The sequence below is a fragment of the Rhipicephalus sanguineus genome, chromosome 1 (assembly GCF_013339695.2).
Source record: "Rhipicephalus sanguineus isolate Rsan-2018 chromosome 1, BIME_Rsan_1.4, whole genome shotgun sequence".
Lineage (NCBI taxonomy): Eukaryota > Metazoa > Arthropoda > Arachnida > Ixodida > Ixodidae > Rhipicephalus > Rhipicephalus sanguineus.
The window spans coordinates 237,159,526-237,303,704 of record NC_051176.1 but is presented as its reverse complement, the minus strand read 5'-3'; the positions used below and the strand labels follow the sequence as shown (position 1 = coordinate 237,303,704).

The window sequence follows — 144,179 nt, the reverse complement described above, 5'->3', positions numbered from 1 at the left end:
TGCCGGTTCGCGCGTGGTGGTGAAAGCCGACATTGTCGTCTGTCTTTGTGTCCGCTACGCTGTCGGAGTCATAGCGGGAATTACGAATCTTTAAGGTCCGTACGCCACGTGGTGCCAAAAACCGCGAACTGAAAGCGATGTCCGGAATTGCTGGGTATGGTAGTAGTAGTAGTAATCAGGTAATTTTATGTCTACAGCAGGACGAAAGCCTGTCCCAATGATGCCGAACATATTTCCTACCTTGCACGACCGACCCGATTCCATATTGTGCCTGCAAATCGCTTAAGTTCCTTAAAAGCAGGTAATTTAGACCCGTATCCACAAACCATCCTTATCATTATATCTCATTTTCCTTATCGTTCTTGTGCCTTTACTGCGCGTTAAAAGTGCGTAAAAGCAGTAAGCAGGGGAAAAGAAAACAGAGTTTGGTTAGTGAACGTTGCCTTCATATTTGCGAATAGAGAGAGAGAGAAATGTTTTAATGAAAAGCTGGAGATGTTTGCCTGGCTGTTCGCCTGACATGCTACTCCAGGTGCTCCAGGGTGATGATTATGATGTATACATTGATAACCACACACACATACATCAGAGTTTCGATGAGCTTGTGGCCCGCAAGAAAGTCAGCAGCGCTTTCGTTGCGCGTAACGCACAGATGCTGTTTTGCCATGGACCCAGAATGTGCCGCAGTTCTAAACACGAGTCCTGTTGAAGGTGCAAGGCCGCCTTCAGAGATCGTCTTTCTGTTGCGTATCGAAGTGGACAAACTAAAGCTGACCGATTTCTCAATGAGACAAAACTCGATCAGCACAAGTATATTTTAAATCATTTTTTATTCACACGTTTCCTACTAAAAAACAGACATACACGTACTGTGAAAGTGTCAATCTTCAAAAGTAGCTTTAATTCACAACTGAAATATGCACATAATGAGCAAACATGGAACCCAGAGCAGGCTGCGTAGTACTTGACTCAATCACAGCGAATGCCGCTGGAGACGACGTTTCGGCAAGTTGACTTGTCTTCGTCGGCGCTGCAGCATTGCCTTGACGAAGACCACTTGTCAAAGCGTTGGCTCCGGGGACATTTCCTGTTAAACGATTTCTCAAAGCATCAGTGAGTCCATTACATGTATTTGAGTGACAGTATCAGAAGCAAAGGCCCACAATGTTTCAAACTGGCTACATGCATTTTCATGGACAGGAAGAAGCCTATAATTGCGTCAAAAATATTTGAACTACATGCCAAAAGCAAAAAACGAACAAACCGTGTCGCGGAACCAACACGCTTTCAAGCCTTTCATTAAGCGTGTTTTGCCGGCAACAGGTAGGCTGCGGTCATGACGAATTAGTCTAGCGGCACTGCGCTCATGACAGTCCAGTCAGGCTTGCAGAGGACTGGGTTTACTCATGTACAGGTGCCCCAAAAGTAAAACGGAGCACGCGAGCTGTGGCCAAACGGGGCGAAACTGCATGCCAGCGCGCTCTATCAGGAGACGAGCTGCAGATAGCGAGAGTGCGTCGGCATATCCGACTGACCCATCCCGATATTCTGATGCTCGCCTTATCGTCGGCTCGAGCGAAGCCGCGCTGCTACCATCACTGCTCGTCGGGGGAGCTTCAATGCTTTATGCATTTGTTTGCCCGTGTCGTGGCGGAATCTTAGGAGGCATGCGCTTTTAGCATCGCCAAGAATGCCACCACTTTTGCCCCTGGCACTCAGTGATGGCAGTAGCGCGGCTTCGCTCGAACCGGTGATAATGCGAGCACTAGAATATCGGGATGAGTAAGCCGGATATGCCGACACACTCTCGCTATCTGGAGCGCATCTTCTGATAGAGCGCGCTGGCATGCAGTTTCGCCCCGTTTGGCCACAGCTCGCGGGCTCCGTTTTACTTTTGGGGCACCTGTACTCATGCAAAGGTAAAACCTGCTCAATTAATGGACCCAAATACTATAACTCACCCGTTGGCACTAGGAAACCTGAAAAACCTTCGCGGAACAGGAAATCCCTGGGTTAACACACCACAGATCCGCGCAAAACATGTGACGCCCCGATGTAGCCTTCTTCGTCTAATGCACGGTTGACCTGTTCGACGTGCCTCATTGCGTCTTCCGTTCGCTGCACGCCACATCAAATCTCTTATCTTCCCTGTATCCATACTTGGTACGCCAACCGAGCGAGATAACCGAGCGCGATCCAACTTGTGATATCGCTCAGCGAGTGGCAAGGGTGAGTGGAGGCAAGCGCTACGAACACCAGTTCCCGCGCTTCGCCTGATTTAAAATTCACAAAATAAGAAAGAAAAAGGACAAATAAACAAAGGAAGAGTTCTTGACAGTTCAATCAAATTTCTTTATTTTTAAAAAACTCGTGAAAGACAATATATGGGAACATCCACGTCAACCTCACTTCGTTCAGCCAGATCTTAGGATGCCCGGCAACCGCTGCGAGCGCCCATGTCCCTTGAAACCGAAACTGGTGTTCAGTTTCCGGGGCCTGCCTGTATATCCAAAGCAGCAGTTACTAAGCGATGGAAAGCCTTTCCACTGTTGTGAGGATGAAAGCCAGCGAAGCCGTGGTGGAAGCACCGACGACGGCTACGTATGCCGTACAATTTTCGATGCAGAACCAGCATAATAAAAAACAATCATCTAGTACGCACCTTGAGCTGCTCCTTGGCAGCGGTGCGTCGTCTGTCACTTCTCTTTAGTAGAAATAGGGAACTTGGAGTTCAAAGTTAAGACAAGCGTAAATATGAGCGAGCGGCAATGTGTTGAACATGATCTACGATGATTCGCCTGCGAAACAACTAAAGTGCACATTACATGGTTAATCGCTTTGAAAGTTGCATCTGCAAAGTTTTACAGCCATATAGAAATGCTACATGCGGTGGCATAGCTTTTGCAATCTCCCAAACGAGAATGGATTGATATAATACACACGGAATGCGTCTTGACCGTTTCTGCTTCCGAATGCAACTCTGCTTGCGAGCGGTTGTCTTGCACACTTTGCCGGTACAAAAGGACTAGTGCATTCGGTAAGTCAACGCGTAGGAGCGCTTTCGGACAGCAACAAAGCGCTCGAAAACTTAGAATGCTTCAGCGCGATGCAATTGTCCTTTCGCCGCGAAAGAAACAAAAAATAAAGGGAGCCATGCGCAAAGCGCGCGCTAAGCTGCCGTCGTCGTGCACCGTCCTGATATGCTCCGTCACGACGATGGCGGATGGCCTGCTATCTCTCAGTGCTCGATATGGCAGATGCCACGTTTTTGAAGGGCTCCCGATAGAAACAGGGACCGTACATACAACAGAATATTTTGCTGTCTCGCATCCTTGAGAGCAGAGGTCTCAATCTCACCTGAGCTGTAGCGGGAAATTTAGTTCAACAAGGGCCGGCACAGTGAAGGTACGAGCGGGGGAGGGGGGGGGGGGGGGGGGGAGAGGTGTGTATGGAAAGATTTGGAGCAAAGCGTCACCTAACGTTGCCGTTTGAAAGAACGCCTGTCCAAATATCTCATACATGGGTCTCATCTGAGGGGCTTTGACGTCGCGTTTCGAGAAACTTATCCGATACTGATCTCCAGACTCACTGAAATTTTGAAACAGAGTTTTCGTTTCACGGTGACGGTTGAACACATAGTGGCCGCATGGGGCACTTCACGAAAATAATGCTCGGGACCACTCCCGTCTCTGTAGCTTATCCGACCAAAGCATTATTATTCGGAATAGCCGAGAAAGTAATGCGAATACCATTTAGCAGCGTCAAGATTTCTGCACCTAACGGGGTTTAGCACTGCCTCCACGATCGGAGGAATTGCAAGCTTTCTGCACTTTACATGGTTTTGCACCGCCACCGTGATCGGCTCACCTTTGACCAAGCGACAATGTCGTGTGGGGACGTCATCCAGCCCCGTAGCCAGGGGGGGGGGGGGGGGGGGGGGGCTGGCCACCCCCGAAATTTTTATGATACATGGTGTTTTACCGAAAATAAATAATGAAAATTTTTCGCAAATAGTCGAGGCTTTCAGCAAGTGCCCCCCCCCCCCTTCCCCAAAAATAATTCCTGGCTACGGGCCTGACGTCATCACATGATGTCGCGTTGTGTGACGGCATGACGGCGCCATAAGATGACGTTATCATGTGATGATTTTTTTTCCATCACTCGTGTTGACGACGCCCACCAGGAGACGTTGCGCCGACGGTCAATTTTCGCGATTTATGAGCTATATAACGATGTGGCATACTTTTCTTCTTCTTCTGGCACGACACACTTGGGACATAAACTAGTAGTGGGTAGTCTGCTGAGGAGAAGGAAGAGGTAGTTGGAACAATGGCGGAGATACACCCCTGAGTGGGTAGGTGCCATCATCCAAGGAGCATCATCATCATCATCATACATTAATAAACCGCGCTGTGTTTTCGGAACCGCGTTTCAAAGTGCTATATTTATTGGTGACCCGGACTACGAACGCGACCTTCCATGGAGCAGCGTGAGAATCTCGACGGCCTCAGCACTGGTACCGCTGCCACTGCACCCGGCCATGTACCCTCTTTGGGTGTTGTTGGAGGTACTACTACCATAACGCTACCACAGCTGTGGCTTGCCGATCCCTCCTTGTGGTTCATTCAAGTCGAGAACAAGTTCCGCATTCATCGCATCATGTCAGAAGTTCGCAAGCATGAGCTCCTCGTTGAAGCGTTGCCGCCACGGGCAATGACTGAAATACGCGACATCGTCGTGGGCCCGCCTGGTGACACTCCATATACGACAGTCAAACAGGCTCTTCTTCACCGACTCGTTCCGCCTAAGCATCGGCGCATTCAGCAACTTCTGTGCAACGAAGAGCTCGGGGACCGACGTCCCACACAGTTTCTACGTCACCTGCAACACCTGCTTGGGGACCAGCCGGACGGCTCGGAAACACCCATACTACGTGAGTTGTTTCTACAGCGTCGTCCACCTACCGTGCGAATGGCTCTTGTCCCAGCTCTGTATAAGACTCTGTCGGAGCTGGCATAAATGGCCGATGACATGATGGGCGTTGCTCCGGCAGTCATAAACGCTACCCACACCTCTCCGATTTCCGAAGCAGATTCCCTTCGAGAAACGGTAAAAGATCTCGCAGCTGAAGTTGCCAACTTGCGTCTGCACTTGCTGAGCATTCGCAACTTAAATGACCAGCCTCGTCCACACTGACCATCTCTAACGTCGCCTGCTCCGCAACGGCCCCTCCACCAGCCCGAGCACCACTTTTCACCGCAGAACACATGCTACTATCACCGGCGTTTTCGTGCCGCGGCTCGCAGATGTGTGCCACCCTGCTCATGGCGCATGGGAAACGCTCCGGCCGATCGTCAATAACAGCGGCGGGCCATCAAGGCCAAGCATCAAGCCGCCTCTTCCACATCACCGACAGAACCACAGGTCTTCGCTTGCTGGTGGACACTGGAGCAGAAGTCAGCATAATTCCAGCGTCCAAAACTGACCGGCGTCTCCGCGAGAAGTCAATTCCTTTACAAGCGATCAATTCTTCGGTCATCGCAACTTACGGACAGAAGACCTCTGACCCTTGATCTCGGTCTCAAGAGGAAACTGCAGGGGTTATTTTGGATAGCAGACGTACGCTACGCAATTTTAGGCGCCGATTTCTTAAGGCATTTTCATCTGCTCGTGAATATGAACCGCTGTCGCCTGGTGGATAGCTATACCGGTTTATCGTTCAATGGTTTTCTGTCACGCGCTACAGCCCTAAACCCCACTTTCGTGAAACCGCCTACGTCACCATATACAGCTCTGCTCAACGAGTTTCCGGAGATTACAACGCAGTCTCCAATGGATAAGACCCCCAAGCACACTGTGACCCACTGCATCGTTACCACAGGCCCACCGGTTCACTGCCGCCCTCGCCGACTTGGCCCTAATAAACTTCGAATTGCTCGCAACGAGTTTGAGCATATGTTACAGCTGCAGATCATTCGTCCCTCATCAAGCTCGTGGTCGTCGGCGCTACACATGGTTCCCAAGAAGAACAATGACTGGCGGCCCTGTGGTGATTATCGGGCTCTCAATATAGTCACCGTTCCAGATCGATACCCGTTACCCAATACTTAGGACTGTACTGCCTTTTTAACCGGCACAACAGTATTCTCGAAGATTGATCTCGTGAAAGCTTATCACCAGATCCCCGTTGAGCCGTCTGACATTCCCAAAACTGCAATAACTACCCCATTTGGGCTCTATGAGTATTTACGAATGCCTTTCGGTTTGAGAAACGCAGCTCAGACATTTCAGCGTTTTATAGACGAAGTCACAAGAGGCTTGCTGTTTTGTTTCGCCTATATCGACGATCTTCTCGTTGCCAGCAAGGACGCTGAAACGCACAAGGCACATCTACGTGAGCTTTTCACTTGACTGCGTGATTACGACCTTGTCATCAATGTAGAAAAGTGTCAGTTTGGAGTCTCGGAGATAGCATTCCTCGGACATCAGATCACTAAAGATGGCATCACTCCTCTACTTGACAAGGTTCAGCTATCCTCGAGTACCCGCCTCCCACGTCCATACGTAGTCTGCGACGTTTTCTCGGACTCGTCAATTTTTATCGCCGCTTCATCCCTACATGCTCTACACTGCTGCAGCCTCTGGAAGCACTACTCCCGACTTCGCAAGCCGAGTCAGCCGCACTTCCCTGGGACACGGTCACGGATCAAGCTTTCGCCGCCGTTAAGACCAAACTCGCCCAGGCCACCCTCCTGCACCACCCTTCACAAACTGCTCCCACAAGCATCATGGTGGACGCTTCTTCAGAAGCAGTTGGAGCCGCTCTTCATCAATGAATCAATGGTGCATGGGCTCCAATTTCCTTCTTTTCCCGCAAGTTACGCGACACGGAGCGCCGATACAGTACTTTCGGACGGGAGCTCACCGCGGCCTACCTTGCGGTGAAGCATTTCAGGTACTTCCTTGAAGGGCGACAATTTGCCATTCTTACCGACCACAAGCCACTTGTTTCGGCTTTACGTTCCTGCAGTGCCACGCACACTCCTAGAGAACTTCGACACCTTCCTTACATTGCCGAATTCACCACAGACATACGTTATGTAAAAGGCAGCTTTAACAGTCCAGCGGACGCTCTCAGTCGTATTACCATCAATGCCACGACAGGCACCACCGTCCTTTCATTTTCTTCGCTCGCGGAGGCACAGGCATTAGACGATGAGCTTCCACGACTCCGATCCTCTGCTTCCCTCCGACTGGAACAGGTCAACTTTCCCGACGACGACGTTACGCTCTGGTGCGATGTTTCACACAACTGCACTCGTATCTATGTTCCTTCACAGCTGCGTCGTGCTGTTTTTGACACCCTCCACTCCATCTGCCATCCAGGCGTAAGAGCTACGCAACACCTGGTCACTGAACGCTATGTCGGGCCGCGCATACGCGCTAACATTCGTGACTGGGTTCGCACTTGCACAACGTGTCAGCGTATCAAGGTACAACGACACACCATTCATTTGGAGATTGTCGGGCCTTTACCTCCATGTCGTGGAAATACGTATTTGCTTACGTGTATTGACAGGTACACTAGGTGGCCTGAAGAAGCTCCAATGCCTTACATCGCGGCACAAACAGTTGCTCGTACCTTTCTTGCTACCTGGATTAGCCGTTTCGGTGTACCATCAACGGTGACTACTGATCGAGGCAGACAGTTTGAGTCAGCGCTTTTCACCTCTGTCACATCTCTACTGGGTTGTGCGCGTATTCGCACAACTGCGTATCATCCAGCATCAAATGGCCTGGTAGAGAGACTCCATCGTCATCTAAAAGCAGCACTCGCCTCGCAGCCTCACGCCAAAGATTGGGTATCACACCTCCCCATCGTGCTTCTCGGCCTGCGTTCAACACTTCGGCCAGAACTTGCCTGCTCTGTAGCCGAGATGGTTTATGGCTGCACACTCCGTTTCCCTGGTGACCTCGTCAGCCCCGTTACTACGCAGAGTGTTTCGGATCCATCTTCTTTCGTCCATCGTCTGCGGATCTTCATGCAAAACTTGCGCCCATCACCAACTTCAGCTCACACTAAGAACGACGTTTTTCTGCCGGCAAACCTACAGACATCTTCACACGTTTTTGTTCGTGTCGATGCGTCTCGCCGTGCTCTTCAGCCCCGCTATGACGGTCCTTTCTCAGTCATCAAGCGTTCTGAACATCATTTTACAATCCTGCGTAATGGGATTTTACAATCCTGCGTAATCCTGCGTAAGTCAGCATTGAAAGGATCAAGCCGGCACCCATTCTGACAAGCTCCGTCTGATCATTTTTTTCTTCAAGTTCCCACGGCCACTTGTCTGCAGGGGGGGCCAACTGTGGCATACTTTTCTTCTACTTCTGGCACGACACACTTGGGACATAAACTAGTAGTGGGTAGTCTGCTGAGGAGAAGGAAGAGGTAGTTGGAACAATGGCGGAGATACATTAATAAACCGCGCTGTGTTTTCGGAACCGCGTTTCAGAGTGCTATAACGATATTAATAACTATTGCGACTTAACGTCCCGAAACCTTAATATGATTATGAGGGACGCCTAGAGGAATGCTCCAGAAATTTTATGAGCTGCAAAAGCTTTTCGCCTTTAAAAAACGGATCGCAAATCAAAGGTCTACGTTCAATGAAGTCGTTGTAGTAGAACTTCATTGTAGGGATCTTTCTTTTAGGAATCAGAGGTTGCGCAATTGTCTCACTCACTTTCTGGCGTGCTCATCTTAAGCTACGATCTTTTACGTAAATAGGAAAGTCACAATGCTTTTTTTTACAAAGAACACGATACCTTATTCGAAATTCTTATATCGATGGACGAGTACAAGAATTCCTTCAAAGAGAAAGAATTTTTCTCGTATTGGTAAGCTACCATTTCACAATACCAAAAGTACCACTCTTGCCTCGAGAAGGCACGTGACGTGAGCAAGAACACGCGTAAAAAGAAAAATACAGGAGGTGACGCCAGCTTAAGTTCCCGAAACAGCTCATCGTGACGTCACTGATTTTGACGGCATCTTCTAGGACTTATTCGGCTACAACGAAACGTATGCTCTTTAATGGGGTCATAGACCTAGGATACCATGTTTCAGGAAACTTTGCTGGGCTAATGTCACTAATGTAGGCTCTGTTATTCTCTGGGCGAGCGGTGCTTGCGGTCGGACACATCATGTCGGTGACGCCCCGCCAGGCGCAAGTCCGGCCTCCACTAAAAAAGGCTGTCAATTGCGTGACGTCACGAGTGCATTCAGGTGCATAGTTATCGGCGCGGAATAATGATACTTTGACCTTGATTTTATCCCAATATAACAAACATATCATCGTGGAGTCAACGACAGTCAAGTACTCAAAGAATAATTTAACAGTCTATGACTCATTGTTTACCCCTCCACGATGGCCCAGTGCTTATGGTGCTCGACTGCTGACCCAAAGATCGTGGGATCAAATTCCGGCCATGGCGGCCGCATTTTCGATGGAGGCGAAAATGCTAGAGACCCGTGTGCTTGGATTCAGGTGCACGTTAAAGAACCTCAGGTGGTTCAAATTTCCGGCTCCCTCCACTACGACATCTCTCAATGATGTCGTGGTTTTGGGACGTTAAACCCTGATAATTATTGATTTATTGTTTCACTTTTGTGCTCCTTTAATGCTCGGGGCTCATTTAATGCTTTAGTGCTCCTTTAATTATTTAATGCTGTTTTATGATGGGTTGCGGGAGTGGCGTGAGGGCAAACCATCTCAGCTGGCATCGTTACTGATCACTCATGTTTCAGCGCTGGGGCCGGAACGTGAGGTCATGCATTCTCATCCAGGCAGCAATCAAATGTGGCAACGTGAAATGACAAGCGACAACGATAAAAGGTGAGATTGTCATAACAAAAACGACTGATCGCCAGAACCCCACTATCGAGAGAGCATCAATTATCGAAAGACGGCGTATAGAAATACACGTGTAATCGGCGCACATTCGAGGGCCTCATTATGCCTAGGGTTTATCGCGTACAATGCCGCGAGCGAAATCTATAACTCAAAGGATGCTTCACCTGGAAAAGAAATCACATTATCGCCGGGAAGGCGAAACAGTTAATGCGATAGCAACGAATTGGAATGTTATACGAAGAAAGGCTAGCAGCTAACTCTTTTGGATCCGATCTGGCGTAAATTTACAAAACGCTTGTTTAAGCGAATACGGCCGTTCCGAGGGGCGAAGCGCTTTTCGTGCACTTTGTCGTTCAGCGCAAAGTAAGGGGGAAAAGCATTGCGCGTCTTGATGTTTGTCGAAATAGCGCGCGTGCCAGCGCTCGCGACCTCACCCTTACGAGCAAAGTTCGCATTTGCGGCTCGAGCGACGCAACAACCGCGAACTTTGCTTTGCGTGTCTGCGAAAGGTTGAATTTGCCAAAACGAATTAAAGGATCATAAATCACCACAAATATATGCAGATTTCTATGCTAAATTCTCTTTATCTAAGCCACACCCATCAAAGACATGCGCGAAATATTAATGAAGCAAATCAGTAAAAAAATTGAAAATTGACGATGTTTTTGTTTCATTGTATGCTTTGTATGGTATTTTTACAGTCGAATTCAATTTTATCCATTTCCAATTACTCTTTAGCATTCTGAGGTAAGTTGAACAATTATAATATGACCTTGAGAAAGATTCAATAATTTCTGGAATTTGATTCGCCTTAAACAACGGTAAGATCAAAAGGCTAGCTATAATAAGTGGCTCCGGATTAATTTGAGCACCTTGAGGTAACTTATCGTGAACATAAATCTAAGTAAACGGGCGTTTATGCATTTTGCCCTTATCGCCTTGGCCGGAAATGGAACCGGGGTCCTTGAGCGCGACACCTCACATGTTAAGCTACTCCGCCGGGTCACCTTGAAGAAGAAACCGCTGTGTAAGTCGATGTACAATGCTATCCAGTAAGGAGGTGTATTACCTTGACGCGAAGAATTAAACGCGATAGCTACATGTAGCTGGACACTCGAGATCTGTGTTGGGTGTTCCAAGAAGCCATATGGGGTTCTTGGAACACCCAACACAGATCTCCAGTGTCCAGCTACACGTAGCTATTACAATTAACCAGCAATAGTGTAACGATTCCAGCCAATTTTTCTCAGATAGTGCTCGGAAGTGTTTCTGCCTCAGTTCAGCAATTAATTGCTCGAGCTACGCACTGTCGCACTAAGCGCAGTATTAGCCTTACGTACCAGACTGAAACTTTACTCCGAGATGAGAAGCGAAAATGTAGCGTCTACGTTGGTTCATCAAGGCCAAAGCCTTAGATGCATTGTCAAACGCGAAAAGTGACAGTCGGCAACGGCGGCGTCGGCGTCCGCACGAAGTGTAAGAAAACAGCATGGGCTGACGTCATCACTGGTGTCATATTACGTCACAGATCGCCAAAGTTCGTGACGTCATCATTATCTCATTATGGCGTCACATAATGAGAAGTTACGTGATTACATGATTCCATGGCATCGTCGCTTGGTCATAGGTGGGCTGATCCCGGAGGCAATGCAAAATCACATGCGGTACACATAGCTTGCAATGCCTCCGGTCCCGGAGGCAGTGCGAAACTATGTTAGGTGCAGAAAGCATTCGGGGGCATGAATACAATCGACTGCGAAGAGAAAGGACAAGAAAAAGATGGCTTTCGCGTTCGAGTACTCTTATCAGTGACTGCATAAGGGACTGTGTCTCTTTCTTTGCTCATGACTGCGCGAAGCAAGAGATCTTAATTTTTCATTGGTTTTTTTTAATTCCAATCATTGAGAAAACAGGAGGATGTCTTCGTCCCCATGTAGAGGAAGACGATGCCACCGAGTTGCATAATCAGGAAAGTGAGGAAAAGAGCGGTGTTTTGATGTCGCATCAGAAGAAAAAAGAAAAGGGGGGGGGGAGTCGTAAGCATAGAGAACTTCGTGCATGCTATTCCCAGATAGCGGGGGCGTCTTAGATACTACAATGTTCCAGCTACAAGGAACAGGCCAAGAAATGACCACGAGAACAAAGCCACAAAGGCTACTCATTAAACGAAACTGTGTGCACCAATAGCTCATGCTGATTTCAGTGAAAAGAAATTTTGACGAAAAGCAACTCTTGGGCGAGTGCGTCCTCTCTCATGGTCTCGCGTGCTAGAGCTCACGTGAACGATCTAAACTTGCTATTTGACAGCAACTAGAACAAAAATGTGTGCCTGCGAGGGCGAAATTGAAGCGTCTATGTTTGTGTGTGTGTGCGTGGGAGGGGAAGGGGGGGAATTGCGTGTATGCATATGAGTCAGTCTGCGTTACCAACTGTACAACTTCCCAATATTGTGTGAAATAAAATTCACCGTTTCACCGCAAGGCCTAAGCAATGAGTGCGATAGCAACACATTGTAATGTTATAGGAAGAAAGGGTAGCCACTAACTCATTTGGATTCGATCTCGCGTAACTCTACAAAACGCTGGCGTAAGGAAGAACGGCCGCTTCAGGGAAAGAAGCAGTTTTCGTGTAGTCTGTCGTCTCAACACGAAGCAGCGAGAGATCAGCACGTAGAAAGGCATACCAGCCATTTGATTATGTATGCCGAGATAGCGTATGCGCCAGAGCTAGCAACCGCGCCCTTATTATCAATGTTCGCAGTTTCTGCTCGAGAGACGCTGCCCCCTTCCCTCCCCCGGCGTCTTTTCGTGCTCCTTCGCCCGACGAGAGACGAACAGCGCGTTTCTTCTCTGTTTGAGGAGCAATCGACGACACACCTCGCACGCGGGTGAATATCCCATCCGCCCTCCGTGCGACGGAGATGGCCGGCTCGTCTCATCTCTGCTTCAGCAGCGTTCGTCGACAGCGATCGCGAGCTTTTACTCGCGGGTTCAAGATGCGATGCGTGGAGTGGGGGTGTTATCGATTTGTAGTTTATAAGGAACATGACGGCCAAGGCAAATAACTGTGGGGAGTGTCCATATAATTGATATCGCAATGACACAGAACAATGTGAGGCATAATTACTACGCTGGCCTTCTGTTACGCCAGGAGACAGGCGCTTGCTTTGCTTGTGTTTACCTTTATTTTTTTCATACTCTGCGCATTTTAAAGAACACTTCTAATAAGAAATATTACTTCACCATTTCTAGAAACGAGCACAGAACATTCTCTTTGTAGTTCGTATAGTTCGTCTTCTTAGATATGAAAAGTCTTCTTTTATGACAACGCGTACCTCTTCATGCAGGTCCATCCAGCATCATTTTTATCTTACACAATTTTCTTCGCTGTTCATACGGACGAGCGCATCGTAGAAATTGTACACCTTTTAAGGCCAAAGCCTTAGATGCCTCACCAAACGCAAAAATTGTCCGCGTCGGCGTCCTCCATCTGCGGCGTCAACACGAGTGATGGAAGAAATTATCATCACGTGATATTATCACCGCATGACGTCAACATGACGTCACTGTAACGTTAGATAACGTGAAGTCATATGGTCCCGCCATCCACATGACATACTTGCTTGACCAAAAGTAGGCCAATCCCGGAGGCAGTGCAAAACAAGGTGAGGTGCCGAAAGCATACAATGCCTCCGACCTCGGAGGCACTACGAAACCACGTCAGTTGCAGAAAGCTTTCGAAGGGCTCGCGGGAGGTGCAATACATCGACTTAGAAGAAAAAAAAGCAGATAGCTTTCGCCTTCGAGTCGAGTGAGGCGGATGCATAAGGGACACTGGTTTTTTTTTTTTGTTTTTTTTTTGTTGGTATTGTTTGTTCGTGTCACTAATTCGTCAGCACATAAATAAATATCCCCCAGTCGCTGCACTTCTTCCATAGGTCGGCACTGTAAGAGAATACTCACTCACACTCACTCACCCCAATTTTTTCAGCCTTCGCACTCACTCATGTTCATATTCACGCCTGCTCACACTCATAGGCACTCACTCACGTTCATACTGACGGCTACTCACACTCATAGGCACTCACTCACGTTCATACTCACGCCCACTCACACTCATAGGCACTCACTCAGGTTCATACTCACGCCCATTCACACTCATAAGCATTCACTCACGTTCATACTCACGCCTACTCACAACCATAGGCTCTCACTCACGTTCATACTCACGCCTACTCACACTCATAGGCTCTCACTCACGTTCATACTCACGCCCACTCACACTCATAGGCACTCACTCACGTTCATACTCACGCCTACTCACACTCATAGGCACTCACTCACCTTCATACGCTTGTGGGATGACGTGAGGCGTTCACTTTCCCACATATTTTATTGCTGCTTGCTCTCCGATGTACAACCAAAGCCGCTGTCGTTCTTGCGGGCGTCTTCTTCTCACGCGCTAGGCTCGAACGTGCGGAGCAGCTGAAGCGCAATTTCGTCGTCTTCTCTCGCGTTGACGGCTCGCCATAGGGCCCCCCCTCTAGCGAGGTAGCCAGTGCGCGAAGGAGCGATCCTTATGAGTAGCTGGTAGTTTCTACTGTTGCGAAGCGCGTTCGTCTGGTGTTGGAGGATGGCTCGTCGTCTGCGAGGACGGCGTCGGTGTCGAGGAAGGCCGGCTTAATGCGGTCAATGGAGACACTGTCCTCGCGTCCATTAATCAGCAGGACAAAATGCTTGGGGCAACGCTTGACGACTCTAAAAGGTCCGTCGTAAGGCGGTTGTAGTGGTGGTCTGATAGCGTCGTGCCGTACGAAGACTTGTGTGCAATCCCGCAGAGCACGACTGACGAAACTTGGGCGTGAGTGTTGACGTGGTGGGATAGGAGACACGTCTTTCATGGCGTTCCTGAGGCGACTGGCATAATCAGCGACGTCCATTGGTGGTACCGGAGACACGTCGAAAAACTGGCCAGGAAGCCTTAAGGTCGTGCCAAAACGAGCTCAGCTGAGGAGCAAGAAGCGTCCGTGCGTATCGTGCTGCGAAGGGCGAGAAGGACGACTGGCAGTCGCTCCGTCCAGGGTATCAACGATCGTGAGTCCATAAGCGAGGTTTTGAGTTGGCGGTGAAACCGCTCAACCATGCCATTCGACATAGGGTGGTAGGCTGTCGTCTTGATGTGGTTGACACCAAGCATGCGGGACAAAGTCCGGAAGAGCGCGGAGTCAAACTGACGACCTCGATCAGTTGTGATGGTCTTGGGAACTCCGCAGCGGCTTATCCACACGGTGATGAGTCCGTGGGCAACTGACTCTGCGGTGATGTTGGTGAGCGGTAGTGCCTCAGGCCACCGCGTGAACCGGTCTACGCACGTTAATATATACCGGCTGTTTTCCGATGGGGGCAAAGGGCCTACGAGGTCCAGGTGCACGTGACTGAACCGTGAGTCCGGAGGTGTGAAGGTACCCAGTGGGCTGACTGTGTGACGCTGGACTTTGGTTTGCTGGCACTTGAGACAAGCACGTGTCCAGCGGCGGACGTCGATGTTCATACGTGGCCATAGATATCGCGCTGTGATGAGGCGTTGAGTCGCACGTATGCCGGGGTGCGACAAGGAATGCAAGGCGTCAAAGACACTGCGGCGAAATGGCGCTGGAACGTACGGGCGAGGACAACCGGTAGACATGTCACAAACGAGGGGAATCACGCAGCCTGGAAGTTGGACATCTTCGAACTTGAGGGAGTTCTCTTGGCGTCGGAGAACCTGAAGTTCGCTGTCCTCCTGTTGTGCAGTAGCCATGGCTGCAAAGTCGACTGGCGGGCGCTCATCCATCGTTGCGTTGATTTCTACGCGGGATAGTGCGTCAGCCACGGGGTTGTCTTTGCCACTGATGTGCCGGATATCGCTCGTGAACTCCGATAGGTAGGCAAGCTGGCGGATCTCACGTGGGGTGTGGGCAGAGTTGGTAGCGGTCGAGGTCAGGAGGCGGAGAGCGCAGAATGTCTCTTACGATGGCGATGACAGCAGGTGGTAAAGCGCCGATGACATAGTCGTACCTCGCTGATTGCGATGTTACCCGGTGTCGTCGGAAGAGTGGCTCGACGCTCAGAAACCAGAGTTCCGAGTCCGCCTGCCAAAACTCCGGTATCTTGAGAGTAGCGACGACAGGGTCGGGTACCGTGGGATTCGGCGTTGCGTCACTGTTGGGTGTGGTGTCCATGGTCAGTCGGAATGTACGTTGCTGAAGTCCTTACTGTAGCCACCGAAGAATCGGGGATGGCCGTGACGCTCAGTGCGTTGGCGAAGGGACGAGCAGGAGTCGCGTTGCCGTTCGATGTCCGGGTCACCACTTGTGGGATGACGTGAGGCGTTCACTTTCCCACATATTTTATTGCTGCTTGCTCTCCGATGTACAACCAAAGCCGCTGTCGTTCTTGCGGGCGTCTTCTTCTCACGCGCTAGGCTCGAACGTGCGGAGCAGCTGAAGCGCAACTTCGTCGTCTTCTCTCGCGTTGACGGCTCGCCATACGCCTACTCACACTCATTGGCATTCACTCACGTTCATACTCACACCTACTCACACTCATAAGCATTCACTCACGTTCATACTCACACCTACTCACACTCATAGGCACTCACTCACCTTCATACTCACGCCTACTCACACTCGTAGGCATTCACTCACGTTCATACTCACACCTACTCACACTCATAAGCATTCACTCACGTTCATACTCACACCTACAAACACTCATAGGCATTCACTCACGTTCATACTCACACCTACTCACACTCATAGACACTCACTCACGTTCATACTCACGCCTACTCACACTCATAGACACTCATTCACGTTCATACTCAAGCCTGCTCACACTCACAGGCGCTCACTCACGTTCATACTCACGCCTACTCACACTCATAGGCACTCACTCACATTCATACTCACACTTACAGGCACTCACTCACGTTCATACTCACGCCTACTCACACTCATAGGCACTCACTCACATTCATACTCACACTTACAGGCACTCACTCACGTTCATACTCACGCCTACTCACACTCATAGGCACTCACTCACGTTCATACTCACTCACGTTCATAGGGTAGCAAACAGGATAATTATCTTCCGATAATCCCCCTGTTTTCCGCATCTCTCTCTCCATTACTGTGCAGATTGTAGTCCGTATTTCCATCTTTCTAGCCATTCTTAAAAATTTTACGCGCCCACTATTCTTGAATTTTGTGGCAGAATATATATGTGAGCTATTATTCCTAAAACCCCCCGCTACCCTTTCTTTCTTGTAATTTGCATTTTCCCGTGTAATATTCAGTGAGTCTAAAGTAATGACAGCCGCGTGCCAACTCCCCTGTATATATATATATATATATATATATATATATATATATATATATATATATATATATATATATATATATATATATAGGGCAGATCTTCATTAAAAAAAAAACAGTTGCTAGAGCGCTTCCGTCTGTGTGTCCGTGTGTCTTCCTTTAGTCCGTGTCCACTAGCGCTGCCCTTCCAAGTATGAATTTCCAACTCGCCCAAGAAACTGCACTCCTACGAAAAATTAGTCTCTCTTGCTGGCTTTCCCACTTGGGGCAGTCAAAACACGTGGTTGTCTACATAGAGTTTCCTACAATATTTACCAGAGGGAAATGTGGAGCTGCGATCGTTCAGCCACCATGGGTATGATTGGCAGTACATGTATTTGCCTAGTCTTCGTGCTTGTGGCTTCGATCGCACTTCGTTTATTGTTGTGTACTGCCTTTTGTTCCGGATGAAAGAATGGCTTGTTGTGAATCTAGTATGCTGATTTCAATTGGTCAGGATAAATCGGTCAAGTGCGTGAAGTGGGACTGCTGAACTTTTGATGAACTTCGTCCTGCGACAACGCAAGCGGCTACAGGCCCCACGGAGCCCCTATAACGAAGCTTAGGCAAATCCTACCCATCATTCCCATGCTGACTGCAGCACCATGCGTTGCAGCTCCCATACATTAGCGCCATATTTCCCTCGTGTTTACGATTATGAAACTCTATGGTTGTCTGTGCGATGACAGCGACATCGTCTTCTAATAACGTTTCCTTCGCGCTTGCATGGTTCTTTCGCTCGAAGCATGGTTGAGAGCACTGCAGCACGGTAGAGCAGTCACGTGGTTTCATTTGGTATTTCGCGGGGTTTCTTTAAAGGGCCCGTAAACAACCTCTGAAAATACAAAGAACGAGTGCGTCATTCCCTCCATGCATTTCCCGTCTTAGCGCCACAATTCGTGACGCCAGCAGTCTGATCGCGTGACGTCATGAGGAAATAAGCTCTCGATCGTTCCATATACGAGGGATATCCGTTGTGAGTTGTCTCCTACCCTGCTTTGTCATGCAGTCGCACGCCCGTTCTGGCTTGCCTCGCATGACTATCATGCGCGATCAACTGACGTCACTTCGTTTCGGACGTTTTCGACTGCGCAAGCGGAGATAACCGAGTGTAGCTGAAAAGCGCGAAATCATGATGGGCTCAGCGCTTAGTGCAGACATTGTCCACGTGTTTTATGAAGAAATAAGTGGCGAGGAGGAGGCAGCGCATGTAAGAAAGCCGGTGCAGGCGAGAAAGAAATCACTCTATCGTCTTTTAACTAGGAGTGGTTTAGGGGCCCTTTAAACACACAAAAAAAACACCACGCAGCATGTATGTTAAAATGGATCAGTCGTTTCGGAATGGCCTAAACAAAGTAACCCGGCGCTAAAGGGAATACTAAAAATTTTGCATAAGCGACCTTTCTTGACTAATTAAGCACAATATAAAAATAGCGCCACCTCGCTGGTAATGAAGAAACGCTTATTATCGCCTGCTGTCTCCGAGTCCGTCCAGCGCTAAATGGTGTGTTTATAACGCTCGCCGTTAGCTACGTGGAGGATCTGCGTTTCGTGGCGTAGTGGATAGCGCCGCTCGCTGCGGATCAAGAGGTCCCTGGTTCGATTCCGCGCTTCGGAAGCATTTTTCTGAGTTACTTTTCTTTGGGGCCTTTATATATATATATATATATATACATACTTATACATATACGGTGCATGACGGCGGCGACGGCGACGGCAAAATCCAGCCGAGACTGTCCATATAATTGCTATCGCAATAATACGCTAACGAACTACACATTACGGTAAAACACACACACATATATATATATATATATATATATATCCCCTCATCTGTACTTTGTAAAAGTGGCAAATAAACGATTTCATTCATTTCAGCGAACACATCAAAAATTTTTAAAGGTAGGTTTTTCGAGGAAAATAGGAATTCTCTTAAGGACCAAGCTGTCAGGTTCGGCGGACGTCAGCAGATGGGAGAAACATGCGAATTACGCAGATAATTAACTAAAATTGTCTAGTGAGCTTTTTAATTAGCATTGATTGGCGGTTATTGCCAATGGCGAGTTTGTAGCCATGGGTACGACGATGCCATATCAGTTTTTGGAGCAAAGAAGACGTCATTCTGTAAAGCCCTGCAGCTCGCGAAAATCAAGTATATTTTTTTCACATGAACCCAAAACTCAGCTCATGAGGCACGCCGAAAGTGTGGAGCAAACGCAGCATCCGCTGGTCACGTGTTGCCATAACTGAGGCGGCCAATTCGAAATACAAATGTTATTTTACCTAGCGAGCTCAAAACTTGCGGCCGCGGATGACAAGCCTCTTTCTTGCGTTCTGCGAATGAACAAAAGAACGTTGGCTGCTGCCTATGCTGAACGTCGAGGCTTCTTAGCTAAGCACGCACATTTGCCGCGCAGTCATTGCAACACGTCACCAGCGGACGTTGCGTATGCTGAAGACTTCCGGCGCTTCTCATGCACCGAGTTTCGTTTTTGAGCGGAAAAAAAAGAAAACGTCAGGTTTTCTCGCACTGCGGGGCTTTAAACAACGCCTTTTTTCCTTTGTTTTAAAAACTGATATGACACCGTCTTCTCCGGGGCTACAAACTCACCAAACTTCGCTAATTAAGAAGTTAATTCGTGAATTTTAATTAGCAAGCTAAGTGATTAACACGTCATTGATACTTCCTGGCGTCCGCCGAAGCTAGCAGAATCCATCTGAAGATGTTTCATTTTTTTCTCGAATGCTTATTTTTTTGAATTTCTGAAAGTGTTCGCTGTAACACTGTATATTGTGTGAGCAGAGTATTCCTAAAGTCAAATTTCACTGTGTCAACGCTGAAACATGCTGCGTTTGATGAAGGCAGTTACGACCTTATCTAATAGATTGAGATATTTCGATAGCAATTCGCAAAGACGTCCTGTAGGTTCTAGTTCTTCAATATGTTTTCCACAGTAGAAGAGGCGTATATAATTGTGTTATAATTATACCTCGCGAAAACAAGTGCCAAGCTCGTGTCGAAAGAAGAAATACTTTAACGACTCGTTATTATTTCAGTCTAATGCTTCCTGCAGGAAGAATGAAGGCATTTATATCAAAGTTACTACAATCCACTGTTTTTAGGAAAACCAAAGGACGTAAAGCTAACGTTCCTTCATAAGGCCAAGTATAGCAAACAGCTCTGCGACCGTTGAATCAAACCAGGTCTCACCTTAAGTGTGGCTGCTTAGAAAGCTGGTGAGAATGAGTTGATCGGAGGTCCCTTGAAATGGTAGCTCTGAGGCATGCTTTAAATACCCAGATTTTCCTCGCGAGATTTTCTCTTCAAAGTCAAATATGACAAGAAGAATTCATTTGTGTGACGGCTCAATTAAAGGGAGCCGTGAAATACTGCTATTGCACGCGATTAAATCGCTATGAGGTGCACGAACTAAACTGCCACGAAGCGGCTGTCAAGAAACGTCATTTTTTACGACGAGTGTCCTCCATATCGATAAAGCAATTGTCCCAACTCATATATGCTTGTTTTTATGGCGCTCCCTCTGTTTGCTATAAGCACGTGTTCACCTGCAATTCATATAAAGAAGAGAAAAAGAAACGTGGCAATTTTTATTGGCTCTTTTAACATTCGCTCTTCCTAGGCTTTTGTATTTTGTCGCAGTAGTGCTGACCCAATAAATCCGTATTTTTGCGACATATGTCTTATCGAAATAACATCTCAAACAGAACAATGTTTATCAGAATAAAATGAATCAAAGTTCCCTTAAAGAACCCCTGACAGCTAAATTTGTTTGTGATTTCTATGTTTTAATCAGCAGCTTTTTTGTCTCATAATCCCGAAATTGAATAGTAAATGCGCTAACGTATCGTATAATTAATGATGGCGTCGTTAATTATCAGCAATATTGGTGTCACTTCAAGACGCCCGCCTAAAGTCATAATGAACTAGCTACTAACCACGGTGAAGCGTCATAACTTTATACAAGCAGCCATGGCATTACGCAGTCATCGGTAATGTCACTTCAAAACATACTGAACACATAGTCTCACTATCTCTTCATCGGGAACAGTTTTAAGACGATACGTTCAGCAAACCACCCAACGACTTTCACTCAGTGTGTATACTGCTATATGATGTTTAGTAGGAACAACTGTGAAACGTTCTTTCTTCTATTTCTTCAAACAAATCCACTCCCCAATATGGTTTTCGTTGCGTTTCTTACGGTTTAAAAATTTAATACATCGGATGCATTTGTGGGTAGGTAGGTAAAACCTTTCCTCTAAATGCGTCAGGGTCGTCATGTCAGCCCCTCAGAAATTGACGAACTTATGCAACATGACTTCACCAGTAAAAAGGGAAAAAAGGAAATGCAATACACAGCACAAGAACAGATACGTCGCCTGCGCCGAAGGTGTTGTGTACAGGATACCGCTGTCGTGTGGCAGAACATACGTCGGGCAGACGGAAAGATGCCTCAACAACCGTTTAAGGGAGCACAGCGGCAACGTGGCAAAAGGAAGACAAGGGCACCTGGGGCAACATTGCCGGGAGTGTGGGTGCATACCGTACTTTGACAATACGGCAGTGTTGTTTAGAGACAAAGACCGGTGCACGCGCGAAATAATAGAAGCCGCAGCAATGAACTGCGGTGATTACGAGTGTGTCAGCGCACCATCCCTTCTCTTATCCCAAAGAGAAATGGGATATCTTGATAGCAGCTGGTAAAAGTGCAATGCAACGAACACGTGTGGTGCTAATCAGATGAGTGGCTGTAGCTGTTTCTTCTTTTATTTTATATATATTTTTTCTTTCACTGTATATATTTGCGAGCGCAGATATTAAACGTTAGTTGGAAGTTAGCGCTTGTGCTCGTCGTGTTCCTTTGTCCCCTGTGTAGATGTTCCGCGCTATAAATTTCGTAATTATGGATTACCAACTAGCCCGAAGCAACGCCTTGCTGAAATATATTGCTTCATATGATCCTACCTTAATTATTAGCTGGCTGATAAAATTTTATTGTACACCAGTGCAGTATTATCTGCAGCATATCTGCTGCGCATAGCGTACTGAAACTTGAAGCCGTCAGATCGGAATGCGCTATGTAATGACTTTTGTGACTTTTTTTTAAGGGAGAGAGCAAATTGAACTTTGTATTTCACGTACAGCTACAACCAGTAATGTGGATGCGACTAAATGAGCTCGAGAAGAAAAAACAAACAAAAAGAAAACAAGCCGGTTCTTCAGAAATACAAGCACGTGGGACATTCTAATTACTTTTACATATCAAGAAAATTTTGTAACTGGATATCAAACAGACGGGGCAAAAAAATAGAAAAAAAATGCTGCTTCGATTTGGGTTCGGGTTCAGCGCACTTCGAGTTCGTTCCGACTCAGTCCCGCTACAAAGGAATAAAACATTATAACTCGGGGTGTGTGAATAGTGAATTTTTGAACCGAATCGAATACGAATCGAATAGCCATGTCACCGAATCGACTGCCAATCGAACACTATTCGAATAGTTTTCGAAAAGTAAGACAGCCACGTTCAAAACAGCCCCAGATTAGCTCTGTAACCGCTTCCGAAAGAGCCCGAGAATCCCACAACATTTTATTTGAAACAAATATCCACAAGCTCTCACAAAGAAACATTACGATTACTTTTAACCGCCAAAAAAAAACACAGTTATTTAAACTGAGGCAAGCTCGCACACAGCAGCAACTAGAGCCTTAGAAATGTTTTGTAACTGGAGGTTGAAATACAGCAGTGACAGCAGTATTCAGGGTGGCACTTGGTCAATAAATTTTAAATAAAACAGATACATAAGTATTCAACAATATTCATGAGTCGACATCATCATAAATGTCATAATGGAGACAGTGGATTCAGTACTCTGTCGCTTCGGCGACACTGGAGTTTTAAGCAAAAATCGTCTTTTCATCCTGCTATCAATATAGCGTCAATAATCCCTTAAAACCCTGGGCTTCATGCATCTTGGTAATTTGATGAATAAAACGAGAAACGTTACCCCTCTCTGTTCCAATGTTTCGCTACTTTGAGGTTTTGTTTTATCGGTGCTTATTATTCGAAAAATATTCGAAAAATATTCGGTATTTCTAATATATGCACTATTCGACTCGAGTACCGAACCGAATATAACGCTATTCGACTCGTTGTTCGAAATTTTCGAATATTCGCACACCTCTAATTATAACGACTCGTGAACAGGTTGGTAACATTGAACCGGTTCGGCACAACTCACTTAACCCTCCTTTTCGTTGACACGTTCTATATAACGCATAGAGTGCACAAGTTTTGTCATGTATACATGGTGCGAAAGATGGACTTCTTGGAAACGCTCTACAGTGAAATGGTCTAAAGTAGAAATCGATTACCACTCCTTTATTATACGCAGCTACATGAGGCATAGAACGCTCTTAGAGTCTATACCATCGCTAGAGTGTGCGACAGCCAGTTCAGTGCAAGCGCCTTGACACACCCAACCATGCGATCCTATTTCTTGTTCCTTGCTTGTCACGTTATCCATATTGAGTATATCACCGTGGTGATATGACAAACATAATAAATAAGAAGGAAATGTAGAAAGTGGAATTAGCACGGAATTAGCATGGAATTAGCATTTTGCAAGGGTAAGATTTCATAATTGTAGTAGATTTATAGTATATACACTATACGTATTTTCTATGGTGCAGACAAATAAAAACACTTTGCCAGCAGTATACATGCACATATTAAAAGACAACATTGTAAGCGGCGCGGTACTTTCATCGCGCGTAAGGACAACTTCAAGCATTCTGTATAGGAATATGTGGATGCTCTTCGGAAACAAAAGCTACCCCAGGCACCTTGATTGGTTCCTTGAAGACCCTAATACCCTTGTTACACTGGCAAATAAATAGGCCTGTCAAGCGGGCAAGTGCACTTACGGGTAGTGAAATTCGACGCATTGAGTGACATTTCGGGCTATATGTGATTCTGAGCGGGAAAACAGAGCGCTCTCGAAGCAAAAAAGGGGAAAAAAAAGACAGGCGAAAGACTAAGGGCGTGAACACAGCACAGTATGTTTTTTTTTCTTTTTTTGCCAACTGACCCGCCTACGATCAATGTTACAGACTTAGAGCGCGTTTTCTCAAGCCGCAGATTAAGAAGGCTTCGAAAACGTTATTGCCTTACGTTGCATTATAAATATCAACAAAGTTAACGTATATTTTTTTTAAACAAAAGCGAAAATATTGTAAGTGGTCAGTGCGTCACGCACCGAAACATAAACACGAACTGAATGAAAAAGGACGACTGCGCCATTAGTTGCGTGCACGATAAATTCGTTTCTTTATTATGGTATTCCGTTTCTCGCTAAACACAGATTACTTTGTTAAAAGATGTTACAAAACGAAAATGAACGGATGTGTCCTTTTTTTATTTGTCCCATTTTTGTACCATTGAAAGCGCTGGCGCCGAATCTGCGCGCTTCGACCGGAGTGAACTCTTGCGCGGGGTCCATTCCCGGTCACTGCGGCCGCATTTCGATGGGGGCGAAACGCAAAGGACGCCCGTGTGCTTGGATTTAGGTGCACGTTAAGGAACCCCAGTTGTTCGGAATTAATCCAGTTCCCCACTACCGCGTCTCTCATAATCATATCGTGGTTTTGGGACGTTAAACCCCAATCTCAATGCGTCGAAGCCAGCAAAGCTGTGGTGAAAGCACCGTCAGCGGCGTCCGTCGTTTGCGCGCGTCTGCGGGCGTTGGCGCTCCTTCATTTGCCGCTTTTCTTCCTCCGAGCTAACGACACGCGTCCGTCCCGTAGCGAGTCCAAAGGGCAACTGCTGACAGTAGCATAATAGCGCTAGCGCGATCTCTGTCACGAGACAAAGGGGTACAACGATTGGCGGGAAGTGCCGCCGCCGAGTATCGCGACACTTGCGCAAGAGGCATCCATGATGGCGAGGGGGCGAGGGGCACATGTGCTCAGGTACTTTACACATAAAACGATATACTATATCCGCCGCCGAACATTTTTGTTCTACGCGTCGTTTTGTCCGCGTACGTGATCCGCCAGAACCTAGCCATATTGGCCGCGGGATCGAGCGGAGTCGCCACCTGGCGGCTTCTGACTGAACCGCGCCTAGTGTGGATTGCTCCATGCGTCGTCTGCTAGCCACGTTGTGTTTGCATGTGCGCGTGCGTCATGCAGGTCCTCAAAAGGCGATTTATTCCGTTGCGTTTGTGCAACTTTAACCGCTCGTACGTATGCCTAACGCGACGTAAAGAAGCATTTGGCCTTGATCGGCTGTATATGTACTGCAATAAGATCAGTGAGTGCACTTGTCAAGAGTGCTGTGTGTGGTCGTCGTGCCCTCCGTTGAGTTGAGTTGAATAAACTTTATTTGCCCAACGGTTGATATTGTGCCCGAGGCTAGGCTGCCAGGGATCCACCATTCGAGGAACATCTTTCGAGGTCCTCGGCGACGGCCCTGGCCCGCTGGACGGCCCACTCCTGGTCTTCGGGGGCCTCACTGAGAAGGGCGGTTCGCCATCGCTCAGCAAGGCGCCTCGCTTCAGAGGGCTTTTCAGGTGTCCTCATCCTTCCTCGTAGTGTACCGTCATTTCTGTCGCATTCCCAAAGTACATGGGCCATATCGGCCCGTCCGTGCTCGCACCACGGGCAGCCAGGCGATGGGTGCAGCGCGGGCCACAGGAGGTGCACGTGGTAGGGGTTGGTGAAAGTACCCGTCTGCAGCCGCCTCAGGTCAACCGCCTGCGACCTGTCTAGACGCACGTGGGGTTCCGGATATATCTTGCGGTCTTTCCTATAGTGCCCAAGCACCTCGTGGTACGTGGCCGGGAACTCTTCGGCATTTTTAGCAGTCAGCGTATATCTGGTCCCTTGCTCCTTGCGCCACGGCTTCGGTTGCCGCAACAACGGAGGTGGTGGTGGTGTCAATAGCGGCGGCGCCGGAGCCGGTGGCCTCCACCGCCGTTCCTCCACCGGAGTCCCTCAACACAATGGCGGCGCCTGCTCCCTGAGTGACCGCGTCGCGGCGGGTAAGTTGCCTCGCGACGAGGTGGGCGCGCTCATTGTAGTTGGTGGGTCTTTGGCCGTTGGTGCCGCTCTGTGGTTCAAGCGCATTGCAAAGTGCACTTGGCGTTGCCCTAAAGATGAGAAGTATTAAATCTCATACGAACATAGCCTTTTAGCGGCTCAGTGGTAAAAAAAAAAGGGCTCTCATGCACTTGCGGGTTGTGGTTGTGTATAACTTCGGGACTGTCATTTATAGGTTACGCGACGAGCTCTAGCTGTGTATGGTCATGGTCCCACTACACAGAAATATTTCTGTCAAGTCACGTCTGACACTTCGGTACTTAAATTGTCCCCTAAAAAGAAAAGAAAATGGAATGTACGGAAATCGCAAAACCTTGAGTTGCCTTGCGCAATTTTAACATGAGGTGAAATTTACACCAAAACACCCGTGTAGTTAGATTAAGGTACGCGTTAAAGAGTCCCGATGGTCAAAATTAATCCATACGGCGTACTTTACATTTATGTCATTTCACGGGAAGCCACATCTTTTTTTTGCTTTACATTATCTTGAACGTTTGTGTTGCGTTGTAATAGATTGACGGAAGGCAGCGGACATTATTCGCGTGAAAAAACGTACTTTGGTCCCGTGTAATAACCGGGCCTTTGTTCCATTACTGTCGTGCAAGTAATTACTCGAAGAAAGTTCCGTGTTGTACAGACCTTTGTGTACTGCCACTAGAATAAAAACAAGCGTGTGTGTGTTAAATGCTTGTGTAGCGCTAAAGCGCTGTCAGCCACGTAGCTTTTCTCAGTAAACCTGTCAAATGTCCTACATTGGAGAATTGAATAAGAAATGTGGATGAATATTTGAGCACGCAGTGCACAAAGTGCTATTTGAACTCATCGTGCAGGAATACGGGCTTTCTTTTGGTTGGGGGGTATCCAGATGAACAAGAAGTAAATACTTAATTCAGTCGCGCTATAGAGCAGTGCGTAGTAGGTGGAACACAAGCTGAACATGTACAAATAAAACAAGAAAACGTCATCCATTGCGAAAACGCCGATTGTTGCCGAAGGAGAGCAAACCCGTTCGTTGGCAGAATGCGCTTCTCTCACAAGTAATAGTAACGTGGGGCGCGCTTCGTGCTTTAATTCGGGAATGAAGAGTGCACATATTACCAGAAAGCTGCAGTCAACGCATTTTGTTTGCCGGAAATCGGGTCAAATCGCTCACAACGAAGCGCTGTTGTGTGCGTTTGTATACGCGCCGACGACCGCCTATCCACACTGGCGCGGCGACGGTGCTGCCACCTGTAGCCCGATCTTGCGGCGAATACAGCCTCGCTACAAAAGTAGAACGAAAAGAACTAAGGCAAATTCATGCGATCGCGCATGAATTTTTCTATCAAGAGACAAGAAGTGGCGACAAACGTGGGCATTGGCTATGAGCTGCGACAAATGGCAGCAGTCGCCGACGCCGCCAAAACTTTTGGAGTTCTTCACTGGTATTACGATTACGTTTGTACTACTACGCATACGTAAATCTGTAGCGATCTCGCGGCTGTGAAAGACATCTACTGTTCGTTTGTTATTTCTTAGTTCGCAGACCACTTGGATTGGGCGCCGAGTGTCTTCTTGTTTATAAGGACGGTGATCCCGACGCTGACAGTGTGCAGTGCCGTGCCTCCGCATATTGTGAAACATAAGCACCTTACCAGGCAAAAAGAAAAAGAAATTATGGTAGCTTCGCACTAGATGGTGCCAAACCTGAAGGAAGAGCGGAGCTGGGTGGCCTTCCTGGTTTCTCTTTATTCGTTTCTTTCTTTCTCTGTTTTTTTTTTTGTACCTGTTGCTTTCTATATATTTCTTTCTATTCCTGTCTTCCTCTTTCTCGCTCTTTCTATCTTTATTTCCCTTTATTCCCTTTTCATCTCTATTTCTTTGTTTCTCTTTATTTTTCTCTTTCTGTCTTTCTCTCTTTGTTTTATCAATTTTTTTCACGTCTGTTTCTTTCTTTCGCTGTCTATGTTTTTCTCTGCCTTTCTATCTTTCTTTCTATCGCTTTTCTTCTCTCTCTCTCTCTTTGGTTTTCTTTATTTCTCGTTCCTTCTCTTTCGGTCTTGCTTTCTGTTTTTTTTTTCTATCTCTTTTTCGTGTCTGTTTCTTTCTCCTTCTCTCTCTTTCTATGTATTTATTCCCTTTATTTCTCTCTATTTTTCTCTTTCTGTCTGTCTCTCTTTTCTCTCTCTCTTTCACTTGTTTCACGTGCTCCTCTTCGCCGAGCAGAGTTTTCGTTTAAAGCTTGCGCCTGCTGCAATCGGTAGTGGGGCTTGCCCGATTCCTGTGGCGCATACCCGCCTGTGCTTTTCTGAGGACACCAATGTTTTTACGACCGGCCTAAAGAGCTACGCTGTTAAAAAAAAGAGAGAGAGAAAGAAATGGTTACCATATCGCTTGCATACATGGATATACGGTGCAACGTTTCGCGACCTTGAAGCTTGACATAACTTCAATGGCAGCAATAATTTACTGCAAGAGGAGTTAGAAATTTCATATTGAGCTTTCTCCGTCCATCCTTCTCCCTTGGCTGTCACGCTATCGTATAATACCATTTCCTCACCGTTACCACATGACAAAGGAAGGTAAAATTTCATCTACAACAGCCGACGCGAATCGAAGTTGTGCCGCTCCGGCGAAATGCATTTGCAGCCGCACACGCTAACCACGGATCTGTCGTGCCACTCTTTGTTAGTAAACATCTATCGAAGATGAGGAAAGCCGCGAAAAAAGTGAGTGTAGCTCGAAATGTGTGCACTCGACACTCGGGCAAGGAAACATGACAGTGCGATAAGGATATACAATCCGTTAATTCTTATTTCTTGAGCTGCAACTGAGAACATGTGTATATGCATGTTATTGCCGAAACAACATAGTACTTCGCCGTCGTTTCTGTGCATACATCACATCGGTATTCATACAGAAGAACGCAGAATCCTTTCATGAGATCAGCTGAGAAATTATTCCTAGAGTAAATATTATCATATAATATGCATTTTTGAAACACAAGGCCTATAAAGCTTTAGCGTTTCACAAGTTTTTGGAAGCTTTGAGATTTGCAGCTTTGAAACTGTGATCACTGTAGCAAAGACAAGGCACTTGCTTAGAACACGCTGCTGGCTGCCAATGCAGTTTGCAAAGCATTGGACGACCAGCAGAAAGAGAGAAGAAAGGGCATCTCGTGCATGGTCACGTTCAGCCTTTTCCTTTTGTATCTAATATACGTGTGTGTGTTAACGTTATAACCTTACCAACGCAACACGGAGAGATTGCCTCGCGCATTCTAGACAAATGTCTTTAGCCTCATGCTTCGTTAACTTAAACTGTGAGATGGCCGACACCACAACCTGTGAACACTACGGCACAGGTCGGCAAACTCACTCATGAGTCGACTCACTCAGGCTCACTCAGACTCAGATCGAGCTGTGAGTCTGAGTTCGAGTGAGTCCGTGTGAGTAATATTCTGGTGAGTTTGAGTTCGATTGAGTCCAGTTGAGAAACATTTTAGTGAGTCTGAGTCTGAGTGAGTCTCCTTGAGTAAAACTTTGGTGAGACTGAATCCGAGTGAGCCTTAAGCGCAAAATATATTTCTTGAGTGAGTCTGAGCGAGCTCGACATTTTTTGCCGACCTATGCACTACGGTGATGAAAACACCATTCGACATGTTCTGTACGACTGCCGGCAGTACAGTACACAGAGACACAGATACAGTACACAAAGTACACAAAGCGTTCAACAATTTGGACGACCGACCTCTGTCGGAGGAAAGAATATTATGCCATGAGGATCAAACGTAGCGGAAGAAGGCTTCTGCAGCCGCCACTGCGCTTTCTCCGTTCCGCCGGCCTATGTGAACGACTCTGACTTGAACGCCCTTCCTGTGTTTGCGTGTGTGCGTTTTTCCTTTCCATCTTTTATTTCATCTCTCTCTCTCTCTCTCTCTCTCTCTCTCTCTCTCTCTCTCTGCCCTCTTTTTCCCTATTTCCCCATTTCCCCACCCCAGTGCAGGGTAACAAACCGGCTACTATATCACCAGGTTTACCTCCCTGTTTTTTTGTGTGTGTTTTCATCTCTCTCTCTCTCTCTTTCTCTCTCTCTCTCTGTGGGGAAAATCGGCTGTGAAATCGTAGGAAAAACTCACCAGTGTCGACAGTTTAGTTCCAGAGCCGTGCGCGCGAACGATACGTATGCCTGCGACGTGTTGTGTATACGACAGTCACTCCGTTACTTGCTTTGGTGCAGGCGCTCCTCATCTATCAGATGCGTTGTTGTTGTGTGAGCGTTAGGTTCCATGGAACTTGTGAAGGACGAAAAGTATTTTCGCGGCTGTTTTCTTCCAGCTGTTTTATTTTAACGAGGTGACGTATCTACCAAGCCGAAGTGGACCCAGCGGAGCATCCTTTCGGGCATGGCAATGTGTGTACAGTATCGAGTTGTGTTGTGAGTGTCCCAGAGTCGTTTCTGTGCCAGAGGTTTCTGTGCCAGATACCACATAAATTTTAATACTCGCTTTTATCACCGATATAAGTATATCGAATGAGAACCTGCGGAAATTATAACCAAGCGCTACACCACTGCATAGCCACGTATACCATATCTTTGTGACCGGAGCAGGGCTGTCGACAGTGAAGCTTCCTCGAGCTTGAAGCGGTTCTAGGCTTCATAAATTTGTCCGAAGTACATCTCACGCTGAAAATTACAAGCCAAAACCTTCCTAGCTATTGCATCCACTGGATCGTATCAGTGGGTTTCGTTGACCTCTCCACTGTAGAGCTGCCGAAGAAGTGCCGTTGTAGGGGCGAGATGCAGAGGAAGAAGCCACCAGAGAGGCAAACGATGCGAAGGTCGCTGCTCCGAATCTTTCGTATTTTCAAACAGATTTCTACGACCGTCAGTCGTGAATCGGTCGTTGTTTATTACGCGTGAATGATATGACAGGCATGGCAAATGCAAGCAGCGAATCATCAAAGTACAAAGTTGTAATTCCCGCCGTTTCGTTTCTCTCCTCTAGGAACCTGTGCTGCTGCCTCTTCTCAGTCTGAAGGGAAAAGAAAAGCACATAGGCACATAAGCGATCTCAATCAAAAAGTACAAAGGCATATCTCGTGAAACAGCGCTTATTGAGGTACGTAAACAAAATCGGTTTACAAATATATCCCTTCGTGAGCTGGTTGTGATCGGCCGACTTTTCCGGCTAATAGTATTCTGGCTAACAACATAGTTTAAAACATATTCTTACGAACCCCTGCAGCGTTTGGAATTTCCTTCTGAATACGAACTCAGACCGCATACTCACAAAGCAATTCCACTATAGTATGGTTAGTGAGAAAAGATCGCAGCCAATCTTGGCGCAGGTGAGTGCACACAGTTAATTATATGCAGTTGCACGAACAATAAGGTTTTAGAATTTGATATTAAAGAGCAGTGACATGCATGACACCAGCGCCGAGCCAGACCTGCAATCGCGAATTACATTCTGTGGACTCGGTATAAAACACAGAGACGCTGTTGGCCACTAAGTAAAAGATAAATAAGGCCTGAATGTGGATTGTATCAGAGTGACACACGTACATTCTTGTTCATCCTCATTGCGGTCCAGGGTTCTAAACAGGTGGCCGAGTCGTTCCAGAACCACTCGATCCTTCGGGGCCTGCGAGTACAATAAGCATCAAGTAGTAAAGCAACGTTGTGGAAGTTGGCTGTAGTCTGTGGAACTCCAATAACTTGTTTCCAGCTAAATTACCCCCGCACGCATTCACAAAGCAGTTCGTATACGCGAGAGCGGCTCGTAGGACAGGCGCCGTCCAATCGTGGCCAGTGAAGGCTGTCGGCCAGTTGCATGAAGTTCTCATGAAAAGGAAACTTATTTGTCGTAATAAGCAAATACACGTACTATCTAAGCGCATTCATGCCGTCCCCAGTAGCAGCGTCCTGATACCGAGGCGCATGCGCCACCCGCACGTGATAGAAGGCTTTCAGAGACGAGTGCAGATTTAGCGGCAAAAACTGCACCTCAAAATGGTCACACCGTCCTGCTCTGCTCAATCAGCTACGCTGGAGCCAGAGCGCGTTTGTCTTCGCTCGCTGGCGGTATAATCGCTGCGCGCCCACACGGTGCTTCCCACTAAGCATCTGTGTGCGCAGCACACCTTGGTGCATATACAGTCAATCCCGCATATACCGAACTCTACAAAAAATAATCGGGATTTAGTTCGATATACTGTATAGTTCGATATAAAGTTTTTTGTAGAATTTGCCGTATTTTTTATACGAACTTCGATGCGCAAGTCGGCTTCACGGCAATGCTTAATAATAATGCAAGGAACGCGAATTCACGGCAATACGCGGGATTTTTTTTCTTTTAGTTTTTATTTTTCCGAGTTTTGAAGTTGGGGGGATGCGGGTTATATGCAGGAGAGCCTCAATATACTCGTACGCAGCTGTGCGTACTCGTCGAGCGCCTGAAGCCTCTAGTCCGCCTTGGCACCACTCGGGCTTCCAAATGCATGTGAAAAAGCCAACCTCTTATGAAAGAAAGCCAATTTCTAGGAGCGCTTCGCGCTGCGCGATGTTCGATGCATGAAGTGTTCCGGCTACTTTTGTTCGATGTAGCTGTATGTAGCCATTTTTATAAATGGGCATTAAAGCATTGCCGCGTTCGGAAATAGTTCGATATAAAGGATAATTCAGTTTACCCGAGTTCGATATAGTCAGGTTTGTTTAATACTTGTGAACAGGCCGCGAAGTAAAGTTCAAGCTAAAGCGATATATTCCTTTGATTGAACGCTGACAGGCGCAAAAGGTGGTTATGGAGCTCGACTGCTGACCCGAAGGTCGCGGGATCGAATCTCGGCCTCGGCGGCCACATTTCCGATGGAGGCGAAAATGCTTGAGGCCCGTGTACTTAGATTTAGGCGCACGTTAAAGAACCCCAGGTGGTTGATATTTCTGAAGTCCTCCCCTACGGCGTCCCTCATAATCATATGGTGGTTTTTTGACGTTAAACCCCACCAATTATTATATTATTATTAGGCTTGAGATAACATCAATTCCCACAGTGCGTGGGATAAGCCGGAATATTTTATTTTGAGTTCTTCCATTTATTCCGAAATCAAGGCCCATAGTCACGGAGCAGTTAAATCGCCAGAGTGATTCGTAAGGAAAAGCACCAGCCAATCGGGTTAACGAGCACAACATTAGCAAAAACAGCCGGCCAATGATTCTAGCTAACTAAAGAACTATAAGTTCTGCTCTTGGGGAAAAATTCGCAAAATGTTTTGTTATTGAGCATTGTTTATCACTGCTTTGCAGCGTTCGCTAGTAATATGTTCGCAATCTCGATGTACCTGCAGCTCTTTTTAAGTACCGATGTAGCACGTACGAACAATTTTTGAACATAGGCCCAGAATTTTATTTGATTGGCATCTGAAATGTGTTTCTGTGCGTTTTTCACGAGTCTCATAAGATCTAACGGCTTATTTGAAGTGTGCTTTTAACCATCTCAAAAGTCGTTACTACCTCAACGTAGAAGTAATAACTAAAGATGAAATGGCTGTGCTGTACTACTCGTTTAACAGCGTCGTTGATTTCTTCGTGTTTCTCAGCAATTTTGCAAGCACGTTTGCGTTGTTGTTAATTGATGAGGTGGCCTGAAAACACGGCTACCGATATACCCACAATCGGGGACTGGCTACGTCCGAGCGTGCGAAGTTATAACTTGAGAACACACTATACCAGTACGCACCATGTGGTCATACGCAGGCTCGCTCACACCAAAGCACAAGCACAGGAGGAGCACACTGTTGCTCTATAGTGTATTTTCAACGGATCCAAACCTGCGTCTGGTTGTTTCTTCAAAGCCAGCCGCTGATGAAGTTAGGATGGTTGCCTCACGGGCTTTTACTTTTGTGTCAGCTCAAAGGGAGGCGCCTAACTTAATTAACCAGCTCACAACGGAAAGACGTGACCGCGAACACATGGTCGGCGCTCGTCGCTCATATTGAAACTTCTGTTTAGACGTGCGGTTTTCGGAGTGGTCAGCCAGCAAACAATGTTATCATCACTCAACCCGCTAAGGTCGCGAAAAAAACTTGGAGGATGCTTGAACTTCGCCTTCAAGAGTAGAACGCGATAGCGTAATTGGACCCTGTTCGCATCACCTTTTCAATCGTTAGCCTGGCTTCGCTTCTTGGTGGACACCTAAACTGTGCCGGAAGGAAAGGAACGTCTGTGCGCCTACAAATCGGCCCTTTCAAACTATCCTGCAATGCCTACTGCAAGTATAGTTGCCAAGGGCCCACTACGACGTAATTCTTCCTTTTGCGAGTCGGCGAGGTACCCACTGCGCGTCCGTAAGGCAACACGCGCACCTACACAGCTTGTTGATGCTGTTGTTGATAACTATAATTAATTATGCCTGTGCGATTTGTAATTGGTGGGCCTTTAAGCCAACTACTCGTTGCGCAATTAACATGTTTTGACGCCCGGGTGTGATCCCGGGCTTCCGCCACGCAGTATTACATGTATTAATGACACTCCTCGCATTACATAACATTCACATAGTGTTTTTAGAGAACAGCTCTTAGGCGCCCGTTCCTGCGTTGAGCGGCGTCGCCATCTGCTGGCGTCGGCAGCGTACCGATAGAGCGAACGAGGACGAAAGAGAGCGAACGCGGAGTCTGTCGATATCACGAGCCACTGGCCTCTAACCACGCTTTCTTCCTCCGTCACGAGCGCTGGCTGCCTCGGTCGGAGCTCGTGTGCATGCAGGGTTGGCACGTGCACTGCGGCTGGCTTCGCTGTCGGCGTTTCGCTTGATTAGCGATGTCTGCAATGCACAGAGGTGGTGTGCGTAGCACTCGAGCGCTGGCAGTTTCTGTGGCAATGTGTAACGAATGTTACATTGCTATAACCATAAATATTTCTTATGGTCAAGGAACTTCGCCGTCACGCTATGGGGCAGCGTATGAAAGTGTCAAAGGACTCTGCTATAAGTATCAAAGGATTCTGCTATAACTGAGGATAGCCAGAACTTCAAACACAGTTGGCGTTGCCCCAACACGAAGCTGCGCTCAGAATGCACATTAGGCAGAACTGAAATCGTCGATGAAATTTTTTTCCAAAGCAATTTCGAGCCCGGGTGTGACTCACGGCAAAAAACAAAAAGAAAAGCATGGGCTTGGCTCTGTTTTAGAACACTTGTTTGCCACGCAGAAGTTCTGGGTTCGATTGCCACTCGAACCGAGCATTTTTTAAATTATTTTTTTATTTGCATCTATCTGGAATTTTTGCTCACAGACAACGCTGATTTTTCGCTCACAATGAACGACGCCGATGCCGACACCGCAATTTCTGCGATACGAGCTCTTTAACGCTATCGCGTTAAAATGACGCGTCTTCTGAAGCGCTCCGAACTACTTATTTAAAGCGGCCGTTTAAATAAAATAGTCGTTTCACCAGCAAACGAAAGAATTTATTAAGGCGAAATCCTTAAATGTCTACGTTTCAATGTGGTGTGAGGTCCAAAGCAAATGGTCAAAAAAACAAAAACAAAAAATGAGGGCGCCAGCTACATGTGTCCATCGTTCACTTCGTATATGCGGCGTTCACGTGAGTAAAAAATATACGAGAAAAGCACGCCAGCGCGCGAGCTGCGCGTTTGCGTTGTCAGCTTCGTCGTTGCGGTGTTACCATAAAATATAAACTATTCGGGGCATGTTTAGAACTCCCCCCCCCCCCCCCCCGAACTTTTGTAAACAACGAGTATACACTGTCAACTTTAATTTTCAGAAGATCACTTTTTTTAAGACTGTGATAAAATTGTAGCGTTACAACCGAACCTACAACGCAGCAACACGTTACGAAAAATACAAGACGAACTCAAACGTTTCCGTTTTTCTGTCCTGTTACTGCAAATAAACTCGACTACCGGACAAACAAATAACGTGAATAAATTAGTGAAGCCTAATAACTGCAATATATAGTCACGCCGGCTAAAATGAGGCATGCGTCAACTATACATATGCAGCTTTTCTGGACACCAGCGGCCTAGTTCGCGTGAACGACACCACGTGGCGTATCGACCTTAAAGAATTCAAAAGTCCCGCCATGACGTATGCAGTGACGCGGCACTAAATAAAAGAGAATCAAAAGAAACAGTACGCACGCCCCGAGACTGTCGCTTCACCTCAGTGCGCAGAAAAGAGAGCGCTGTGTGTCGGCGTTATCTCGACGGCGCCGACTGGCAATGAATCGGCAGTTTTTGTAGACGTGCCACGCCAAATGTCTGGCCGTTATAAACGCGCCCGCGATGCATCAAGGGAATCGTGCTTTTATTTGTTTGTTTAGTTTCTTGCGCTGCCGTACCGGTGGGATATTGAAGCAGCATGCTGCTTTCCGAGTTTCTTTTTTCAGCTAGCGGGAACCATTATGTTTGGATACGAACAGGATAGTGCGGTTGCATAATTACCAAATTTCCTTTCGTGTACCACTTGGGTGATGCTTGTTTGCTCCTTGCGTTATCTCAAATTAGAACTGGATAAATTTGAGAACGCTAGGAATGAGAGTAAAAAAAAAGGAAGTTAAAGATAGTTTTTATTTGTTTTCATTTAGTTCTTATTGAAATGTGGCTGCCACCGCAAGCTTGGCGCCGTCAAAGCGGGTGTGCAAAAATAATACAGTCGTTGAAAGATGATCTTGTACACCGGAAAATGTGAACTTGGTTAGTTTTTTTGTTAGGAATGAACATATAGTAGAACATATACGACTGACGTGTTGTGTAATAATCTCTAGATCAGCCGTCTATCCCGCTAAAAAAGGCACTTATCTATCATAATTGCATTTCTTCTTTCTCTTTCTTTTTTTCCCCTTTTTTTCTCATGGTCGACTGACTCATATGCTCGAGGTGATTGTCTTGAATCCTGTTGGCGCACATACACCAATAGGTTACCCTAATGGGCTGGAAGTTCTCCTTAAGCTCTCCTTTCATGTTCTGTAGGCGCAGTCTCTTTCAACTTTGCACTACAGCAAGCACAAAGTCGATCATGAATCACCTACTGGCCCAATCGTCCACTTTGATCAGCACAAAGAAATTCAGAAGAGCGAATTTTGGCGTTTTTGCGCTGACAACGATTGTTAATGCAACATAATATAGTAACTATTCCTACAATCTCTCAGAATCACTTCTTTATTCTGTATCACTCCTGATGTAGAATACAAAATGCATTTGACTTGCTCAACAACGGGTCACAAGACACATCAGAGAAAAGCGTACCCTTTAATTCCCCCTTCTTTCGTTCACCCATCATATGAAAATTTCTTCAGTTGTGAGTGGAGCTCCTTCTGTTGCCACGAAGATGTGCAGGCGTTCCAAATGAAATCTTAAGCCTTTCTTTCCAGGAGGTTCCCTTAAGAGAACAATGGTGTTTATGCGCACAGGAATTTTGATTAGTAGTTTTTCGCTCGTAGCAATGACTGAAAAATACGTCTTTAGCCAGGTAAAGCCTAGCGAAATCTGCTTTTTCTCATAATATATACTGCTTTTCAAGCAGTAGTCTTCTTCCTCTGAAAGCCCAACGGAAAATGACCCATGTCAAATAGAATGATTACAGCTCCGCTCGAGGGTCTTCAAAACCGGAGCTTTTTTTTGTACTTCATGATGCAATACATCAGCCGCGTATTGAATCCTGGAATCTTCTGGCTTGATAGGAATGTCAAAGCTGCGAAGACATTCTTGGTTGGGATTCTTTTTTGGCTCAAACGTGTAGGCCCACCTTGAAAGTCCCTTCCACTGTATCGGGTAGTTTTGTCTCTATTGTAGATAAGGAAATCATAGTAAAATAGATAGTAAGAAATATATAATTCAATATTAAATTTTACTGCAACATAAAAGTTGCAATAGAAATACGCGCGAGAGCGACTAAGAAAAATCAATAATATTTCAGAAGACACGATAACTGGCATGTAGCCTCGACTTTAATAATAGGGATATCTGCACACAGGTGTGAAGTCTGGTTAATGCGCATCGATAGCACAGTGCTATCATAGATGCATGCGTTTTAGAAAACACCCTCTCGACATGGTATTCCCTCTCAGCTTTGTCTGAGTGGAAATAGCTCAAAGAATTGAATTCCTGTCAATCTGATAACATGTTATTTTTTTTCTTAGATTAGGCCCTAAATCTGCCCTAAATGGTGGTTCTGCGCTGTACAGCGCACACGTGTGCTGTACAGCGCAGAGTAGGGGTGGTAAAATCGATGAACGATTAATCGATTAATCGATTAAAGGTCCACAATTAATCGATTAATCTTCATCGATTTGCGCCTCTCGATTAATCGAATTAATCGATTAAAACTATTCGATTAATCGATTACGGCACCCTCCAATCCCGCCCCCTAACCTCGCCCCTTGGCCGGAGCGCATGACTGCGACGCGCGCTATCCTGAGACGCAGATGCCGTGCACATCGCCTCTCTTTCACTGCTTTCACTACAGCGCATATTTCTGCGCTAGCAGAACGAGCCCCGAGCTGGCGGCGGCCATACCCCGTAGAGAAAGATATGAACTCGCCCTGATCTCCGTCCCGTACGGCGTCCAACTCCAAGCATTCCCCCAAGCTTCAAGCCCAGGCAGGAGGAGGCTCCACCACATCGAGGCAGAAATGAACTTGCCCGCTTCTCTCCGGCTCAAAGTCTACTGCTGCTACTGCCACTACTGCCTTCACCTCCTCTCCCTTAAGCTGGCTGCCGTCGATCGCGCACCACGCGCACTTTTACGCAATTGCGTTGCACCAGTTGCACTGGAGGACGATCCGATGAACCAATTGCCTTCTCAGTTAAAGACATACTATAGTAACCCTGTAGTCGATCGCCGCACCACAGCATGCGAACTGGCCTAGATCATGTGTTTGGCGTTGCAATGGAGTATTTGCCAATTCCTGCAACGTCAGTAGCATTCGAGCGCCTTTTATCGCATGCTGGATGTATGGCGACCCAAAGGAGGTGTAGGTTGTCTCCCAAGCACCTCGGGCAACTGACATTTCTTCGCTCAGTAGAAAAGTGCATGTGGTTCGGAGCAGCGACCCCATGAAACAAAACAAAAGGGGACTGTTGAGAAAGTAAGCAGCACGTGGATTCGCCAACTTTCAAAAGAGAAGTTTATTGTTTTCTGTAAATTTCATACGTGCCAGCGCATCGTCTTGTTGCTTATTTTGTTCGTGTTCGTTTTTGGCCGCGATGTTTCATCGTGTTGCTGCATAAAGGCATCTATCCTTACATTTGATAAACAAGTAGTTTTCGTCGCCTGTAGTGTCAGTCGCAACTTTCTTTGTATTTTATTCAACCCTCAGATTTTACTCGTTTCTTGTGTAAGTGCGGCATTGTAATATGCGCTGCTTATTTACTCACTGGTTCTTAGTGTCCTTCTGTTATACTCTTTAGTAAATAAAATATTGTTTACCAATGAAAGAGAGAGAGAGAAAATATATTACAAGGCAGAGAGGGTGGCCTGAGCTAGCACGCCCCTGCCTTCTACTCTGCACATTGGAAAACGCAACGGGGGAAAACGAGTGATGAAGTACGGTGATGGGGAGAGCATTAGGTAATCCGTATATACATAATAAGACACGTTTGCTAGCGTAAAGAAGACAAGGACGCAAGTAACCATTTTTTATTATGCTATGTACCAACTAGCCCAACTGTCCGTCTTATAGGGTATATACCATTTTCATAATTGTTCAGCTAGCTTTCCTTCGATGCAGTTAGCCCAATTAATGGCAGCTAGTGACTTCTTCAAACAGTGTGTTCAAGAGCGGTTTGCTTGCGCTGGGACTCCGAAAATGTAGGCTCGGCTCTCTTGACACGAACACGCATAATAGACAAACGCCAGCACGTGCAACTACGACCTCGTCTCCACTTGAAGCACGAAAGTTGCTGCCATTAGTTGAGAGAAAATGTAGCGCACGAATGCGCACTCGCGAATTGTGAAAATGGTCTTATAGACCGTTTATGTAATCCGCAACTTCACGCGTCGGTTTACCGAACGTCTAGCATCCAGTGCATTACTATTGAAGAAGTGACCCTGTAGCACTTCGTAATACTGCAGAGTCGCATATTTAGGGAGAAATACAGCTTTCAGCTAGAGGCCCCCATCTTCTGCTGTGACAAGAAAGAAGGACAGTCGCGAAATTTATGTTGTAATGCCTGATACACTAGATAGCGCTCGCAGTTCAGGCTGTACGCACGATTGAAAAGGTGAAAAGGTGCTGTTTATTCTAGCCGGGAGGCAAGAACTCATGTCACTCTATTTCCCGCAGTTGCCTGTACCGATGCTCTGTTTGAGGCCGATATGTTTCTGTGTAATCTCTGCATGAGTGACCTCAAGGAAAAGATCGCGTGAGTCCCCAATTATAGTATTATGTAGGGCTTCCACAATATCTAACCGACAAACCGAGAAAAGATGCTGTGCTTACGAGAGCGAGCGTCTTATTTAATTCCTCTTCATCCTCCTCTCTCTTTTACCTTTCTCGGGATTTCCTCACCCTCCGCCACACTGCATGTTTCAGCTGCGACTTTCCAACCAGTGTGGTCCCCGAACGCGCCTCCGGTTTCGATGAGCTCGAGTAGGCAGGCTTCCAGAAAATACGACCTGCTGCCAAACAGTCCAGGGATGATGGCCACAGATGCTTGAATCCACGACATCAACCAACGACGACGGGCCCCTTGTGCCCAGTGTGCGAAGTAGGAATTTTCGCACACTGGACACAAGGGGCCCGTCGTCGACACTTTCGAAAGTGGGAATTTTCGATCGTCAGCGCGTCTGATAAAAAGATTTGGGTCCATATCAAACACGAACGATGCCTCTCACGCAAAGAGATATCGGTTTTAAAGCACCCATAAAAACTGTCGATTAATCGATTAATCGATTAAAACATTCCACCGAAAGCAATTAATCGATTAAAGGCTAAAACAACTAACGATTAACGATTAATCGATTAAAATTTTAATCGACCATCCCTAGCGCAGAGCCACCATTTAGGGCTGATTTTGTAGTGACGCGGAAATTACCTCCTTGATAGTGAGAAAGTTGAAATATGTATACACAATAACCTTCTCAATATTTACTTATGGACAAATACTTGGGATCGTGGAACATGAGGTAGCATGAGTGAGGTCACGCCTTTTTAGAGTAAATACTTACTCTATCACTATATATATTCGCGATGTGCTTTCCTAAAGGGACTGACAACCAACCGAAATGTGTCACGAGACCCTGGCTATGAATTACAGTGACATAAATGAGCTTTTTTTTCACCATATGATTAGGATTTGTATTGTTGAATTGCGCTTTGAAAGTCACAACGGCATGTCGCGTTGCCTGACGGGCAAGCCTTCATAGTGCACGAATGAGATGTGCAGAATGCTGTACGCAGTCCGCTGCTATTTACTAAAGAAAAAAAATGCGTTTAAAATTAATCCGCATGTTATTAGGCATTCTCGATTTATTCTGTGCTTATAAAAGTGTAAAATGAGTTGACGTTGAGAGGTGGCGTTGCCTTCGCGACTACTATTGTGAACGCATGTCGAGCAACGGCGCATGCGCGCGGCGCTTTCTACATTGAATGAACTTCCAGGTAGCACACATCAAAAACCCGAAAAAATGCATTCCATAACGTTTGGGCTGTGGCATGGGCTTCGCAAGACACTGACCTACGTAGGCGGTGTCACGGCTGAAACGTTAGTAAAGGCATCTTTTCTTTTTTTAGTGAGTGCTACCCGCAAGGCATTCTCTACACACACACACACACACCACAATATATATATATATATATATATATATATATATATATATATATATATATATATATATATATATATATATATATATATATATATATATATATATATAATGTGGTGTGTGTGTTTGTGTGTGTGAGTGTATAGTGCATTACCGACACGTTAGTCATAAACCTGAGGCGAACAAGCAAGGCGAGCTTGATCTGTTCATTAGCTTGATGAACCGTAATTAGGCTTGGCTCGGGAACACAGTGCGGAGGGCAATCTAGTTGAGTTGAGTTGAGTTTATTTACCACGTACAGTTGTACAGTAAGTGGCGGGGACAGGGGAAAAAAGCTGTATAAAAACAGCTTGACAAAGCCCCACATCCCCATGTTCACTGTGACAACAAAACGGCAAAAGCAAAGTAAACCACAAGACAGTTTAAACCAGCAATGGACATGCTTTGCATCGGAACAAAGAAGTTATACAAACTTATACAACCCAGCAACGCACATGCTATACATCGGAAGAAAGAAGTATACAAAACAGCAAATAATACTACACACATAAACTAATAAAGCATATTTAAAATAGAAGTATTAGAGAGCTTACGAACATTTTCACAATTAATTCCTAATTTATTTAGTGTATTCGGCAAGCAATATTGCAGTGTCTCAAAACCATAATTTGTGCGCGGTCTCAGCACATGCCAATGTTCGGAATGTCGGTTTAGGCGCGTCGAAGGATTTAATTGTAAGTTAGCTAGACTACGTATATAGCCGCGACCTTTTATGGTATCAGATCTAAAAGAGATTACTAAGGAATATTCGCAGAGCAGGTTTAATTTGATTATTTTATATTTAACGAATATTTGTGAAGTATGGGCGTTAAAAGGGAGGTTAGCAACAGAACGTAGCGCTTTTTCTGTAAGATAATAAGATTACTAATAGATTGCTTTGTTCCATTACCCCAAATTAAGTTGCAATAACTCAGGTGTGATGTAAAGAGCGCATTAAATATCAGAAGCTTTTGAGGAACTGGCAATAGGCCCTGACATTTTCTCAAGACACCTAAGACTTTGCAGAGCTTATTGTATAAAAATTCTGTATGATAATCCCATTTCATGTGCTCATTGAAAACAACGCCCAAAGACTTCGCGATGGAGCGTCGAATACTTGGCTCGTTGAATCGGTAAGCAGAACTGTAAAGCGAAAAGCGCTTGTTAGTTTTGAAGTCTTATTCCTCGCTGTTTTCATTCACTCTGTTGTACATTGCTGCTAACAGGGGTACCTGTTAAGCGAAAGTCATCAGTAAATTAGGACAACATGCATGTGTCCATGCATGGACTTCCCTCTTAGTTACTCCCTCTTACTACTCTTTGAACGGCGTGAAGTGGCGTTGCGGCAACAAAGGCCCAGTGTGTAATCGGCTAATATTCCCTATGAAATTACCTATGCTTTTCAGGAAAGCAGCGTACACTAAAGAACGTGTTGAAAGGGTGTCGTTTCGCCTCACAAAAACAGTCCTGATATCGTGCATGCATCTCGATTGCATTATCGCCGCGCGCCCGGCACTTCCAGGTCAAATGGCATGCACCTTATGAGCGTGAGACAGCATTCTTCATAGGAAAGTGGCGAGTGCCGAGAATTCAAGAAAGGAAACGCAAGCCAGCAGCAAAGCAGCCGGTTGAAGATCTCTCCGTCGTTGCTATGGCAACGGCGCGCGCGGCCACGCTCGCTTCCGAGTCTGCTTGCCTACCGTTTCGCCGTCTGTTCCGTGCACACCGGTCCCCGCCGCCGGCCTGCGCCAGTCAGCGAGGGGGGGGGGGGGGTAAAGGGAGAGGGCCCTTGCTGAAGGCCTTGACAGTTTGAGAGAAACACCTATTCTCATTATTCTTGTCGGTAAAACACCGCCTCCGTCAAACTTTTGGGAGGGGAGGCGGGCCCTTGGGGCATACCCCCTAGCTACGGGCCTGGCCTCTGGACTCCTAGGTGGCCCCGGTCGGTCTACGGAACTTCTTCCGAAACACCACGGCCCGCACCGTGTGGTCTAGCAAGCCTCGTACTTCATATACGCCGTCAAGTCGCTTGAGACTTATTGTAATCAAACAATGTCGAGGCATGAGATTGTGCATATGGACCTGCTAAAGCCTCACTGTCACTGTGCAGCTGTCCGTAATTAGTCAGGATGGCTTTTTTTCGGAGGGGAAGTAAATGTAATGCAAAAGAGCAGCACTACTTGCAGAAGCAGAGAACGCTGCTCCCGTAGAACAAAGGCGACGATTCAATAATACAAGCTTTGCGTTGGTTCTACTATTACTGGTTACGTTTCTGCGTCGGCTCTAATAGTAGAGTACTTCTTTAAAACGCTTTATTATATGACAAATGGCTTCCCTCATACTTGTTTTGGTTTCGTTTTGTATTGCCTTCTTATGGTTGAGGTTAAATAAAATCGGGGTTCCTTTTCTTCGTTATTAAGTAATGGGTTGCGTGGTAATAGAAAATAAAACATTAGAAGTTTACTTGCTCCATTTCCAAAAGCGAAACCGAAACTGCAGCAAATATCTTGGTTGCAATGCTCCAGCGAAAAAACAAGCAACTAAATCTTCAGCAGCGTTGTACTAGTAATAATAATTGCTGGAGTTCTACGTGCCCGAACCATAATATATTTGTGAGGCGTGCCGTAGAGGAGGGCTGCGGAAATTTCGACCACTTCAGGTTCGTAACGTGCATCTAAAACCAAGTACACGAGCCTCTAGCATTTTCGCCTTGTTCAAAAACGCTGGAGCCGCCGTCAAACATGTGCCCTTTGGGTCAGCAGCCGAGCACCGTAACCGCTGTACCACCGCGGCAAACATAAGCAATTCTGAGAGAGACAAAAAAAGAAAAAAACGCATCGGGATTCGAACCAAGGCCCCAGCGATTGCGTGTAAACAGCCAGCACGGATGATCAACCCATTCAGCCACAGCGCGCGGCGGCTAGCCCGTGATACGATAGCTATTATAAAGATACCACAGTCAAACTCTCCTTGCAACGCTCCTTGCAAGTGTCCCCACCTTCCTAAGAGCAGGAACGGAATGCAAAAGTGAGAACAACTGCTTTCTGTTTGCAAAAATGCGCTGTAGACCATAATTCGATGTTTCACAGCGCAAAGAACGAGGACGACATTGGAAAACACACACAGCGCTGAACTTACAAGGAAGGAAGGAAAATAACTTTATTGTGTCCTGCAGAACGCGACTGGGTCGCGCACCCGGCTCAGTCCCACGTAGGGACCGGCAAGCCGAGCCTGCCGGCCACCTCGCGGGCCCGCTGGACAGCCGTGAGCTGATCATTGGGAGCGGGGCTACGTAGAAGCGTCTCCCACTCCTCCAAGGTGAAGCTTGAGTCCATGGCTTGGCACGTGCTGAGGATGTGCTCTAATGTGGCTGTCTCGCCGCATGTCTTCCCGAACGGGCTGAACTTACAACTGACTATATTTTCAAACTTACAGTAATATATATGCGCTCTTCACCAGGAAAGAGAAAATAATAGAGCAAATGAAGCATACAAAAAATTCCAGAAAAAATCGTAGAAGCCCAAACAATTTTGAAACGTGATAAAAAGTGCACGAGTGCAGCTTCGATTGCTCTTTCGAGCAACGAAAGTGAACTTCTCGTGATCGTAAAATACATGTGATATCGATGATGGGTTGTTGTTTACTGAGACTACAATTTTTTGTACACCAGGCCTGCAATTGTCGCGTGACCAAAATCACGTAACATCGCACATCTACTTATGTGACTACAATCACGTAACAACTAGCCACGTGACTAAAAATCACGTAAAATCAAGTAATGAGTCTCCCCACTAAAATCCCGTAACGTCACGTAACTATTGACGTGACGTGTTGGCGCCAAAAGCTTCGGAACAACCGGGTGGCCCGGGGCAACCTCAGCGTCTGCACTCGACTCTAATAAACATGTACTTTCTCTCTCACGTGACTAAAATCCCATCACGTAACTACTAGTGACGCGACATTTCCCCTTCAAAACCACGCAACAAGTGCGTAGTCTGGGGAACCGACCGAAACCTGAGAAGAATAGATTATCCAAGCCTAGCCATATCCTATAATACTATACTAGCAAAAACTTTGCACCTCTAGCAATAGCTTGGTATTACTAGCAAAATCTTAGAAGAAGCTAGGTCGAACGCTAGCTCCGCTTTCGGTTCCAGCCTTGCGCAACCAGTACATGCTGCGCACATTTTCATTTACAGATGTTTAAAATGGCATCTTATTGCGGTACGTTGAGGTGGGCTGCGAGTGCGTGCGAAAAGCTGCTGAATCACAGGATTTTCGTTTTGTAACTGGGAGCACCAGTCCCTGGACTTCCCGAAAGCTTTGATCCACACACGTCATATCACACGGACCTATCCGTTGCAGCGCACAGTGCTTTGTGATGTTAAAGGAGAAGGCATGCTGGTTTTTTTCTGTTCACGTAGGGTGATAGATATGACAAGAGATGAATAAAAATCCCAGTTTCACCGCAAGGACGATGCAATGAGTGCGATAGCAACAAATGAAGTAAAGCTGGCAGCTAACTCTTCTAGATCCAGCCTCGCGTAACTCTACAAAATGGTGCTGTAAGAGAGCACAGGCACTCCAGGTAGGAAAGGGGATTTCGCACAGTCTCTTCGAGTTGAGAGCGCAGCATATACAAGGGTATATGAGCCGTCCGCTATGTTTGTCGAGATAGCGATTTTAATTTCATTGAAGTTAGGGCGAAATCATTGCACTGCTGTTTGAAAAAGAACAAATAATTTTTCCTATTCTTTGATTGGCTTAATTATCTGCTGGTTTCATTAGTAGTGTCTAACAAAAAAAAAAATAACCCCTCGAAAAATTCCCCTTCGTTCGTTAAGATTACGACAGACACTTGCGTTAGCCCTGAAGTAAAAAGCAACTGCAAAAACGTCTAACTTTGTCATTTAATTACTATGCCTCGCTTGTCTAAGCTTAGTTCGCTTCCTTTACGTTGCTGAATCGTAGGTACCTGAGAAGATCGTAACGACATCATGAGAAGGGAGTAATAAGTTTCCACCACAATACGCGTACAAAAGTTCGAAAGAGCTTCGTTCAACATAACTTGATCGGGCGTTCTGTTCCTTAGGACGTTTATAAAAGAATAAAGTAAGAATTACAAATGTAGATCTGTACGATGTGATACGCGTGGAGTGTTTAAACATACACTAAAAAAGTCATATAATAAAGAGAAAAAAGAAACGGCAGCTCAAGATTACAGTCAAGAATCGAAACCGAAACGAAAGCTCTTTTTTGTTTCCGCGGCGACATCCTGTGCGAAGCTGTGGAACTAATTCACTGGCTGAAAAAAAAATGCTGATCCGTCGCCAGGAATCGAACCGGTGACGGCGCGGTCATGCCGTACTCCGAACTTGAGCGATTAGCTCACTCGGCCACGCTGAACGCCTTGTCGCCTGTGGTAAGAAAGGGTTTATCAATTTACCGCAAACATTTGAACGACCGCGCTTCAAAAAACGCGTTAGGGAACAATGTTACGCCAATTGCGGCAAGTTGAGAATGGCTTCAAACGAAAGCTGAGTGTCAGGACTACATGTGATTTCCTGACCATTAACATAACTTGCTTAGTTTTACGACAGTGACCATTTTTGTCTCGAAAAACAGGCCACATTTTTCGCCGTTTCCATAGACTCCCATTGTACAATCTTTAACTGCTCTGGGAACAAAATTGAAGCTTACTGCAACATGATCGCAGCAGTCCTCTCGTGCGTTTAGGTTCCCAGAAGCGCTCTGTGGTCTGCGTTTTTCAACATTCACCCTCTATACTTAATTATTCGGGAAAAACTCGCCAGTTCCATTGAAAACGCGCTAGCTTCGCGCCGGGGCCGCCAGGGGCGCTGGCTGTGATGTGTCCACAAAAGCTGGATATGAAATAAATGAGCAATAAATTTTACATGAACCCCAGTGGAAAGCGTTAATTTTTCTTATTCAGCGGTACCTCGTGCCGTTTGCGCAATGCGCTGAAGGTTAATTTACGTTGTAAAGTTTTTTTTTTTATTGCGATAGCGATTACATTACTCGAGGCGCATTTCTGCCGTCGCCGTCATGTTCCGTATAAAGTCCAACATCTCCCCGCACGTCTTATGTTCCATGTGCGAGAGAAAGCCTGCGAAAGCTGCAGACGGGAACGGCTCAAGCAGAGATGAAACGAGCCGGCCAGCTCCGTCGGGCGAAGGAGAATGAAGGGCTGCCGGCGGAGGACGGTGCGTCGCTCGGCCAGCAACTACGAACTTTGATCAAAAGAGCGCGGTCGCGCGCACACTCTCTCGACTGAGATTAGTAGACGGCTCACACCTTTAAACGTACTGTGCTCTCACCACTTACTTCGCGTAGAAGCGACACACAGCACGAAAACCGCTTCGCTCCCTGGAGCGACCGTGTTCCCTTACGCCAGTGTTTTGTAGAGTTACGCCAGATGAGATCCTAATGGAGTTAGCTGCTAGTCTTACTTCGTATAACATTCAGTGCTTCGCCCTAGCGGCGAAACGGTGACTTTTTTTTTATTTCTTTGTACGAGCTTCGTAACGTATGCCTTGCCAAATTTCATCTTCCGAATTTTATATATGGGACTGTGTGATAACAATTATTTTCTTTAATTTTTATTTATTTATTTCCCTGCCCTCCCGATCAGCCACTCTGCGAAAGAGATAGAGTAAGAAATGAACACAGGGGGAAGGAAGGAATCCTCGCAGACTACGGCCCCTGGATCCTAGTCAATATAGCATATAGTTAGCAAACTTGAAGTGATTGGTAAGGCTTTGCCCACAAAATAAAGGCGCACTAAAGCGTATTGCGACTGCAGTATCAATAACTTCCATGACCCGTTTGCACGCCTGCATCTTTAATTAGAGCAAATAATTTAATTTCACGCATGCTATATGTGCGGTATTGCTAAATGTACACTCACAAATTTGGAAAGGAATTCTTCCAACAAGCGGTGATCGGCTGTGATTCGGCTTGGACCGGCCACGATGGGCCCGTCCCTTCGCTTGCCGTTGGTCCAGCCTCGGCTGTACTGGAACGTCTGGCAGTGGGCGATCATCACCAGGCAGACAAGCAGCAGTCCGCAAGTCGCAACGGTGCGGCTCATGGCTGCAATCACCAGGGCACACAATGAGACTCGCCGCTAAAAGCACTGTCCGAGTGTTGCAAGCATGTGACTTTGAATGTCCTAATGAAATCTGGGCTTTCTTTTGAAGTCCTTAAACAATAAAAAGAAGTTGCAAAATTGACCATGAAATGTCAGTTACCTGTTTGAACACTATGCTTGATCGAGTGCACTTGCCATAGCTGTTCGGTATCTGCGCTTTCAAAGACACCGGAAGTGTCATTACAACCATAGACGTAGCCAGGAGGGAAGACATCGAGGGGCATGCGGAAACGTGCTGGCGGATTTGTGGCTTGGCGCCTATTCCAAGGAACCGCTCCTTCGTACGAGCTTCTTTGCGTCTGCTGACCGAACATCGCGCAATAAGCAAACGCTTCGCATCAAGAGTTTTCATCAGTACTGCACTGGGACCGAATTCGCAAATATTTTATTCCGCGAAAAGAAGAGTTTGCCATGAGCCGACCGCTTTTTGTAATATTTTGTTCGCGATCAGACATGGCCGGCGGCTGTTCTTTCGAAATGCTTTCTGTACAGAGTTCGAGCTGTTTTGTGAATCCAAACCTAGATTCCATGAGCTTGCACAAAACTGAGAATGAAATAGAATATCGGTGTTTGCGACATGTCCACATTCTCGTTGTAGCTAGTAGGTTCAAAGGCTCCTCAACAAAGTCGTACTGGTCGTGGTAAAAGTATTCATACAGCGAACTCCCAACATCAGTGGGAGATCGCTACGGGCGTTTCACACGTGTCTTGCTGTCTTACAACAAAGGCCGCGGCGCTTTGTGCAATGAAATGTCGCAAATGCCCTTCTCTGGCACCCTTCAGCTATTTTTCCCTCTTTGTGCGCTTCAGCTTCGTGCGGTGAGAAAATCTGCTTATTTTTGCGAGAGAGAAGTTCAGGATGTCGGGAAATCTCCAGAGCTCAATATTTATCTCTTTAAAAAAAATTGACAGTTGGCAATAGTTTTTTCTGCTAATGACAGAACACTGCGCGAATATCAGCTCACAAAAATTGCATCAGTGTATAGCGATGTATATTTACTAACAGTGGTCGCTGCAGTCCTGCTCTCTCAATACAAGCGTCTCCCCGTTTGTCCTATACATTTATTTTCCTGCGTGAAAGTGACAAAGAATACATAAAAGACCTAAGCAGGTGGTCAAACATATTGTACAAGGGCGCAACCAGGGGGTGGTTGGGGGGTTCAACCCCCCCCCCTTCCCCAAGAAAATTTTAATGTGTCTGGCGTATATATACACGCACACATAAAAACGCACGCAGGAACATACATAAAGTATGGTTGAACCCCCCCCCCCCCCCGAAAAAAATTTCTGGCTACGCCCCTGATATTGTGATGCTTTTTTAGACAACCTGCTTTAACGCAATGCCCGTATTTATCTGCCTATACAAGTGCGTAATCATTTCTACGGTCTGGAAAAACAACCTTCACACTAGATCCCTTCCTTATTTGCGTGCTGTGCGCAATCTCATACATGTACTACGACAAAACAGCAATCTTTTGGTGCTTCCTTTGGCCTCCATTGACCTCATTTTGACTAGGTGATGCTAGAAGGGATGCCGTCACAGAGATAAGTTCGTGAGACGGAAGACCCGCATCCGCGAGGCGAACGATTTGCTCTTGGAAACACAGAAGGAATGGCGTGGTGCGGCAGTAATTTTAGAGTGCATTCCGATAGTGCGATTTTACGATGACCCTTTTCAGTATCTTTCGAATGCGTGGAATCGAACAGTTTATAGTAATAGCTTGTTCTCGTGCGGTTTGTATTTCCAGCAAACATGCCTTTCGAACAAGCAAAAGTCTCACGTCGAGGCAGAAACCAGGGTGAACCTTCCTGAGACTCTTCATTCGTAGCGTCCAAGGGTCCTGAATATCGTCGGTATAACCGTGATATATCAGGTATCACGAATAAGAGCACTGTTGTCTCCGGTTTTTCTTTTTTTGTTTTGTTTTTCTTACAGCAGAGCTGTTATGGTCGAGGTTTGCCTTGTGCCGCAGGTAGAAAATTATCATCATCATGAACCGGCACGCGCTCAATGACCGCCCAAGCATCCTGTACAGATGGTTAACAAGAGAAGAGCTCTGAAACGTGCCCACGGCACCAGCTCTGCTGTGACCCAGCCTTGCGCGACTTAGTGCAAGCTGCGTTAATCTTTTTTTTTTTTTTTGTTCTTTCACCGATACGAGACAGTTAAGAAAATCATACCCGTGTATCAGGGGCTTAGCCAGAATTTTTTTTCGGAGTGGGAAAGGGGGGGGGGTGTTCAACCATACTTTGTGTATGTTCGCGCGTGCGTTTGTATGTGTGCGTGTATATATACACATGCAAAATTGAAATTTTTGCGTGTGTATATGTACTCCTCAAACTCTCCCTCTGGCTACGCCAGTGCTCTGTATCCCGAGAACCCTGCCGGCGGCCAACCAGAGTTCCGTCAAGGCTGGAAAGGAATAAATCGCTGAGAACAAGTGCTGTGTACAGTTCTATGCACGCACCTTTTTTTTTTTCAAATTCTGCATGTGCCGTTATTCCAAACCGTGAGCACCTGAGATAAGAAGGGTGGAAACTTGGGAACGTTGGTATGGCATAACAGATGAAATAGCAGCGCGGCGGACAAAGACTACCGAAAAACACACACTCAGCGCTGTGTGTGTGTTCTTCGCTAATCCTTGTCCGTCGCGCTGCTACTACATTTATTAAGTCTGAGACAAAGAGAGAGAGTTCATAAGGTCCTGAACAGACATACCGGATTGATTTTCAAACGCTACCACACTCCATATTTATCAATGCATTCTTCAATGGACTGCAACAGTGATGTATGCGAGCGGAAATAATATAAATCATTCGGGTCTAATGAACATGCCAAAACTAGTTAAATTCCATTGAATTCCAGGAATGCTTTAAGAATTTCTGATACGGAAAAGGCCTTCGGAACTATCTTCAAAACACGACAAAAAGACGAAAGACAAAGACCGATGCCTAGGCGGGGTTCGACTCACCACAAAAACTTGGACACAAATAAAGTTGCTTCTCTCTCTCTTCTACGAATGTAGGCCCAGGGACCATATTCGCAAAACTTTCTTGTTCGCAAGAGCTATTAGTCATTTTCCGTTCGCCTTCGTTAATGATACGTCAAACATCACGATTGCGTGGCACCTGCTGTTAAGAACCGTTGTAGGGTAAGAACATAGTGAATTCGGACCCGGGGCTCACATTTACAAAACACCCATCACGCTAGAATTGTTCTTAAGGGAAAACTACACCAATCCTGGTGTTGGATATATTTGACAAGGCAGATAACTAATGATAAGATCACTTATGAACGAAGAGCATTATCAATGCGGACCTAGGAAACCTGAGGACATTCTGAAACGCATCGGCAAAAGACGAGACGGAAAATTGATAATTGCGTTACACAACTCAACCGACCGTCGGCGCTCCACACACTGCGTCACTACATCAAGCACTGCACTCAATGCACTTGAAATGAAGAGAGGACACGCAACTTAAGAAACAAAAAATCCTTATTTTTAGCACAAGTAGTCCGCCTGTGTTCTCATAAATGTTGTATCAGCTAAGGAACCGGGTCAGTAATACCAAGGTATTTTTAAGCAAAGCTTGCTCGTAAGAGCACCCACTAGCTGATCAAGATGGCGGACATATCAAGAGAAGCCGGCCAATAGCAGAGCGCACTTACGAACGAAAATGTTTGCGAATTCAATCTTCAAGAGTTCAGTATTCCTGAACCCTTTAATGTCTGGTGACGTAGTGTCTGAAGCTGACCGTCTTTGCAATGGAAAATATAATTTATAAATAAATCAGTAAATTTGCCTCACTTGCGCTGGACGCACGTCCTGCAGTGCGTCGCTCACGCTATGGTGAGCGACGTGCGTTGTAGGAAGTGTCATCATCGCCCAGGTCCCACTACATTGCGCCCAAGCTTTGATAAGTTGTGCCCATGTGCCTATTGAACAAATGGCAAGTCTTTTTTTTTTTTTTGTTAGCGCACCAATTTTACCACTAAAAAACCAGGCCCATACTCACGATATTAATTCTTGCAATACAGAAAAAGTAGGTGCAAGCCAATGTGATTATCAAATATATTATAGACAGTAAACCAATAGAAAACAGCACAAACGAAAGAAAGCCTCTGTGCATTCGGCCTTAGCTCACTCACAACTTATGTAAACTTATCGTTTAATAATTTCGGTTTTGGTGCCGTTGCACACATACTATGATTGCAAGTTACACGTACACACAAACGGACACACGCAGAACTAAGTTTGTAGATATAGAACAAAACTTGAATGACTTGCATTAAACGTATAACTGTCCATAGTGAGCACTTACCTCTCAAGGGGCGGTGCGCAAGCAATGGCCAGCAGGCAACCCTACGAAAGGCACAGTGCAACCCGTTTGTCTGCAAGTTCTGGTCTCTCGAACACCGACGTGACTGCCTTTTATACATCTGGGGCTCAGGCCGCTGTTGGGACCTCGGGGGCCCAATGGAGCACGCGAGAAGGAAAAATCCCCCCCCCCCCCCCCACCACCTCGCTTGGCCAAGACGTCTGCTCCGTAGGCGACAATCAGGGCGAAAAGCAATCCACCTAGAATCGCGCTGACGCACACCCTCATCTGCTCGCCCTTTCTCTTGTACTGCCGTCGCTCGGGTTCATTAGAATGCTCGACGGAAAAAGTTTGAGAAGCGTCGCCCCAGAAGCGAGACATGCTATCGCTTCCCGCGCGAAAGGGTCTGAGAGGGAGGCACACTGCGCGCCTCCTGTCTAAAGCTTTGAAATCCCTGCTTGATTAATTATTCAAGACGACAGCGGCCAGCGTAGGCAAACCGTCGCTGCCGTCACCGTGACCGGACAGGCGCGAGTAACGCGCTCTGACGGCTCGCCTACTCGGCAGCCGGAGTAGTGCCATTTTCATCGCCTCTGCCTCACGGTCGCCGCTTCCCCACGACTGCCACCAGCGCGGCACTGTATACGCGCCGCGCTCTCTTTTAAGATTGCCCTTGCGCGCGCTTGAAAAGGCACGTCCGAGTCTTCGAAAGACGAGCAGAAGCCGCAAATATTCACATCGGCTGGCATTGAGCAAGCCGATCTCTTTGTGGCGTACAGATGCCACTGTAACACCCGCAACGCGCAAATATATTCTGCGCACGAGCTCCAAGTTGCTTCCTCGCACTTTTATAATTTTTTTTTTGTGATGTACGAGTATGTAGCAGAAAATACACAGACCGAATTATCAACTTTACCCATCTCTAATATAAAAGACAAGTAAACAATAGCAAAGAGGAACATATAAAAGTGATCACTAATTATCTGTAGATCTCTCTGGCTCAACTTATTAGCCCAAATACATACATTTCGTCGTTTCCACACATCATGGGCTGGCTACTAGCTGCGTACACTATGCTTACAAATGCTATAGTGATCATCACAATGGCACGGATAACCTAGACCTTCTCTTCGTGTTACCTATTAAACTAGCGCGCATCTGCGGCACAAAAAGATACGCGTACAGAACCAGACTACTCCCAGGGCTACTTCATAAGGCCAACAGTGTAACAATCTGGTTCTCTGAAAAGCTCCCTCTTTTCCGTAGTTCTGTACCAAGTCTTGAGAGAAAGGAAAGAGCGTGACCACGCTATCACGACTGTCAGGTGACCATGAGCTGGTCTCACATCGCACTCGTCGCTCGGAAGTGACCAGCTGCGCAACGCGGTCCACTTAACACTGATGAGTGAAAACTCGAGGCGACCGCGTCTAATGGAATTAGAAAAATGCCAGCACGCAGGGAAGACGCATATACGCGCGGTAGCTCCGGTACTCTCGCCTCTGAGACCCTGATTCACCGAAATGGACACGACGCAGGGAAAGTCCCTCATGGTGATGTCGCGATGTCGTTGTTGAAGAGAAATCCAAGCGTGGCTTACTTGCACTCCCAAGCTTCTTTCCATGCTCCATAATGCAGTAACATCACGCGAGAACTCGATTGCTCGTTCATCTTTCTATACAATGAAGCATACACTTCGTTGTGTGGATTGATAATCGAAATACTCTTTCCGCGCCTTTACTATGTTTCCTTATTTAATGGGCGTATTCGCTGAAAGAACGCTCTTAGTGCACCCTCACTGAAAGTGTCGAACCGAATCAGAACCGGAATTTTGGCCAGGACAGAAACCAAACCCGAAACTGAATTGCCGGAAGGTGCCTCGAACCGAACGGAACCTGCCTACCCGGAGAGGCTGATTCAAATGGAGACTCGTATCAGGGACGTAGCCAGAAATTTTTTTCTGGGTGGGGGTGGGGGGGGGGGGGTCAACCATACTTTATGTACGTTTGTGAGTGCGTTTGTGTGTGCGTGTATATATACGCAAGCAAAATCGAAAATTTTCGGGGGGGGGGGGGGGGAATCGAAAATCCCCCCCCCCCCCCCCTGGCTACGCCCCTGACTCGTATCAGTGATCCTAGTGTATTGCTGTTGTTGCGCAGACGACCTGGTTCTTTAACAAACACACGAAGAAGGTCGCCTATGCTAAGTAGTTAGCGGCCGTTGAGTAAGCATGTCTCACATTTATGCAGCCTATTCATGTGTACTCTTTGAGTTATACAAAGCAACTTATTGTTGTCAATTGCCAACATGTTTGTATATTCCTTCAAAATGCAACACGATGGTGTAGCGCTTAACTCAGCGAGCACAACACTCCACACTAGATGCGCCTTTGACGTACTGCACTTCTTTTTAACATTAATCTCAATGTGATCGCGCGCCAGATGTAATTCTGCCGACGTCACGAGTGGTGTACACGAACCAAATTACACAGTTTTGTTCTTGAACACTCTACGAAACCTTTCATTTTATTTCATTTAAATCCATATTCGACGGTTGTTTTTTCTCTAAAACTGCTATTCTACCCGGCTCGAAATTTCGCTCTTCGAACATCCGTATAAATTTCTACAGTTTTACCTGCTCTCAGTACGATTAGTGAAATAAGTAAATGCAGGAAATAGAGCTTTCCGAGACGGACGCGTCGAAAAGTAGCTCCAACATGTCATGTAACGCAGTGCGCGAAAGATTGTTTATGAGCCGGATTCTTGTAATAAACTTCCATCATCCTCTTTCACTGAGCTCACATCAGGAAATTAATGGCGTTGACGTCCCTCGCTGATCTCGTGGCGTAGTTGAGCCCTCGATGATAAAGACGTCATTTCCCTGGGTGTCTTTACGCCATACCACGACAGAAATCCTATTCTTCCTGATTTTTTCTAACTTGCTGCAAATCAAGTTTTTTCTCATACATTACTTGAACGAGCGGCAACGCACGCATTACGGGCAACGACCAGTCGCTGAAACATGAGATCTCCGGAATTCACGTTGAAAATTCACTTTCAGGAAGCTCCCATCACAAAATTAATGACGTTTACATCTCTGGATCTCCGGCTGATCTCACGGCGTAGATCAGCCCTTGATAATAGCAACAGGATTTCCCTGGGTGCCTCTACGCCATAACCCAACAGAAATTCTATTCGTCAACTTTTCTAAATGGCTGCAAATCAGGTTTTCCCGCACAATACTTATAGGTGCGGCGAAGCAAGCTTTACGAGCATGGACCAGCCTCGGAAACATGTTCATCTGTATTCACGTTGAAAATTGGCTTTAGAGGAGATCGCATGGTTGCCTACAAAAAAATTACAAACCATTATCGATTGGAAAGGGCCCTTGTATCATCTCGCGCATCACACACTTAACAAACAGCAAGCGGTGGTCTGGCGCCTCCTTCAAACACGTACCCGAACCCGGCGGCCTATAGCAACTATTACCTGGGTCAGTACACCGACAGGTGTAAATTATGTAAGGAAAGGGCGGACCTATATCACACCCTGTGCGCCTTCACAAAGGTGGTCCGAGAGAGTCGCGCAATAACTAATGATGAGCAGTGGCAGACCGTGCTGCTCAGTACAGATTCAGAGGAACAGCTCTGGGCAATCCGACGGACGGACCGAGGACTCTGCCAGGGCCCAAGGTCTCCTGGCTGACGCCTAGGCGTGGGACCCGCCCCAGCGAGGCCACCGGATTGTTATATTAAACTTCCATACTCCACTCTTCGCATCCAGTTTATCTGTCTCTGTTTCACTTTCTTTGTGGCGACACCTGGTTGTTGCTGTAATAATAATAATAATAATAATAATAATAATAATAATAAAAGTTCGGCAGATCCCACGTACCGTGGGAATCGATGTTAGGAGAAGTATGCGCGGGATGGTGACTGTGGCGTAATTTTTCACATTGAGCGAAACGTTACGGAATTACACTAGAGAAATGTGGAAGTGGTATACGCACATTCATATGTTGAAGAGTCGCATATGTATTATATAACCAGTTGTTTACAGTTGTGTAACGATGCCAACAGCAACATAGGTGTTGCCAACACCAGACGCGGTAAGCTGATATTTAGTGCCTATATTATCCAATACTGGATAGCGCGAATCCTAACAGGACAAAGAAGGAACACAGATGCACAGGACAGGTGTTACTCGCAACTAAGCTTCATTCAGAAAAGTTTCCCTGGACATATGGTACGTAGCCGAGTGGCACGCGCAGGCGCACTGCACGTACGTACGTTACAGTCACAGTTGCGTTACAGTGGTTATGCTTATACTTGTCCGTTTTGACGGAGAACGCACGTACGTTTCACGAAGCTGTATTTGTAGAAGGGGTTCTTCACGGTTCTTGAACTAGGTCATCATCACCGTGATCAGAGAGCACCAGCAGCTGGACCGAAGTTGTTATCGGATCTGTTCGTGATCGCGGCTACGAGGGGTCTAAGTGTAGTGAAGCGCGATGTATGTGCAGATGGTGGAAATTCTGCATGCCTCTTACGATGAAATGATCTATGATGCCTCCTGTCCTGGACGTGGCAGCGAGGTCTTTCGATGACCTGTCCATGTCCAAGCCGTCTTTCACCCACTATAAGGACCAGGCATCTTGGTTCTTGATAAGTCAATGTTGAAGTCACCGGTAATGATTAGAGGCCTGGTTCTCTCAGCAGATTTATTGTAGGGAAGCAATGACACTGTTTTTTTTTTTTTTTGTAATCCACGTGGTCCACGTTGCGGACCACGTGGACGAGTGGATGGCAGTTGAGCGTCTTCCAGGGGTGTTCTGTCTTCAGCTCCCTCATTTTCCTTGCGTCCGCCGCGGTGGTGTAGTGGTTACGGTGCCCGGCGGCTGACCCGAAGGTCGCGGGTTCGATCCCGACCGCGGCGGTCGCATTTCAATGGAGGCAAAATTCTAGATGCCCGTGTACTGTGCGATCTCGGTGCATGTTAAAGAACACCAGATGGTCAAAACTTCCGGAACCCTTCGCTATGGCGTCTCTCATAATCATATCGTGGTTTTGGGACATAACACCCCGGCAATTATTATTATTATCACTTTCCTTGCGTGTCAATATGTGTGTTCGCTGTTAATGTGTTGGTTGAGACTGTGTATCACCTGTGGCACATACATACCCGCATAACATGAACTCTGGTATGCGCGTATGTGCCACACGTGACTGAGTGAAAGGGTTTGATGACGTACGCGACAGGTATTTTGCGTTCTTCATTTCATGACCAGTGAATCGTGTTCGTCATACACTGATCCCCTGCTATGCCAATTTTGGTATATTACAAGTTACGGAGACGACCAGGAGAGCGCCCAGACGTAGGCGACTAGATAGATATATACGTATATAGAAACGGCCAAAGTGCCTGAGGTTCGCTAAGAAATGCTTCGCATTTAATAATCAATCAATCAATCAATCAATCAATCAATCAATCAATCAATCAATCATTTATTTAACGTGCCCAGGAACAACCGTAAGGTCTTTGTGCAGGCGCACGCAAAAAAACAGTAAAAATAAACAATACAATACAGACAGTTTTCAGAAATAAAAATAGCAAAAACACGTAGACAAAGAGAAATGAACACAAAAGGGGAGTAAAATAAGACAACACGAGAAATATTGACGGGGAATAAAAAATTAGATTGCATATATACAACTATGCGGAAAGATTGAGAAGGGAAGACCTTGTACACTGTGCCACACTATGTCAAACCAGTGCAAAGCTCGGATAAAAACAATGATTGTGGACTATGAAAAACGTCAAGATCAAGAAAATTAACATTATAGAGACTTTGTATTCTGTGAACGGTAGAGTATGGGAAGAAGCAGGCGGGTACATGAAAAGGCCTGTTCTCTCTGGTTAACTTACGCGGAATTCGAAAATTAACACAATTGAGAAGTACAGGGCAGGATATGATACTGTGGACTAGCGTGTAAAGAAATAAGAGATCAGAAAGATTTCGTCGGCAGTGAAGTGATGGCAGCGATAATAATTCAGCTGTATTTGAACGAGATCCAGAGTCATTTTTAGCAAAGCGATGGTTATATATGCTGAGGAATTTTTTTCTGGACGCGTTCAATGGTGTTACCGCTGGATTGAGCAATGCCATTCCATATCACGGACGCATACTCAAGTTGTGGAAGGCATATTGCCGTGTACAATTTGTGGAGGGCCATGGGAGACCTGAATTCTCGAGATATTGGAGTCTTTTAGCAAGTTACGGAAATACGGTAAGGCAGTACGTACGGTACCGCTCCTCCTTTCCCGGTCGTTGAGCGGCCAAAGCACAACCAGCTGGAAAGGAGGAACGCTACCGTACGTCCTTACCGTATTTGCGTACCGTATTTCCGTAAGTTGCTAAAACTCTCCATTCTACAAACACATCCGAGAGAACGAAGGCCCCGCATAGCAGCACGCTTAACGGGAGCGGAAAAGTTTAACGCGCTGTCAACAACGACACCAAGATCACTGATCTCATAAACCTTGCATAAGGACACAGAATTGACAGAGTATTGAAATGACACGCTAGATGTTTTGCGAGTGATAGACATGAATTTTGTCCTCGAGGTATTCAGAGAAAGGTTATTACTGTTGCACCATTCGGAAAAAGAGCGCAAGTCTGACTGCAGCAAGCGACAGTCGTTAACTGAATGAATTTCCTTAAAAATATTGATGTCATCGGCATACAAGAGGAAAGAAGAATTACGAATGGCAAAAGAAACATCATTAACGTAAATTAAAAATAGGAGTGGGCCTAATACCGACCCTTGAGGGACCCCACTAGTCACTTTATACAAAGAAGACGTTTGGCCATTTACGGCAACATAACAATATCTATTGAGCAGATAGCTCTGCAGGAGATTCACAACCAACAAGTAAACATCAAAGTGCGCAAGTTTAACCATAATCAGTGTGCGGCTGACTACGTCAAAAGCCTTGCTTAGTACACAGTAAATTACGTCAACCTGTCCTCTCTGAGAAATAGGTGTGGAGATCTGCGTCATGAAACTAGCAAGATTTGTGGTAGTTGAGCGGCCAGCGAGAAAACCATGTTGATTAGGAATCAATGAATTTTTCACACTAAAAGACAATATGTTGTGAAGAGCCAGCTCGAAGATCTTTGATGTGGCACATAGTATTTCATTTAATTTTCATTTTGTTATCCCCCTCAGGGCCAGAGGCATTACAGAGGGGGAGTGGTAAAAGCACATACACGCAAAATATAAGAAAAAAATATGCAAGTACAATAGAAATTTTGTACAGTATTGAGAGCTAGCTAATGAGCTTACGATTATTCATATATTTAACGTCTCCATTCTGGTAGACAAGTATAACGTTAGCATTTTTTCAACTCACTGGCAGAGTCTCGAGGCCACTTCAAGTTTATTATACCCTTCATATGTTTGAATAAATCGGCTGTTATTCAATCTTTTCCTGGCTCTTTTTCACGGGGCATGTATTGCAAAGCCTATCTGACCTCACTTCTAGCTATGCGTGGAATGTAAGATGCCCTGTTAGTCACACTTCCAAATGCGATTACCTGGAAGCTCAGAGTACTTTACAATTGAGAAGTGATTTGATACCTTCTATTAAATAATCGAAATTGCTGATGACATTGCCCTTTTCATCTTTCACTGCATAACTCTTGCTCGTTTGATACCATGCTTTTTTCTCACTGTTCATGCTACCCTTTTTTTTTTCTGCTTTCTTCATTTTTCCAACGTTATATGATTTCGAATATCACTTATGCTTTCTTATGATTGATCAGTTTTGACAGTTCCAAGGATTCTATCCGATCTCTTCAGATAGATACTTTCATCATTTGCCTTTTCTTTATCAGATACTTTATTTTTTGGGAGACCTTACTTACTTGTTCTCTTGGCGCGAGCCGAGCTGGCCACCAACGTTCGCGCTTCTATTATTAACTAAAAAAAAAAAAAAGGTGGACACGAATTTCACTCATGTGAATTATCGTATACTAAAATGATGCGAAGCATTCATCGAACTACAGGAGACCATTGAAGTGCCGCATTTTCCGGACGGCAGCCAATTAAGGCTTACAATATAACAGCATTTTTTTTTTTCAGATACTTAGCGTCCACTGCGTAGTACGCAGGGAAGAACTGCGTCTCAAACTCGAAGTAGGAGTCGTTATCATGTCTGCGACCAGTAAACAGTTAGCCTAACAAAAAAATTTATTTTGGACCTTGTTCCGTTTCGGCCATGATATTTTGTTGCAACCTTCAGATTACGCGTCCGATGTTCTACCAATTGAGCTACAGCGGCGGTCGACCTCCCGTCCACTTTGTCGGGTATTTCTGTGCATGTAAATCTGGGAGCAGTCCCGATGGGTATATATGACGGCGAGTGTGGAACTCTTTTCTGCCAGTTAGCGTCACGCAGCACGTGATAACTTTACGGGCTGGCAGCTGCTACGGAGCCCTCGCATACTATGGAGCCCTCACATACTACCTGAAGGCATCAAATATGCCGGAGCGAGACCCTCGCCATGAATTAACGAAAGAAGGAGAATTTAAGGGCTCATTTTTCTTTGTTAAACACAACTTTAATGAAAACCAACGGACAATGAAGCCACGGAATTCTCGTGTGACATGCACAGAAAGGAAGTTGCAGTACGTAAGATAGAACAGAAGGCTATCGCTCTTCAGTGTTTTCGGATTTGGACATTTCAAGCAGTGAAATGCGATGGCCTTAAGACTCATTTTTTTACGCATTCCTGTGACGGTGACCTGTGCCGTTGTGAAGTAAGTCAATTGAATTCATGTGTCGCTGTGCAAATGGACAGCAGGAGGGGTGGGGGAGTCAAAAGTTTGCAGGCCACTATCCCATGTAATCCTAGAGCAGCACGGCGTTGGAACTTTTGAGCAGTAGTGCCCACAAAATAATTTGGAGCGCCGGAGCGGTGGCCGCTTGTCGGCGGAGCGCGCCGGTGAAAAAGTAGTGCCAGGGCATGCGCATGCGCGATATCCCTAGCAAGCTCGCCTTGCTCCCCAGTGCATCTAGATAGGTGTTGCCTTGCTCCAAAAGAAAAATTGAAGGACACTTTGTAAATTCCAAGGTGTGTTCGGCGAAAGCCTGTGGCCATTCGACTCCGCCGACGGACGCCGCCGCCGCGTTGCACAATAGTTGCGCAGCGCGCGTTGGAGGGAGCTACGCACAGCTTTTGCGTAGGGTGCCTCGATGCGAGCGCCCTCCTAGGGTGAGGACAACCGCGTCGTCTGCTAGCGCAACCGCCATTTTCTTGCATCCGCCGGTCGCGGGGAGCGCCTCGATAGCGGTGGCTCCTGCTTGCAGTAGGCGCTTGCATTCTACTTTAGCTTCGATATTCATTCCTTTGCCAGAGTAGATGATAAGCGAGAGTGAACATTCAGTGACGCGTCCGCTAGTTCGAGAGGATTAGCGAAGGTATAGAGATTAATATTCTTTCTGTTATAATAACAGTTGACAACGGCGGGCAACTGCTCGTCTTCGTAGTTGCACCGTCGCCGCGAGCTTTCTGTCGTTGCGCTCACATATGGACATAGCGGAAAGTAAGAGAAATATGCTAAAGTAGATAGCTGCTGTGTATATAAGTACGAATTTGCCCGGCATCCTTACTACCATTGTCACTATTACGCGCCGCCTACACGATTACATGGTGGCAAACTGTGTCATGCACTAGGTAATCAAAACAAAGACACGCGATGGAGTACAATCATTTAATACCGTTACGCAAAATATATTATGGACAAGATGATTATGAACTGTGTGCTTAATTCCGTCGAGGTTTTTTTTTCTCATGCGTATGTGCATATAGGATACAAAAAGGCCTTGCTGTTAAGGTAGACTAACACCAGCACAAGTTTTGCTTCCGTGACCTCCGGCATGTGTGGATGGTTTCTGACGTAAATGTATGCGTAGCCTCAGTCTTGTGTAGGTGGCTACCAGCATCTTGCCTATTTCTTCCTTATGTTCTGCGCAAGTACTCAGGCATGGCCGGTCTACCTTCGCAAGGTATTCTGTCAGAGAGCGTAGTGGCGACTTCATTGTGTGTACATTGTTTGTACACCACGCAATAACGCCCATGAAGTGCTCCTCATAGTTCTTCAGAGTGCGGATCACTTCCCTGCTCGGATAAATCAAGTTTCGTCCATCACTCACATATTCCTTAAGAACTGTTAAAGAAGCATATTCATTGCTGGCTGCACCAAGGAGGGCATCCTTGCACTGGGAACAGGATACGGACTTCAAAACGCTTTTCAGGATGTAGCCTCCAAGATAGTACAAAATGCAGCATTCCGTTGCCGTCAGCTCCTCAATGAACAAAATCTCGGAGTCGTCTATTTCTTCATACAAATTTTCTGAGTGTTGCTTCTTCGCTTGAGAAAGGAGTTCGACGAGGTAGTCTCGATCATCAAGCTCATAGCTTGTTGTCCGCGGTGTATGTAGAAATGTAGCATTTGGCTTCAGCTTGTATGTAGCATTTGGCTTCAGCTTCTTCCATCCATCTGCCCGCTTTTGTTCAAAACAGCATTCTTCAAAGTGAGCCTGTACGGAAAATTGACGTTGTTAATATACGTGATTTGTTCCTTCGAGCTAGAATAACTGTCACAATAGCATAATAATTTTCCTGCACGACATACCGTATAAAATACCTTTATAAACAACACTGCGAAACACAAGCATAGCGCTTCACATGTTTTGAGCTCTCAGATTCACTCCTCACAAAGCTGTGTAGGCGCAAAGATAGGTAGTGAACAATTTCGTTAAAATAAGCGCGATGCGCCTCAGATAGCTACAGCCTTCGTGGTTCAGAAAGATTGATCGTATTTTCCAAACCTGTGCATTAGTTCATTATATCAAGTGAAAAAAAAAGGAGCTGTAAATGCACCAGAGGTTCCATATGTTGGTTCCCGCTGTAAGAGGCTACGTTGCCACCAATCTGAACACATAAAATAGCAAGTCTGCGTCTTAGAAAGAGTGGTGCAGACACGCTGGCATATGGATTTCACACTGCTATGAATCAGGTACTCACATTGCATATACAGGTATGGTTCGTCGGCTGCCACTTGTCCCGCTTGATTTTAGCGGTCCATAGGAGCCGTCTTTTTGGGTCTCTGGGAAAGGAAAACATTCTGCAGCCATTTTTAGCGCTGTTACTGCATTGTGGAACGCAGCACCCAGGCATTCTGCGCAAAGACGGCGTGAAGAGTGGTGCTTTCCGTGTCGAGCGGGAGAGTCGGCGCGAGCGGAAAGCAAGAAAATGGCGTCGGAGCTCCCCGAGAACCGGTTGTGGCGGCAACTGCTCCGTCAAAGAGTGGCTCCACCCTAAGCGGGGGCGCGCGGGGGCGCGCGGGCATCAAGGCACCTAGAGTCACTGTATATGCTACCTTTAGGTAGCAGAGTTGCGCATAGGTCCGGCTAGCAACCACAGTTATGCGGTGAAGTCGCACTTCGTTTTTGCAGGTGACATGCCTACCGTGTCGCCGATTAACCTGTCTGTCGTGTCGAAGACCGACGATAAACATTGGCTGTCGATGGCTATAGTGTTAATTCAGCTCGCTGCAGCGGCGGCGTCGAGAAATCAACAAATTGGCCCAAGCGGCAGCTTCTCCGCAATGCATGGTTGCTAGCGGCGTTGGAAGACAGATGCGCAACTCTGCTACCTAAAGGTAGCATATACAGTAACTCTAAAGGCACCCTACTTTTGCGCGGTGACGGACGGACGCCGCCACTAGACGCTACCGCGTTGTGCAACGCGCGTTGGAAGGAGCAACGCGCAACAGTTGCTATGTGCCGCTGTGCCATCACGTGATTGCCGAGAGAGTGTAAGGGGGAGAGGCCACAGCTGGCACCACGCCAGGCCACGGATGGACGGACGGACACCGCGAGTATGAGACATTAAAGGCTTTCGCCTTAATAGATTTACGTGTTTTTTAGCGTTTCACAGGGGGCTCTGCGGATGAGGTAAAACGCTCTGTGCGAGAGTGCGCATGCGGTGAAGCTACGTGCGCGTGCATGCGCGTAAATCGGCATCGGCGCCTTTGAAAGCGAAATGATTAACTGGTTCATAAGTTGCGGAATGTGACCGCCCGTCGTGTGTGTGTGCGTGCGTGCGTCTTTGTTTCCACAAATTTTAACAATGCGGCTTTTATGTTGCTCTGAAATGACATTGGGAAGAAATAAACAGCAGTCGTGTTTTCCTCGCACTGTTCTATTCGCAAACCGCAGGACCAGGAAAACAGCGCACCTCAAACTTGGGGAGAACTTATGTGCAAAAACAAAACAGTAATGCTAGCAAACGCGAACGCACCTTGCTCTTTTCGCCCTTGAACATTGGTAACAACTTGGTGAGGGCTAGTCGGTTAATAATTAGAGCAGAGAATAAACAGTGCGACGAGAACAAGGACAACAAAGGAACGAAGCGTTTGTCCTATCGTCTTCGTTCTCTTGTTGTCCTAGTCCTCGTCGTGGTGTTTCATCCTCTGCCCTTTTGCGGTTCACCTCAAAAATCGTTTACCAAGAAGCCCAGCTTAAAATCCGTTTTCGGGGCGACAAGCCCGTTTTCTGGTGGTTTTCATGTCAAACTCGGGTTAGCATGAATTAGTTCATGCTGGTTGTGTCATTTACAAACGCTTCTCTCACTTGCACACACGTTTTGAAGCAGGGTGACTAATAAAACTTTTTGCGTTTATTTTCATATCGACGTTGCAGAACTTCTCGTCATAAATGTTCTGCGCGATCATGGTGTTATTTCTTTTTCGCCATTCTAAGAGCATGGCGCACTAATTTATTTTCAACCTTTCATTTTCTCGACCATCTGGGCATTACCGTCGCCAAAAGGGTGGCTTTCTTGTCCAGTCTCTCGACAAAGGTGCTCTACGCCATCTCCACCGACACCGAGAGACCACGACCTGCAGTTAAATATAACGCTAGAGCAAGCGCAGAGCGAGGTTAGCGCGCAAGCACGCTCACATAAGCACCGCGAGCAAGAGCACGCCCACTGCTGCTCAGCACAGCGCGAGAGGAGAACGCGCGCACGAGCGCCTTGAAGAGCGCACGCGTAGCGCGAGCAGAAAACGAGAGGAGAGAGAAAGCACGCGCGCGCGTGCACCGCCGGCGGAGCGCCGTGCGCGACCGCGTAACGAGATTTCTGAAAAAGGGGGCGCTTTTCAGAAAGGAGCAGCAGCGCCCCTTGCCCAGGTTTTCTCGTCTATAATTCGGCGCTCCGAATTATTTTTAGGGCACCTGTACATTCACATTACATGTGGCTAGTCTTCGAGGGCTGTGCCGGAAAGAGCGGCTTCCCACCGATTGACAGGGCCAGCCGACTTTCTACTTCCTGCATACTCTACAATGGGGCTCAAGTATGCTCCTTCAAGCAGTAAGTGAATGCTGTAACTTTATAAGGCTTGCTTTTGCACTAGGGGGACAGAAAACAGGTCACATTAGTTAGAGGCCGTTGTGGGCAACGATCATCAAATGTTGTTCTGAGGATGTCCCGAGGATGCCCTAACATGCCAAGTGTACTTCCTGAGGATAACCCTCGGATGCCTTCATGCTGCCAGGCATGCGCCTGCTACTGTATACAAGTTTCACGATCCTTCAGTTTGCAGGGAACCTCGTAAGTGTTGTCCAGGTTACTCCGATAGTGTTCCCGGGTGCTATAAACTCGCTGTCTTCACTAAAGTAACTGAACAACCTCGGAGAGAGAGAATTCATAAAGGCAGGGAGGTTAACAGTGCTGGGCAAAAATCTCAAAAATATGTCAGGAGTCTGAAGGTTTATAGCCGCTGTTTACAGCAACGGAGAACACTTTTTCAGCATGGCCGGTCGGTAGTCGAGGCTCCTGAGAACGTGTGAAACAAACATTATAGCGCAGCACGCGGCCTGGAATTTGCAAATAACTCTCAGTCAGCTAGATATTGCTCGCTCTTCTCTCGACAAATGATGTCATAAACCCAAAGTCCACGGCCATTGGCTGATTTGAGCATCGTGAGCTGCATAGTTACCGCGGCAGACGCGGGATGCCGCAACGTGCCCATGCGCTCGCTTGCGATCACTAAAAGCAAGCCGCGCGTTCGAAAAAAAAAGGGGGAGGGGGTCTCAAGGTTATGACGCGCGTTGTAGAACGGACGTAGCTTCTTGCTACAGCAACGGCCAGTATCACCGATGCTCAAATGTCAGGCTTCGTTCCTCCGCTTTGTAATTTGCGTAATTTCCTTCCAAGGAAATTACGCAAACTTGAGGACAGCACCTTTCTTTGCATTTATGTAAATATTTATTGTGCCTATATTTACGATTTTGAAGGCCTAAAATGTTGTTTTGCCTCCTATTTTTGGTGCCTAAAATGCACTTTTTATTGCCTAAAAATCCGGCCTCTAGTAATCAGTCACACATCAAAGTCATCACAGCAGCAGTTAGCAATCAGTAGGATATTGAACTAATCTAGCACACATTAAACCAAAATATAACATTTGTGAGGTACAATTATACAGCTAAATTAGATATACTGACAATGCCAGTACGTGTAGCATTGTCAATATGCTAGTATACAGCTAATACAAGCTGCGTACTAGATGATAGTACACAGCTTGTTTTTGTTTTCGTTTAGGCTTGCTGAATGGTCACATGATTATAGTTCACTGTTTTCAGTTTCCCAGCGCCATTTTGGAGCAGGTTCGGAGCAGTTTCTGACAAATACTATTACACTTTGGAGCAGCACGGAGCAGCATTTCTCTTTTGGAGCAGTTTGGAGCAATTGGAGCAGCACTTCCATCACTGAGTCTGCTTTTCCTTTTCATCTCTTTCTTGACATTCTTGTATATGTCCTGCAGTTTTTTTTTTTACAAATATCTTGCGTAAATAATTTTTTTTCATAATACAATTAGGAAACATGTTCATTGGAACCAATACTGGTGGAAAGAGAATTTTTTTTCCTCTAGCAGTTGGTACTATCATACATATCAGTATGGCACGCGTTTTGCTAATGGCAAAAGTATATTTATTGGACCACCCAAAAGTGCTACTTTTGCCGCAGACAGGAAAGTGTTAACAAACATACACAATGTTTTCAAAACCACACCGTTGCTTGCTGTACCTCGTAGATTCATTTAAGTATACAATGATCAGAAACTTAAATTTTGGGATGGGCGTCACATGCATTTTTAGCGTTAGTGTTAAGGATGACAGAAACAGCAGTATATAAAAAAACAGTATTTATTCTACATTCTAGGAGAATGAAAATGATCCCTCAAAAATACTGTAAGATTGCCAGTAGCACTTGCCAGTGGCTATCTTACAAACAGCAACTTGAAGTTGGTAATAAATTGTCTAGCAGCCAGTATAGCAGCACTGCCAAGATCGGTTTGAAGCTTAACCTATGCACTGTACATTATTCAATTTTGTATATGAATATAAAAAATATAACGAGTTGCAAAACTGGTTCATGGGGCTTTCTTCTCGTTCACCGAGCCATCGTTTAACCCATAGTAGGCCTTGTGCGCCATACCAACAAAAAGGCCTGTTTCAACAACACCTGCAAGTGCAAAAAGAGATCACATTATTACAGTAAGCATCAGCTGCATTCACACACGTCTAACAAAAGCAATGAGTTCCACCAGCTGCTTACTACTGTAAGCAGCATGGATAACGATCACTTCTCATCAAAAGTTAGCATTCAAGTTAGCATAACTATAACTGCTCAGATGAAATCTTTAATTGCTATACTGAGCCATTAAAATATCATAGCAAGCTGAAGAAGCTGTAGGGATTGGCATTACACTTGTAGAGAGCATAGACATTGCTGAGACAAGGCCTAACATAATGGCACAAAGAAAGCAAATATAGTAACAACACTCAAAAGAAACAGCCTTTCAGAAACCGAGTGAACAGCAATTTGATTCTTTCACATATCAAGGCCTTTAAGCCTTTTTGCCTTGTTAGGAATAAGTTAAAGTAATGTAGAAAAAGGCTCAGACAGTCAAAATTTAAGTTTTGAAGTAAGCTATGGCACCCTGCACAAGTAATTCAGTGCTTACGCGAGCGCCTCTGGCAATAGCGGGCGTACCCTCGTTGAGAGAGAGGGAAGCAGTGGCATGTGCTTGGCCTTGCACGAGTGTGACACCCAAGAAAAAAAAATATCTTAAAGGAGCCATTACACGGTCCCCAACAATTTGCCGTTTTCAGTGAGAAATAGAAGTAAATGGTTTATTGTGCCTACACATTCATGAAAAATAGACTGTACATGAATATTTCAGTACAAAATGAGCCTCAGAAGTTGCCGGCTATAAACCCCGCCCACCGGCGGAAACCGCCATTTTGCCATGGCGCGTATGACATGTGCAGCACAGAGCGGAGCCGTGATTTTCTACCAAAGTTTCAGCCACTGAAAATTGTTCAATTTTAATGCCGTGCTTAAGAACGCTGAAACAGTTCAATTGCACACACAGCTGACCACAGAACAAACTGAATCGAATATTTTTATAAACACACTTGCCGGAATGCAGATGCTCGCAAAGCAAGCAACTTGTTATGTCACGGCTCGAGAGTGCGCCAGTGTTGCTCGGCTTTCAGGCTGCTTGAGTGTTTATAAAAATCGACCAAATGCACTAAAATTTCGCCAGCTTGTTTGTGAAAGCACGAAAATTAACGCACATAACACAGATTATGATCAAAAATTGGGTCTTGTAGTAACAACAGTTGCATTGCAGGATGCCACAGTATGCATACATACAACCCACCGGGAACAAGGCTTCACACCTTGCCAGTGAGAGTTTCATCACGGCAAGTTATAAATTGTGTTGGCTTTCTTTTGGAAGAATCTTTCACATTCAACTTTCCGTAGTTTACAAGAACTGAAAATGCTAGCAGAATTATCAGGGCGATATCATTTTGGGAAAATTTAATGGCTTTTGGTGGAATTTAGATGGTTAAATGTGTAGATTTGAAGGTTGTTTTGGTGCAATCAATGTCCAAGTCATAAATTATGTGCATGTTTGAACAACTGTAGTTCATTCAAGATATCACGGTGACTTTTATTAGTCTGCATGAATTTTAATTTACTGACTGAATCACATCAATTCCAGAAAGAGTAAATTTGTTTTTCCCTTCAACTATAGCATATTCCCTTTTTTCTATCCCAATGTTTGTAGGTATAACATGCTTCCCAAATACTTTTTTTGGTTTGTTACACCCCAAGCTTGAGGAAAACTTGTTTGATCCCTTCAAAAATGCAGCAGCCGCGGGTATTTGCATTTGCACCTGATGTCCCCTAAGCAGTCACATTTGGCGCCTACTGTTTATCTATTCACCACATTCCGGCATACACATACAAGAACAAACAACATAAACTTATCGAAACTATGTAGTCATTCAAGACTAAATTGTCAAATCGCGGAACAAGTTCTCAAACACGAGCTGCCTGGCAACTTGGCACTGCTTTTTTTTTTCATTGACCTTGGACTTTCCTTCAATGACGCACTGCACAACAAAAATATTGCTGACACTGATTGTCAAGCGAATGGCACATTGAAATAACAAAAAATGCGCAACCTGCAGTCAAGTTGGCACTCTTGGAGGGACTTTTTATCTGCATCTGCGCAATACAGTGGACAGTGATATTGGCCCTAAGATCCGTGATTCTACCTTTCAAATCATGCACATATCTTGCTTCCTACAATAGTTGGCCGACAAATGTCCAAAAGAATGAAGAACAACCTCAGCGCTCATGCTGCTGCGTTTGTCTTCTAAATTGTCGTTCTTTGCTAGCACTCAACAATTGTTCCTATGCTTTACCAACAAGGCCGAATGTCTCGCCTACTTAAAAAACGTTAAATTTCATGTAGAGGTCAAAAACCTGCTCTTATAACCAGCGATACAGTACCCAATGGAGGTACCCCCATTGCTGCCCTTGTCGTACCAAGAGTTCCCCATAAAAGCTCTCCTGACCCTGACAAAAAAAAGTGGTCACACTGATGCAGGGGGGCAACGCGATTGTGGAGGATTGTAACAGGTGCAGCGAGCCAATAGTCCCTCCAACCATGACAAAAGGAAACTATTACCCCTGTGAATATATTACCACGCTAAAAACTTGTGAACATAATGCAAAAGATATAAACCAAGAAACAGAACACGCCAGACTAACGCAGTTCATCGTAATGCAGCATCTATTATACTGCAATAAAGGCTAGGACAATGCGATCTACATAAGCTTTTAAAGATGGCACAAAGATGAAGAAGAAGTAAGTACGTGTTACTGACCTGCTACTGTGCTACTGCTCCTCTAAAGCAGCGCTTTTACCCTGTTTTGACACTGACAGTATTGAGTAATCTACACTACTTAGTTCCACATTTGCCCATGCCTTGCATCAGTGCCCAATTTCGTCCTTTTGTTGCTTCTGTGCAGCAAGTGACAAGCATGATGCAGCTGACCATTCCCTGAACGCTTTCGTGAATCTCTGTTTCAACGATAGAGAAATTTTCAGCAAGCCAGGTGGATTGTTATCACTGGTCAGAGCCCACAACTTTGCACAGATTCAGTAAACAAGTACACCTGTGAGCAAAAGTATATGGACCCCGAAAGTGTGAGTCTACACAGTCTAGTCGCGAGCCGTCTGCTGTCGAGAGCATTGCTTTGACAGAATAGCTGTCGAGAGCATTACTCTCACGGAATGTTTCAGAGAAATGCTCTCAACATCAGGCAGCTCGCAACTAGATGGCGCAGACGGCAAAGGTATACGGACGGCAATGGTCCGTATACTTTTGCTCACGGGTGTACATACCAGCACTTCATGGCGACATGTGCGTTAAGGAAGTCTTTCGTACTAGAGTACCAAGTTGGGCTAGTTGGTGGAAGTTCATCTTGAAAAAGTGTTTTACTGCACTAGAAACGCAGACAAATGAAGACGGGAAGACAGGACTGTGCATGTCCTGCCTTCCTTTGTGCGCGTTTTTAGTGCAGTAAAAAACTTTTTCAAAATAATTCTCAAGATGTAAATACAATGTTTTCTTTTTCTTAAATCTGCCTTTTGGTTTTAATAATGATTTTTTGCATTGTTTTGTGTCATGAATATTTGGGTGGCCCGGAAACTTTGGAATATAGAAAATTATTTCCTCAGGTTTTACTAAACAAAGTGTCAATGGCTTCTACATACTGCAGTTGTATGAAATTCAACAAGGCCAATCTTATTGCTCCGTCTTCCTTGCATGTACCCTTGTACACCCGGCAGCAAACGTTTACGGGAAATGGGCTTCACTGAAAATCTGAATATCTGCTCTGTTCGTGCATGACGCTTCTAATCCAGGTGGTAATTGTGTAGGTCGCAAGAACTACTATAGGCTAGAACAGTCAACTGGAGGTTATGTTCCCAGACAAAGTGGGAATATAGCTTTCTCTAAAATTTCACGTACCGCAAGCTTTTGCTGGAGCAAGTACATGAATTGTTTGGGAAAGCTACCAAGGCTCAAGCTGCAAAGTCTCCCAACTTTTCATCTAGGGTAAACTAACCTTATTGCTATCTATCATATTTAGCCTAGAGTCGCAGTTACAGAAAATCACACAAGCTTTGAAGACTCGTAAATACTGATCGAGGTAGACAGAGCAATAAAGTTCATCTTATTAGTAGGGGTGTGCGAATATTCGAAATTTCGAATATTTTTCGAATAGTGTTTGCTATTCGATTTGATTCACACTGGAATTTTACTATTCGAACTATTCGAACTTCCCAAAAACAAATACAGTCAACGTCCAATTGAAAGTGACCCCTTCAGATTTTTAATATGCTTCGCCTCATTACACTTTCGTATTGCGGCAAAGCTGCCTTTCAAGCTCCTTTATGGCCGAACTTAGCCAAAAGACAGTCAACGTCCGATTGGAAATTGTCCCTAGATTTTCAATATGCTTCACCTTATTACACTCTCGTATTGCGGCAAAGCTGCCTTTCAAGCTCCGTTACGGTTGAACTTGGCCAAGACACAGTCAACGTCCGATGGTAAGTGGTCCCTAGATTTTCAATATGCTTCACCTCATTACACCCCGGTATTGCGGCAAAGCTGCCTTTCAAGATCCGCTACGGTCGCCAATGTATTAACTCAAGAAAACGCTGGTTCCGACTTAGAGATGAAAGATGTGGCAGAGGTGGGGGCTCAATTAATGCTGTTTTGGACCTGAAATTGGGGCAGGAAGTCCGAAAAATCGGAAGCCGAAGCTTTTTAGCATCCAAAATTTCAGACGTTCTTATATGTCGACGTCTACGAGGTAGATTTGGAACTCCGGACTTGAAGGGAGCACACCCTTGTGCGCCACATCAGTTGGGCTTCCACAGAAGTTGAAAGAGGAGAGGCTGAGGACATAGGCGTGCGCACAGGGGGGGCAGGGGGGGGTGGACGCCCCCCCCCTTAATCATCTAAGAGGGGGGGCGCAAAATCCGACCCGTACATTGACCCTTCTAGTCACCTAGGAGTGGGCGCAAAATCTTCCCCATACATTGACTTAGTAGTGTGGGGGGGCGCTGCAATGAACCTTTGCCCCCCCTAATGGGGAACCCTGCGCACGCCTATGGCTGAGGAAATGGCATCTTTGCCTATCACGTGTGAAGTGTTGTCGGCAACACTTTGGTTGCACCAAATCATGTACATAAATACAATTCGACCTCTACATTGCCTCATTCTTGATAAGACAACTATGAAACGCCAGCGCTTCATCAACCTAGCGAAAAGAAACACTTTCATGTTGCTATCTCATAAGAATAGGCTTAGGAATCCTTTCTAACTTTTTTTCTGCAATTACGCTTCGAAGTATTCGAAAAATATTCGATTCGATTCGCACTCACACTCCAATATTCGAATTCGCTTCGCACCCAAAATTTTGCTATTCGCACAGCTCTACTTATTAGTTTTTAGTCGTACAGAAGCCACTGATACCTGGTTTAGTCCTGCATTCGTGTAAGGTAGCACTCTGTGCACTACACGTGTGCTCATCAAACACTATGTGCTTGAGTCAGTCACTTGTATTGAGCCCACTACAACAGCACTAACCAATGCGTATCACCATTTCTAAAACGACTGTACGCTTCCCTGTGTGCACTGGCTCTCTTCTATGCACCTCATGAGCTGACATGACACCTTGGAAGACATCGCTTGGTGTTTAGCTAATTGAAACCACTTCAATATGCACAATCTGGATTTGACTACCATCAGTCAGTCAAGTTGACGCAGGACAAAGCTGGTGTGCACCAGGTACTCGTATAGCTTGGCTGTGTTGTGTACTATACAGTGTCATACTAGTAGAGGGTGTGTCCAGATAAGATCGAACACGAGGTCCTGGTCACCATTCCCGATTTTGATGAAATTTACTGTAGGTATAGGCATTACACCCATAACAATGGTTTCGCAGTTAGTTTTGCGAAAAAAAATTTTGTTCGCCTGAAAAAAAAATATACAGATTTCGGCCGCAAAAAACGCTTTTTCGCCAATTTCGCCGTTTCTGAATTTTGAGCGCACCTAGGGAAAAAACGGTGCACTTCTTCGTCACAATATTTATTCGCCTTAAAGAACAAGTGAAATAGAATCTTATGAGTCTATTATTTTCCTTGCTTGTCCAAGCACTTTTGAAGAAAAAAATCACAAACTTGGCAAATTGCACAAAATACCTTCATTTCAGGAATTTATTGCTACAAGTAAGTTAAAGTGAGGATAATAAAAATCGGTACATATTAACTTTGATACTTTCGCTCTCTTTTAAAATAATTTGCGCGGTTTTATCGCGCTCCGTTTTACTCGATAAGTGGGCTGAAACGTAAGTGATTTACCAAAAACGCCGAACTTTGAAAATGATTTTCTCAAAAAGGCCATTTTTAATTTTTTTTTAAAATCTCTCCGATTGAAGTCAAGGACGTCATCTACCATTCTGCAGAAAAAAACGTTGCATTATTTTGGTTGCTAACAAGTTATAGTGCGTCAAATGTGACCATGCCAGCCTAGCGGCCGCATCGTTCGTTATGTGCTGAAACTCGGATATGAGTTGTTAAAAATACTTGTACATGACATAATCACAAATCAGCAGCTCCACACCAACAAATGCGCAGCCAGGTGTCATGGTTCAGCAAGCTTTGTCTTGCGATCAGCCGCTTGACAAACCCGCAGCAGCGGCCGCTCGATGCTGCGGGCACTCAGATTACATGAGTGCCGCTTCGACTGCGGATGAGCTCCCCTTGCGCGCCAAACCACCAAACTACGCTCAGAGGACAAACGAGAGAAGTAATGCATCACTGTGAAAGTTAAAGGCTGTTAAGTGCCAACAAATGTCATAATATGCAACGAAAACTCTGCCAGCAATTTCCCAGTGAGCGCCTTAAATACAGCACGCATGTATTTTTTCCCCCTGCTGTTATGCCCGAAGCCGCGAAATATCGTGATAAAATCTGGACTGGCGTTGAATATTCTATCTGCGGACGCGCAACAATACAGTATTGTAAAAGCGGTTCTTTAATGAAGCACACGACTTGGACACACTTCTTGTCACAGCCGGCTGACACAAGTGTTCTGGCACGAGATGAAGAACAACTGCAGTTTAAGTTGTTCGACCATCGGAAGCACGTATCACAGCTTTCTTTAGATGTCAATGGTTTTCTTTTGTGTCATATGTTGCTCACAGAATGAACCTATAATTATATTTAGGCCATCCGAAGAGAGAAAGCAACACATGAGCGCCCTACTGGAGGAGCTCACTGGGAAATTGCGGGCAGAGTTTTCGTTGCATGCTATGGCATTTATTGGCACTTAACAACCTTTAACTTTCACAGTGATGCATTCCTTCTCACGTCCGTCATATGAGCGTAGTTTGGCGCGCAAGGGGCGCTCATCCGTAGTCGAAGCGGCACTCATGTAATCTGAGTGCCCGCAGCATCGAGCGGCCGCTGCTGCGGGTTTGTCAAGCGGCTGATCGCAAGACAAAGCTTGCTGAACCATGACACCTGGCTGCGCATTTGTTGGTGTGGAGCTGCTGATTTGTGATTATGTCATGTACAAGTATTTTTAACAACTTATATCCGAGTTTCAGCACATAACGAACGACGCGGCCGCTAGGCTGGCATGGTCACATTTGACGCACTATAACTTGTTAGCAACCAAAATAATGCAACGTTTTTTTCTGCAGAATGGTAGACGACGTCCTTGACTTCAATCGGAGAGATTTTAAAAAAAATTAAAAATGGCCTTTTTGAGAAAATCATTTTCAAAGTTCGGCGTTTTTGGTAAATCACTTACGTTTCAGCCCACTTATCGAGTAAAACGGAGCGCGATAAAACCGCGCAAATTATTTTAAAAGAGAGCGAAAGTATCAAAGTTAATATGTACCGATTTTTATTATCCTCACTTTAACTTGCTTGTAGCAATAAATACCTGAAATAAAGGTATTTTGTGCAATTTGCCAAGTTTGTGATTTTTTTCTTCAAAAGTGCTTGGACAAGCAAGGAAAATAATAGACTCATAAGATTCTATTTCACTTGTTCTTTAAGGCGAATAAATATTGTGACGAAGAAGTGCGCCGTTTTTTCCCTAGGTGCGCTCAAAATTCAGAAACGGCGAAATTGGCGAAAAAGCGTTTTTTGCGGCCGAAATCTGTATATTTTTTTTTCAGGCGAACAAAATTTTTTTTCACAAAACTAACTGCGAAACCATTGTTATGGGTGTAATGCCTATACCTACAGTAAATTTCATCAAAATCGGGAATGGTGACCAGGACCTCGTGTTCGATCTTATCTGGACACACCCTAGACTATGGTCAAATAGGTACAGCTGCAATGGGCCCACACTCGTTTGAACTGGAAGTGGCGGCCAGTGTGTATTGTACGGCCTCGCATTTTTACACGCCAAAACAAAATACAGAATCGGATGAGACCGCCCAGCAACTATAGCACCACATATTATGGTACACTATATTTCAAACATCTTGAAAATGAGACTATGAAAGCTCAGGTTAATTATATAGCTGCCACTTTCCACTAAACCTGGCATTAACACAAGCCCCTGGTTGTCGCACTGAAGTGTTCTGTTGCAGCGGAGACAAATTTTGAGAGAATTTTGTGGTTTTAGTGCAATGAACAGCAAAAATAGCACCTTAGCACAATTTGCACAGTGTACCATCCCTGTGAACTCGGCATACACAAGCTTAATTATACTTGGAAGAGCCATACAGCAGGTTCTCACAATCAACTACAACCATACACAAGGCACATAACAAAGCATATGCAGCAGTAGATACTTGCCAGGAATCATTTTCAGCGCGGTGTTAACAGCTGACCAGTCCTTTTGTGGGGTAAACTTGCAGTCAAGGATGAAGTTTCCATTGTCAGTTACAACTGGTCCCTTTAAAAGGTAAAAGAAAAAAAATTACAGCAGGAACCATCTTTTCATGTTTGTCACAGTCAATGCATACAGCATTTAAGCACCTTATAGATACATGTGTTTGAAAAGGATGAGGATAAATAGCACGACGCTCCAAAATAGTCAATGACAAAGTGCTCCTTAAAGTACCAGTCAGCAACCATATCGAATGAATGGCAACTCAAGGACACTCCTCCAGCATTGTGAAAATGTGCCAAGCATCTAAATGCACTGGCTTGCACATGGGACATCCTTAGATGTGTTCTATTCCACCTGATAAGGCATGCAACTGTGGCATAGCAGTTAGAACAAGGGTTCTCAAACTCATTTCCACGAAACCCAGGGGCTCTACAAGCAACCTGAATAGCTGTGATCCAGTTCCAGTTTATGCCCCCTTAACACACAACTTGTTGCTTTAGAAAAGGAAATGTACACTGCATTCCCAATTTAATGATGCCATTGCACACTGCATATGCACATCAGGATTCTGTGAGCAGCAGGAGACCCACAGAACAGTGGCATTAAGACTCATTAAAGAGCCAGTAAACAACCCCGAGGCCCAAAATTTGTATTGAAGAAAAATATGCGCGCTTTTGCTATGTGAACATGCTGCCGCAAGAATTTTGCAAGTACGTGCTATAATAAAGAAGTTACAGAGGTTAGAACATCCATTTCAGCTGGTTTCAAATTTTTGCGCGGCCTCCCCACCCTTCTCCGCCACAGGGAGGGGAAGGTGTAGCCCGTCATCGTGACTCAGCCCACTTCGGCAACGTGAGACGACGTCAGCAACTGACGTCATCAGCGAGCTCGATCAGTCCGAATGCTTTTCCGCTTGCTGCGGCTCCTGGTTGTTTATTGTTTACATTGTCGCACATGCTCCGTAACTTGACGAGCAGTTTTCGGCTCTTCGATATTTTTAAATCTTTGTGACAGTACATAATGCAGCAGGAATGCGTGCCTGCTTTCCAAGACGATGAAGGGGCGCGAGAAAAAAGAACGGCGCTTGCCGCGCGTGCGATGGGAAAACCAAGCAAGCACGACCCGTCCAAGCTACCGTAGATTCCTCTCTCCGCTCGATTTGCAGCCGACAACTGTACAACGCTTCCTCCACGTGTTGCTCATGTCCAAGGCCATGTGTGTGCAGGTGCTACACAATGCAACTGCGTGGCCGAAACCGCATCACCGCAAGGCCAAGAAACAAGGTGCAGTTTTGTAGCGGTGGGTGGGAACAGGAACTGACGTTAACTTGTTGAGACCTGGTTTAGACCCATCGACGAGCTGAGTGGTATGTCAAGTTGCCCATGGGCAAGCTTGCGTCACTGCGCGTACGAGGAGGATTGGTCAGGCGAAGGAAAGAGGCGCGGGAAGTATTTTTCGAAATGGAGGGTCTGCGCGGCGCGCAGCACTAATATTCAGAAAATGTGATCGTCGCGGTCTACTGTACGAATTGGCGAGCTTGTTTGGGGGGTGTAAAAAAAAGTCGGAGCCTGTTTACTGGCCCTTTAAGACTTCTTTGTAAATAGTTTCTTCACAATAGTTTTGATAACCTGTAATTTGATTCTTTTTTATTGTATGGAAGATTTATGCTACTTTTTAATGGATCTTTCTCTTTGATTTTTTTCCCCCTGTTCTTGCTGTACACACTCTTATTTTTAACCGAGGGTCTAGTTTGCAGTCACTGACTTTGGGAACCTCGTCTGCATATTTGTTTGTACCAATCATTGTAACATGGATATTAATAAACTTCAACCGAACTGAGTGCACACCGTGAAATTAGTGTTATTCGTGGTCCCACAGTTAGCCGCACGCACTGTCCACTTTTAATTCATGCTCCCAAGTGCGATTTCTAATGTACATGGAAATCAATTAGACAATTACGTAAGCCTAGAGCCACTTGTGTGCCTGATGGAGCATATTTTTGCTGCAAAGGAGGTCAATATCAGCTGTTTAAATGACATTTTATAATGGACTTGTGGGGTGCATTCATGCGTTATCTGTGGCTTATGGCACATCAGCACTTGCATAGTGTAGTTTCTGTATATATATGGCTAAACTTCAATACAAACTTTAATTTATCAAAATTCTCAACATAACAAATTATTAAACTTTCTATAACTTATGACTATAGAAACATGCATTTTTAATCTCAACCTAATGAAGCATGTTTATTTGCGATTTCAATACAACAATGTTAGGTTACTGCCAAAAAAGGAAAGCAGAAATTTTTGCCGGTGCCAGTGATCCAATGGTTGAGTTACACGCAGTTTTCGCAAAGGCCTTTTAAAGTCGTGTGCAGTGCGAAAGAGAGCTGCGGCCAAAAAAGCAGAGCAGTGTCCTTTACAAGCAGTGGCTGTGGGGTAAGAATGCACTTCAATGCTCTCCTTGCCTCTGGAGCCAGGCAAGGCCACCCTGGTGCGTCGTATTGCACACTGTACGCAGCGTGTTTTTTGTTCTGTGCCGTGCATGCTTTGCATCAGTGACCAATTTGGTATATTTGTCGTTGCAGTGTGGCAAGTAACAAGCGTGAGTAGCAGTATCAGCAGTAGTAATAACACAACAGTAGTCTCACTTATCTTTCGAGCAATCTCTATTGGTGAGGTACAAAACGATGTCGCTTGTTTTGGGATATTGCAGAGCTCACTCTTTGTGATACCAAAGTCCACTGAAGCTATTCTGTATTCACCGAGGAAAAGGATGAATCTTGAGTAAGAGCAATGGGAATTCACAGGCGTCTTTTACCGGAAATAGTATCAGTTTTTATCAGCAAATGCACTGCTTTAACAAGTTTTAACTGGCTGACCAATTTTTTTGGAGCTGTTCACAGTTACCCGCCGCAGCATAACTACTAATTATATAAAATTACGTGACTATTCTTTGATGAAACCAGCCTAAAAGAATTTTGTTGAAGCAGTGCATTGACCGAAATTTGAAACACCACACCGGACCTTGCTAATTCTTCGGACAATACATGCATGCATAGGTGCAAAACAGAAAGCACGGCCACAATGAATAAAGGTGCTGTAATGCCAATTGATGCCTGGCTTTCACGCAATTTTAAACCAAAGAGCTTTTGTTTTTGTGGCATTCGTCAGGTTTCAATGTTGTGCATTCATCAGGCTTAAGCTTCGTTCACGAGTGAGAAGTAGTAGCAGAGCAAAAGGCCATCTTTGTGAACAGCAAGCTGTGTGGTGAACATAGCATCCAGTGCCGCACCTCTTCAGGCAACACCCAAAGCTGTGATGGCGAGCCAAAGTAGCAAAATTGGTGCGACAGCTTTGTTCGAACCAATTACCCTTGTGTTCAGCCTGCCTTTCTTTTGACTTTCCATATGCAGTGTGGCTTCTGTGGACATGACTTCGTCAGTGCGGCATCACACCAAAAATGTGGTCGCTGGCTCTCGGGTTGGAGAAAAGTGACTATGTTAATGGAATTTTTTTTACCGCCCGATTGAGACATTGTTTTTAAAACCTTGTGCTAAAAAAATGTTTCAGCCACTATACCATGCATAAAAGGCTGAATTTAAATACAGTAAAGTTTCAATAAAATGAAGTAAATTAGTGATTTTACCGATTTCACTACACTGAGGTTAAACAGTACACGCTGGTTTGCTATCACACTACATCACTTTTGTAATCAAAACACATGATGAGTGCTTGTGCATGTTATGTGTTATCGCTTGTTTGTCAGGAAGAGCAATGGCCTTCGAGACTGAAGATAACACACAAATGCCGCGGCACTTGGTTAAGCGAACTTAGAAGTGTCATCGCACTAGCCCTTTCCATATCCTCTGTATGTTAAAGGTGGACAGAGAGGAGGGGTTCCACAGCACTCTGGAAAACCTGTTCTTGTCCCTCAATGCCACAAAGTTTGAGAACCCCCAGGTTAAAGCATCAGGCTCCTGTGCTACAATCCCAGAGTTTAAAGCCAGTCGTCGGAACATTTTTAGCATTTTTGTTTATGTTTATCCAGTGCATGTTTTACGCTACAGTGACATCGCTCGCACACAGATGTGCATGCATGCATGGTGCCACTCGCAGTTAAGCAGACCACTGAAACCGTTGATGGTATCTGGTGTTGCGATGTGCGGCACTTGAGGCTATATTCAGGGAAAGATGGAGGCTTGAAGAGATGAAAAGTTCTTGAGCACGGGGTGTTGCTGGAGCCAACGTTTCAACAAGCAGTCTTGTCTCCTTGCCTGCTTCCTTGAAGACAAGACCGCTTGTAGAAATGTTGGCTCCAGCAACACCCTGTGTTCAAGGATCTTTTATCTCTTGAGACTATATAATGGATTGGTCGTACCAAAACGGCTGAGAATAGCTAAAAATATGATACACATTTTAAAAAATACAAATCACCAATTTTGACAATAGCCTAGTTAACATAGCAATGTGATGAACATTGCAAATTCAGTGTAGTTATGCAACACAAAGAACTACTTGCACACATTACTTGCCTGACAGTATGTATGATGCATGCTTATATCTTTTTGCAGAAGGAGCTAAGGCTAGAGTGCTAATCACATAGGAGGGTCACTAAGAATGTTTTGAAATAAGATGCAGCCAATGTTCATACAATGTTGCAATTTCGTACATATTGAGATGCTTGAACTGGTATCGTACTGCACAAGCACGAAGGATGGAAGAAGGAAGAGACAGGAAAGATCTGACTTCCAACTGTTTGTTTCTTCAGAACAACAAGCCAATATACAGGCATACACAACACATGCACAGCCTGTGTGTGCAAACCTCCAAGCCTCTGTGAACACTTTTGCGCAAGTGCCCCAAGGAAAAACAGCCACACGTATGCAAAAAAGTCTTTCTTCTTCCATCCTTCGTGCTTACGCAGTATGCTACCCGTTCAATGATATGAACCAACTAGCCTGCAAAAAGGTCTTATTGAGATATCCTAACTTGTGGGCTGTCGGAGTGCAAAGTGCTAACAATGCAATTGGGGTTGAAAGCAGGATACCAGGCAATTTTTAGGTGCAACTTTGCATGCGGTTTCAGCGTGTAAACGTATCTAGACGAAATCACTCCTGTGCTGTGCAATACAAATTGCTCTCGCTTCATGTTAAAAGACAGGGCATGTAAAGACAGACACAAGAGAGAAGTCAAGACACCACAAACACAGACTAACAATGGTATGAATGTACATACCAACTAGCTCAGCTCTGCTATTCTAATGCTCTCACTGCACTACAATATCCCATCAGTACAGACAAACCTCGATTCAAGAAACCTCAATTTAGCAAATTCACAATGTAACAAGCTATATTCGTTTCCTAATCTTAGCTCCATTGAAAATCATGGGTTTTCTTTTATATGATTTAGCGAAGTAACCTTGTGCCACAGTTTTAACTAAACAAAATCTTCACATATTACATACACCCACCTTGCCCCTCTATGACAAATGAAAGTGTGAACATCGGCTGTGAAAGAATCACCTTTTGCTGGAGGAATTTTGCACTGAAATGCTGCCTTTGCATGAAGAAAACACCATGGAGCATATGGAATGGAACTCACTGCTGTGCTATCACTTGTTACATAAAAGTTAATGGCATCCCCCAACCCCAAGAGTGGCAGGCGTCACTACACTATGCCACAGAAGATCTTCCCCATTTTGAGCTGCAGAAGATGGCCGACCAATGATCAAGACTTCGGTATGATGCCTATATAGATAAGCATTGGTAATGGTGGCAAAAATCATCACTGAAAGAACAGAATGGAATGTGCTGTTATACAATCGCCTCTTATCACGTAAAAGTTAACAGCACCAAAAAGTTAATGCCACACTGACAGTTAAGGGTTGTTTCTATAACTGGTGGTACTTACCCGCATACCCAGGCCTGAGGCACGCGGGTAGTTGAGGGGGGGGAGGCGAGTAGTTCTTACTATTATTAGGAGCACAGTGATGTCAACTCATACATCCACTTTGCCAGCTGCTGTTTTCTCTGTCTCTGAGAGGAGGCCGCTGTCACTTCTTTATTCTTTCATTTGAAGGTGCCGGTGTCTAATAATGACAATTTTGATGTGAGGCAAACATCACAAGAATACTTACCAACTTCAGGCTAACAGCTTCATTGTCAAAAAAAGAAAAAAGAAAAGAAAAAGTCATATATGTCATATCAAAACCCCTCTACCACATGTGTATCTTTCAGATAATAGGAGCAGCATATTACAAAAAGAAAAACAAGACAGCCACCAGTTTCAAGCAACAGTAACTTGGTCTTCTTTGAAGCAAGTTGCATAGACATTTAATAGTGGTATATAAGGGCTCATTACAATGAAGTTTAACTGTACTATCTATTTTTCACCTATGTTCCAGCATTTACTTACACATTTCTTAGCTGCCTGCCGCAATTCTGCCTTATGTCCCAGCAGCTTTTCTATCTTCCTCTGCACAGGGACATAAGACATTGGTATCACCTCGACAGGAATGCCTTTCTTCCAGTTTTCACCAAGCGTAGAGGAGTCTTTTCTGCATGAAATAGCAGAGCGCATGTGGTTCATCACGCAACTCTTGCACAGCAAAGCAAAGTTTGTGAAAAATTGCGCAATGACATATGCCAGCAACACTTACCCGGTAAGCGAAATGTGATCACTATAGCATGACGCAACTTGCGAAGTACTAATTAATTACTACAGTGGGATCTCTTTGATAAGGACATAAGTATTCACTAAACGGTACTACAGTTAAATCTCAATATAATAAAGTTGCTTTTTCAGATACTTAGTGTCAGTCACTTACATAGTACCGAGTCTGCTATGACAGTGCTCACAACTACACCTTATTATTTCACAGCCCACACATATGCTTGCCAGCACATGCGAACTCTTACACGCACTTACCACCTGCCGTGCCCTGCAAGCTTAAAGGAGTGGTGACACGAAAATTCGGACACAATTTGACTGTTGCCTCATAATAATGGGTGCATATAGGTGCCATCTGTACAATGTCAGTCACAAATACAGCCTAAAAAGTATTTTAATTGAGTTTTAAAGTTCGTGAAAGCGCCGAATCGGAAATAGAAGCAAAAAGCGATGATGTCATCGAGCAGGGCCTTTGTGTAAACAACGTACGTCACGAGTTCTGGCCGGGTTACTGGAGGCATGTACGAGACTGACAACGCTGGTGGCGACACCTGACAATGCATAGCATAACCAGAGACCTACAAAATAACATTGCAGCGATTTACCCGCTTACTGACTCTGTGTAAAGCATTAGCAGTGAGATAATTAGCAACTCACAGCATTATTATTGCTTTTTTTGCAACAAAAACAGCAACACTACGGAGAAAACAGAAAAACAAAATTATTGTAGTTGGACAAAACGCCACAAGATGTCGCTACCGGCTCCGCGGCTGCTGCTACTGCTACAGCCGTCAACAGCCCCGGTAACCAGGTATCCACAAACGTTAGGAAGTCTACAGACAAACTAAAGCTCTCTACTGCCGGGATCGTATTGCGTAGTGGACAAATTACTGCTTCGGCGTTCTGACGTGCGTACGTGGGATTGCTATGCCTTGAGAATGCTGCGTTGCCTAATCTAAATACGAGTCAGTAAAGCGTACGTCACGTCACTTGCATGTTACACATTAACACTGTTACAGAGTGCTAATGTTGTGATTTCACTGCTTCCTTCGTCACTTCTCAACCGGCTACTTTACAAATGAATAGAGTGAAAATGTTTCAGCACGTCTAATGCTGCGGCTGCTCCAAGCTTTACGGAAAACGTCGCCTCAGTTGGACGACCACAAGAACGAAATCGCAACCACCGGCGAGATTCGCGAAGTGAATCGAGCTTTTTCTGACTGATTTTTACACTCCTCCCAGCTCTTTCGTCCACTGCCGCACTAGATAAGCAACATTGTTTGACGATTGAGGAAACAAGCACTCGCAACGCTCCACACAGCAGACGAAACAGCAGCGCTGACAACATGGCAGAAGCTGGCCAGTGACATCACTGGATCTCGCGGCCATCTGACAGTATGTGTTTACGAGTAGGCCGACTACATCACGGGGCCATCGAGTGCTCTTCAAAATCGAAACTGCCTCCGGTCGTAACATACCAGCATATAATTAAACATTCCTCTCGCGCTGGGGCAAATGAGTTTTGTTGCCGCTATTAACGAGTCAGTAGCCACTAATTAAGAGCAAAAGACAGAGGTTAACAAATTTTCTGTCACCACTCCTTTGATGCCTTAGCAAACATCACATCGTACATTCAAGTGCTTCAAATATGCACACATATTACAGTAATCGAATTCACTTTGACACGAGTTTAAATTATTTGAAATTTTGAAGTATTCGAAACGAACGAATAGACATATATTTGACCGCATGTAATGCCCCTGAAAAGGGTTTCACTGCAGCGTGGGGCTGCTATGCCGTGAAACCAACTATCCAGGGGAAATCCACAGTGCTGCGAAGCCACATTTCAAGGTTAAAGGTACTATTACCTTCACCTCGATTAATTATTCATTTTTTTAACTTTGAAAGCATGTTATGAGGGTTTATATGCGCTAAGTATAGCAAATTTGTAACGTAACTTATTTTACTTTTTATAACTTGCACCATACTACTGCTCAAATCTTGCTACTACTAGAATTTGCTTCAACTTCACTTCGAACCAAAAAAGCGACATTCACATATGCCTAGTTCCTATTCTTAAAAATATTGTGCAAGTTAAGTGGGTCCTGACCGGAATGCTCATTTTTCTTTATAATATGTAATATATATTATTTGAACTATTCGATTCAAAATTATTCCACGAAATCACTATTCGCTTTGAACCTCAAATTTACAATCCACCCGTCTCTATCGTACTGAGATAATTGACATTGCTTCAAAATAAGCAATCTGAATTTGCCAACCATTTGCTGAATTTGCCCAGACTAAGAAGAATTTTATCTCAGAAACCTGTACGAATTTCCTTCTGTAGTTTAATACTACTAATGGATGGGACTGAAAAAAACTATGTCCTGCAGGACGCACTTAGTGTGTAGCGGGCGTCTCCCACATAGGGGCAGACGGCGAATACCTGGCGACCGCTTCATGGGCCTGCTGGACGGCCCATTGCTGGCCGGTGAGAAGTGAGCTTCTGGGGGACCTCTACCACTTGTCTGAGGTAGAATCAGGATAAGCATTTCTACACTCCCACAGCATGTGTGTGAGTGTCGGCGTGTACCCACACGAGGGGCACGTGTCACTGTGGTACGTGTTGGGACAGAAAATGTGGAGTTTGGCGGGGTTTGGGCACGTGTGCGTTTGTAGTAAGCGTAGGGTTAGCGCCTACGGCCTGTTAAGTTTGGGGTGTGGGGGAGTAAAAATGCAGCGTCCAAGGTAGAAATGTTTTGCGATATCCCTATGCATAATGGGTGCATCCCAATTGGTCTCTAACTCGGAGAGATGGGGCTGCCCTGGGAAGCATAACAATTTCTCTTTCATGAATTTTCTGCTGCATGTGGTGCAATAATATTTGGCTTAACATGTTTACACATTTCACGTATTTGGATTTTGGAAAAATTGCCTAAAAAGAATTGTTCATGAGAAAATTCAGTGGTTGGAGGGTTCAAGGAATATGCAATGACAAGAAATATCAAAGTATCTGCTCCTGGCATCAACTTCCGGGAAAAAATGCAGCATTTCCGTGTTGCAAGAGAAGACATGCAGAAAACAAACTATGCATATCAGATGCCAAATGTGTTCTGCTTACTGACTTCCAAGTAGGAGTAGTACTATTTCAGCAGCGTGTCATGCAAACTTGATTAAAAAAAACAATACTAGACACAGTTTCGCCACAAAGGTGAAGCAATGAATGAAATAGCAACAAATTGGAATGCTGTACGAAGTAGCGCTAGCAAAGAACTCCTTTAGCATCTAACCTGGCGTAACTCAACAAAATGCTGGTGTAAGGTAACGTGGCAGCTGAACAAGCGAAGAGACGTTCATGGTGTCTATCCCTTAAACACAAACTGAGTGGTGAGAACACAGCACGTACAAAGGTATGAGCAGTCTGTTGATCCTGTCAAGATAGGATGCGTGCAGCCACATCTGGCTGCTCAAAATACGTAGTTCCTACTGGAGCCCTGCAGCCACCACGGGCACATAACACTTTCGTGACCATGCCTATCTGCATCGTTCTTATGTTAACGATGATTTCAAGTTCAAATTTGGCACTCTCCGAGCGCTTCTGGACAGCTAACGCCATTTAAAGGGCAAAAGAGGCAGTATTTTATCAGTCTCGCTTTTGAGTTTCTTTTTTTCCGCTGCAGGGGGATTGTTAAAGCTCCTTCGCAGTCTGGGAGGTGAGCGCATGTGGCTTCGGTTATGGCGTCGACGTCGCTCGCGGGTGCTTTACTAAAACAGCGAATTTTCATGGATTCGAATGAATCTGAGCATCAATCTCAGGGTGATGGTAGCAACATAAACATGGAAGACGACTTCGATTCGTCACACTTCAGTACAGACGGCAATAGTGCGTCAAACCGCCCCGGGACATCAGCAGGTATCCGCCAGCAAGTTTCGCTTTATTCTTGGGCCGTTTTATTGCTGCTGTGCATTGATGTAAACGTATCCGGTGCATACTAAAGGTCACAGCTCTTATCTGCAAGGTGTCAACTTTGTTCGGACGGGAGCATTTGGTACCGGCAGCAGAAAGAGCAGAGTTATCTCCGCGAAGACGGCGCGGAGTGGACCTTTACCTAGCGCTCTGGAGTGCCGTGCAGAGGCTTCTTCGTGTTGTTTTTCACCGTAGAAGTCGTCAGAGAGACGTGCAACCACACAAATAAGTATGCGTGGATGCGTATTTTTGTAAAGCCAACGCACAGTAAGCCAGCCTTTGTTTCACCATATCGAGAAACTGATTTGTGCGGTGGCATGATAGGCACCAGTGCATATATTTTTGTATGTATGTAAATAACTTTTGTACTTACAGAGCTTATATTTAAGTATTCTTCTATAAAGGTTTCGTGTTCAAAACGTATATTTCGATTTTTTTTATGTTTACACTGTGCAAAGTAGCATTGATGTTCTTATGAATGTTTTCTTTTTGTTGCATTTGTCTTTGTTTTAGATAATTTTTTGCTAATATTCGAAATAAATCTGTTTGTTTTGAAATTAATACTGTTGGAAAGACCAATTCTTCATCTATCATTTAATACCTTACACTTTAGCATCAATCAATTTCTGTGTCAGAAAAAAGAATATTTTCTGGACTACCCAAAAACAATCAATTTTTTTGCACTCATGAAAGTGTTAAAGGGGTCATGAACTACTTTTCCAAGTAATGATCTAATGACCTCAGTATCGGAGTTTACTGCCTCCAGAATCGATTGGCGCAAAAATTTCTCGGATCCCTCAAGAACGAGCGGAGTTACAGGAGTTTGGCACACGCTCTCAGCACTTTCTCTCTTTTCTCGTCTCAACGAGCGCACTGGAAGCTACACGGGGAGGGATGGCACGGGGGAAAGAAGTTACATCAGCGCACGTCGTCATACGCGATCGCTCTCCCGCTGTGATTCGCGTGCGCGAGTGTGGCTACTGTGTAAGGTCAGCAGAATGAGGAGTGCAGCGCCGACAAGTGGCGGCACCCCGTAGCAAGAAGCGCATCTGATCTGAACGCCGCTCTCGATTTATGTCGGCTATCAGCCAATGAGGATGCTGTGTCTTTTGCGACGCAGAGATGCAGATACACGACGTATCTCTAACCAGCCTCTGTTTGAAAAGAGGGCGCCTGAGAAAACAGTAACTTCGCGCTCCGCTTGCAGCCTTTACGCGGCGCGCACGACTGCAATATTTGGCTGAGCAGTTCATAGCCGTGTCAGCTTTCCGCAGGATGTGTTTTTTCAACAAGCCCAAGGGGTGCTTCATGACCCCTTTAAGAGTAGGTACGGGCACTTAAGAGTAGGTGTGCACCAGCGAACGCCGGTTCACCCCGGTCAGAGCCCAGAGTGGACAGAACACAAAATATGTATATTTTTAATTAAGGCGGCTACAAGCATTTATTATACATGCACACTTGGCTGGTTACTTCACAATAGTTCTCGGATGGTTTAACAATAATAGACTAGCGCTAAAAGTACAAGCACGTGCAAAAGAGGATGTTCAATAACTCTAAATGTCCTTTCATATTCACAAGCGCTTGTTCCCAATCAGCAGTCCACGGCCCAATCTTGAATCAATTCTTGTTTACACTTGTTGACTGTAGCACTTGGCCTGGGAATCCTTCCTTTTGCAGTCAGACTGTTTACATGGCTCTTCTCGCTGCCGCTGCCTGAACAAGCACTGGTGGATATGAAAGGAGATTTAGAGCTCTTGAACCTTCACCAATACAGGTGCTTGTGCTTTAAGCACTTGTCGGTCATTGTCCCGAGATTTGCTAAAACCAGGGGCGTAGCCAAGGGGGGGGGGGGGGGGGTTGGGGGGTTCAACCCCCCCCCCCGAAATTTTTCAGTTTTGCTTGCGTATATAGGCACGCACACATACAAACGCACGCACGAACATACATAAAGTATGGTTGAACCCCCCCCCCGAAAAAAATTTCTGGCTACGCCCCTGGCTAAAACCCATCCTATATTTACTACAATATAACTGGCCAAGTGCACATGTGTACGGAAACTGCCTGAAGAATGCATTTCTTGTGTTCCGTCAACTCTGGGCTCTAACTCGGTCTTTGGACCACAACCAGCTTTCATTGGTGCCCCAAAAGACCTACTCTTAATTGTCTGTGCTTTCTTGGGGTGTTTCGGGGGACAGATATGTCAGTTCCTGAAATCCGCCCGGCGACTGCATCCCATTCATGGAACATGACAGTATAAAAGATTAAAAAAAGGACATGATGAAAGAATGTATATGAAATAATGCGAGGTTTTATATACCAAAACCACAATATGATTATGCGGCACACCATAGTAGGAGACTCCGGATTTGTTTCCACCCCTACTTGCATTGTTTTGCATTTCTAGCATCCTCGCCGTAATGGTCCTTTGCAGTAACTACAGTTAAACCTGCCTATAACGAACCTCCATAATACGAATTCCTCGATATATTACGAAGCTTTTCTATTCCCCACCGTTATTCCATAGAAGCACATGTATTTGTGACCTCGATGTAACAAAGTTGCAGCGAGAGACACTCTTGATATAACGAATTTTCGCTGCCAACAACCTATGGATTTTGCCCCGAATTTTGCCATTTTGCACGAGCAGGAGCTGCATGCATCTTCTGTGGTTGCCCCGCCGACGGCGGAGTGCGAAATGCCGGCACCTGCGAGGGGAGAGCGAGCGCTCATTTGCACGCGGATGTGTGCAAGGTGGGCAGGTGGACCTGCACCCTGCGAGCTGGCATTCTTGCTGCTGCGGGCGCATGTGCGGGCGTGCCCTTTGCCCCCTTCCTTTAAAACTCATCCAGCCACTCGTGGGTTTCCGCCGCGTCGGCTTTCTTAAAAAGAAACTGCTTTTGCATTGGCAGCACCACTCTTCAGTTGTTGCAGCAGTCTCTGAACTGCACTTTGTTAACGTGACACCAGGTGACGCCACGAAAAATCCTTGCTCCGTGTCATTACGCTTCGAATTCATGCCTTCGCACCGCATTTGTGGGGCCGCACCGCATATGGAGCGCGCTTTTCCGATTATTCCGAGGTATCCATGTCGTTTGGTCTTTGTTTACAATGGCGTGCGCACATGCGTGGTTTCACTGTGTGCGCATGGAGCAGCCCCTGACAACGTCCAGCTTTGCGATTTTTTTTTTTTTTTTTCGGAGGACTGCGCCATCACTACTGAGATGTCAGATTAGGCGCTGGTGGAAAGTGTCTGAGACGACGATGGATCTTCGGAGGTCGACTTGTCATGCGCTTTGCCGTCTTGAGCCGCGCCATGGGTTTGCTAGACCGTGGCCTCTGCAACTAGCTCCGGCAACGCACCGTCGCGTTGCCGGAGCCAGTCTTGAAAACTATGGCTAGACAATGACAGAGCAGTGTAGTATTGATGTCCTACGAACGTCCAGTATTACCTTCCCTCACGAACAAACAATAGAGCAAAATAACGCAGTTTTCTGCTGCTAAATAAATGTTTTGGCTGAGCTCTGCCTTCAGTTTCTTTTGTTTAATTTGTGCATTTCTTTTCCGAATTTCGTGCTGAAACTGCGTACACAGGGGTGCAACAGCCGAAATATGATTTGAAGCAATTTTTGGAGCAGCAAAATGTTGCTTTTGGAGCACAAAAGTCCAAACTTGGAGCAGGTTACGAAAAAAAACCTGAATTTTTTTAGCCCGAAATCCGAAATTTGGAACAGTATAACAAAGAAAGCTTACTTTTAGAAAACAAAAGAAAGAAACGTACAAACCATGCATCAGCTAACTCGTGCACAGTGCACATGAACACTGCTATTTCAATAAAAGCAGTGTGTTGAATAACCCCACAGTGCGAACAATGACTAAGTCCACATTAGCATTTGCAGGGCCTGTCAAATAATTCGACAGGCACTGCAAATGCTAATGTGGACCTGCGAACCTGGCAACCTCGAAATTCAGAAGATTCATAAAGCAGGAGCAAGTGGGGGTGGCGAAAGAAAACTGACATACATATTTGTCTATTGTTTCTCAAGGCCACAGAAACCCCATACACAGCAGCTCCAAATGATTGCCAATAAGTTTTTACACATCAGCGATCATACTAGTACTCGTAATTACAGGACGCATGCACGTATGAGTAAATAAGGAACAAAATGTGCTGTGCCCCTGACAGCTAGTCCCTTCTAATTATCAGTACTATTTTCCCCAAGACACAGGTGTACCGTGACAAAAGCGACTTAAAAAGCGTTCTGCACGCAATAAAAAAAAGCATAAGGAAATTTTACAACCGCCATCCTTTTTTACTGCGACAGCAATAATATGGACACTCTCGACGGGTTTTTGCTGTCATGACCCGTATAAAGACCAAAGTGATAACATCCCCCCGCGCATAGTATGTTCTACCGCGGGTAAAAGCGCGCGAGTGCGGGCAACGAACGCGGATGAAGCAGAGATCAAACGATCCAGCCCATCTCCATCGCTCGGAGGGTGCATGCAAAACATCACCCCGCTCGGGAGGCCTGCCGTCGAAACAGAGAGGAATTGCCCCACCCATCTAGAGAGAACGTGAAAAGATGCGAGGGGGGGGTTCGCTCGAGCAGCAACTTTGAACTTTGATTCTAAGGGCGCGGTCGCGATCGCTAGCGTGCCCACTATCTCGGCAGCCATGAGTGGGCGGCTCGTATACCCTCGTATGTGCTGCGCGCTCAACGCGAAGACACTGTGCAGAAAGAGCATCTCTCCCTGGAGCGACCGTATTCTCTCACACCAACGTTTTGTAGAGTTGCGCGAGATCGGATACAAAAGAGTTTGCTGCCAGCCTCACTTTGTATAAGATTACAATCTGTTGCTGTCGCATTCATTGCTTCCTCCCTGCGGTGAAACTGACTTTTTAGGGTTAGGGTTTGCGCGTCTGTATTGGATGATGCCCACAGTGCAGATGACCAGTGCGGCCTCCATTTCTCACTAAAATTTGTGCAACTGAGAAAATTTTGAAGTTGGTCGGGCATTCTGGCACAGTGTGGTGCAATTTCAACAAATTTCACAATTTTGGCTCAGCTTGGCGCAAAAAATAAGGAATTGTATTGCCACGCCCACTTTTTGTCTTGTTTTGATGTATTCGGGTTTGACCGGCAGGGACGGTTATCAACGCTCGACACTGTCGGCGAAGTAGTGTTCTAGAAGCGTCGCGATTGTAGTAGATCGGTTTGTTAAGATTGCGCCCCGCACGCGAATGTTCCAGCTTTGTCTAGAGATTACGCCGCCACCAGCGATATCGCTGGAAAGTTCGATAGCGCCTGTATAAAAGCCGCCACCCACCACCTGTCGGCCAGCGCAACACCCCGAGGAAGACCGATGTCTGGCGTACCCTCGACAACCGCCCGCTCTGCTACCACTGCGGACAGGCCGGCCACACGTACCGCCGCTGCCAGTACCGACAGATGGGACTACGCGGATTCGCCATCAACGCGCCGCGCCCGCAGCCAGGCGAACGGCCGCGCGACATTGACGACTACCTCACCGGAACACAGTGGCAAGAACGACGACCTTCCCGCTCGCCGTCGCCCGGCCGCTACATGTCACCGCACCGCCGACCGTACACTGGCCCAAACCGGGGCCGGTCGCCTAGCCCGTATCCGGAAAACTAAGGGCAGCAACCGATGGAGGTGCGGTTGCTGTACGACGAACTACCGAAGATCCTCCGCCGCCGACGACGACGCCGCGACGAAACCTTCAGAACACGACGCGAACCAGACAGACCCCTGACGACGAAATCTCGCGGACTGAAGAAGACCCGACGACGCAAAATGGAAGCAGCGGAACACACCGACGCAGCCGGGACCCCACGCCACGACCTAACTGCAACGCGAGACGACGAACTAGCGACCTCGACGTTCTTATCGACGGCCACAGCATCACAGCTCTCGTCGACACAGGAGCCGACTATTCTGTCTTCAGTGGACTGTTCGCCACCAAGCTGAAGAAAGTAAAGACCGCTTGGAGTGGACCCGAAATCCGGACAGCTGGAGGCCACCTCATAACGCCGATTGGTGTCTGCACGGCGAGAGTCACCATCAATAACCGGACTTATCCTGCGAGCTTTGTAATCCTACAAAATTGCTCTAGGGATGTGATACTTGGAATGGACTTCCTAAGTGACCACGGCGCCGTCATCGACCTGAGGTCTGAGTCGATAACGCTAACCTCAGACAAAGCGCTCCCGCCCCACGCGATGCCAGGGAACCATGCATTGAACGTGATAGAAGAGCAGGTGACCGTTCCACCGCGCTCCAGCGTCATTATTTCCGTCGGCACCGAAAAACCTGCGAACCTTGAAGGCGTCATCGAGGGCGATCAGCAACTACTCTTGAACCGTCAAATTTGCGTCGCAAGAGGTATAGCCAAACTGCGTGACGGTAAAGCAAAGGTAGTGCTGACAAATTTCAGCCACGAATATAGGCACCTCAACATTGGTACGACGGTCGCCTACATCAACGAATGTGTGGCCGCCAGCAATGCTTTCGCCCTCTTCGATGCTGCCGAACCTGCTTCAACGAATCGAGGTCCCGAACCAGATTTCGACGTCAACCGGAGCCTTCCGAAGGTCAAGCAAGACCAGCTGAAAACCCTGCTCCTGCAATACAAGGACTGTTTCTCGTCGTCATCGCGGGTCCGACAAACGCCCCTTGCTAAGCACTGCATTATAACAGAACAAAATTCTCGACCACTCCGACAGAGCCCCTACAGAGTTTCGACGTGAGAACGTGAGGCCATAAAGAAACAAGTCGACGAAATGCTACGCGACGACATCATCCAGCCTTCAAAGAGTCCGTGGGCGTCACCCGTGGTGTTAGTGAAGAAGAAGGACGGGACACTACGCTTCTGCGTTGATTATCGGCGCCTGAACAAAATCACGAAGAAGGACGTGTACCCCCTCCCACGGATAGACGACACCCTGGATCGACTACACAACGAGACGTACTTTTCGTCGATGGACCTCAAGACCGGCTATTGGCAGATCGAAGTAGACGAAAGAGACCGAGAAAAGACCGCTTTTATAACACCCGACGGCCTCTTTGAGTTCAAGGTCATGCCTTTCGGTCTTTGCTCGGCACCTGCGACGTTCCAGCGCGTCATGGACACCGTGCTGGCTGCTTGAAGTGGCAGACTTGCCTTGTTTACTTGGACGACGTCGTTGTGTATTCCTCGAACTTCGACGAACACCTCCAGCGACTTCAATCCGTACTTCAAGCAATAAAGAACTCCGGGCTCACCCTGAAGCCAGAAAAGTGCCGCTTCGCGTACGAGGAGCTCTTGTTTTTGGGTCACATAATCAGCAAGACTGGAGTGCTCCCAGACCCGCAGAAAACAGCTGCCATCGCCGCTTTCCCGCTACCCACCGACAAGAAGGCCGTGCGCCGATTTCTCGGCTTGTGCGCCTATTACAGACGTTTTGTCAAAGACTTTTCACGGATCGCCGAACCACTAACGCAGCTCACGAAGACCGACGTCGAATTCAGGTGGCAAACAGCGAAAGTCGAAGCATTTCATGAACTGAAACGACGCCTGCAGACGCCTCCGATACTTGCGCATTTCGACGAATACGCCGATACAGAGATTCACACCGACGCAAGCAGCATAGGACTCGGCGCCGTCCTTGTGCAGCGGACGGGCGGACTGGAAAGGGTTATCAGTTATGCTAGCCGGTCGCTGTCTAAAGCAGAGGTCAACTATTCCACAACAGAAAAGGAGTGCCTCGCCATCATCTGGGCTACGTCAAAGTTTCGCCCCTACCTCTACGGCAGGCCCTTCAAAGTTGTGAGCGACCATCACGCCTTGTGTTGGCTAGCTAACTTGAAGGACCCTTCAGGTCGCCTCGCACGGTGGAGCTTAAGACTTCAAGAATTTGACATTACTGTCGTGTACAAGTCCGGAAGGAAACACTCCGACGCCGACTGCTTGTCTCGTGCCCCCCGTCGACCCGCCACCGCCCGACGACCAGGATGATGACAGCTTCTTGGGAGCCATAAGTGCCGAAGACATCGCCGAACGACAGCGAGCCGACCCGGAACTGAAGGGTCTAGTGGATTACCTGGAAGGCAGGACCATCGCTGTCCCAAAAGTATTCAGGCGAGGATTGGCATCATTTTTCTTGAAAAACAACGTCCTCGTAAAGAAGAACTTCTCTCCGGCCCGAGCCAGCTACCTTATCGTTGTACCTTCGGGACTGCGACCAGAAATTCTGCATGCCCTGCACGACGACCCGACGGCTGGACACCTCGGACTTTCCCGAACGCTCGCACGAGTACAGGAAAAGTACTACTGGCCGCGCCTTGCAGCCGACGTCACTCGCTACGTAAGGACGTGCCGAGACTGTCAGCGACGGAAGACACCGCCCACAAGACCAGCAGGCTTCCTTCAGCTGATCGAGCCTCCTCGGCGACCATTCCAGCAGATCGGGATGGACCTCCTGGGGCCGTTCCCAACGTCGACTTGCGGAAATAAATGGATCGTCGTGGCTACTGACTACCTCACCCGCTACAACCTTCGACGACGCCACATGGAATACCAACCCGGTGACCGTGTATGGGTATGGACGCCAATACGCCGACGAGGACTTAGTGAGAAGCTTCTTCGACGATACTTCGGACCGTACAGGGTACTTCGACGCCTCGGCGCACTCGACTATGAGGTTGTCCCTGACGGCATTACGAACTCTCAGCGGCGCCGTGCGCGACCTGAAGTCGTCCATGTCGTGCGCCTTAAGCCGTATTTTGCGCGTTAGCGAGCCTGGGGACTCTATTTTTTTCCTTTGTTATTGTGATTTATTTGTGTATGCACTTGTTTTTTTTTCTCTTCTATGTTCTTTCACAAGCATCGGGACGATGCTTTTTCAGAGGGGGGCAATGCCACGCCCACTTTTTGTCTTGTTTTGATGTATTCGGGTTTGACCGGCAGGGATGGTTATCAACGCTCGACGCTGTCGGCGAAGTAGTGTTCTAGAAGCGTCGCGATTGTAGTAGATCGGTTTGTTAAGATTGCGCCCCGCACGCGAATGTTCCAGCTTTGTCTAGAGATTACGCCGCCACCAGCGATATCGCTGGAAAGTTCGATAGCGCCTGTATAAAAGCCGACGCGCTTGACTGCTTGTCAGTTGATCGACGAACGACGCCCTGTTCGCCGCTATCATTGTACAGCATATATTGCTGTAGTTCCAGTTCTCATTTTCCGGCCACAAGTTCGGCCAAATAAACAGTTTCATCCTGCAAACGCCGACTGCTGTCTTCGTCGACGTCACGACCACGTGACAGTATCAAATTGGCATAACTGGCGCAGCTATTGCACCCCTGCATACAACGAAAACCTGTTTGTAACGAATTTTTTCAGGAATTTGTCAATTTCGTTATATACAGGTTTAACTGTAGCTGGTGTCTTCTGAACCTCACAGTTCTTTGCACGAACACAACTATAAACCAAAATGTCTAAATGTTTCCATGTTCTCAGCCTACTGCTTTTATCAAGGAAGCAAAAGTTATTCAAATTACTAAACCAATGTCGCCAAGCAAGCATTCACCTTTTTAATATGCGCCAGTGCCAGCTCCACACTAAATTTCTTCTCAGAAAGACTTAACCAAAGAAAACTCACTATATTCCCTGAAATTTGACAACAATGAACATCGTCGCACAGAAATACAAAAGTTGATGCTCACCTGTAGTCAGCGACAACAACAAACTCCTTAGCACATGATGCAATAATCTTCTCCTGAGTGAGGCATCCACCACCTCCTTTGATCAAAGTAAGCTTAGCATCGATTTCATCAGCACCATCTATTGCCACATTCAACTGGAATGAAGATCGGCAACATAAGAAACACTCATGGAAAGAGCTAATGGAAAAAGCTAAGAGTAATAAAGTAGCATTTTCACCCCATGAAGAGTGCAGAATGGGCATAGCATATGTGCACCTCTGGTAAGGTGCATAGAATGGCACTATCTCAGAATGTGAAAACATGCAGCCAGTACACAACTCATCTTACATAGATACAGATCTGCATACTTAATACTTATTTGTGAAAAATAGCCCCATAAACTATTTATCACATTCCCCACCACCATACACTACTTAACCAAGCAGACATTAAATTTTGGTGATGATTATACACACACTCACACACAACACACACACACACACACACACACACACACACACACACACACACACACACCACACACACAGTGGCGTAAATCAAGAAAAATCACAAGGGGGGACACACATCTTGCCATGGTGGCCATTTTGTTTTTATAAGTATGGCTTGTGTCTTATCTATATAAGAATTAAAAACCATGCTTCGAAATAAAATTTTAAAAACGAGCATGGGGTCCCAGCTCGAGTAACTGCATCATTCTATGCAGTCTTCTTTGAATTGGTCGAGGGGTTGTTGAGATTTTAATAGTCTCACACGGCTGAGGGGTATTGACCACAGCTACGCCCTAAAAAATAAACAGCCATTAAAAAAAAAGTTGAATGCACTATGATGTTCGAAATATAAATCTCAAGGTGGGGACACTTGCAAGGGGTGTTCCTCCCAGCCGGAACACAAGGGGAGTTGGGACCACCCTGACCCCCCCCATGATTTACGCCAATGTATATATATATATATATATCAGAACTTTTTGACTGCAAGTATAAACTTAACAATTAGAGGAATGAACTAACAAAGTTTAATAATAATATCTGGGGTTTAACGTCCCAAAACCACGATATGATTATGAGAGACGCCGTAGTGGAGGGCTCCGGAAATTTCGACCACCTGGGGTTCTTTAACGTGCACCTAAAGCTAAGTACACGGGCCTCAAACATTTTCGCCTCCATCGAAAATGCAGCCGCCGCGGCCGGGATTCGATCCCGCGACCTTCGGGTCAGCAGTCGAGGGCCATAACCACTAGACCACCGTGGCGGGGCACTAACAAAGTTTTAAAGTCACCTTGTAAGTTAACATAGAACTACCTAACTTGACACCTGCTACTGAGGCATCTCAGACTAAGCCTACTGAGCTAGAGGTGCTTCTAACCATCTGCTTACCAGGAAGACTGAATGACTAAGATTCTTCTGACACAATGACATCTACCAGTATCAATGCCCAAGATAATTATGCCTTAATTTTACAACATTTTGTAATTTTAGACTGCAAATGTGTAGTGGCACAAATTTTCAAAGTTGTAACAAACTACCACAAGTCTCGAATGATTTTTAGGGTTTTATGTGCCAAAACCACAACATGATTATGAGGCATGGCATAGCAGGGGACTCCAGATTAATTTTAACCATCTGGGGTTCTTTAACATGGACCTATACCCAAGTACGCAGGTGTTCTTGCATTTCATCCCCATTGTAATGCAGCCGCCATCACCAGGAATTGAAACCACGTCCTCGAGCTCAGCAGCACAGCACCATAGCTGCTAAGCTACCATGGCGGGCAGCAGTTGGAAGAACAAAGCAAGCCAACGTGTCATAACATTATGAAGCATTCACTTATTGGATAGAGAAACCAGTTTGCAGAAACAAGTACATATACTATTAAATTATTTCGGGTGCTCCAACACTTGGGAGAAATTTTATAGTGTTTAGAGACAGTGAACGTTTAGTCAATGGGAAAATAATAGAGTGAGAGATTAGGTTCTCACGACTGCACTTCTTTTCCATAGTCATAACTGAGTGCAAGTTTGCAGGAAAGAGGCAGTATTTTATTTCTCACGATCACATATTTGGAGATGGAGAAAATAAACTAAAGATGACAGATTTCATTCTGTAGCAATACTGTCTGTGTTATCAGAGTGAAGTGCACCCTAGAAGTGTGTCTAGTACTCACCTCGGGACTTTCTTCCAGATCTGTCATCACAAGACCATGTTTCCGAATGAGTTCTTTAGCCTAAAACACAAAATAGTTTTGTGTGCAGCAAAGAACCAATATAAGCTGACGTTAAGAAAGAAGTGTTTGAAAAGGTGTCAGCCTTTTTAAAATGAAACTACATGCGTAACACTTGACATTTCCCTGCAAAAAACAGCTCAAGACACGCTGCCCCACTAATTGCAATTGTATTTTAGATGTAAACCTAAACATAATGGCCGACATAAAGTGGAGCAAAGAAAGCATTTTCTATGCTAGTCAAAAAAGATATGAACATATACTTTTTATTATACTCTGACATTATCGCAACACAACTTCCAGCCTGTTTTGCATATTCTAGACTTGTTACACACAATGATTATAACTACTATGGTAAATGTTCACAACCTTTAGTCTGATGGGAGAGCACTTCAATAAGCAGCGCTCTGAAAGAAAGCCAGCATTGCCATGCATTTTTACCTGGTTTAGGAGTTTTCGAATGATGTGTGCAGCACATAAAAAATGGAATAAGGCTGTTGGCACAAGTTTCATCAACACAGTAAGAGATCAAACCACTGGACAATCTGCTATAGCAAGCACAGCCGAGATGACCACAGCAGTCTTGTCCAAATAAGTTCACGCAATGAAGGTCGCGGGTTGCATGATAATGTCTTGTTCGTACGCGACCAAAACCACAATGAATAAAATCCATCAGCAAGGTGTACAGATCATGCTGTGTTTTATGTAAGGACATTGGACAGCATGGATACCTGGGCCATAAAACAAAAGGTGCTGGATAATTTTAAGCAATTCAATTCTTTAACATGTGCCAAAAATGTGCACCAAATACATGGGTGTTTTGAATGCAGCCACAGCAGCCACAAACTCTATTAATGACTTCATGCACAGCAGCATAATATTAATAACTGAAGCCTCATGACGATTTACTGCCTCTAGACAATAACTCACTTGAAATGATGTAGGCACACATGATATCTTCCACCCATGTTCTTTTACCCTACGTGCTAGTGGAGAAAAAGATAACTCATCAGACAAGGCACAAAAGCATTCATAGACTTAGGAAGACAATTGAACTATGTACCTCAAAAACAACTCAATTCCCGTCAAGGAGGCAATATTTGAGGTTGGTACACTACATAAAGGTCGAGGCTTTCTTTTCTTCTTTTTTCTTTTTTGGCTAAATTTGGTGTAAATACATAGTAATGCAATATTTTTCTACCCAGTACTGAGTCCTACCTTCTATACTGAGACCTTTGCAAGCCTGGAAAATACTCTTTACACAGCACCTAAAAAATAAACAATTTTTTAACCATCTGCATATGATTATGCAGCATGCTCGGCTGAGCAGCTTTCCTGTGATAAACAGTTTAATAAAAAATACAAAACGATATTCATTTGAGTATGTACCTAATAATTCTACTTTCTAATTCAGAATAGTCCCACGATAATGGATAAATGACTCTTCCATGTCTTGTAAACCATTTTCCATACACCCATATTGCTAGTAAATTGCATAACCATAGAATTATTATTTTATCATTCAATTTAAAAACACACATACAGAGAAAACACATATACAGAGAGAAAAATTAAGAAGAAGGCTGGAAAATGCCACTGAAAAGGGCGCAATGCCTGACTACACTTTAGGAAGAAGAGTGTAGAAGCACAGATATTGAAGGGAGGAAAGAAGGAAATAAAGAGCAAAAGAAACAACAAGATAATAATTGCTGAGGTTTTACATGCCCATCCCATAATATGATTATGAGGCACACCGTAGTAGGGAACTCTGGCTTAATTTCAACCACCTGGGGTTACTTAAAATACGCCTAAAATCTAAGTACACGGGTGTACTTGAATTTCGCCCCCATAGTAATACGGCCACCATGACTGGTATTTCTGGGAATTGAGCCCACGTCTTCTAGCTTAGCAGCGCAACATGAAACAATAAGGTGACATATCACAAACACTAAAGTAAAACAACAAAAAAAATCAAGCAGAGCAGTAGGAACATAAAAAAAAAAGACACCACAGGTCCCACTAATTACAAAATTTTGAAAGAGACACAGAAAAAAAAGAAGGCATAGGTCCTGATGCTAACAATGAAAAAAATGTGCTACAAGTCAATATGCACAAACCTTTTTATACAGCAGAATCACAGATAGGTGGGCGAGTTGGTTTGGGTTTATAGTGAAGGGACAAGGGGGCAGTGCTAGAACGAATACAAAGGACGAGATGAAGACAGGACATGCGCTGTACTCACAACAGTTGTGAGTACAGTGCATGTCCTGTCTTCATCTCGTCCTTTGTATTCGTTCTAGCACTGCCTTCTTGTCCCTTCATTATGAGCCTTTTATACAGGTTTCACAATGCAATGAAACTAATAAGGATGTATTACTTGATTGAGAGGTCATCTGTACGTCAGCGCTGAGCATCTATTCATATTCTTGGCAAATCTTAGTGTGAAGACCCCCCCCCCCCCAACCCTATTTTAAGTTTTCTAAAAGGCCAGCTGCAGATCCCTATATACGAGCCTGATTAAGCAGGTTTTATCAAGTCACCAGTGAAGCCATGCCTGCACAAATTTTTTCTGACAATCCAAGGAGGAAAAGAATGAAATAGGCCCATAAATTCTATAATCCCCCTTAAAGCCAGTTTTTAAAGACGATAGTCTTTCTTGGGGAACTTAAACGCAGAAATTTTGGTCTGTCTTTCTGTCTGTCTGTCTTTCTGTTTGTCGGCACGTCCCTCGATTCAGCCACTCGGCCAAAGTTGAACCACTTGCCCAAGGGCCAGCCGTCTTGAACTGGTACGGCTGTTCATACTTGTGAACGTTGTCGATCAAAAAGTAAATATCATGCATATGTGAGGTGCAACATCACTAGGTAAGTATTAGGTGGCGTGTTCCTTTAATAGAAAATGCATACATACGTAATTTTAAGGACCCTAGTTTCTTAAGCTGCGCTGAAAATGCATAATAATGGAAGCTTGGTATGCGTTCATCTTGGTTGAAACAGCGCTCACTAGACGACGACGAAGTAAAAGAAGGCACAGGACAGGCGCTGCCTGTCGTGTGCCTTCTTTTACTTCGTCGTCGTCTAGTGAGCGCTGTTTCAACAAAGCTGAAAATGCGACTGCGCTGAAATTTGCCTTCCTCCGTGCCCTTCGCACGAGCTCATTGTTGTGTTTCGGTTTCGGTTCTGTATTGCACTGTACGAATGCCATAGGTTGGTGTTGAAAAACTAGTTTTGAGAAGGCCAAGAAGGTGAAAAAAAATATTTAAAAAATGAAAAAGCAGCGTTGTGGGCGGCCTTCAGGCTGCCGGTTGTGGGCGCCGCTCTGGCGTTCCTGTTTTACCCAGGCGACGTGTAAATAAAAGAGTGTGTGGAGAGTACTCGTTGAGTGCGGACGTTTCTCTGCTTCAGCGCTTCGCGCCAAACCGCGTTTTCAGCCTGGCTGGCGTCCCCGCCGGTCGCGTTGGTCACCGCCGGTCTTCGCCTGCTGCTGCACCGGGACTACCAGCACGCAACACAGCACTCATGTTTCCCGACGTATTGCCAGATGGCGTCCATATCTCACACAGCGCCTCTTCTATCGGCTTTACACGACATTTGCAGCGAAGCACGCAGATACGCGGCCATTTTTTTTTTTTTTTTTTTTTGAAGTGATCTTATAACACGAAGTTACAGTCATTGCTAGTAAACGGCGAGAGAAATCTTTATTAAATCTCGTATTTCATTAAAACCTGGTAACTTCGTGATCCACATTTCACCTATTAAACTGAGCACCCATCCGTATAGAGTTTTTAGATAAGATGGCCCTACAAATTCTAGCTTGTATACAATATAAAGTGAACCTTTGCAGGATAGAAGATGCTAAATGTGCAATGCTACAAATAAATGGAATTTTCCGTACCTAAATGCTCAACTGCATAAACAACTGTGCTTCCGCTTCCAATGCCGACAAGGTAGTTGTTCTGCAAGACATAGATCACATGGTATTAACACAAACAGCACATTGTCAACAATGTGCATCAGAAAATTCTAGCGATTCAGAACTGTCTTGCCTCATCAATGAGTCCTACAAAAATGCTGTTATGCTCCTCCTTTTCTGAAAAAAAAAAAATGTCATATGCCCAATGTGGAGTGCTTAGTTGCACATTCACTCAAGGACCTACTCACGACAGAGAGCATCTTCGTACATGCTTGCTTCTGTAAAAATTTCTAGGCATGGTACAGCCACCAGGGCAGACTACCGAGTTGTATTCTGTACTTGTTATTATCATTTCCCATTCTTTTAACCATTTTCTCATTGGCTTGCATCAGCCAACACCGTTCCTATTGCCAGCATTAGTCGCAAGGCTGGGAAGATATAAATACAGCTACTGGTTACACAGTGAACTATGCATTGGGATATTTGAGCAGCACCTTGAAGTAACTTCGATTTCTTTTTGTCACACAGCTGGAATTCCAGCATGCGATACTAGGGCCATTCCAAGAGAAACTAAAACATGTATCATTCATTTTTTAATCTTGTGCTTACACTAGCAAAAAGTACGACCCTATCCCTGGAGGGAAAAGTAGTTCAGAAGAAAACTGTGCAACAGCGCAAGGCAGGGGCACTTTTATTGCAGAGTCTTTTTCCCCCATTTTAAGAGACACAAGTGTAATGCTGAAACAATGACAATCAAATTATTTATGTGCCTAGCACAAGTAATGAAAAATGAGGGTTCAGTGTCCTGACAAGCAAATGTGTCACAGAAAAGTGTGAAATGCACTGCATTTTTGAAACGTGCCCCACTTATTAATTATACATCCATAGTAGTTTCAGACCTCACTTCATATTCGTGACGCAGGTAGCTCGAAACGTGAAAAAAGATGACCACATTTACTAGCCTTGTAATTATTTTTTGTTAACTTGCATCAAGTTCAACAGGTGGTGTTGAAATCGTGCTACAGGCAACAGTTATCCTGACTACCATCTACAAATATTAAAACAAAAATTAAACGGTATTCAAGGCCTTTTAGGTCCTTGTCAAAGGTTATTCAAGGCTGCAAAGTGGCATCCCAAGCAGTAATCTTTTACTATGTAGAATATTCCTAAAACAATGAAGATAGCTTTATTGCGCTAGAAATACAAAAATAATATTAGAAATGTCCAGCGGTGTTCAAATGAAGTGAAGTTCCCACGATGCACAAAAGTTGACAACATTAATGCAGCTGCTGAAACTTCAGTTGTGTTGGCCAGGCAATGTTCTTGAGTTCTGCCACTTCCCTTTCTGTGGTCTTCTACAGCTGTCTGACTTTACTAAGAAGGCGATATTTGACACTTGCACTTTTTCCAAGCAGTGATCTGCTGAAGCAGTAAATCAGCAGTGACTGCCTCAAGTTTAGTTTTTTTTTCCTCGTATAGTAAATTTTGTGCTTGAACAGACACTGACTGCCTAGAGTCAAAGAACCAAATTTGATGACTAATGAAAAGTCCCTAATAAGACTTTACTAGTTCCAAGCAACGCTCTGCAGGAGTTGCTTGGAATAACTACGTTTGACAACTTCAGATTTTGGATAATATACTTCCATGCCATATTAAAGCTTGATAGTTCTGCGGATGTGTAGGACCCTAAAGACTGCTGTGCTGCAGGCTCTGCACAATAAAATGAAGCTGTTGTGCTGCCTTGGAAAACGTAGGCATTTGTGCACATCTTAGTTGTATTTCTATACGTGTTTTCTAGAAAGGAGGCTGTGAGCTTCCATAAACATGCAGGACATATGACTATTGTCTTCTGAACCCCTGCAATGTTAAAGTGGGCGAGTAGCTGACGATGGTTGTTTTCATGCTCAAAAGGTATGTCATTTGCAGCATACAGAATCTTATGGAATGTAGATATTTTCCCAGGGCACAATGCAAGCCAGGAAAAAAATGTCAGCAAAGGGCCATGTAGCCGATACGCATCGAAAGTGAGCCTCAGAGACTGCTAAGAAATGTGAAGAAACCAGAAGAACATAATGAGAAAGAAAAAGAATTGAAATAATGTAACATCGTTTACAAGTACATAAAGGCACAATTTTCCGTCATGTGGAATCTTCAACCCCGTAAGCACATTTAATTCAGTAAGTTTATTTCATGAAGCAATTAACCGAACCATAGAACTGCATTGCCTACTAAGGTATCAAAATTTCTTAAAACTGAAAACAGCGGTGCTTTTTTTTCCCCCTCTTGTTCAGAAGACACCTGGTAATTATGTAACTGTTAATTACGTTCTAGCAATGCAATACAATAGGGCTTTCTTAGTGAATGTTCACACCCAATTTTTCATTACCCAATCTTTTCTTTGTGCAGTCTGTGAAAAAGCGGAACCTTAGTCTTTATTTCTTGAACCCTTAGGGCTACTCATAGCAATGTATGGTTTTGGTAATATGTATCTGCGAACGCCATCTCCAAGTTGACGTCTGTCTTATTATTATTGCGTAAATTAATCATTACTGTTGCATTGCATGAAAAGACTGAATTGCACATAACTGCGCACAGTGATTCCAAAGCAGTGCAACTGAGTCGTACGTTCAGCTAATGCAAAACTTTGAGGGTCAACTCATGTCATACTTCTGGCTGCTTGCCAGTCAACAACATAGAAGAGTTTGAAGATAGGGTGGACGCCACCAAGCTTCACAATCATCGCCATTTATTTATTAAAAAATGTGCTATTTAGCTAAAGTTAACTGCCCATTTATCAGTACCAAGGACGCCGTCACAACAAGTGAACTTGGAGTGTGCGCGCGCAACATGAACACACACGAAAACGTGCCCGGTACAGAACTGACTTGGTGCGGCAGCGTAAATAAAACGCAAAGATAGACGGTGCTGTGACTTCTAATCAGCAGCAAGCAGATGTTCACGACTGAGCAACACAAGAAAGTTGAATGCCAAGCATGCATAGGAAATACCTTCGCAACTCCTCGCACAAACTACCGCAAAGCGCGGTTTTCGTAGCCACCCTGGTGCGGCCGCCCGGCGGCCGCTTACCTTGATGTGGTTGTCAACTGCTCTCTGCGCTGCGGCTTCCTTGGCCTTCTCGACAAGATCCATTTCGACAAACGAGCTACGCGTGGGCTGGGTGGGTACGTTATATGCTATCCGCGAGTGAGTCACGTAAAGACAAGCAAGTCTCGCATTTGCCAAGCAAGAACCTAAAGACCCTAACCCTCGAACGAGAAACTTATCTGAGAAGAGAACCACCATTATCTCTAGCGCCCTCTACTGCTTCTAGCGGTCACCAGACTGCTGATAAAATCGCAGCGCGGATTTCAAAGAAACATCTCTGCGTTAGGTTATTTTACGTGTACTTTAAGCACATCACATGAGGGTTGGCTAGTTATACACCAAGCGACAAGTATTTAGGCGTCAGGCACCACGCATTCGCGCTAAATTCGCCAACGTTTTCAAATAGCCAGTTCTGGAATACGTACGGTACCCAAAGCTATGCGTGCACAACCTCTTGGCACTGCGCATGCTTAATACGCTCCTCTTGAGTACGCATCTAAGTCATAAGTACCAAATTCTAAAACTCTCTAATGTTTCTCTGTCACTTGTGTACCGCTGCAGCCATAGGCGTGCGTACGGGGGGAGGGGGGAGGTAGTCACCTAAAGTGGGCTCAAAGTCTGCCCCATATTTTTTACTCAGTTGTACCTGTACCGTCATTGTTTAAAGAGCAGGGTTATGGCCATGCAGGTTTTCGACGATAATGGCGGCCGGAGGCCCCCGTTGTTGCATTCAAATAAATGTTTACTTCCCATCTTTACTCCCGGAAAGCCAGGGACCAAAGGCAGGCCATTGTGAGAAGCCCGTCATCGCTTCATTTTCATTTTTTTCATCCATTGCGGAGCATGTCTTTCGGACTCTACCAACGGGAGGGAGGGGGCGATGAAATTTTGCCTCCCCCCCCCCCCCCCCCCGCCCTTGCCCTGTGCATGCCTACGGTTACATATTGAATGCTTCGATAATACTACCGAACACGCTAGTATTATTGAAGCATTCAAGCATTCAATAAGTACCAACTGGCCCAGCTAAATGCATTAACTAATTATGGTTACAGCTCCTACTGCCGCTTCGCCTGCACATTTTGAATGCCCTGCAGAATTTGACATCTTTTGTTTCGCACCACCGCATTCGATCATCATCACCGTAACTATCAGGGGAAAGTTGTGAAAGTAGTTAGCAACGGCACCTTCAATATGCGAACCTCAATTAATTCTGACTGAGCAGTGGAACATATATAAGCATCACTTGTGATTGTCGAAACATTCTATAACATTAAACCGACAGTGGGCATTGACAATTCTCATAAAAGGTAGAGCTTGCCTTTCGCATCTGAGCGGGTAGAGATTAAATTATCGCCTATGTGTTTTTACACCTCTAAATATAACATGTGCATTGAATAACACCGTAATTATGTTGTACTTCTCTTCTTTCCTCCTGCGTGCAACATTTGGGGGATCTAAATATTTAGCTCCAGGCAGATAAGGAAGGGGGATAAATTTTGGTGGAGAGGGCCGACATATAAAAGAAAAAGAAAGAACACAAAAAGAAAGCACATATAGGCCACGGCATGGGCCACGGTCCTCTGCACCCCACCCCACTGCCGCCGTTCTGTCGCATTGTGGTAGTTATATCGCTGACAAGACACTTCATCTTCAGTGTACACACGCATGTTGCTGGCTTTACTAAATGCCTCCCCCTCCACACACACAAACACACGCACAGACAAGGCATTCCTACAACGCTATTTCTTTTCCCCCTCCCTATTCTCCCGCAACCATGGCTACATACATACATACATACATACATACATACATACATACATACATACATACATACATACATACATACATACATACATACATACATACATACATACATACATACATACATACATACATACATACATACATACATACAAACCAGACTTGTACACGTTACAGGAAGTAAGTAACCGATTACAATTACTTCCTTTAAAATGTAATTGATTACAGTGGTCAATTACAGCCGCAGAAAAGTAACTGAGCAATTAAAGAAATGTAATCTACGTATTACTTTTGCTTTACTTTCCTTCAAAATTTTGTTGTCGCAACAAAACAACACAAGTTTACTCAAACTACAACGAAATACTGTGGCTTGCATGGTAGAGAGAAGGCTGGGAAGCTTACTGTGGCTTCTGTGATATAACGTTACACGTTGTTAACTTTCAACACAACTTCGATGTTGTCGTCGCTGATTATACTAAACTGAACACTCTCTCAATGCATGCGCTGGAGGGAAGGGCGGTATTATAACGTATAGGAACTAGGGGTGTGCGAATATTCGAGTTTCGAATTCGAATCGAATGATATCTAATCGAATAATTCGATTCGACTTTCGAATTGCCAGTATGCGAAGTTTCGAGTAATTCGACGGAACGAATATCTAAAATGCGACAAAGGTCAATAGTGCAACTTGGTAAGGGTAGGGTGGCTAAAACACGCTAACGTCGTTAAAGTTGGCCTTTCATTAAAACTTTCACCGATATTCTGGTTCAAAAGCGAGCGCATGTTTATTTTAAAGGAGATTATGTCATTTCCGCACGTAACACACACACACACACACACACACACACACACACACACACACACACACACACACACACACACACACACACACACACACACACACACACGAGCAAACTATCAAGCCCTTCACAACTTCGCTTCCGAAACGAAGGCACGGACTTCTTGCGTAGTTCGGTCGCGTATGCCGCAAGTACCGTAAAACGTCTAGAATTTGGCCCGCGAAACCCTCGGTGATTGACTTCACATGTGAAAATTTGTTCACGCTGTGCAGTCGCCACTGCCGCACCGCGCCACTCTTTCTGAACTCCTATCGTTACGGCGCGCAGTTAAACGCTGCTGCGAACGGGCACCCGAATATTTTTAGGCCCGGAGCACTCGTGACGATGAAGCACAGCATTGCCTTTGTCAGATGAGCCGTATTGCGCGACCATAGAGGAAAAAAACTAGCTACCGTACCCCCCTTTGTTAGCCATTATGGAGTTAGGAGTGCCGCTGCCGACTGGAATGGCGGCTCTTCTATCAATATGCCTGCGCGCCCATAAAAGCTGAAGAAAAAAAAAAGCCCTCCTGAACAAGCGCGTAATAAAGCTGTCACCACGCCGTAATGTCGCTAACTTTTCCTTTGTCTTGCCGTAACTGGCGGCACATGTTTCGTGTAAGTACGATAGATAAATAAGGGTAGTCCAGTGAGCGCATATTTTCAACTGCAGGAAACATTGTAACATCACGGCGAGATAGCCTGAAGCCAGGTCACGTGGAACAGCTTGTGTTTCTGCATGACAATTTGTAGTCTTCCGGTAGCAGTCACTCATCGCGTCATGTGCTCGACGACATGAGCATATTTCATTTCTTTGGTCTTTCTTTCAATTTTCAATAAAATCTTTTGGATTCGATATTCGATATTTTTGGCCGCTATTCGGCACTATTCTATTTGAATTCGATTCGAGACGAAATTTCACTATTCGCACACCCCTAGTAGGAACACCTTGCGCACCAGCTCGTAGTTGAGCAGTGCTTCGATTCTAATGTCCATGTCCTCTATGAAGCGTCGCCCTTCGCTGTTGCTGGCGCTCGGGTAAGGCGTTGCAGGTAAGGCCAAGGAAAATGTGAAAAAATAGGCTCTGTAGGGACCCCCCCCCCCCACCACCCCGTCTGACAAGACGGGTGACCCCTACAGAACGGTTGCATATTTTTCGGGAGGAGAACTGCCGTAGAAGACTGGTTACAACTTGGTTTTCGAAAAAAGAAAAAAAAAGTAATTGATTACCGGTAATCAATTACAAAAAAGTGTAATTGATATTACCCAGAACGTTACAGTTTCGAAAAAAAGTAATCGATTATATTACAAAATTATAAGCAAATGTAATTGATTACAAGTAATAAGTTACTTGTAACGCCTTACGTACAACTCTGATACATACTGCATACCAGGCCTGTAGCCAGGAATTTTTTTTCGCGGGGTGGGGGTGTGGGGTGGGGGGCACTTGCTGAATGCCTTGACTATTTCAAGAAAAACGCCTATTTTCATTATTTGCGGTAAAACACCCCGCTCCGTCAAAATTTCGAGGGGGGGGGGGGGCTAGGCTTCCCCCCACCCCCCTGGATACGGGCCTGATACGTACATGCATACATATCTCGTGTCGAACCGGAAAAAAAAAATGCTGGTTTGTTGCGGGCTCGGGTTCGCTCCGATTTCGTTCTGTTTCGGAGAAATAAAAGTTTATAACGGTTCGCGAACCGGTTCGACACGGTAAATTTCGCCTTGCCCGTCACGGTGGCCTAGTGGTTATGGTGCTCGACCGCTGACCCAAAGGTCGCGGGATTGAATCCCGGCCATGGCGGCTGCATTTCGATGGAGGAAAATGCTAGAGGCTCGTGTACTTATATTACGGGCACGTTAAAGACCCCATGGGGTCGAAATTTCCATAGCCCTCCAATACGGCGTCTCTCATAATAATACCGTGGTTTTAGGACGTAAAACCCCAGCAATTATTATTAAACTTCGCCTTGCTTCATAGAGGAGAGCTATAGAGACACGCTACAGAGTCTCGTGAAAGTATACATAGGCTTTCGCCTGCGCTCTCCTTGGCGTTAGCCAAAGAGACCGTCCATTTTTCATATGCATACCGAGTAAGGCAAAACCGCAAAAATTTATAGGGATGTTCGAAAGCGAATTCTTCAAATCAGTTCGAATACAGGAAAAACTACCCAAACCTTCACAATCAAATTGAAAGGTTTTTACTCCGTAATTGACGTCGTTTAGCCATATCACATTCAAGTATAAAACAAAATAATGATAAAGCAACATACGCATAGTTGTGACAAGTGTCAACCTTGATGTGAAATGACGTCACTTTCAGAAATACAGCGATGCACCACACATTCTATCCGTACAATGTCCACGAATGAACTATAATGTGAACCCATAATGACCATGCAACTGAAAGAATCTTGCAGAGGAGTAAACGTTGACTAAAAATATTTAAAAAAGTAAGGAAATAAACACCGGGGATAGTCGTGTTCATTCAGTGTTACAAAGTTATTGCGGACGCTATGCTATACACTGGCCGATTGTCTGGTTAAGTGAAAGTGGAGGCGACCATGATTATTCACAAAAGTCTAAAATAACATGACGCCAAATCGGTAGTGTATACGGGGGTGGGGGGGGGGGGTGGAGGGCATTAAGTACCCCCTTATTTATATTCTGGCGACCCCCTCCCCTTCCGGTGCCGCATAAGGTTTCAGGGGACGAGCTACGAAGTGCGCCCAAAAATATGGAAAAGTGGTGCGCAGGATTGACGCTATAAATCAATATCGAGTGAATCCGGGGACTGTGTGAGACAGTGTGAGGAGGCGGGAGGATTGGAAAATTATGATGAGACCCTCCTTTACAACAAAATGTTTCAGGAGGCGGGCAGTGAAACGTAACGAAAAAGTGGAGCGCTGGTATTGGATTGAATATATAGATTGGGGATGTGAAAGTGAGTCGGAGGACAGCGGCAGTTTCAAGGGGGTAGGGGGTTTGAGGAGGGAGGAGGAGACAGGAAACGCTTAAAGTACAGGTCGGAACGATCAATTACGTAACTGTAAAACTTGAAGATGTAGCTTTTAACGAAGAAAGAAAAGAACAAGGAGCGATAGGCGCAATGCTATACACTGCGATAGATCTAAATCCCTTTATTCAGTATAAGGTAAACAGGTAAGCAAAATCAATAGCTGGCTAAGCTGGTCACTAATCATAACGTGCGAGCGAAGCAGCCAGCACACGGAAGAGGACAAGGCGTAGGAAACACAAGTTAACGATACACTTACACATTTTTTATTACACCGTGCTTACATATCCTTGTGTTTTCTCCGCTTTGTCACGTTCCGTGCGCAGCATCACACTGTCACTCATAATGATGTTTAGTCACCAACTCACCCAGCTGCCGACTTTTCTCAACTTGCAACTCCACACTGGAGAAGGACGTTTTGTTATATTATAGCAGTTTTGAATTGCGCCTATAACTTTCATTCTTTGCTTTCCTCCTTCAATCAATACCTCCATGTTTTACAGTTTCTTAACTGAATTTTTCGACCTATATTGTGCTTCTCACAACGGCATGCCTTTTGTCTCCCTTAGAGGTGGTCCACGGAAAAGTTGGCAAGTAAACAATTTTTAAATTGCAACATCAAGGCTCCTTGGCCGCCGTTATCGTCAAATCTGCAGTGGCTGAACGTAGTTAAACCAAGTTTGTCGAGCGAAGGACGAGACCAATGGTTTGCAGAGATTTTTTTGCATGCCTTGGTTTAATGATAATAATAATAATAATTCTTGGGGCTTTACTTCCCAAAACCAGGATTTGATTATGAGAGACGCCGCAGGGGAGGGCTCCGGAAATTTCGACCATCTATGGTTCTTTAACGTGCACCTAAATCTAAGCATACGAGCCTCTAGCATTTCTCCTCTCATGACTTGGTTTAGGCAAGGACCACGAGAAGTATACACGCTTAGGCTACACGCTGCCACAAGGAAGCCAAGCAGGGGGCCAAAAAAAATTTTAGATGCGAAGCAGCTTTTGCTCGGGGCTGTGTCCGGTGGTGGCGTCCGCGCTCCACTGCGCATGCGCCTACTCTCTCTCCCACTCTCCTCCTTTACGCAGGTGTTCGGTCGCCCTCTCTCCTCTCCTCCCCCGCGCTGCAGCCGCGGTGCAGCCTCTCCTCCCACGTGATGCAGCCGCGCCGCAGCCAAATACAGCCTGTAACCCACTCTCTCCTCTCCCTCCCCCATTTCATGTTGCATATGGTTCATACATGAGCAACATGAGCAGCATATGGTTCATCACGTAATATTGCGGATAAGTTCAAGGTCAACTAAACGCATGGCAGAGCAGACCTGTCGGCCTGGTAATAAATGCAATGTAAAGGAGACGTGTTGTAAATGTCGTTCCATACAGCCAAGGTGTATTCCAGTCAGTGTTCCAATTTGGGTTTCAAATTTCTAAAGTCCCCAGACGACAAGCAAATATTGCTTGGCCGCTCAAAGCTGAAGGTCTTAACGTGTGTGGACTGTGGAGAACGCGTGAACGTGGCGCCAAAAAGAACGCAATGTTACTCATCTATATTGCACGGCAAAATCTTTCTAGGTGAAAAGGATTACGGTGGGTATTGCGACGTGTGTGATGGCACCTTTGTTTTTGCTTTGTTTAAAATAATTCCGGTTTGAAGACGCCGATCAACAAATACGCCGATATCATGTTTATAAATGATAATGGTTGCAAACGCAGGCCATTGACATAAATATCTTAAAATCACGTATTATACAAAAAGAGAGAGATTGTGATCGCGGCATTGCTGACAGATAATGAAATATTAGAGGTGATGGAACGTAAGCCCGAAGAAGAACAGAGGTCAGGCAAGTGCAAGGTGTTGACAAATGAAACATGTTTTCTTAGACTGCTTTTCGGCGAACCCGGAGATAAGAAGGGAGGCCAGATAACGATAGTTTGCGCGATTGACCAGGCCAAAGTTTTTGATGGGATCGCAGTGTATGTAATTAAGTTGACGAAGAAATAGAGAGGAAAGACGGAGGGCGATTAGAGGCGACAACGAAACGTCAAGCGTGAGCGACCCCGAGCGTTTCATCCCCTCCGCCCCCCCCCCCCCCCCCCCCCACGTCGGGGGGAAGTGATTTTAAAATTAAGGAAGGGAAAAGAAAAGTGCACCCCGAAACTGTCTCTCAGGGGAGGACACCTCAGCAGTAGTGGACAGGAGAAGTGATGAGCGATTGAAAGAGATAGAGAGGAAAGACGGGGGGCGATTAGTGGCGATCGCCGACGACGAGGCGTCAGGCGTGAGCGCCTTCGAGCGTCTTCCGAGGAAAGGCCTCTTGCAGCATCTGTTCTCGACAAGAGTATTGGTGCTGTAAGCTGCCGGAATAGCAATGCGGGTGTGAGGAGCTCTGGACGTCCGTATGTTTTTAGTATAGGACAGGCAGCATCACTCAGGCATCATAACTACACAAAACTTACGTGTTTTTTTTCTTGTTCTTTTTTTCATTTGAGGAGGTTCTGTTGTTTTTTGACAGGATTGTACGTAACATATGCCGAATTTCCTCTGTTCAGATTCGCGGGCCTAATAATTTAGGAAGTGAGAGGAGCGGCTCTTTTTTTTTTTTTTTCGAGATAGGTGTAAACACGAAGCACTACAGATCTTCGTATTCTGTGTAAGGACCGTGTTTTCAAGTTTTCATACGGTTGAAGAAGTTGTCAGTGATGTCGTGAAATAATGCAGTGGTTTCTAAAATGAAATATAATAGCCAATCTGACTTATTCTTATATCACCACCAAGCACTTGCTCACCATGGCATCATTGTTTTGGATGGATGGATGGAAACAACTTTAGTCAAAGTCCGGCGATGTTTAACAACCCGTGCTCAGGTCTCCCATGAGGGGACTTCGAGGCCTTGCCTCGTCGCCGCCTCTCGGGCCCGCTGGACTGCCCACTCTTGTGTCTTGAAGCTGGAGCTGCGCAGAGCGGCGGCCCATTTCGACGCAAGAGCCTCCGGAGCTATGCCATTTGAGCTGCTGTAACAGGGCACTCCCACAACATGTGCGAGAGCGTCGCTCGAGTTGCCTGACATAACGTGCAAATCGCACTCGGGTATTGCGTTGGGAAAATGTGTCGCAATCGCACCGGACTGGGGAAGGTGTGTGTCTGCAGCTGTCGCCAGACGACTGCCAGTAAGCGCGCCCTTCATCACACTGAAGGTGAGCCGCGCGTTTAGAGAAAACAAGAAAGTGCTCAGTCATGACGCGCGCTGATGTACGTATGTAGCTTCTTGCCCCTTGTCATCCCCCCCTGACATCAACCACCCCTCGCATGTTTTGAACCAGGAGGTCCGATCTCGACGAGGTGGTGTCCGACTCTGCGCGGCGAGTCATTTCTCGCGCATAGCGGTGCGCCACCTCGTTCGAGTTAAGGGGCCCTCATCCGTGGGGGTAGCAACGTCTGCTGGGAACCAAAGGATTGCGGTGCTATTGAACTGCTGTCGACCAGCTCTCCTTTATCTGGAGAGCTTCCGGAGAAATGCGCCCCCGCGCATAGTTACGAACTGCGGATTGTGAGTCGCTATGAACTGCCTCGCAGAAGGGATCGGTAAAATAACAAGCACATGTGCTGATGACGTCACACGCATGCATTGTTCAGGTTATCAGTGCAAAATTTGAGGAATGAAAATCTGACTTTCAATTCCTCTTCTAATAATGGACCTCGATATCAACGAAAATAGGGTTCGTCTAGAATTCTGTACCAATGTAGACTGATTTAGTGCTTCTCTTTATCATTCCTTTAATATCTCTGCTTAAAATGTGTTCTCGTCACACCGTGTTCTCGTCCAAGATGTAAGACTTGTAAGCACCTTCAAGATGACGTTATAGTTAAAAGCACCGGAAGTGATTACGTCCATCATATAAAATCTAGTTTCACCTGCACTAGTTCAAACGTTATCTACATGATCGAATGTTCATATTGTCAAAAACGGTACATTGGCGAAACGGGACAACCTGTTAATGTTAGATTAAACGGGCATCGCGCGGACACAGCGAAAAAGTTACCCAAAGCAGTGGCACAGCATTTTAATGTAGCAGGTCACAACTTCGAAGATCTCAAACTTTACATACTTCAGTCAAACTTCCGGTCCCCAAGAGACAGAAAATATACAGAGTCATACCTTATTCACAAGTTCAATACACTCCAGCCAGCAGGCATTAACGTTTCTAAGGGGGCTCTCGAATCTATTCGATATGGTACATACACAACGAAAACGAATGAGAGTTAATCCCTTCTTCTAAGCTTTCGAACCTACTATTGTTAAAATGCCACGTGCTTCCATTGACAATCATTCAGTGGAACGTACACCCTCCCGTCCTCCCCCCCCCCTTTTTTTTTTCGTTCCTTATGACTCACCCAATCGTCGCGGTGGCCTCTCCCCCCCACCCCTTCTCCCCTCTTTTGGAGAGGGCACGAAGCATATACACACGATAGCTAAGGAAATCAGTTCCAGCCTTGAAGAAGACAAGTCCACTTGTCGAAACGTTGGCTCGAGCATCCACCACCTGTTTTACGGATTTTTTCATTTGCTTATAATGTGGAAATTCTGGCGCAAGAGATACTTGCAGAAATCCACCTGCCAACATACACACTGGCCTAAACGTTTCGAGTAAGTTGTTTCGTTTTACCTTCTTGTTGTCTGCATTTTGCTATCTTCCTTACTTTTCCTCTTTTCGTGTCCATTCTGTTATTCTCCGGTCTTCCCCTCCTCTGAAGTACTCCCTGTTATGATCGGCCTGCCTGGCTTGGCGCCGCTTTGACGCATGAGACTTTGCGGCTAAGACTACCCTGGTTTCTTCCGGGTCAGCGGTTGCAGAGATGCCCCAAGAGCGGCGACAACACGAAGGTCGTTCGTCTATTATTCTCAGGTTGTCTGCGCCCCTCGTAAAACCCTTTGGGCACGCCTGACCGACTGACAGATTGGGAAGAGTTGTTGGCCGTCGAGGCGGCTGGCTTTGTCGTCAAGGTGCCCCGGACAAAGGACCCAGCGTCTGGGAACCGTCTGCGGATGCATTTCCCATGTTCTCCGTGGCGCCTTGTTGCCGCTGTTTCCACAATTCGTGGTCTGCCTCGCGCATACCCATCATTGCAACAGACTACGAAATTGACTTCCACGTAAGACTCAACGTCTTCGTGCTGTGCCGTGTGTGCGCGGTGGGCAGTGTTTTTCCCTCGCCATGGGACGAACTGGATGTGCCTCTTTCTCCTTTCGTGGGTTGGGAAGGAGGCGGCGTTTCACCTTCCCCTTTTGGGGGCGGAGGTGAAGATGGACATTTTCATTGGACTGTGCTGGCCTCCATTGTTTTTTCCTACAGGGAACCCTGGGAAGACCAGGGCATAAAATGCGAGCGCCGATGCGCTCCCGACGAGCTCTCACAAGTTCTCTCAAGCTCTTACAAGCTCCGAGAGCTTCCATGATGCTAACCCCATCATGTAGCAACACGCTACCTGTAAATAATGTAATAAAACGTTACTGTTAACAGCTCCGGGCTCCTCTCCTCGACATCTCCCCGGGACTCTGGCTGGCTCCGGTCCTCTGGGCAGAACCCCGATCACATCAACTGGATGGCAGCGGTGTGATGCTGCTGACAACTGGAACACATCAACTGGTTAGCAGCAACGGGATGACCCATGCTTGACTCGGGCCTCAACGATATGGTGAGTGCTTGACTTTCTTTGAGTTTTGCCAGGTTTTAGCTTTTGAAGTTTTCTAAATCTGTGTGTAATCTTCTGTGCGTATAGGCTTCGTTGTACCGCTACCATACGTCACAGCTATTCACCATTTTAGCTTTCATGTTCTAAAACTGGCAGTGTTTTACCGTGCGTCTAGGCTTCGCTTGCTCGCTACCTAACGTCACGGCGGGTAGAAAGTCCTCACTCGTGAAGACCATGGAGTTGGTAAAGAAGCTAGAGAGACCAGACCTCTTACTACTGTGTGAAGAGCTGGGAATTAAGGTTGGGAGAGAAGAGAGAGAGTCACAGCTGATTAAGGCTATTCAGGAATGCGGGGCGGAAGATGACGAAATTGAGGAGTGCTGGGAAGAAGTAGAAAAAAAGCAAAAAGAGGCCGAGAGAATCAAAAGATGGGCTGAAGAAGACAGGATAAATGAGAAAAGGAGATTGGCTTTAGCACTTTATCAGGCATCAAGTAACCCGAATAACGAGAAAGCAGCCTCAGATAAGAAAAAGAAAGGCAGTCCTGCTAAGCCCACGTCTACAGTGAGCCACTCAGAAGATCGAAAGAAAGAAAAGGCGTTTAAGGCTAGGAAGCCGGTTGTATGCCACCGTTGCAAAGAGCTAGGTCACATCGCAATCGGCTGCCGCAAGCCTAGGAATGTTCTCTGTTTTCGGGACAGCAGCGACAATAATCTGGAACAATTGAAACCCCCCATTCAGGAATTAGTTGAGGAAAACGTACTGCGGGACTCTTCCGCAACGTTTGATAGTGTACATCCGTACTCTTTGACAAATGAGGTGACCGCAGGGGAACGCCCGTGTGCATGGCAAGTAGTTGAAAATGAAAGTGTGTGTTTGCCATTAGCCCGCGTTGAGAGTGAGGGACCGTTCAGACTGCTCGCCACGGAAACTTTGGTGTCCCAAAACCTGCCCGAGCATTATCCCTCTCAGAATGACGTGGATATGCTTTCGAAAGGCCTTTGTTTTGGTGACGAATCGGCGGCAGCTATGACGGATCCGATGGCCTGTGAGTCTGCTCATGAGGTTCCGGAAGCAGAAAGCGCTAACGAAGCAGACTGTAAAAGTTCAGATGATGAGGCGCTTAGCTTACCACGAGAGGAAGAGGCGCTCAACATAGCGCGAGGTGATGAAGCGCTTAGATTAGCGCGAGGTGATGACTCTCATCAAGGAGAGACATCTGATGGCGAGCCGGCTGGTTTAGCAAGTGTCGATTGTAGCGTTGTTTCTGAAGTGCAGACAGCTAGAAATAACGCCGAGGATAAACCAGTTGAGCCGCCTGGAGTTTTGAGCAATTTACTTCCGAGTATTATTGCCGAGTCGGGGAGCGTTCCGTGCCGCCCCGAAAGAAAAAGGCGCCAGCGAAAACTTCGGAGAACGGGGAAAGGTCCAAGTTGCCTCGAGCGGAGTCTGGAAACCCCGAAAAGGTTCTCTAAAAGTCAAAAGTTGCGGGTCTCGCACAAATCGAGATTAGGCATAAAACGTGTCGCGAGGGCCAAGAAAAAGAGACGCCGAAATAGTCGCCTGGTTTCATCATCTTTGGTGAAGGCTAAACGGTGGAGCAAAGCGAGGTGGTGCGTACGCGACTGTAACGACAAAGGTCCTCCCCCAAGTTTGCGAGAGAGTGACCGCTGCTCTGGGCGGCCCACAATGAGGAAGCTTAGGCGTCCGGGTGCGTCTTTGTCGGAGTTCGGGGCCCGCGGAACAAAGGTCACCGCCACTGTGTGCTTCGGACAGGTTGGCTTTTTGTCCCTCCGTCGCGATCTGGCCCATCGACAACTGTGGTATGCGCGTCCCCCCAGAGCACGTCTGAAAGGGTGCCGCATTAAATTACGCAGTGTCACGAAGGATACTAAGAATTTGTCTTGTATCCAGTTTTATTATTGTTTTGTTTAGCTGTCTAACGTTTGCATGTCTGCCGATGAGCAAGGACTGTGTCGATTTTTGAAAGTTTTATTTTCCTCCTCATCTTAACTGCAGACATTGAGATATTTGCTAAACTGCTTGTTTGCTTACATTTTGCAAAAGCTAGCACCCGAGTAGAGGGTTTTGCGCTGATTTTAACAGAGAAGTAGGCTGAAGGTAAAAAAAGCCTCTGTTTAAACCTTATGTTTTTGCAGTGTAGTGTAGGTTTTTGCTTTTGTTGATTTTATTTTATCCGCATAATGTTCGGACAGTGTAAGGCTACCAAGAATTTCTCTTGTATCCAGTTTTGAATTGTTTTGCTTTTAATGTTCGCGTGTCTGCAGATGAGCAAGGAATATGTCGATTTTTGTAACTTTTATTTTCTTCCTCATGATAACTGCAGACATTAAGATACTTAATGAACTGAGTGTTTGCTTACATTTAGCGAAACCTAACACCCGTGTAGAGGGTTTTGCGCATGTTGATTTTTAACAGAGAAGTAGGCTGAGGGTAAAAGCCTCTGTATAAACCTTGTGTAAATTTGCAGCACACGTGTTAGTATGCGCATCAGTGTAGTGTAGGTTTTTTGTTTCTCTGTTTGTTTTATTTTCATACGCGCAAGTTTGATTTTGAGTTTTACTTATACTGTGAGAGGCGTAATTCATTAACTACCTCCTTTCGTTTTGTTTCGCCCGTAGCACCTGCGTGCCTTGAACGCTGTGAATCTCTCTGGGAAATGATACAAAACGTTAGGCTGTTGATTTGCTTCGCACGTATGTAGGTCTGAGTTTGTTATGGCTTCGTTATCTGATTCTTGATTTTCACGAGTGAGCGCACCAATTGTAAATTTCTAGGGAGTTTTACCAAAACTGTAACCTGGCATTTCTCGAGGTCAGTTGAGTGCTCTATGTTTGTTGTGCCTCGGGTCTTGCGTGGTTCGTTTCTGGCGTTTGCTGGCCATGGCTCAGGTCCAGAGATTGGTGCAGCCTGCGTCAACGTCTACAAGGGAGCAGATCTACGGTCTCTGCGGAGTGCTTTGGTGCTGCAACCCCTTCGAGACCTCCGGTGACGGTGGACGGGCTGTTATGATCGGCCTGCCTGGCTTGGCGCCGCTTTGACGCATGAGACGTTGCGGCTAAGACTACCCTGATTTCTTCCGGGTCAGCGGTTCCAGAGATGCCCCAAGAGCGGCGACAACACGAAGGTCGTTCGTCTAATATTCTCAGGTTGTCTGCGCCCCTCGTAAAACCCTTTGGGCACGCCTGACCGACTGACAGATTAGGAAGAGTTGTTGGCCGTCGAGGCGTCTTGCTTTGTCGTCAAGGTGCCCCGGACAAAGGACCCAGCGTCTGGGAACCGTCTGCGGATGCATTTCCCACGTTCTCCGTGGCTCCTTGTTGCCGCTGTTTCCACCACGTGGCCTGCCTGGCGCCGCATACCCATCATTGCAACAGACTACGAAACTGACTTCCACGTAAGACTCAACGTCTTCGTGCTGTGCCGTGTGTGCGCGGTGGGCAGTGTTTTTCCCTCGCCATGGGACGAACTGGATGTGCCTCTTTCTCCTTTCGTGGGTTGGGAAGGAGGCAGCGTTTCAGCTTTCCCTTTTGGGGGCGGAGGTGAAGATGGAGATTTTCATTGGACTGTTCTGGCCTCCATTGTTTTTTCCTGCAGGGAACCCTGGGAAGGCCAGGACATAAAATGCGAGCGCCGATGCGCTCCCGACGAGCTCTCACAAGTTCTCTCAAGCTCTTACAAGCTCCGAGAGCTTCCATGATGCTAACCCCATCATGTAGCAACACGCTACCTGTAAATAATGTAATAAAACGTTACTGTTAACAGCTCCGGGCTCCTCTCCTCGACATCTCCCCGGGACTCTGGCTGGCTCCGGTCCTCTGGGCAGAACCCCGATCACATCATCCCATACACGTTCAGTTATAAAGACAGGTGCTCAATGTGTTCGCAAAAGTTGATAACATCGTTTTTCTCTCCCGTCATCTCTCTTTCTCGGAATAACCGCAGTACCAGATAAACCTGCTCGGGTATCGCACAACGCTAGAAACAAAGATAGACGGAAGCCCAAGATTAGGCACTTGAATAGCGAGTAATCTATACCACTGTTTCCCTGAGTGAAGTACTGCACATATACTGCCAGTTAGGTGTATTTTAGGATGCACTCAAATGTGAGGGCACAGATGTGCCGGTGCAGTTTACTGCTGGCCCGACAGCTGCAGTCAGCTACAGCTGCGTCAGTTATGGGGCGAGGTGTAAGGTAGGAAAGCGCTCGCCTACCCACTTTCCTAGTAAAATGGGAAAGCTACGCCTCGGCCAGCAAAGCTTCCAAAGAAATATTCGATTGGGCAATCGTCAGTGATGTTTTGTTTGCAGCTTAGTACGCTTAGTACTGATCAATCTGGATAGAAAGAAAAGTATATTGCAAGAAATGGATGTCACTCTCAACCCTCGTAGACGTCCCGCAGGTCGGATCAGGTCGGACAATGTGGCTTTTAAACTCAGCGTTGGGCGTTTAAAGAAACTAGCTAAATGTCGGGGATATGCTAGTTGATACGGCATGATTAGTAAAAAAAAAAGCAGTAAGAGGTCATGGCAAAGAAACGAAATAAAGTAACATGGCGAGGCAGGCTAGTTGATACAAGTGCAACAAGATACGATGGCACTGTGACAGACACAGTGTAAGGCGCAGTACTGGCTATTGAATATATGCATGCGCAGTGTAGAATTGTGTACGTTAGCGCTTGTTATGTGCCAAGAATGGCTTATAACGACAGAAAGTTGAGTTAGTTGGTCAGGATTTATGATAAAAGAAAGTGTGCGTGCAAACACGGACAGAAGAGAAGAGATCATGACAACACATGATGTTTGTGCGTTTGTGTTGGCGTTTGTGTTGTGCTGATCTCTTCTTTTGTGTCCGTGTTTGCACGCATACCTTATTTTATCAAATAGTGACAACTTTTTGCCATTGACTTAACGCACCGTTTCACTAAGCTGGTTCAGTAAGCGGCGTTCAAAACCGCGGAGTGTCAAGCGCTGCTTGCTCGCAGCATCCCAGTTATCGTATTACCGACAGAACGTGCGTGTAATGCAGCGGGCGACAGCGGCTGAAAGGTATGTGGATACACGACGCCGTGGGAGGGAGCAGGAGAAACGCGTGAGGAGGAACGGAGAGGCGGAGGGAAGATATGTGGATATCAGAGCCGCCGCAACGCGGCGCTCGATGAATGCGAAACTTTGTGGTTAACTGCGGGCGTCGACGCGCGGTTTGGTGGATGTGTTCGCGCGCTGACGTTGCGTGCGATGCTGGAAGTTTGTTATGGGCCACTACTTCGAGTCAACGAAACATGAAGGGCTGCGCTACTACTTCGAAGAAGCATGCAGACTCGATTACGACGAAGCGAAAGAGATTCTGAGCTCAGAACGTGCAGCAAGAGCGGTCTACCGAGATGCATGGAAGGAAGCGGACACCCTTTACAAGGTGAAACGTAAACAGTATCCTTCACATCGGTGGAATGTGATGAAAAAAGAGAACTTCGTGGCCATTATGTGCTATACGCTAGAAAAGCCAAATATTTGCCGACATTTCAACCAACTCTGCCGCGCCGCAACGCCTACGAAGGAAAGCTGGAATTCCTTTCCTTTCAAAAGTCTTCTGTATTTCCTAATCAATGCGTTCAACCGGTTGCCTGACTTCCATGCACCCGTGGTGTTTCGAGGGGTCGACAAGTTTGTTTACAGCAACGATGAAGCGCGCTTCAGTCAGTTCCTCTCTGCCTCTGTGTGTCCGCGACAGGCGGCCAAATTTGGCCGTGGTGTATATCGCCTGGACCTGCGAGACATTCCTGCTTCGCTAATGAAAGACATAAGCATCTACTCAATCTATCCGATGCACAGGGAAGTTTTGATCTGGCCTTTCTGCGTGTTTACGCTAACAGCTGGGAAGGAGGAAGATGTGAAAGTTCTGAAGTTCGATCACATGAAAACGTGGACTTCGCGCAGTCATTTGTACAGCGCGCCTCCATGTAGCAGAGCTACCGCGAAGACCAAATCTGCCGATCGCCCGTCGATTTCCGGAGAGCAAGGTGCATTTTCGCTCGGCGCCCCAAGTGCCAAGCGTGCCAAGCCCACGTCTCGACAAACAACTCAGGAACACGGACGCTTTGAACCGCCTGCGCTTTCTCCTGTCAGGAGAGATACGCATGGAACCTCAGCCGGAGCGGTAACTTCGGCGACCCTTGCCACATGGGAAAGTCAGAGAGATGTCATTGGCAAAATCAAACAGGACTTCGTGATAACCGTACCACGCGACTCTTCCAACCAGCCTTCCCTCAAAATCGTTCCTGGAGGCATTCCTACACGGAACGCGAGCGTTGACAAAATGGGTGCAAGGATCAATGTGGGCCAGACGCATGCACACGCGCACTCTAAGAGATTACAGCCTCCGCAACAAGTCACGCGGGCCACTGTCATAACAATACCGCATGACTCTTCCCGTGAACCTTCTGCAAGAGCTCCTGACGGCAGACTGACATGGAACACGTATTATGTTCCAGTGGGTGTAAGAAACAGTCTGAGTCAAGCAAGTGCTCATGTGGAACCGACGAGGATGGAGGCTGTGCACCAAGCTGACACCAGTTGTGAAAATCGTAACGGCAGCCGTGGCCTGTGGAAACGGGTGGCAGCAGCAGTCCTCATCGGTGTGATCGTGCTTTTAGGCATACTCCTTCTGTTGAAGGTATTTGTACTTTAGTGTTTTTCTTGGGAAAATGCTTATTCAGCCACGTGGACCTCAGACACTCGTCATTGTTATTGCACTTACTCTGTTTAGAAACAGGTTGTTTTACTCAAGAGTATTTTCTGTCTTTCCAGAGTAGTTAAGTACACTCGCTACCTTGCACAGGAAGCAATATTAAAAGTTCTTTTCCCGCATTGGGCGAAGAGAAGTCTGAGGAAGACGATTTTGCAGTCATAGATGGGATATTTTATGCTTCCTGTGTTTTACGGCTGAGGCCTCTTGTTTCTCAGCTAGCCTTCTTGTGCAGTTGCAGCACACTTCACAGCCCGATTATTTTACTATGCTATTTTATGCTCAGTAATTCTGGCTCTTTGCACATTTCTAATGAATCAGCTAAAATACTTTGGTAAATTTACTGCCACTCAGGTGTGCAAAACTGAACTTTTGACAGCGTGCAAGTCAACTCTCTCTATTTTTCACTTACCGAGCAACAAGTGTCACTTGAGTGAAAAGGCAGAAGCTACACTTGCACACATAATCAACACTCCTGAGATGTGTACTTGCTGCGTCTGTGTCTGAAACTGCAATTATTATTGGTAGTGTATTATTTTTGGATCCACGTACGCTGCATTTGCAACTTAACATTCCATCTAAAAGCTCAAAGTTGTCATGATTCCTTGAACTCAAGGTTAAATAGGACTGGTGGAGTTATAACATATAATTAAGTTAAATTTTTTCTTTATGGTGCCCTTATTAAGCATTAAAGCTATTTTTGACCCTAGTCTACACTTCAGCTAAACTTATAATCACTTACTGTATGTTAAGACGTGGAATCATTAGGCACAATATAGCATGTCTTATCGTTTTTTGAACACTCCTGTTTTATCTTTCTTCAAACCGTCTACCACGCGTGACACTCTTGAACTCGATCTCACGCCATTTTTATGTGTGCACAAATACAAATATCTTAAGCACTTTTCTTTCACTCATTTGAGTTGTGACATTCTATATCTCGCTGCATTCATTCACTCCTAATAAATAAGTTTTAATGCGCTCTTTTTAGAAATCATTGTGCAACTGCTTAGTTTAGTATGTCTGTCTCATTCTTTGAATAATATGTTATTTCAGTGTTTCCCGATTTGTTCCGAAAAGGTGCTTTTTTTTAAGCTGCAGTACTGTTATTACTTGAATTCTGATAATATTGAAAGTGCTACTGTTTTGTTGAAAGTCGTTATATTCACTACTGTATTGCAGTTAGCCAGCATCAGTCAGTGCTGATATTGTGCGAATACAAGCGGTCGACTTCACGCTAACCACGCACTATTTGTGAAAAAAATAAATGTTCTAGTATGCAGTGGGTGCCATTCTATGGTCAGCTCCTGTGCGGCGACGAGCGAGGAGGAGGCGTCCCGTCGGAGCCGGGATGCCAGTGATGCGTTGGTCACTTGAGAGGCCCCGCACCTTCTCTCCGCAAGAGAATATCACACTCCGACGTGAGCAGCATCAAGCGCGTTCTGTGCTCCCCTCTCGCGTCCGTTTTCGTTACTAATAATAAATAGTCTGTTGTAACATTTCTTGGCAATGAAGGAAAGGCTACGGAGGTGGAGCTACTGCACAGGTACTGCTCCGCGAAATGGTCCACTTCGGCGCGCGCTTCGAATTTTGTTTTGGCTTGTGAACCTTTGGTATCTCCTGTGACGGCCGTTTGATTATCTGAGTGTCCGTCACAGGCTTAGACAGCCATTTGTTAGTGAAAATCGTCACAAGCACTTTCGGCGAGTCGTCGGTAAAGCTGGAGGGTGACGAGCGCTCACCCATGTCCAGAAATTTTGGACATTGCCCCTTCAGCTTTTTCTGGAGCTTCACTGCAGTACTCCACCGTAACTGAATGGGTGGTGTTTCAAAAACACTATATCTAGACATATCAGCCGAATTTCAAGAAGTTTCAAGTAACATCGATTAGAGAGGGCTAACTTTGAATAACATGCGCAGAAACGAAACTTGGTCGTTATGCCGTTTTTGAGTTACAGCGCCATCTTGTGAGACCATGCAGTGAAGCCACTCTCCAGGGGGTTCTGGTTCGACAGCTTCCAAGAGAGAGCAAACTGCATTGAAATGTGCGAAGGTGGAACTGTAAAACGATTGAAAACGGTTCGCGTTGGTATTGCAATGGCAAAACATGTGTTTGTCACTTTGTCTCGATGTGAACATAGAGACAAAGTGGATTAAGGAGGATTAAGCTGTGGGGCAGTGTGGAGAAGTTCATCAATGACAATTGGAGTGAATCGCCGTGGCTTAAGGCAGATTAAGGTGCAGAATGATGCGTAGAGTGGTATAGAGACGATGGATCAAGGTGGATTAAGGTATGGAGCAGTATGAGGTAGTACATCAAACTTAATTGAAGTGAACCACAGTGGCCTAAGGTGGATCAATGCACGGATTAATGAGTAAATTTGTATAAAGCGAATGGATTAAGGTGAATTAAGGTGTGGAGCAGCATGACATACATCCCAAATGTTATTTGAAGTGTAACAGAGTGTCTTAAGGCGGATTGAAGTGTGAAGGGGTGTAGCGATGATGGATTAAGGTGGATTGGGGGTGCGGATTAAGGTGTAGATTAATACAAAAGCTGGATTAAGGCGGATTAAGGTCTAGATTACTACAAGAAGCTGGATTAATGTAAGAACGATATGGAGTACTGTAGAAATGTTATTTAATGTGAGTCAGAGTAGATTAAGGTGGATTAAAGTTTGAAGGGGTATAGCGACGATGGATTAAGGTGGATTGGTGTACGGTATAAGGTGTAGATTAATAGAAAAAGGTGGATTAAGGTGGATTAAGGGGTGGAATATTACAAAAAAGCTGGATTAAAGTGCGATACGATACGGAGTACTACATCAATGGTATTTGAAGTGAGTCAGAGCGGATTAAGATGGATTAAAGTGTGGAGGGGTATAGATATGATGGATTATGTTTGATTGGGGCACGGATTAGCGTGCAGAATAATACAGAAAAGGTGGATTAAGGTGCGATACGATATGGAGTACTACATCAATGGTATTTGAAGTGAGTCAGAGCGGATTAAGGTGGATTAAAGTTTGAAGGGGTATAGAGATGATGGATTAAGGTTGATTGGGGTGCGGATTAAGATGTAGAATAATACAAAATGGTGTATTTAGAGCGGATTAAGGTGTACATTATTACAAAAAAGCTGGATTAAGGTTCGATATGATATGGACTACTATAGCAATGTTATTTAAAGTGAGTCAGAGTGGATTAAGGTTCATTAAAGTGTGAAGAGCTATAGAGATCATGGATTAAGGTGGATTGGGGCACAGATTAAGGTGTAGAATAATACAGAAAATGTGGATTAAGGTGCGATACGATATGGAGTACTACATCATTGATATTTGAAGTGAGTCAGAGCGGATTAAGGTGAAATGAAGTGGTAAGGGGTATATAGATGACGGATTAAGTTTGATTGGGGTGCGAATTAAGATGGAGAATAATACAAAAAGGTGGATTTAAGCTTATTAATCTGTAGATTGTTACAATAAATGCTGGATTAAGGTTCGATATGGTACGGAGTACTATGGCAATGTTATTTAAAGTGAGTTAGAGTGGATTAAGGTTGATTAAAGTGTGAAGAGCTATAGAGATGATGGATTATGGTCGATTGGGGCACGGATTAAGGTGTAGATTAATACAGAAAATGTGGATTAAGGTGCGATACGATATGGAGTACTACATCAATGGTATTTGAAGTGAGTCAGAGCGGATTAAGGTGAATTAAAGTGGTAAGGGGTATATAGATGACGGATTAAGTTTGATTGGGGTGCGAATTAAGATGGAGAATAATACAAAAAGGTGGATTTAAGCTCATTAATCTGTAGATTGTTACAATAAATGCTGGATTAAGGTTCGATATGATATGGAGTACTATGGCAATGTTATTTAAAGTGAGTCAGAGTGGATTAACGTTGATTAAAGTGTGAGGGGTGTAGTACAGGGTGTGTCCAGGTAGGATCGAAAACGAGGTCCCGGTCACCATTCCCGATTTTGATAAAACTTGCTGTAGGTCTAGGCATTACACCCAGAACAATGCTTTCGAAGTTAGTCTTGCGAAAAAAAAAATTGTTCGCCTGAAAAAAATATACAAATTTTGGCCAACAAAAAAACACTTTTGCGGCAATTTAGCTATTTCTGAATTTTGAGCGCAGCTAGCGAAAGAACGGTGTACATCTTGGTCGCAATATTTATTCCCCTTAAAGAACAAGTGAAATACAATCTGATGAGTCTATTGTTTTCTTTGCTTGTCGAAGTACTTTTGAAGAAAAAATCACAAACATGGCAAATCGCAAAAATACCTGTATTTCAGGAATTTATTGCTGCAAGCAAGTTAAAGTGAGGATAATAAAAATCGGTACATATGAACTTTCCTACTTTCGCTCTCTTTTAAAATAATTTTCGTGGTTTTATCTTGCTCCATTTTACTCGATAACTGGGCTGAAACGTAAGTGATTTACCAAAAACGCCGAACTTTCAAAATAGTTTTCTCAAGAAGGCCATTTTTAATTTTTTTTAAATTCCTCTGATTGAAGTCAAGGACGTCATCTATCATTCTGCATAAAAAACTTGCAATATTTTGGTTGCTAACAAGTTATAATGCGTCAAATGTGAACAAGTCAGCCTAGCGGCCGCGTCGTTCGTTATGTGCTGAAACTCGGATATAAGTTGCTCAAAATACTTGTACGTGATATAATCTCAAATCAGCAGCTCCACACCAACAAATGCGCAGCCAGGTGTCATGGTTCAGTAAGCTTTGTCTTGTGATCAGCCGCTTGACAAACCCGCAGCAGCAGCCGCTCGATGCTGCGGGCGCTCACATTACATGAGTGCCGCTTCAACTGCCGATGAGCTCCGCTTGAGCGCCAAACTACGCTCAGAAGGCGAACGGGAGAAGGAATGCAGCATCACTGTGAAAGTTAAAGGCTCTTAAGTACCAACAAAAGCCATATTATACAATGAAAGCTCTGCGGGCAATTTTGCAGTGAGCGCTTTCAGTAGAGCGCTCATGTGTTGCTTTCTCTCTGCTGATGGCCTAAAGATAATTAGGTTCACTCTATCAGCAATATATGACACAAAAGGAAGCCATTGACATCTAAAGAAATGTCTCATACGTGCTTCCGATGGTCGAACAACTCAAATTGCTGTTGTTCTTTTATCTCGTGCCAGGACACTTGTGTCAGCCGGCTATGATAATAACTGAGTGCAAGTCCTTTGCTTTATTAAAGCGCCGCTTTTACAATATTGTATTGTTGTATGTCCACAGATATAATATTCAACGCAAGCCGAGAGTTTATCACGATATTTTTGTGGCTGCGGGCATAACAGGAGGGTGTTATGACCGGCTGTCGGTGGCGAAGCACTGACCAAGAGAATCGGCGGACGAGGTGTTCTCCCGCTGCCAGAACACCTGTATCCTTCCTGGAAACGAAATTCCTGGGACGGCGAGTGACCAACAATGGGCAGAATCTCGGCCTCAAAGTCTGGGACGGCGATGCCGGAGACAATGGACCACCTGGGCTTGGCTTGGTACGCTGCCGAAGCCACCTGACGGGTATGTTTGGACGGGAGTCTCCGCAACCCTTTCGCTGCGTCGGGAAAAGATCTGCATGGGCAAGCACGAGGAACCTGTTCTGCTTCTCCCCCACCTGCGTGTCGACAACCGCAGGACTCTTGCCGCTTCAAGTGTGCCATGACCCCTCCGCGACAGTGAAATGGACTGTGCCATGGTGGGAGGTGTCATGTGTGTGATTGGTGGTCATCAAGAGGGAGGAGCCAAACTGAGGGGTTAAAACGACGGTGCTGAGTGAGAAATGGGGCTCTGAGCCCTCGGTAACAGGCTCATCCAATGCGCTCGTCGCTGAACTCTTTCCTTGTAACTATGTAATTGAGTGTACGAAAAGTGTCAGTAAACTTGTTATTGTTTTCCCAACTTGCTAGCATCAGTTCCTCAACCCGGAGACTCGACTACGCTACCAAACGGAGTCCGGGTACGACGCTGCCCTCTCGTAGCAACAGCATGGTTGTCGAGAAGGGACGGATCCAAACACACCGGCACGACAACTGGAGTCAGCGGTGAGGTTGATCCAAATACCCGGTCGCAACAACTGGTGGCAGCGGTGGGATTGATCCAAATACCCGGTCGCAACAACTGGTGTCAGCTTGCTAGCATCAGTTCCTCAACCCGGAGACTCGACTACGCTACCAAACGGAGTCCGGGTACGACGCTGCCCTCTCGTAGCAACAGCATGGTTGTCGAGAAGGGACGGATCCAAACACACCGGCACGACAACTGGAGTCAGCGGTGAGGTTGATCCAAATACCCGGTCGCAACAAGGGATAAAAAATACATGCGTGCTGTATTGAAGGCGCGCACTGTGACATTGCCGGCAGAGCTTGCATTGTATATTATGGCTTTTGTTGGTACTTAAGAGCCTTTAACTTTCACAGTGATGCTGCATTCCTTCTCTCGTTCGCCATCTGAGCGTAGTTTAGCACCCAAGCGGAGCTCATCCGCAGTCGAAGCGGCACTCATGTAATGTGAGCGCCCGCAGCATTGAGCGGCTGCTGCTGTGGGTTTGTCAAGCGGCTGATTGCAAGACAATGCTTACTGAACCATGACACCTGGCTATGCACTTGTTGGTGTGCAGCTGCTGATTTGTGATTATGTCACGTACAAGTATTTTGAACAACTTATATCCGAGTTTCAGCACATAACGAACGACGCGGCCGTTTGGCTGACTTGTTCATATTGACGCATTATAGCTTGTTAGCAACCAAAATAATGCAACGTTTTTTTACACAGAATGATAGATGACGTCTTTGACTTCAATCAGACAGATTTTTCAAAAATTAAAAATGTCCTCTTTGAGAAAACTATTTTCATAATTTAGCGTTTTCGGTCGATCACTTACGCTTCAGCCCAGTTATCGAGTAAAATCGAGCACGATAAAACCACGAAAATTAATTTAAAAGAGAGCGAAAGTATCAAAGTTCATATGTACCCATTTTTATTATGCTCACTTTAACTTGTTTGCAGCAATATATTCCTCAATCACAGGTATCTTGTGCGATTTGGCAAGTTCGTGATTTTTTTCTTCAAAAGTGCTTCGACAAGCATAGAAAACAATAGACTCATAAGATTGTATTTCACTTGTTCTTCGAGGGGAATAAATATTGCGACCAAGAAGTTCACCGTTTTTTCGCTAGGTGCGCTCAAAATTGAGAAATAGCGGAAATGGCTGAAAAGTGTTCTTTGTGGCCAAAATTTATATATTTTTTTCAGGCGAACAAATTTTGTTTTCGCAAAAATAACTTCGAAAGCATTGTTCTGGGTATAATGTCTAGACCTACAGCAAGTTTTATCAAAATCGGGAATGGTGACAGGGACCTCGTTTTCGATCCTACCTGGACACACCCTGTACTACACCCTTCACACTTTAATCAACCTTAATCCACTCTGACTCACTTTAAATAACATTGCCATAGTACTCCATATCATATCGAACCTTAATCCAACATTTATTGTAACAATCTACAGCTTAATAAGCTTAAATCCACCTTTTTGTATTATTCTCCATCTTAAATCGCACCCCAATCAAACTTAATCCATCATCTATATACCCCTTACCACTTTAATTCACCTTAATCCGCTCTGACTCACTTCAAATATCATTGATGTAGTACTCCATATCGTATCGCACCTTAATCCACCTTTTCTGTATTAATCTACACCTTAATCCGTGCCCCAATCCACTTTAATCCATCATCTCTACAGCTCCTCACACTTTATTCCACCTTAATCCACTGTGACTTACTTTAAATAACATTGCTATAGTAGTTGATATCATATCGAACCTTAATCCAGCTTTTTTGTAACAATCTACACCTTAATCCGCCTAAATACACCATTTTGTATAATTCTACATCTTAATCCTCACCCAATCAACCTTAATCCATCATCTATATACCCCTTCGCACTTTAATCCACCTTAATCCGCTCTGACCCACTTCAAGTACCATTGATGTAGTACTCCATATCCTATCGCACCTTAAGCCACCTTTTCTGTATTAATCTACACGTTAATCCGCGCCCCAATCAAACTTAATCCATCATATCTATACCCCTTCACACTTTAATCCACCTTAATCCGCTCTTACTCACTTCAAATACCATTGATGTAGTACTCCGTATCGTATCGCACTTTAATCCAGCTTTTTTGTAATATTCCACCCCTTAATCGACCTTAATCCACCTTTTTGTATTATTCTACACCTTAATCCGTACACCAATCCACCTTAATCCATCGCCGCTATACCCCTTCAAACTTTAATCCACTTTAATCCACTTTGACTTACTTCAAATAACATTGATATTGTACTCCATATCGTATCGCACGGTAATAGACCTTTTCTGTATTAATCTACACCTTAATCCGTTCCAAATCCACCTTAATTCATCATCTCTATACCCCTTCACACTTTAATCCACCTTAATGCACTCTGAGTCACTTCAAATAACTTTGCTATATCGTAGTACTCCATATCGTGTCGCACCTTAATCCACCTTTTTTAGTTTAACCTACACCTTAATCCGTACCCCAATCCACCTTAGTCCGTCATCTCTTTACCCCTTCACACTTTAATCCACCCTAATCTACTCTGACTCACATTAAATAACATTTCTATAGTACGCCATATCGTTCTTACATTAATCCAGCTTTTTTGTAATAATCTACTTCCTTAATCCACCTTAATTCAGCTTTCGTATTAATCTACACCTTAATCCGCACCTCCAATCCACCTTAATCCATCATCTCTATACCCCTTCACACTTTAATCCGCCTTAATCCGCTCTGACTCACTTCAAATACCGTTGATGTAGTACTCCGTATCGTATCGCACTTTAATCCAGCTTTTTTGTAATATTCCACGCCTTAATCCGCCTTAATCCACCTTTTTGTATCAATCTACACCTTAATCCGTACACCAGTCCACCTTAATCCATCGTCGCTATACCCCTTCAAACTTTAATCTACTTTAATCCATTTTGAGTTACTTCAAATAACATTGATATTGTACTCCATATCGTATCGCACGTTAATCCACCTTTTTGTATTAATCTACACCTTATTCCGTACACAAATCCACCTTAATCCATCGTCGCTATACCCCTTCAAACTTTAATCCACTTTGACTTACTTCAAATAACATTGATATTGTACTCCATATCGTATCGCACGTTAATCGACTTTTTCTGTATTATTCTACACCGTAATCCGTTCCCAATCCACCTTAATCCATCATCTCTTTACCCCTTCATACTTTAATCCACCTTAATCTACTCTGACTCACATTAAATAACATTTCTATAATACTCCATATCGTTCTTACATTAATCCAGCTTTTTGTAGTAATCTAGACCTTAATCCGCCTTATTTCAGCTTTTGTATTAATCTACACCTTCATCCGCACCCCCATTTCACCTTACATACAACTTTATGCATTAATCCGTGCATTGATCCTCCTTAGGCCACTGTGGTTCACTTCAATTAAGTTTGATGTACTACCTGATACTGCTCCATACCTTAATCCACCTTCATCCATCCTCTCTATACCACTCTACGCATCATTCTGCACCTTAATCTGCCTTAAGCCACGGCGATTCACTCCTGTCATTGATGAACTCCTCCACACTGCCCCACACCTTAATCCTCCTTAATCCACTTTCTATGTTCACATCGAGACAAAGTGACAAGTACATGTTTTGCCATTGCAATACCAACGCGAACCGTTTTCAATCGTTTTACAGTTCCACCTTCGCACATTTCAATGCAGTTTGCGCTCTCTTGGAAACAGTTGAACCAGAACCCCCTGGAGAGTGGCTTCACTGCATGGTCTCACGAGATGGCGCTGTAACTCAAAAACGGCATAACGACCAAGTTTCGTTTCTGCGCATGTTATTCAAAGTTAGCCCTCTCTAATCGATGTTACTTGAAACTTCTTGAAATTCGGCTGATATATTTAGATATAGTGTTTTTAAAACACCACCCATTCAGTTACGGTGGAGTACTGCAGTGAAGCTCCAGAAAAAGCTGAAGGGGCAATGTCCAAAATTTCTGGGTATGTGAAGACGAAGACGCCATTTTCACTGTGAGGTGCACGTGAAAGGTGCGACGTTTTCACAGGTACAAAAACGCGATATGAAACTGCATAAAGTGAAACGAATAAATATATCCTTGGTGCACGATGGCCCTCTTTTGAAACAGCGTCTTGAAAATAAAGAAATGTTTTTTTTTTTTCCCCATTCTCACGCAGAAAACGGGGACGCAATTGTGGGACTATATTATTCAGCGGTAGCACACGCGTAGTTCGCCTCTGTAGCCTTCCTACACGAGTATAGACACATGTTTTTCCTCTTAGCCTCTTGGTAGGACCTGGCTCTTCGCCACAAAAAAGTGGTGGCTTGGACTCGTCGAGCAACTATGCCCGACCACCAACAAGAGACCGTACCGAGCTCGTCCTGTGCCTTGGCAGCAGATCTGGAGCTTTCGAATTTCTGGCGGAATAACCCACCAATGCGGAGCGTGAAAGCGAGCCAAGTGGAGGCTCGCACTAAGTTCCAGCGCATCACGTCCCAGCCTAAACAATAGCTGCACCTGGATGCGGCGCTGCTACCTGTTAGACATCTTTAGAATAGCGTACCCAAAGCTTTGCGTTTTCGTTAGTCGCCACTGCGCATGCGCTGTACGCTATCCTCTTAGGTACCCAGGTTAAGTTATGGAAATAGCATATCCTATGCAACGAACTCTACGTCTGCGTACCCTATTTTAAAACTGCATATTGCCGGCGTCACTCGCCTCTTCCATGCGCCGCCTGAAGACACCTACGACAAGCTCAAGAGGTCAATTAATATCGCAGCTCCTCGAAAATATTGAACAAGGCAGACTCGGCAGCAATTTCTTCCCCAAGGAGTAACTTGGCGACGGGAATCCCACACAGCTACAGCATCGTATATGCGGCAACTACTGGACGAACGTCAGCTTCCTCCCATCCTTCGGGAGCAGTTTCCGCTACAAAGTTCGGTTCTGAGGGGGTTTCGCGTTCCAAAATTACCGTATTTATTCGAATCTAAGCCGATGTTTTCTTTCGAAAAAACATGTGCGAAAGTGGGGGTTGTCGGCTTAGATTCGAGTACAATGATTAAGTTTTTTTTTTTTTTTTCTGCCCTTGCGAATTTCGGGGGTCGGCTTAGAATGGGGGCCGGCCTAGATTCGGATTAATTTTGAACTACGGATTAATTTTGAACAGCTGAAGTTAACTTGTACCCCATATATTGTATACATGAACATTTTTACGTTCTGCCACCCACGAGAATGCGGTCGCTGCAGACAGCATCGAACTTGCGACCTCAAACTCAGCAGCAAAACGCATAGCTACTGAGCTATACCACGGCGAGTTCAGTGTGTAGCGGATGAGTTACAAGCGCGTGACTGCCTACGCGGCCCTTTAGTCAGCGCCGTGCATTAAAGGGCCCCTAAACCACATCCGATAATATTTTTAACATTTCAAGTAAACGCGCGCACCGAGTTCAGAACTGTCACGGTCAACGATGCCAAACGCGGCAGAGCTACGAGCCGCGGGCGCCCCACAAATTTCAAGAAACAATCCGTCCTCCTCTACGTGCCTTTCGGCGTTCCCCATCCCCTCAGCGTTCGCCGTGACGTCAACATGTCGTCTGCTTGTCACCTACAACACCTGTGTGTCCGCTCTCAGGTACGCGCGCTTGCTGCTCTTTCTCCTCGCACGGTGAGGAGGAACGCTCGGACAGGAGGAAAGACGAGCCGACAGACGAAGCAAAGCGAGGAGGGAAACGAACGAGAGCGTCTTTTGTATGATCACGCACGTCTAATTTTGCACAGCTATGTGTTCGTTGTAGACTCGTGCACAACTGCAACACCACAACTAAATTTCGACCTGTGGCTGGTTTAGGGGCCCTGTAACAAACAGTGAGCGACCGAAGTGCTCTTTTTTTCAACACGCACAATTCTGCGGGAACAATAGCGATGTGGCGCCTCATCAGTGATAGCTCGCAGCATATCTCGCAGTCTTCGACCTTCGTTATCTATGGCCTTTCATTTCTGTTTGCATTGCACTGTAGGAAAAAAAAAAAAAAAACACTGTCGTGAGAATCGATGCCGGGCTAGCTTGTTTTTAACGGCGTATGCATTCGAAGTCCTCTTTAAGCTCTCACTTATGTCCACTGAAAGTGCGAAAACGTTACTGCCACGTTTTGGTTCAGTAGGCGAAGCACTCGTGGAATAATCATTGCATGTTTCACAACTATTGTGTAGAAAGAGCTCTAGAATGTGGCAAGAATCCACAGCGCTCGTGGCCTTCTTTCGCAGGGGCCTGCAGGAAAACAGGCGAAACAGACATCAGTGCTAGCGTTCAACTCGGTCTTATGGCATGCCTGCAGCCAGTGTTCATTTGTCATGACATCGTCGTTAATTGCCAGTAACAAAACGCAGCTCTTGTGCACGTTTCTTCGCTACATGATGCAGCGTAATGCATACTGTTTCATGCAACGTACGGGTAACGTCATATTCACGAATACTTCGCCTACAAATAACAACATTTGAACAGATTCATACCAGATAACTTTTAATTGGTCACATTAGAGTACATGTAAAAAGTGAACTGATGGGAATTAGTAAAGTCATAGCGGTCATAGTCGTCAGTTTCAACATATTCTTCCCAGAAATGTGGTAAGAAGCACACTGAGATTCTAGTCAAAAGTTTTCCGAAAGCCTCCTTTGCGCGCTTAGGAATGAAAGTGGCTACAATGCCATTAATTATTATTATTATTATTATTATTATTATTATTATTATTATTATTATTATTATTATTATTATTATTATTATTATTATTATTATTATTTTGTGCGCATTGGGAACGGACACGTATAGATACACTAAAAAGATCACGCCATATCCACGAGGTGAATGAAGATTGAGGAGCTGGCTCGGAGATAATCGGGTAAACCGTGAATGCTCCGTACAATTCCTCTACTGTCATATAAAGACGTCACACGTTATAGTAGCGATTGTGGTCAGGTTGTTGTCGAACCACAAGCGGTCGCAGACCTTGCAGCTGTGGCCGAACGTCTCCAATGGCGTCCCGGACTAAGGACTGCCACTCAGGCACACAGCAGCTCTCTTGTGAATTTCTTGAATAAAATGTTTACCACCACCACCACCACCACGTGTGGACGAGGAAATCGCACTTGAAGCGCGCATCGGCGCCACCAACTTCAGGTAGCGATCACTTTCGGCGCTTGGCCGCTACATCCCGCGCCCGTACCTCTTCGAGGTTCTCTTGCCGCCGCTTCCGCGCTGCTTCGACTTTGCGGGCTTGTATCTCGGGATCCGCACGACGCTGACGTCTCTCTGCGGCCTCGCGAGCTCTCACCGCAGAGTCTTGGCGGCGAGCCCGCCTGCTGCTGCCTTGCGAGCCCTCCGCTCCGCCGCCTTGTCTTCTACGTTCATGTTATTAGTATCGAAGCGCACTGCCGGAGTGGAGAGAGCGCCGCATGCTACAGTTGGCTATGTTATATGTGGTTTTGCCTGCGTTATTATCATCATCAAGGCTCTAGACGAACAAGAGGAAGAAGACTTCTCTTTCGCGCGAGCGTGCTCATGCTACAGTTGGCTATGCTATATGTGGTTTTGCCTACGTTAATATCATCATCAAGGCGCTGGAAGAACAAGAGGAAGAAGACTTCTCTTTCGCGCGAGCGTGCGCATGCTACAGTTTTTTTTTCGAAAGTGTGCCCTTAGGCATAATAATTATTGATTCAGAAATACACATACAAATTCGCTTCGTGTATGAAGTCCAGTAACGAGCGGTGGTGAGGTCCACTAATCCAGCGGTCAAGGTCCGGTGGTCGGCCAGGCCTGAGGCCTGTTGCACGTAGGCGACGACGACGGCTTAATTGTAGACCCGTGCATGTCCACAATAAGTGTGTGACAGTTACATCGCTGTTTGGGGCGTCGCAAAATGGGCACGATGTACCGTACGGGCCGCGGTACTTTTGCGCCCAAAGGGTGGTCACGAATGGGGTAAGCGCAACCCCAACACGAAGCCTCCGCAACGTAACCTCCTCTCGGCGGGTTAAACCACCAGGGAGGTCTGACCCACACGGAGGTATAAGAGCTCGTGTGGTACGTCGGAGGCTTTCTTTTTCTTGTAGCATCTGTCCTTGAGCGTCCTCAGGAAAATGCGGTAGTGGGTGCGGTGTGACTTGTGGGTGGGTTGCCAAATCAGCTTTGACAAGGTCCGGCAAAGCGGCCCGAGGCACCCACTGAACACGTATCCGCACAGATGCGGAGGCAGCAAGATGGTGAATACTATCCGAGAGTGACGTAGACCGATACACTCGTCGTATATCGTGGATAGCTTGCGTCGAGTCCGTACGAATGATGAGCTGAGAGCATCTGTCAGGTATAAGAAAATGTATCAGTGCTGCCTATCCGTCACGTATGGCAGCCAGCTCAGCAAGGTGAGCCGGTGGTGCGGGATCCGCAAAATACGAGCATGTCTGGCAAGCCTCTGGTATTGATGGGCATACAAGAGTGGTGTGAATGGTGGTGCCACTCACACTGGCATCAGTATAGGCGACGAGAGTGGCGGTATCGTGGTTATCGGCACGAAGCAAACGGGAAACTTAGGCGTTCGCCTGGCGTGGAACCGGGCTGTAAAGGCGACCAAGAGGTTTGTTTTCAGTGAGTTGCATTTTGTTCCACGGGGCAATAGTGCTCGTCTCCGAAGGGGAATGGTGAACTTCTTGGCCCAATGTGGTTTTGCCCATAGGTCGGCAAAAAATGCGGAGCTCACTCAGACTCACTCATGAAATATATTTTGCCTTTAAGACTCACTCGGACTCAGACTCACCGAAATGTTTCTCATCCGGACTCACTCGGCCTCAGCCTCACTGAAATTTTTCTCAACCGGACTCACTTGGACTCAAACTCACCAAAATATTGCTCGCTCGGACTCGCCCTGACTCAGACTCACGGCTCGCTCTGAGTCTGAGTGAGTCGACTCATGAGTCCATAAGCACATAATTTACTTTTTCGACCATAGTGTCAATGCTCTTTAACACCAATCTCTCATATAACTTGGCGCATTTTCATCTCATACCTTGAAATACAAGTTATCAATGGTTACAATGCAGTAAGGACATTTTTATCGAAAGAGGTAATTCACACGGGGTATTTTATCAAGAACTTCTCATGAAAGATTTTGCCAGAGGTAGGCAAAACCCTCCTCCCCCCGACACCCTCCGCATATCACGCATCTGATCAATAAATATTGAGATGGCGTATGAACGCTAGTGCTTTGAAGTATGTGTGAGTAGACATGTGTATAAACATGAGTCATCATATGGCTGATAGTAATGCTGAATTTTAGTAGATGGGAACATAGGTCGGCAAATAAATGTGGAGCTCACTCATACTCACTCATGAAATTTATTTTGCCCTTAGGGCTCACTCGGACTCAGACTCACCTAAATTTTCCTCATTCGGACTCACTCGGACTCAGACTCACTGAAATTTTTCTCAACCGGACTCACTCGGACTCAGACTCACGAAAATATTACTCAGCCTGACTCACTCAGACTCAGACCCACGGCGCGATCTTGGTCTGAGTGAGTTGACTCATGAGTGAGTTTGCCGACCTATGGTTTTGCCTGCGTTAATATCATCATCAAGGCTCTCGAAGAACAAGAGGAAGAAGACTTCTCTGTCGCGCGAGCTGCGCCTGTAGCGGTCGACTCCGGAACTAAGGTTACGCTTACGGCGCGGGTATATATATAGTGAACTAGAAGAGATGTAGTGGCATGACCGGAGGGGCGCGCCTGGTTTCCCGGCGTCCCTTTACGCTCATGACGGCCGCTAGGGTTGGTGGGTGGGTGGATTAACAACGTTAATCAGGAAATTTTGTGGGATATATTGAAGGAAGTGGGCATAGGTGACGACTGTGTACAGCTTTTGAGGGAAATATACCGAGAAAATACAGTTTGTATAGAATGGGAAGGAATAAGTAGCAAGGACAGCGTTGAAATTAGCAAGGGGCTGAGACAGGGATGCCCTTTGTCCCCGCTGTTATTCATGCTGTACATGGCGAGGATGGAAAAAGCGCTAGAAGGTAGCAACATTGGATTTAATTTGTCACACAAACAGGTCGGAGCGATGGTTGAGCAGAAACTTCCAGGTCTATTTTATGCTGATGATATTGTCTTATTTGCGGACAGTCAAGATGATATACAGCGACTGGCAGATATATGCGGAAGGGAGTGTGAGGCTCTAGGACTAGGATTTAGTGCAACAAAATGTGGATTGATGGTATTCAATGATCACGGAGACCATACGGTCTTAATACAGGGCCAAAAAATACCGAGGGTAAGCGAGTACAAGTACCTCGGAGTATGGGTAAATGAGGGGGATAGATATATGGAGGTACAAGAGAAAGCATCGGTAGCAAAGGGAAAGAGGAATGCTGCAATTATGAAGCACAGAGCTTTATGGGGATACAATAGGTACGAGGTGCTTCGAGGGCTGTGGAAGGGTTTGATGGTTCCGGGGCTTACATTTGGGAACTCAGTGGTGTGCATGAAGTCAGAGGTGCAATCAGGAATGGATGTAAATCAAAGGACGGTGGGCCGCCTCGCGTTGGGCGCTCACGGGAAGACGACAAATGAGGCGGTAAAGGGTGATATGGGATGGACAGGCTTTGAAGTGAGGGAAGCGCAGAGCAAAATGAGATTCGAAGAGAGGCTGAGGAAAATGAAGGAGAGTAGATGGGCAGAGAAGGTTTTCAGGTATTTGTATAGAAAAAGCGTTGACACGCAGTGGAGAAAAAGAACTAGGAGGCTCACCAGTAAATATACGGCTGGCAGTGCGGGCGATATGGCAACAAGGAGCATTAAGCGGAAGGTCAGAGAGGCGGAGAGGACTTATTGGATGACAGCGATGGAAAAGAAGCCGGCTCTGAGTAACTACCGAAAAGGAAAAAACGAAATAAGGAGGGAAAGGTTTTATGATAATTCAAGGGGAAGCGCTTTACTGTTTGAAGCAAGGTCGGGCTGCCTTAGAACGCGTAGTTATAAAGCGAGATTCAGTAACGAAGAAGAACATTGTACATGCTGCGGGGGAACTAAGGAAACGATGGCACATGTACTGATTGAATGTGGCGATATTCACCCAGGTATACGTGTGGGCACGAGTCTACATGAAGCCTTGGGTTTTAGGGACAACAATGGAAAGCTGAACACGTCCGCGATAGAAATAAGTAAGAGACGGATAGAGTATTGGTAGCAGAAAAGTAGAGATAAAGTACAAAAATAAATAATGGGGGAAAATAAGGTCATTCTGCCTTAAGAGGCAGAGATGGACCGTGAATTTATATTTTTTGGTATAATAACATAGGTTTAATCAATGTAGATAAGGCATTAGGACAACATGAAACAAGGAAGTTTTTTTTCTTCTTTTTCTTTTTTTCGCCTTCGAGCCTGGTGGCAAACATGTCACCGCCCCGTTATAAAGGGGACGCTCATAGCATCCATCCATCCATCCATAGTGTGTGTGGCGGCGGTATGGTGCGGGCGGCTGGGCCCAACGTTTTCTCTGGCCCAACGCGCTAGTTTGGCTAGGCTTGCGTGTCTCGAGTGTTGGGAGCCCCCGTTGCGCTTTAGTGCCTTCTCGTGTGGATCGTGTGCCCTGAGCGTGTTCGCCACGTGCAGCCCGCGGCATGGCGAAGAGGCGAACAGACTCGCACTGCTTCGCTCCGGGCTGCTAGTTCACCATCTCTTCTAGTTCACTATAGGCGCGGGTCATTGCCCCAGCTTAAAAACCTGGCGAGCCAGCTCCTAAAAAAAAGAGCGGTATTTACTAACTTTGAGGTAGTAAATTCTTGGCACATTATTATTTGCATATACGTGTGCCATGAGGAAGCTCGACATTGTTATTCTAACATAATTCAGAAAATCATAGTTTGCCTGAATTTTCCACAAGATTGTCACAATTACAGCATAACATACTATGGTCACTAGAAATAGTAACGTTTAACAACTCGTCAAATAGCAGCCTTTACTAACCCTGACACGCCGAGTGGTAATGACGTTTACTACCTCTCATATATTTCTATACTAGTAAAACGTTGGTGACACGTAGGCGACACAGGTTGACATGGGGGTAGTAGATGCTACAGTTACTAACTTTTTACTGCCTTTTTTTTCACTATTGCTCGGCCTTATTTGTGAATTTTTGTCAGCAGCGCGACAACCGACATATGATGTGAGAGAAGGGCCAGGAAAGAGCGCTGACTTCGAATTTTTATTGAGCTTACAGACCAAGCTTAGACTCCACGG

General features: G+C 45.6%; 3 protein-coding genes across 5 annotated transcripts; 1 reads left to right on the top strand and 2 right to left on the bottom strand.

Moving 5' to 3' along the window:
- Window positions 1-31,305: 31,305 nt before the first annotated feature.
- Window positions 31,306-53,843, bottom strand: LOC119387832 (pro-corazonin). 3 transcript variants are annotated; one of them, XM_049412085.1, is made up of 4 exons: window positions 53,735-53,843; window positions 49,169-49,353; window positions 31,978-32,060; window positions 31,306-31,448 (listed from the first exon to the last, which is right to left on the bottom strand). In XM_049412085.1, exons 2-4 carry the CDS (start codon window positions 49,349-49,351, stop codon window positions 31,418-31,420), a joined length of 297 nt encoding a protein of 98 aa, XP_049268042.1. In that variant the 5' UTR covers window positions 49,352-49,353; window positions 53,735-53,843; the 3' UTR covers window positions 31,306-31,417. The 3 variants fall into 3 exon arrangements, with proteins under 3 accessions (XP_049268042.1, XP_049268041.1, XP_049268043.1); XM_049412084.1 differs by lacking the exon at window positions 53,735-53,843 and adding an exon at window positions 52,384-52,442; XM_049412086.1 differs by lacking the exon at window positions 53,735-53,843 and adding an exon at window positions 52,384-52,438 and having other exon boundaries at window positions 31,982-32,060.
- A 15,148-nt stretch (window positions 53,844-68,991) lies between these two features.
- Window positions 68,992-107,908, bottom strand: LOC119375179 (ribose-5-phosphate isomerase). Its single transcript, XM_037645372.2, has 8 exons — window positions 107,664-107,908; window positions 104,559-104,619; window positions 101,595-101,650; window positions 100,608-100,667; window positions 98,448-98,581; window positions 84,504-84,645; window positions 78,051-78,150; window positions 68,992-69,322 (listed from the first exon to the last, which is right to left on the bottom strand). Exons 1-8 carry the CDS (start codon window positions 107,877-107,879, stop codon window positions 69,231-69,233), a joined length of 861 nt encoding a protein of 286 aa, XP_037501300.1. The 5' UTR covers window positions 107,880-107,908; the 3' UTR covers window positions 68,992-69,230.
- A 16,299-nt stretch (window positions 107,909-124,207) lies between these two features.
- On the top strand, window positions 124,208-127,231 carry LOC119375160 (uncharacterized). The gene is made up of 2 exons (XM_037645355.2): window positions 124,208-125,682; window positions 127,031-127,231. The coding sequence occupies exons 1-2, from the start codon at window positions 124,264-124,266 to the stop codon at window positions 127,229-127,231; spliced, it is 1,620 nt and encodes a 539-aa protein (XP_037501283.1). The 5' UTR covers window positions 124,208-124,263.
- Window positions 127,232-144,179: the final 16,948 nt, after the last annotated feature.

Coding starts and splice junctions, on each gene's coding strand:
- LOC119375160 (XM_037645355.2), top strand. CDS start 124,264: ATGGGCCACTACTTCGAGTCAACGAAACATGAAGGGCTGCGCTACTAC. Junction 125,683..127,030: donor GCATACTCCTTCTGTTGAAG/GTATTTGTACTT, acceptor TAAATGTTCTAG/TATGCAGTGGGTGCCATTCT.
- LOC119375179 (XM_037645372.2), bottom strand. CDS start 107,879: ATGGTGGTTCTCTTCTCAGATAAGTTTCTCGTTCGAGGGTTAGGGTCT. Junction 101,651..104,558: donor TTATGCAGTTGAGCATTTAG/GTACGGAAAATT, acceptor TTTCTCCACTAG/CACGTAGGGTAAAAGAACAT. Junction 84,646..98,447: donor GTTGTTGTCGCTGACTACAG/GTGAGCATCAAC, acceptor TATTTCATGCAG/AAAAGACTCCTCTACGCTTG.
- LOC119387832 (XM_049412085.1), bottom strand. CDS start 49,351: ATGAGCCGCACCGTTGCGACTTGCGGACTGCTGCTTGTCTGCCTGGTG. Junction 32,061..49,168: donor AAGAATTCCTTTCCAAATTT/GTGAGTGTACAT, acceptor TTGTACTCGCAG/GCCCCGAAGGATCGAGTGGT. Junction 31,449..31,977: donor GAGGATGAACAAGAATGTAC/GTGTGTCACTCT, acceptor TTTTCCCTTCAG/ACTGAGAAGAGGCAGCAGCA.